Source organism: Myzus persicae, unplaced genomic scaffold, assembly GCF_001856785.1.
Source record: "Myzus persicae strain clone G006 unplaced genomic scaffold, MPER_G0061.0, whole genome shotgun sequence".
NCBI classification, from domain to species: Eukaryota; Metazoa; Arthropoda; class Insecta; order Hemiptera; family Aphididae; genus Myzus; species Myzus persicae.
Window position 1 is genome coordinate 1 of NW_019104131.1, and position 136,477 is coordinate 136,477.

A 136,477-nucleotide genomic window follows, 5' to 3' on the forward strand; every position below is an offset into this window, starting at 1 on the left:
AATAAGTCGAGGAATGTCTTACATAATTTATATAGTTCTCATGCATCGCTTAAACAGTAGTAAAGAATAAGAGGATTTATAGAAAATGAAACTTATAAAAGGTGGAGAGATACCCCCCACCCGCCACTTCGACTACTGCATGTGCGTTATTTGTTTATAATTTTTTTTGGTTAAAATTATACAAACGAGTTATGATATCAATAAGTTAATAACAATTCCATATCGAAAGTAATCTGCTTAAAATACCTTATTTTATTCATGGGATACTTTTGATTAAACATGATCAAACTATTTTGTGTCAGCCCAACTGTTAATATGTCGGTATCCAACTAATTTTTGTATTGAAAAAAATATACCCTCGCAATAATATCCACAATATTTTTCGATGCTAAAATATTATTATACTGTGTATATGTATAGCCATGAGTGCTGTAATTGTAATCATATTTTAATTATATACTTCTGAAATTCAGTATTCAGTATACTATGATATACTTAGACATGTATAATTCGATGAATGCATTTTACGAATGCCTATAACGTGTAACTGTAGGACTTGACAAAAGCAAAATCTTTTGAATTTGAAACGTAATAATTTTTTCAAACCTGACAAGTATATTTCTTAAATTATTAAGTATCCATATAATTTTCATAATTTGTGTCATGCGTTTAACAATAAAATTATCAATTTTTTATATTTATTTGTGAGGTATTTCTGTTACACTCTGTATAGCTCTTGAACTCAGATAACTATCTAATTTATGTTTTGGTACTTTATTGTGATGAAAAATAATGTTCAACCTAGCTCCCATGTCGGCCACTATATAAGTAATGCTTTCATATTATGTGGACGTGCAATGAGCTGTATTATTCGTTAGGGGTCGTGTGTACATTAAATATGTCCATGGCCGTATGCTTATTCGAAAACAAAAAAAAAAGATAGCCGATAGGTTTATTATGAATTTCGGTAATAGAGTTTTATAAAAACAACTATAAGTGATCAAAAAATGTGTGCTTTGTTTAAACAAAAATACTTTTCTTGTAGGTACCTACAATATATTTTTGAAAATATTAGATATGGTTAGTTTTCATCTTTATGGATGTTTTTTTTTTCGTATTCATCATACAGATGATGTTATTTCAATTATGATTTATTATTGCTGTATTCGAATTTTTATGGTCACATTACTATTAATTTGATTTTTTTTTTTTATACTTTTATAAACAAAACATTCATGTATCTTTTATTCTCGTGTTATTTTTTTTACATTTGTTGGACTAAATTTTGTTTGTATATTTCAATTTCTTCATGTAGGTTTCTTAGTGTAGGTATCATGATTTAGATTTTTCAAGTTTCAACCAAAACACCGAAAACAGGTAAAAGGATGCCGCTCTGCTGTACATTGGGTGTAGAAGTAGTCTAGACTCTAGAAGGTCGCTGTAATGGCTGGTACTAAATTTTTGAATTCAATAAATAATATCATTGTATACGAAAAATGATTCTAAACGGAGACTGTATGTCAGTCAAAAATATTTTATATTGTTATTATTTATAATTTATACAGGTGGAAAGACGAATTAATATTATTCTTAAATTATCAGTGATGCGGGAAAAATATTATATTTACTTAAGTAAAATTGGTCTGTTTCGGAACAAAATTTAAAAAAATACCAAAAATCGTTATTCTTTGTGTTAATATGTAATTTCGTATAAATTTGAATTTAAAATAACTATAAAAAAGCTGTGTTTATGTTTATTTTTAGATTTTTTGGTTAGAGAATAAAATACTTGTTAAATTTTTTTTTAATTTTCAAGGTTGGTTTAACATTTTTAACCCTTAGTTTAAAATTGAAACAACATTTTACCTATAAAATTATTCGTACATTTTGATGATAAAAATACTGTCAACATTTTAACTTTAAATATTTATAATAAAAACCTTGACAATGTATTTTTAATAGTTTTCAACTGCAATTGTAACAATATATCAAGAGTCTTGAATTAAATGTCCATGCTTTTTGATCCAACCACTAATATTTTATTGACATTTAGAGAAAAAAAATAAAAAATAAAATGAAAATTGAAAATGTCCTTCAACAGCTAAAAAATGTCAAATTATTTTTTAATTTCATCAAGTATATGAAATGATGGAATAAACATATGGTGTGAATTTCAAGAGTAGAAAATAATTCGTTTTTGAATTAAAACAAAATAAGAAAATCGATACTTGAGAAATCCAGTGAACATACAATGTTGTAAAAATTTCAACTTTAAAAGCTCATAAAAATTTAATTTGACTTTCTGGTAGAAAATAGTAAATCGTAGTTGTAAAAAGAAAAATATTTATGAATATTTAACTCAATATAATCTACTAACTTTCGTGGTTTTTACGAATTTTGTCAAAATTCTTAATTCAAACGCCCATAAAAAAATAATTGTGGATTTAAGTTCAATTTTTTTTGTAATTTCCACTAACAACGACTTACGAGACACTTTGTATTACATTTTCAAGTTTCTTGAGTAGCAAAAATTTTTTATCGACATTAGTAAAAAAAACGAAAAGTATCGAAAATGTCATATGCTTACGAATAGTTTAACAAGAGTCGAAATATTTTGGAAAATTGTATGGTGTATAGAAAATATATTAAAATATAGTAAAATATATATTATATAGATTACAGATTCGAAAATTACTGGTCTGATTTGAATAAAAAGTTACACTAATTATTTCACTGGACAAAATTGAACTACATTAAACAACCGGTCTACTGTCAATTAAATTTGGTAACGATGAAACATGGAGGGAAAAATTACCTTCGATATTTCTGTATAAATACCCCACAGTCGATGAGCATAATCACCAGTCACTTCTGTTCTGTTCATTTGATTAAATCAATTAATCCAAACAACACACCAAAAATGGCCGCTAAGGTAAGAAAATTATGAACAGTCTACACGTGTAAATTTGAAAATTTTCAATCGATTCGTCTGTGCAATCGCATCGGTATTATGATATTAGTTCGTAAGACTCATGTTCGTTATTCTTTTTTCAGATGATCATATTCGCTGCCTGTGTGGCCACCACACTCGCCCAATACGCCGCCCCGGCTTACCCATCCCATCACGCCGCACCCGCTTACTCGGCGCCCGCTTACTCCGCACCGAAGGCATACGCCCCGGAACCCACATACGCCCCAAAACCTTACAGCTTCGAATACAGCGTAAACGACCCACACACCTACGATGTGCACAGCCAATCTGAGCACAGCGACGGATACGGCAACGTCAAAGGAACTTACAGCCTTTTGGAAGCCGACGGTTCCACCCGCGTCGTCGACTACACCGCTGACTCTTACGGTTTCAACGCTGAAGTCAAGAAAATCGAAGGACACGGACAAGGATACAGCGCACCAGCCTACAAATCCGCCCCAGCCTACAAATCCGCCCCAGCCTACAAGCCCGCTTACTCCGCACCAGCTTACTCTGCACCAGCTTACTCCGCACCAGCTTACTCCGCACCAGCTTACTCCGCACCAGCCTACAAGCCCGCTTACTCCGCCCCAGCTTACGCTGCACCAGCTCACTCTTACTCCGCCCCAGCCTACGCTGCACCAGCTCACTCTTACTAAGCACCAGCCAACGCTAAACCATCAACATCTAACTATAAATGGTTACTTTAATCATTTTATTAGTTAATTTGACTCTCTCATCACCCGAACATGTTTAATTTATTCAATTGTTAAATTATTTGTCAAATAAATATTAAATTATTTATTTGATTTATATTACAAATCAGTTGTACTTTATTTTCACATTCCTATACCTCTGACGATAACCATCGTCGTATCGTCGTCATCTTAGACCGGGGACAGGAACTTTTACAATTTTGTTGGTTTCAGTTCATCGAAATGAATTTTTCTAAGATCTATATGTGTATTGATAATGTACCTATATACAAAAAATAATATGTGTTTGTGTGTGTGCATTTTAATACATATACAGTGAATGCTTAAATGAATATCTAAATTGTATTGGAATTTAAATAATAATATCGAACTGGACTTGATGGTGGTCAGCTTTTGAAGAATGCTAACGTTCAAAAGCAATTATTTAGAAAAACAGTATCTATTATATGTGATAAAAAAAAATTCATTATGTTTTACGAATTCAAAATATTTGTCTGTCGTTTTCGAACTCATTTGTTACTCAGTAACTTTTAGTTAATTTATACATTGTGAAAAATACAATCCTTATGATAAAAAAATTGCATTCATGGGTTGTATTTATTATGATTTATTTAAGTTTAAACGATGCAAATTGCCATCAGCCATATAGTTCATTATCTAAATCTATCTGTTTGTATTAAGTTAATTAAGTCATGGAATGACTTTTTTATGCCAACCTAACGGATAACTTTTCTTTATCCAACTGATTGAAGTATTAAACAACAAAAGCATTTTAAATAATTTAATTTAAAAATTATAACACAATTGTATTGTCTATATAATTATGGTTATTGTTATAGAAATCATATACTTACAACATCAGTAATCAGTACCAATAATATTATATAATATATAAATTAATGAATGTGTTACACGTATGTAGTTCGTGAATATAGATACTTATCAGAGTATGTTTTGGTACTTTATTATGACGGAAAATAATGTACATGTTATATTATATGTAGGTCACTGTATAGGCATGTTTTAGGTTCGGAGCGGAGCGTTGAATCATTTTACAATGATTTGGGTTTTTGTCTGTCTTAACCTTTTGGTATAGTAAATATTCTTCAATTGTCTTCAACAGCACATTTTCTGATAGAAAAGTGAATCTAGTGGGTACTTACTTCGAGAGGTCAAATTAAAAGAATTTCCAGTTTTTTTTGTTTTCAAAAGTTTCAGGAAAAACAAACGAAAAATTAAGAAAAAACTGAGATTTTTACGAGTAATTGTTTTTGGTGTACCACTAAAAAAAATACCGTAAATACACGAAATGTTTCCTTAATTTGTATATCCTTTTTTTGTACAACATAAAATTCCAAATATTTTGACTCATGTTGTATTATTTATTTATTATAGGTATATGAAATTTTCAATTATTTTTTTTTTCAACTAATGTAAAAAAAATTTTAGCTCAATGAAAAACTCAAAAATAAAATGCAAGCTTAAGTTGTTGTTATTGGAAATTAAAAAAAAAGTGGAATATAAATCGCCAATGATTTATTATGAGCGTTTGAATTTTGAATTTTTGAAAAAAGTCGTAAAAATTTAGAAAATTTGAAAATTATTTTGTGTTAAAAATTCGTAAGAATTTTTCTTTTTATATTTATGATTTGGAAATTTAATGCAAGATTCTAGAAAATCTAATTCAATTTGCAGTTTTTTTGGTTTTTTTGGTTTTTCTATATTTAAATGTCAATAAAATGTTTTTTGTTGCTTGAAAAATCTTGAAAAATTAGTATAAGGCTCATAACAACACATTCATACAATATCAGTTTAAAAATATTTTTGAAAAAATAATCTAGAATTTTTTATAAGCATTTAAAATTTATATTTTGTTGAAATTTCTCAAATTGAAAAAGTACTGATTACTCGGTGGTTAAAAATGTATACAATTTTCAATTTTTGGAGTGAACATTTAATAGTGTCCCATATAAGTAGTGAATTCTGTAACCAAAAAATCTAAAAAATGAATTACGAAGTTTTATTTTATAATTATTTGAAGTTCAAATTTGGAAGAAGTTACTTATTAGAAAAAAAATAGTAATGATTATAGTTATTTTGGTGTAATTCAAAAATATTATTATTGGGTACTTGAAACTTTTAGAGTAGGTATATAATTATGTTTTAAACACACGATTACATTTTAGATGCAATTTTTTCGACAAAAATGATTTTAACTTACTTACTTTATTTTTTTATTTTTATTTTTTTTAATTAAGAAAAAAGTCTCGATAACGTGACCATTGGCTTGTTTTTACATATAATGATAACTTAAATTAGATTGTACAGTTCAGTATCTTTCAAAAATAAAATAATATTTTGGATGGATTTAATTTACTTACTTTAATAGTAATTGTTAATAGTAAAATAGTAAATATACCTATTTAGTAATATTATAGGCTGACAAACCGTCAGCGCTCAGAATCGTTTTTTGTTACCTAAATACGCAATACCTTTTCAATGACGATGTACCTAAACTCAACACCTGATGTACAGCAAATTGGCAAACCTACTTCTCCTTGTTATCATTATAGCTATAAAATATTTCTACTTTTTAGACAGATGGTATATTTACTATTTAGTATATAATATTAATTTCATACTTCAAATGAGTTTTTTTCTATGGAAACATATTTTGAATACATAATAATTGAATTTATAACGATCAGTTAATTAGTAATTACTTTTGAAAGTATTTTTAAATGTTATAAGTGGTGAAGTAGACAACGTTTTGTGGGGAATTTCTGGCCAATCCTCTTCGATTCTTCAAACTAAAATTATTTATAAGATATAAGTTTATAATTAATTAACTGAGAGTTCAAAATTTAAATTTTATACATTGAAATTCTCAGGAAAATATTCTGTTTTAGAATATTAAATTAAAAATGTATACAGACGTTCAAAAAAAAAAATTGTTTTCAGGAACAATGATTAGTGATGACCTAAAATTATTTTTAAATATTTCCCAAAATCATTTTTATTTTTCAAGGCAATGATGAGTGTTTACGTAAGTTTAGAACATATCTTATTACTGTTAGATAATTGATAACAATTAAATATCTTTAAAAGTAAAAGAATTTTCCTAATCGTAATTTATTATTAATAATAAAGAAGTTGACTTTCCAAAATACATATTAAGTATATGCTAATACATAGTATACATTGATTAATATCAATTTAAGATATAAACCTAATACTATTGAGTTTATTAACAATTCCTCATACCAACATTTTTATTATACAACACAGTTATAACGTTTATGATTAATGTAAGTTAAAATACTTTAAGAACAAATGAACGAAAAAGTATAGGTAAAACAATTACAGAGCAATGAAAAAATATTAAACTTGAAAGGAGTAAAGATTTTTGATTACAGATTATAATGAAAAAAAATTCAAAGCATTAGTTCAATACAATTTTCGTTTAGATAGGTAAAATAATAAAAGTGTAGTTGCTATTAAGATATTATTATATCATATAAATAATTTTGATCTACTTATCATATGAAAGGATTGTTAAGTAAAGGGGCGGTAACCATTTCAGCAATACACAGGTGAAAATGAATATGATACGACCGGTTTTAGTATATATTTTATAACCAATAATAACATACATGTGTAACAATCATATTTATTGGAAGGGATGATATCGAAACAAACTTCAACATAAATACGGAGGATCATTAGTGAGCAGCTATCAGTTGAAAGACACAAGACTTCCAAGCACACACAACACAGCTCTAACAATTCAAATAAAATGGCCGCCAAGGTATTTATATTTTATTTGATGACATTATGGCATATTACTATGGAAAACATATCTAACATGATACGTATTTTTATATGATACACGTCATGGTTCATGAGTTTAAAGAAAATTTATATTTTTATTCGATTTAATTATATTTCATTCTCTTATAGATGATCATTTTCGCCGCTTGCGTGGCTTCCGCCCTCGCCCAATACTCCGCCCCGGCTTACAAGCCAGCGTACTCCGCTCCCGCTTACTCGGCACCAAAGGCTTACGCCCCAGAGCCCGCATACGCACCCACACCGTACAACTTCGAATACAGCGTGAACGACCCACACACCTACGACGTGCACAGCCAATCCGAATACAGCGACGGCAACGGTTACGTCAAGGGATCCTACAGCCTCTTGGAAGCCGACGGTTCCACCCGTACCGTCGAATACACCGCCGATGACCACAGTGGTTTCAACGCCGTCGTCAAGAACGAAGGCGGATACAAGGCCCCAGCTTACTCTGCACCAGCCTACAAGCCAGCATACTCTGCACCAGCTTACTCTGCACCAGCCTACAAGCCAGCATACTCTGCACCAGCTTACTCCGCGCCAGCCTACGCCGCCCCAGCTTACCCAGCGCCCGCATACTCTGCCACGGCCTACAAGCCAGCATACAAGCCAGCATATTAATCATTTATCTAGTCATGCCATTGATTACGACAGCCATCTCTCAGTCATATTATTTTGTATAATAGTATCTTTATTGCCTATTCACAAACCATACTTATGTCATCGTTGTGTTTATTTTGTAAATAAATAGTGAATTAAATAATATCAAAAGGTTTTTTACATTTGTCTACTCGAAATTTCAGGTACACCTATCTACTAATTTATCTGCAAAGTGTTCTCCCAATATTTATTTGAATTGTGTAATTATATAATATAATACACTTGTTCTTATCCTTGATTGGAGATCAATTATTATACATATAAATTTAAAAAATTAAGTGTAGAAAAGTATTTATAAAACTAGCCATAAATATATGGCCTCAGTATAATGCTGATCTTAAGATACGTTTAACAAGAATCATTTTTAAAACTATAACATCCCTGGTTATTTTCCAGTAAAAATGCTTTAACATTCAACTTTAAAGGTAGTGTCTGATATAAAATTGAATCTAGTTGGTACTTAGAACTTTAGAAGTACTGACTTACCATAGAAAAATACATATAATATGAGAAAACTGAAATATTTACACAACACGAGTTTTCACAAAATCGATTTTGTACTTTTGTTTTAATAGTTAAATGAATAACATTAATAAATGGAAATATTCAAAAACTTTTTTCTAGACATTATTTAATTTTTAATAATTGTTTGGATATTTTAAACTTTTTGTCTTCTTTTTATATTGTCATTATTGATGTTTAAAATGTACTATTTTTGCAGTCTTTTCTTTTAAATGTATGTTTCTAATTGTTTTCTAAGTAAAAAAATTTCATTAGGTGGTCTTAGAGCAGTTGAAAATATCATAAACATAAAATTGTAATTTTTCATAAACTTTTAACGTTTAAATGTTTACAAAAGTCGTCGCAACCATAAAATACGTTTTTCAGTGTTTTTTTAAAATTTAAAATGCTTTTTAAATGGCGTACTTTTCAGTAGATGTTAACAATATTTTAGATTTTAAATGTTTAATTAAGGTGGAAAAAAAACCTTGATTGATTATTTATTTAAGTAAATGTTAAAAATTAATTTTATCGTGTATACTGCAGACTGTGATTGACTTCTCGTTTTATTCATTTACATTTTTTGATGATTTTAAGTAATTAGGCAGGTATGCATTTTGTGTTTATGGATCTTGTTTTCTTAAACATTACCTAGAAGAAATATAAACAAGTGTCCTTAGGTATAAACTAAAACAATGTATTGTTATGTAAAGGACATTAAAATTACTTTTTTTGTACATTCTCTGAGTGTTAAAATTAAGAATTTAGATTTCATCCGTACGAGCTTATTAATGAAAATTTAATAAAAATACTAAGCATTTGTAGAGTTATGCATTTAGAATTCAAACGGTGAAGTTTGGGGTAAATATAATTTTACAATGTGTTGGTAAGTTTATTTTAAAGGTAAAATATTTTTAATTATTTATAAATTTAATGTCATAAATCAAATAAATGTCTTAATTTTGGGTGCCTATATACGATTATAATCATATTTATATTTATAATTTACTGTTTAAAATTTTATCTATCGTCCAAAATACTTTAAGACTAAGACATTAAATATGCACACGACAATCAAAAACACAGGTCAACAATAAAATAGAACGATTACTAAGTATTCAAAAAAAAAAAACAAAGAACATTTTTTATTTTCCTTATTTATAAAGTAAACATAATACAAATGTATAGAACGAATAGTACTTGGAAATAAACTCAAGAAGAAATAAAAATACGCATAGTATAACGTTAAAAAAAAGCTTGTGAACTAGGTATCTAGTCATAACTGAAACAATTTAATGAAATGTAAAATTATTAATTATTAAATTTCTATTTTATTTACACTTTGCAATTTATGAATTTTTTTCTTATACTTTTTCAAGTAATTACAATTAAACTCAAGAAAATACTAAAGATACATTTTATAATATTTCAATTTAATTATATTTATATGCGTATAAAAACAGTCGGCATATAAGATATTGTACATATTATATAAAGATATAAAGGGTGTTTCATAAAGAACGCTGCATTTTTTTTTTAAATTTTGCCCTTTAATTTTGCAGTTGATACTGTCTCTTCAAATTAACTGACCAGCCTCGTTATTGTTATTGTAGTTGAGGTCAGTGCTTCATGGTGTCCGAGGATCGCACAAAGTTGCTCAACAGTTACCGCAACACACTCGACGTGTTTATAATGATAGGTTCGATAAACAAAGAACGTTGATCGATTGTATACCGTTAAATGATGAAAAAATAAACAAAATAGGAACACAATAGAATGGTCGATCACTAAAAATCTCAACAACCATAGGTAACAGAAAAATTATTAGAAGAGCCACCTACCAAACAACAAAAAATTACACAGAATTTTAAACACTGCGTTCTTTATGAAACACCCTATATTTTGAAGTACGTAATACGAATCTGTTTGTGATGGTCACTAGTGACAGTGCTAATACATTTTTGATAAGATCAATAATTTTATGAATCAAATCTGTAATCTCTGCAAAAGAAATTTCTTTGAACTTTATTTTATAAAAAGCCGTATGAATGACTGGAAAAATATCTTAGGTCACATACACACAAAGGCTGAAAACTGATGGTATAGAGTAATTGAATCAACAACTGCTACCTTGCGTTTTCATATTTACATATTATTTACTTTATTGTTTAGAAAAGTACAAAACAGTAAAATCCTAAAAACTGGTCTCGTATATAGCATGTTTTCAAATTCTCAAATTGTTAAGATAATTATATAAATAAATTATCTTGACAGTTATCCATTGTGGATAAGCATAAAAAGAGGATTAAGTCAAGAAGTTGTGTAAAATTAGTATTATGTATCGAACAGTTCAGAAAAAAAATATCGTATAATTTGTGCTTCATAATTTACCATTACTTAATTATTGCAATAAGATATTTTTCATACTGACTAACATCTGTTTGACTATTTTTGTAGACTTCAAGTGATAAAAGGGTTAATGCTTGATGGTTATGTATATTTACTTACCATTTTACTCTATTGTATCCAGTGTTGTTTTAACAATAATGATTGAATTAACTAAAATGCTTTCGGTATTACATACCAGTTTTTTTTTCATATTTTTTAGTTCATGAATAAAATACAGTTCTTGATACCTACCCAATACTTAAAATGCACTCTGTTGTATATATATATACACATATACTTAAAAACTAAAACAATAACAGACTATCAAACTGTTTACTTCCCCATAATGTCAAAAGCAAAACAAATAGTTGAACTCAGTAGAAAAGGCAAAAATGTAACAGAAGAAATTAACAAATGAATAAAACAAATTGTTATTATTTTGTTTTTATTATTTTTAAGCATTAAAAATACACAAATAAGTAAAATGTAAATAATGTAAGAAATGTAAACAATAAAGGAAAATTATAAAAGAGCCAAACAAATTTTACAACATGCATAACATAATGAATTATGATAAAAATAATTAATTTTATAATTTCTTTATCATTACCCTGTGGTGGTTTAATAAATTAGGATAGGTTTATTAAATGAGGCTGGAAAAAATAAACTCCTATCTGTGTAACGTTTGACGTATAGTAACGCTATCAATTTTTCGAAAAACTTGTTAAAATAGTAAATATTTTTCGTCTACCCTTCGTAAGAAGTTTCACTTCAAATATACCATATCCCACTCAAATACACAACCTAATATTTTACTTTTTATAATACTTCTTTTCAATTTTTTTGAAAAAAATACGATCACCGACCAACGTCAATGATTTCACTCTCTTTTTAAGTAGACTCACAAATCTAATAAAAGCATTTATTTAAATAGTCGATTTAACATTTGTTTACCCAGTGAGATGTCTTGCCATACAAATCAATAAAATAAATCTGGTGTATTAAGTTATTTTAAATATTATTCATTGTCACCGTTACAGTGATGAACTTTAAAATTTTAAAATATATTGTTCATAATAATACAAAGCAACAGATCGAAGTTAAAAAAGTGAATAATATAATATTATATAAGGTGATTATTATCAAAATGAGTAGGTTCGTAAACTCGCATCCGTCTATGAACGGGTGAATAATAAAAAAAATGTATTTTAAATAGAGTGTGAACGTAAACGAAATATATAAGAAATATTTTGTATGAACTTGAACCATATTTTCACTCTTCAAACACAATCTATAAAAAAAAAAATGAAATGTACTTCACGGGCGTCTACGCCCCGACCGGTTCTTGTTCGGCGTTCAACACCAATAGCTGCTGGTGGGATATTGTTCACCAGGTACCTCTGGGAGGGATGCAGTGACAAATTTTTAGCATAAATACCATGTATCTGGTCTCCATAATCACCAGTTCATTTCTGCACACAGTCATTTGACAATACAACAAAACAAACCACTAAAATGGCCGCTAAGGTAAGTTAAGATTATCGTAGTTTTAAATTTAAAACGGTCGCGTTTTTAAACAAAATATTTTTTACTTATAAACCATTAGAGGTGATTGCAAAAAATTGTTTTCTAATTTTTAAACTTTGTTTTACAGTTCATCATCCTCGCCGCTTGCGTGGCTACCGCACTCGCCCAATACTCTGCCCCCGCTTACAAGCCCGCTTACTCAGCACCAGCTTACTCAGCACCCGCTTACGCAGCACCAAAGGCTTACGCCCCAGAACCCGCCTACGCCCCAGCCCCATACAACTTCGAATACAGCGTAAACGACCCACACACCTACGATGTCAAGAGCCAATCCGAATACGCTGACGGCAACGGTTACGTCAAGGGATCCTACAGCCTTTTGGAAGCCGATGGTTCCACCCGTACCGTCGAATACACCGCTGACGACTACAACGGATTCAACGCCGTCGTCAAGAACTCCGCCCCAGCTGCCTACAAGCCAGCTTACTCCGCACCAGCTTACTCCGCTCCAGCCTACGCTGCACCAGCATACTCTGCACCAGCCTACGCTGCACCAGCTTACTCTGCACCGGCCTACAAGCCAGCCTACAAGCCAGCATACAAACCAGCATACTAATAATTTCTTTAGTCATGTGAACCAACTCTCTTCTTCACCACTTTTTTTCATGACTTCTTCATGTGCACCTCTGGGCCATCGCGTTCATATTGAACCGAGATCTCAAAGTCATACCACGCCATATTAATATATGAGACAATGAGTACGACCAATGTATTTGTTGTGTAAATATAATATATAATAATGTGTATTTATTGAACATCTCTGACTTTTATTTTATTTTACACCTCATAGTCCTGTTTTATACACTCCGTTGATTTTCGTATTTTGATCACATCATAAACAAAAATGTAATACATTTGGGTTGTTTTATTCGGGTAATGTAGAAAATCGTGAGTCTTTGAAGTGTTCAGAACTCACGAAGGTATCATTGTTCCAATCTGGGTACTTTGAATAATGTTATACCTACTCACTTATAAAAATGTAATTTTAATCACATATACATTGAAATATTTTTAGAGAATTTATAAGTCAATTTTACCCGTATCACAAATATTTCTATAAAAATGTCAAGTATAAATGAAATATAATTGATTAATGTAATTTTACAAGACTGACATATCTATTCCACATTTGGGTATTAAATATGTGTTGTTCAATGCCTTGAATACCTAAGATGATATTGTGTTTCCGGTATTATATAAACTAAAGATTAAACTTATTTCAAATAAATAATCTTTTAATACGCTTAAAATATTTTATTAATTGCATAAAAGTATGTTACTTGAAGTTTCCATAGATAATTAGAATATTATTTATATATTTATTTTTTTAAGATATTTAAATCCAAAAAATAAAAAATAAAAAGTCGTAAAGTCGACAAGTAAGTGCTACTCTGATATACATTAGGTGCCCAGACGAGTCAGTGAATTAGTGTGTTAAGTATAAATTCAATGGTATAAAATCATTGTATAAGAAAAACGAGAGTAAGCGAAGATGATATGTCAGTCTATATTATAGGTATGTTTTATGATATTATTGCTATAAAGTAATCAATTTTGGTATTAGAAATTTCAGGAAGACAGTAGGTCAAATTCATTTTTTCTGAAAAAATTGCATTTGAAAATGTAATTTTTGTATAAAAATACTAATTTACTTTTTAAACAACTAACGATAAAAATTGAAAAAATAATTTAAATCATTATTCTTTGTTAAAAATTAAAATACCTGTTTTTTTTATAAATTTTCAATTAAAATTATATAAAAAAAAACTTACCAGGAATCTTCTATCAAGATTTTTAAGTCTAAAATATAATAAATACTATGAGAGCACTTTGTTGTAGGCAAGATTGCGGCTTATGATACGATGGCAGTTGTGGCAAATCCTAAAAAGTGTAATGTTTTTGCCCATTTTTACTTGCCATCGAAATGTCCGACCTAGGTATAACTTTTTCATTCTTACACTCTTTTTACAATTTAATAAAACCCTTTCTTAGTAAGTCACTTAATCAAAAAAATAAACTACTGATCAAATTTCACATTCAAAGCTTCGGTGTTTACGGCTAGATTATGGCCAATGATGAATCACTCAGGTCATGTTATTTTATATTATTAAGACATACTTTAATAATAATTTATAACTGATTTTGCACAGTGAGGTGTTACTCATGAACAAAATTAAATAATGCAAGTTTCTTACCAAGTCTTAAACACAGCTAAATATAAACAACACATACTTTTTTACATTAATTTAGGTGGTTTTGACCAAATATAAAAATATAAAATACATGTCTAAAGTTAAATTTGATTTTAATCACTACATATTTTCTGTAACCGATGGCCTCACTATACAAACGAAACAATATTCGTTTTCTCGTGAGCCAAAAAATGCCTGGCAGGACTGCAAGGTATAAAAATAAGAAATGAAAAACCAGAGATATTCAATAAATACACATTGTTATATATATTTACACAATAAATACGTAAGTTGTACCAATTATCAAATTGGAATGTCATGTTATGACTTTAAAACCATGGTTCAATATGAACACGATGGCCCAGAGGTGTACACGAAGAAGTCATGAAAAAAAGGCGATGAAGAGTAGTTGTTTACACATCTAATTAAAAAATTAGTATGCTGGCTTGTATGCTGGCTTGTAGGCCGGTGCAGAGTAAGCTGGTGCAGAGTAAGCTGGTGCAGAGTATGCTGGTGCAGAGTATGCTGGCTTGTAGGCTGGGGCAGAGTATGCAGGTGCAGAGTATGCTGGTTTGTAGGCTGGTGCGGAGTATGATGGGGCAGAGTATGACGGGGCCTTGTATCCACCTTCGTTCTTGACGACGGCGTTGAAACCGTTGTAGTCGTCAGCGGTGTATTCGACGGTGCGGATGGAGCCGTCGGCTTCGACGAGGCTGTAGGATCCCTTGACGTAACCGTTTCCGTCACTGTATTCGGATTGGCTGTGCACATCGTAGGTGTGTGGATCGTTTACGCTGTATTCGAAGTTGTACGGTGTGGGTGCGTATGCAGGTTCTGGGGCGTATGCCTTTGGTGCTGAGTAAGCGGGCGCAGAGTACGCTGGCTTGTAAGCTGGAGCGGAGTATTGGGCAAGGGCGGTAGCCACGCAAGCGGCGAAGATGATGAACTGTGGTAAAAATACGTTTCCAAATTAAAAACAATGCATTTTTCGATCCCCATATTTTTTGTTTCTTATATTAAAAACAGATTTGTATATTATAAATTATATAAATATAATTTTAAAACGTGTAACCAAAATAATATTGTCTTACCTTAGCGGCCATTTTAGTGTTGTATTGGTTTTTTTGGTCAAATTATACTATGACTGTGTACAGAAATGAACTAGTGGTTATAGAAACGAGAGCTGTGGTATTTATGCTAAAAATTCGTCGCAGCATCCCTTCCATATGTTTATGGCACTATACGTACAATTTCTTACCAGCAGCTATATAACATTGTCTGTATAATATCGAAAAAGAACCGGTTGGGGCGTAGATGCCTGTGAAGTGCATTTCATTAATATTAAATAATAGTGTACAAGAAGTATAATATGGATCAAGTTCATTAAAAATATGAATTGTATTTTTATAATATTAGGGTGTATGGGAAATGATTATATAAACATTTAGTGAATATTTTAAGTCTCCATATATCGTGATTCTTTTTGGGTGTACAACAAAATAAGAAAACTACTCAATAAGAAATCGGCTGAATATCCAACTTCTTAAATATTCAAACTTTAAACACTAACAAAATTAATTTGACTTCATGGAAAACTTTTTTTTATAAGGGTGGAAAAACTTATGAGGAGTCTTTTATTAAATTTTCTAGTAATAGATATTAAAACCATTATTTTTATAAGCTTATAACTAAAAATAATTTGCACGTTTTGAATTTTTAGGAATATTATGATATATAATCATACAAAATTACTATAGATTAGCTCAACTTTTTTTTAAAATACTAAATTACTATCAACTTTATATTGAATTTGCATATATATTTTTCAGCTATCAGCAACATTTTTTTTAAAAAAAACTCAAAAATGGAATATTCGTCATATCTACAAATATTTCAAAGAGAGTCAAAATATATTGTACATTTCATCATGTATGGAAAATGGTCATAATTATAACTGAAAACATTCTAACAAAAAATAGGAATAGTTTGGCATATGAGTCACATTCACACAAAGGTTGAAAACCGATCGTGGATCGGAGAACGTGGAATTGGTTCCCGGGTCAATTAAAGTGTACAAATTGGTCTCCGAAAAAAACACTTTCCAGTATACAACTGTTCTAATTGGTTCCCGAATAAAATACCTTATCAGTTTATGGGATTACCTTTATTGCCTCCTGATATAATACAAAACGTTTATGTTGAGTTGATGGCTATAAAACCTGTACATGAAAAACTTGATGCATTTATTTTTTTTGACCATGTAGGTACTTGAAAATTATATTGAAAATGATAATGATTTTTTACCAACAATTTGGGCAGATTTTTCAGCCACTTCGGAACGATCAACAAACTGTTACGAATTGTTTCACGGAAAACTGAATTCTAGATTTTATTCCACCCACCCAAATATTTTTTTATTGATTGGACAATTAAAAGCGGTGCAAGGCGAAACATATATAAAGCGAAGAAGCTCACTTAGATTAAAATAAAAAAAAAATAGACAGTCCTAAGTCTAAATAAATGGGAAGGAAATTGTTGCTGGTTGAATATATCATAATAATTAGAAAAGTTAATTTAACAAGACTGTATTATCACGAAAACTTGCAGGAACCAATTCGTTTGTTATCTGTAGACAACCCGAGAACCAACTCGCATATTACCTGTAGACAACCCAGGAACCAATTCTACAATTGGGAACCAATTCGTAGTCGTCCCGTGGAGCATGTAAGACAACTGTCAAAGATTGTGCATTTAAAAATACGTTGTATAAAATAATAGGCTGTTATAAAATATACTACTTCAAATAATTCAAATACAGATACAGCCACTTATTTTGAAAAGTTTTTAAAATACATATATCAGAACTCAGTAAACAAGAATTTGAATACAAACAAACTAAATATATTTTAATATATTTGTATATTAGAATATATTCTAATAATTACGAATTTTTTACTTCAAACTTTTATTTTATATAAATTAACTTGCCTGAATTTGTTTAATCATTTTCATGTTTAATTAATTATATAGAAAATTTAACTCTATATCATTAGGTGCGTTTATAAATTACCACCTATCTGTTTTTTAGGTCAAGGTATTTAAAATTGCATTTGGTTTAAGTCACTCACAAAAAAATATTAATATACATATATAAACGTCTATTTAAGTATAATATTATTGGACACATAAACGCATTACACAGTGGTCCAGAAATACAAAAAAATAAATAAGTACAATACAATAATTAAAATAACTTATATAATTGGATAATTATAGATGTTCGATATGAGTGGGAGGGTAAACAGTAAACGGTTATTCATACATATACGTGAGAGTACATTTTTTTTTTAAATGAAGCATTAAAATAAGTAAACGAAATTTATAAATTTAATGAACTTGATCCATATTTTCATTCCTCAAACATTGTCATTAATATAAATTAAATGCATTTCACGGGCGTCTACGCCCCAACCGGTTCTATTTTGATGATATACAGACAATATACACTAACTGCCAATAGAAAATTGAACCTCCGTATAATGGGAGGGATGCTGTGACCAATTTATAGCATAAATACCACAACTCTGGTCTCTTTAGTCACCAGTTCTATTCTGTACACAGTCATCCAATACTTTGACCAAACAACCAAGACTACGCTAAAATGGCCGCTAAGGTAAGTCAAAATTATTTTAATTCGATGTTTTAAAATGGCTGTGTTTTGACACGAATCTTATTCAAGTAAAAAATAATAATTATTACAATAATAAAAAATTATTGTTTTTAATTAGGAAATATTTTTTTTTGTTTTTACAGTTCATCATCCTCGCCGCTTGCGTGGCTTCTGCCCTCGCCCAATACTCTGCCCCCGCTTACAAGCCCGCTTACTCAGCGCCAGCTTACTCAGCACCCGCTTACGCAGCACCAAAGGCTTACGCCCCAGAACCCGCCTACGCCCCAGCCCCATACAACTTCGAATACAGCGTAAACGACCCACACACCTACGATGTCAAGAGCCAATCCGAATACGCTGACGGCAACGGTTACGTCAAGGGATCCTACAGCCTTTTGGAAGCCGATGGTTCCACCCGTACCGTCGAATACACCGCTGACGACTACAACGGATTCAACGCCGTCGTCAAGAACTCCGCCCCAGCTGCCTACAAGCCAGCTTACTCCGCACCAGCTTACTCCGCACCGGCTTACTCTGCACCAGCCTACGCCGCACCAGCATACTCTGCCCCGGCCTACAAGCCAGCATACAAACCAGCATACTAATTTATTTAGTCGTGTAAACCTAAATTTCTTCATCATCTGTTGTTCATGTTTTCATGAATGGGCCACCAAGTTCATATTGAACCGCGGTTCTAAAGTCATACCATATATCGTGTTAATATATAAGACAATTATTGGTACAACGTTTGTATTTATTGTGCGAATACATACAATAATGTGTACTTATTGAACATCTCTGATTTTTTTTTTCCTAATTTTTACACCCTGCATTCCTGCCAGGGATTTTATGGCTCACGAAAAGCAAATATATTTGTTTGTATAATGTTTCCATTGGTCACAGAGAGAAAATAGCTATTATAGTTAAATATAACATTAGACCTTTTTTTATATTTTTACATTTGGTCAATACCACCAAAATTAATGTGAACAAATTAATATGTAGCTTACAGTTACATTTAAAGGAGTTTAAAAGTATAGGTTAAGCCACTTGCATTATTTAATTTTGCTACGACAAATTCAATCTTTGCAGAATGAGTCAAAGTTAGTAAATATACGTTGATACATATAAGAACATAGTGTATTAGGGTTTGAAATTCATATTTTTATACATTGGGTATTCAACCAATTTCTCCTACAGCAATATTTTCTTATTTCATTGTATTTAAAAAAAAAATAACGACACCTTAATATTTAATTTTTTCACCAGATATTTTTATTAGCATTTTGAATTTTTGAATACACCTCAATATTTTCAAAATGTCTTAACTGGTATAGAGCTAATAGGAATAGTAATAGGAATATTAATAGGAATAGTAATAGTAAGAATTATAATAATAATAATAATTATCATACTAATATAGTCGTAACTAATATTTTAGTTATTTTGTTCTGTAAGTAGGTAACAATAAAAATTCTTTGGTTTATTAATCAGCTTAAAAATGTTATGTAATGTTCCTCGACATTTTTATTGATCACTTCAAAAATATTAAATATTAGTATGCAAGATTGATGTTTAGTACTTAGAGTACAGATTTCGATAAAAACCGACAAAATCACGAATATTTGCAAATTATTTTTTAGTTAAAAATTAGCCATTAGCTAAGAATTGAAAACTTGAATCAACGATTCTTAGAAACCGCACATACTGTAACAAAAATATTTAAAAAGTAGCTACACATATTTTTTTAATAGACATTTTAATTTTTGTCTTCGTTCAAACCCGTTTTACATATACAATGATTTTATATCAGTGAATTCAAATTTATGTTGGCTCCTCTGAACGGTCTTGACACCTCTGTACTGCGGTGCTTTACTCATTTTTTATTTATAAATTATTGCCAAATAGTTATTATGTTATAGGATACAATTTTAGGTCTATATACCTTCTATTTGGTAAAAATAACTGTGTAATAAATACTTGCACAGCTTACATTTGACGGAGTTTCAAAAAGGATACATGGTAATTTATACATGACCAACGCAATGTAGGATCAGGTAGTAGGAAAAAATATAATCCTAAGCAATGTCAATAATCAATAACTAAACCATACTTAATATTATCATCTATCAGTTGTACAGTTAAAGTTAACAGTTCTGTAAACTGATAGTTACAACTAACAGATAGGTGGCTATAGTAAACTATATTTATAATTTTATAATTTTATAATTAAAGGTTGAATATTGTATTGATTTTATGTATGATTATAATCACCATTTTGCAGATACCATTTTATATTCATTATTGTGCTTAGTAGATGTCAACTATCAAATATAAAAAATATATGAATAAGATAAAATTGAAATTCCTTTCAAACCTTAACACAATTATATTTTCCAGTGGAACTATAATTTAATTTTCACATGGGTGCATTATCAAAATATGTCCTAACACTTGTTTATGAACATTTTTTTGTAAATTTGATAAAAAAAAATGTATAAACTTACTGGTAATGTATTGATATGACGCTGTCTAATACAACTTCATAAAATAAATAAAATAAACTCGATGTTATTTTGATTAGTTATTTATTTACAAAATAAATACATTGATGACATATTTGGTTGATGGACATACAATAATATGGATAATATGTTATGATTGTCTGCACGACTATTTAGTGTCGCGACTCAATAATTGATAAGAAGTTGTTAGTGGAATACCTTGTACGGGACTGGCTTGTAAGCTGGTGCTGTGTATGCTGGGTAGGCGGCCTTGTAGGCGGGGGCGGTGTACGGGGCCTTGTATCCTCCTTCGATTTTCTTGACGACGGCGTTGAAACCGCTGTGATCATCGGCGGTGTATTCGACGACGCGGGTGGAACCGTCGGCTTCCAAAAGGCTGTAGGATCCTTTGATGTTACCGTTGCCGTCAGCGTATTCGGACTGGCTCTTGACGTCGTAGGTGAGTGGGTCGTTTACGCTGTATTCGAAGCTGTATGGGGCTGGGGCGTATGCGGGCTCTGGGGCGTATGCCCTTGGTGCTGTGTATGCGGGCACTGCGTACGCCGTTCTGTAAGCGGGGGTAGAGTATTGGGCGAGGGCAGAAGCCACGCAAACGGCGAAGATGATCAACTGTTCGACACAATTTTAAAACATTATAAGCATCACAAAGTTAAATAATTAAAGAAATCGTTGACGTTCGAATAGACTTACCTTAGCGGCCATTTTCGGTTTTGGTTTTTCGGTTGTTTAGATGAATTATTCGATAGCTGTGTGCACAAATGAACTGATGATTATGGAGACCGGACACTCAGTATTTATGCTAAAAAATTTGTCACAGCATCCCTTCCAATATTACATTTGGCACTCATTGTGTCGTTGTTCAATTACAAGAACCGGTTAAGATGAAGACGACTCCGTGGCTTACCTACTTGTTGGACCATTTTTTTATGCATCGTATTAAAATCGTTTTGCTATATTTCAAGTTTGTTGAAAATATAATCATCTTCGTTCACGTATACTCTATTCAAAAAAAAAGTATTCGAATCCGAACATGTAGGTAGCAACTTGTTTCTGCATTTTAATCACATATTTAATTTTATGTTACAGACTTGTGGTGGAAAAGGGATACAATGAATAGGTAGGTTAAGTACAGCCATAATATCTAAAAATATTCATATTATATCAAACGAGAAATGATATTAACAAAAACTCGATATTGTGTAATTCACCGGTTACTTGTAAACTGAATATAGTTATGTCGATATAAAGTATTTAATTAGTAAACAATAAAGAGTTTTTAGAGGGACTTTCAGCCAGATTTGTATTGTCAAATATCTAATTACTAATAACTATGTATACTGTTAATGGTTTGAATGTAGCTGAATTAAATGCATACCTATTTTGTATCGTTAGTTATTTTTCTTGATATTTTCAGCAATGCATATTATGTAATCATATGGTGTGACTTCTCTCATGAATACAATATGAAAATGTTGGTTCTTGTTTGTATGCTTACAATCATAGCCCTTATGAATTATATGATTAATAACACTATATTGCTGTAAATAACAATTGACAAATTATCCGATTTGGATCTGTGATGTGTGAGTAGGCAAACAGTTTTTTTACGCTGTGAGAGAATTAAGATGGAAATATCTTACGCTTATTAATTAATATAGCATTTGCGTCGTATGGTTAGGTTAGATAAATAGTTTGATTTAGTTAAAAAATTATTATAAACACTGGGTACTTATTCACAAAATGTCAAATTGTATTTCTATTGTATAAAACATATTTGGATGTCAAATGTCAAAACGACCAAATTGATCAAATATTCAAAACCTATTCCTCTATTATAGTTAACACAAATAAAGAAATGCAACAAATGTCAAATTGGTATATTTAAAAAAAAATTACATTTATTATGTGTTCTATTTTTGTTTTGTGCTTTTTTAAATATTAAACAATTCACTATTTGCTAGTAAGTAAGTGAAATGTAAAACAATCAATAATTGTTTAAGTCGACAATTATTTAAAATGTTTAAAGTACGCTTTGATAATATTGAGCTATTTGAAAAATAGTAAATGTGTCAGGGATTAATATGTAATACACATAATCCTGTAACTGACTCTAACTTTATAAACTCTTGTGGGTCATTGTGTTCACTATTAAGCTTGTAACAGTAATGCTTATTATTTAATATAAAATTAGTTTTGATTAAATACCATAGGAAACTTAACTACCTTAACATACAATTTAGATACCCTGAGTTTAAATTATAAAACATTTATGCTTGCAATATTTAAATAAAAACTCTATCACTGTCATATTTTTGAGTATATATTCGAGAACTAATTTATGATCATTTTTACATCTATGTATAACATCGTATTTATATTTTTCAAAACTTGCAGTTTAGATATCTTGTTGCAAAACCAATAATCATAATTCATCACAGTTATTCTATATGGTTAATACAGTCTTAAAAGTAAATAACGGACAGTATAAAAACAAGTTTGTTGTATTAAATAATGGTCCTCAGGGAATATAACACTCCTTGTTACACTAATGTTATCAATCAAAATATCTGCAGTCATATTGTTTCTAGAGACCATATAAAGTCCAAACACTACACTGTCAATACTATTCAATCATTTTTTCATTATTTTTTTTTAATATATTATTGGGTACTTTCGTGCAAATATTCTATAATAGGTATTATTTCCAACGATTAATGTATGATTTTTATACAGTAAAAATTATAAAATTGTATTATTAAACGATTAAAATAAATAAATAATTTTAATTGTTGAAAACTTTTTTCGAAAAATGTCTATAATAAAGCACCTAATTTAAAAAAAAATAGAAATGTCTTTATCCAACAATCAAACATTAAGTTGAATACATTTTCATATTATTTAAGTCTCCGAACTGTAATTGATGAATTCAAAACTCTGCCCAAACAGTAATTACCAATTACATTCAAATAGCTTAAGATTAACTTTGTACATATATCAAGGTATATTTTATAAATATTCGATAGGTAGGGACCTACTTTAAAAATGTAATCATTTAGTTTTATAGATAAACCCATATTAATATTCTTTTCTTTAAGTATATTTTAAAGCTGTAAACCCGCCAGAATGTAAATTGTAATAATTATAATAATTCACAGTATTCTAACGCAACAATTTTATGTAATACATATACATTTACACATAAGATACATTTTTTTTTTAAATTATTTGTACCTTTCACTCGATTTGTAATTTATTTTATCCGTTTCACAATAAATAATAAATTCAAACATACTGTAAACAGTAGGTATAACGTTTCCACGTGGATGATTTCTTTTACAGAAACAAATATTTAACTAAATTCAATTATAACCAGTTCACGTCGTATACATACTCTCTGGGGAAACACAATAATGTAACAACGTGGAATGGGTAAAAAGTAACACCGATCTTCGATTTAAATACTGCGACAACAACCACGAAATTTATCAGTCATCGAGTTGTATTTGTCGCCGACAGAACAAACACAATATTTTCTCACCGTTCAAAACGACATCCATTCAAAATGATCGCCAAGGTATGGTACTGCGCTGACGTGCAGTTTAAAAAATATAATATCATACAATACATGAACCGCACGAAAACATCACCGCAGTCGAAACGGCTTTTGATTTTTCATTTCCGTTTGATTTTTCAGGTATTCTTCATTGTCGCTTGCGCGTCCATCGCCGCCGCCCAGTACGCAGCTTACGCCCCGGAGCCCAAGTACGCACCCATCCCATACAGCTTCGAGTACAGCGTCAACGACCCACACACCTACGACGTCAAGAGCCAACGCGAATCGAGCGACGGAAACGGCAACGTCAAAGGCTACTACAGCCTTTTGGAAGCCGACGGTTCCACCCGCACCGTCGAATACACCGCTGACGACTACAACGGATTCAACGCCGTCGTCAAGAACTCCGCCCCAGCTGCCTACAAGCCAGCTTACTCCGCACCCTCGTACTCTGCCTACAAACCGTCATACTAATAGTTTTTTTTTTTTTCCCCAAAACATTCTAATATGTGATCCCCAACAACGTCTATCGCTTCTTCGTCTCATCATGTTTTCATCACGCGCACGCCTTCCGAGGACATAATATTATTATTTGTGAATCGCTGTCGCAATAATACTATACCGATGTAGGTACACGACAACGGGTACGATCTGCTGTGGGCGGGTGTGTTTTATTGTCACCGCCGCCGTCGAGACAATTTAAGACGGACACAGAGCACCGAAACGGAGCTCTGGCACAACAAACCACCCCTGTTGATCAATACCTAATAATAACAAATTACTGTATATTGTTTAAATTGTCGTGTTCCCGTTTTGTAATATATATTATATATATATACCTCTGTTCGTCGAACACAAAAATCCTCATGTGCTTATCATTCATTCATCATATCACTGTGTACATAATATTATATAATATAGTTGTAAACGAATCTAAACTAACACAATTTTAGTTGTATTTACTTTTATGTTTTGAATTATTAATAATAAAACCTATTCGTATAATTATATACATTAAATAAAGTGTCATTTTTAATCATTTATTTCCCTTTGTCATTATTTGGTTTCGAATTACGATATAACTACACCCAAAAAATATATCAAGAGCACAAAAGTTATTCTATTTGACTTGTCTTCCTAATCTGGAAATGTATTATTTTGTAATCAAAAAATATCGATACGGTGAAACGTTTTAAATTGTAATGCATTGGTGTATTTAAAAATAAAATTATTTGTCAAACAATAGTCTTCGGCAAATGCTCAATAAAATAAACATCATTAACCAAACAAATTAAAAATAATTGAAAAATTATATAGCTTATGACTGGAAATGCAAATTTGATAACTGCCATTACATGCAATGGTTTAAAGATTTATTTATTTGAATTGTGGAACATTTTTAAAGATTTTTTAGAACTTTCATTTTATTAGATGATATCCATAAATAATTTAATTTTTAATATGTATGAAATGTATACCCATGAAGGTATATTTTATTCTTTAATGAAAAACAATCGAACAACTTAAAGTAAAATATATTATTATTATATTTTATTCGATTCTGTGCATAATATAATTAAGATTTTTAAATAATCTAGTTTATCTGGACAAAACTAAAAACATAATTTAATTTTAGAAGTTATATCAATTATTGAATAATTTTATTATTGAAATACAATATTTCATTTGATTTTCAGTATATCACAGTTTTGATCAAATCTGATTAAAACCATGATAATACGTTTCCAATTTCATTGGAAAGCAGAGCACAATATTTATGTTGCATAACAAAAAATGTTACATTTTATGTTCGTACCTAGTACTTACGGGTATTATTACATTTTTAAAAATCGAATTATTATCAGATACCACTTACAGAATACGTGTTGAAAATTATATAAACAATCAAATTAATTTGTATTTAAGTTTTGCTCTTGTCTGCAAGAGTCACTAATGGGTGGCTGCTTAAATCACGCCTGTCACGTATCATGTACTATTATCATATAAGCTTATTGTGCAAACTGTACAGATTGTTTATTTCAAATAAAAAAAAAAAAAAAAAAGTTTTGCTCTAACTGTTCCGCTACTCGGGTACACTCGCCTATAGGCTATAGCTGTATACAGGATTTACAACATACATTCACTGTTAATTTACCACTTGATGTTTAAACGCGTGATGATGTTTTTAATCCTTATAAACTATATTACACCGGCATTATTCTAGACTACGGGAGTAATAATTATTAATATATTTTCACTAGACATTTCCGGTTTAGATAGCACAGATCAATTATAGGTGTTAATTGTAAATGTAGGTATATCATTCTCATACGAGTGAAATCTTCTTCGACTGGGGAGGGATTCGTGTACATATACAATAGGTAAACCACATAAATTGGTAGACTAGCTGTTTGCAGTAACGGTCGCGGGTCGTTGTCATTCAGTGTATCAAGCAACAGAAAAAAAGAGATAAAAATAGTACAACACAGAATTCTAGAAATTAAAACAACCGACAATGACTATTAAGGTGAGTAAAAATCTTACTAAAGTTATATCGAACTAATAAACTAGCAAAAAAATTGGATACATTTCACTGTTTTTTTTTTTTTTTTTTAACAAATCTGTCTGAACTATTATTTTCAGCTATACATCATGTTTGCCGTGGCCATGACTTTCTTGAATCTCACAGCGTCATTTCCGTCTTTGGACGATTTTGACGAACACGAACATCATTCGCAAGTGTCCAATTCGTATCACTTCAAGTATGCCGTTCACGACCCCGTAACCGGTGACGAAAAAAGTCACAACGAAGTTGGCGACGGGCATGGCTCGGTCAAGGGGACGTACAGCCTAGTCGAACCAGACGGTTCCATTCGTGTGGTGGAATACACAGCTGATGACGTCCACGGCTTCAAAGCCGAAGTGAAGAAAATCCAACCACAGAAAAAGCCTTCGTCTACAGAACAAACATTTGACTCAGCTGAGCATGAGGTGCCATATCTCCCAAACCCGGTGAATGATTTAGAAGAACACTACGATCATATGAACTGAGAATATAATTTTGTTGCAATATTATTATGATGACATATTGACATGTCATAATAGTATGCAGCAAGCCTGATTTTTGAGACTCGCATAATTGTTTTTCATATTTATAATATTGTTATTGTATGAATATATTATAATATTTTTGCAATTTTAATAAACACGATGTTTTTCCTCTAAGTCCAAAAAATGTATTATTAATGTATTACGTAAACCTAATAGTTTGTAACGTCCAAATAAATGTTACATAAGTTTACATAACTTAATAAACATCTGTGGATGATAACCCATCCTTGAGATGTCTGTGATATCTTCCTACTTCCGAGCATCCAAGAATTTAAGTCGTCAAGCGTACAAATAAATCAAGATAAAATATTATTTTGAGCATTTTCTTTTGAAAGTCTCGATGAAAATATGTAACTTATTTTCTTCATGAGTACTTTTTAAAACAACATTATGTACATTATTATTATTTTGAAGATTGAATATCAACAAATAAGCCATTGGTTTTACAAAAACAAGTTATTTTTATGGTTTTAGAACCAATATTTAATGTTATAAAACAACTCTAAAAAAGATCTTTAAAAACTATTGATATAAGTAGTAAAAAGTATTAATTTTAGAGAGATATTTAACTAAACACTACTTAGTTTTATATTATTAAACCAATATTCATTTTGATAAATCTTTGAAATTGTTATTTTTATGTATAAATACTTTGATTTGAAACAAATTGTAATACAATATATACAAATAATGGTACTAAATAAGCGCTTTACTAACAGCCTTTTTTCTCAAGCACTTAACATTTTAATGATCATCTAAATTTCAAAGTAACGAATAAAATTGAAAGTCGTCTTTTAAATGTAATAACCGTAAATGTAAGATGAATACCAGTTTTTTGGTCATCGACTATATGTAGTAAATATCTAAGTTAAGGCGTTATATTCATTATTATTTTTATACTCATGAACATATAGACATTTAATTTGTAAAAATATTATTTAATACATTTCAATATTCTGAATTCTTAACTCTGTTTATTATTTTATTTAAATTTACGATGATCACTTTAAAGTTAATGTACTTACTTCTAAAAATAAACATTAAAATTTATAAGGACAATTTGATACCAAAAAAAAAAAAAAAAAAATAAGAAATAAACGAAATAATTTTGTGGTAAATAATCAAGTAAGATAACAGATATGAATATACTAACCTCTCTTGTGTACTAATATCTTCAAAATCCAGCCTATTACTGACTATAATTACAAAGTGAATTTGTTTTCATTTTAAATAAAAAACTTGTATATAATGAATACCCATATAATTATATAGGATAGAGTTTAAAATATTACATTGTAGATCTATTATAAGTTATTTACTAGTTTCATATTGTAGAGAATACAAATGTATAAGCAATTTAATCATTTCCAATTTCAATGAATTAGGTAAATAATAAGAAAAATCTATACATTCCAGTTAAACAAAAAGCATTTAAATAAATTATGTCAAATTATTTTCAACATTATACTTTCCAATTGATAGCATCTCGCATCGCATATAATAATATATGATATCCTCCATTAGAAAAAGTTCTTTAAAAATAGTATAAAAGAAAAATAACTTTCTTTTAAACTTCATTAAAAATCTGTTGTTTCATTTATGTTAAAATCTAGCATATATTATTACATATGACTAAAATAATAGTATGTTGGATGATATAATAATAAGTATATTTAATCTATTAAAATAATATATTTAAAAACGAGCCAATTTCATTAATAACATGACCAGTGTATAGTACCTAATTAGATACGATTCTATGAAAAGAAAGTTCCAAAAATTAGGCTATGCTGTAATGTAAATTAAATTGGTAATTAAATGATATAAGAGCTGGAATCGATTACAATATAAGTTTTCCAATTACTTTTACATCTTTGTTATGATTTTGTACAAAATCGTCAAAAATGAAAATTTTCAAAAAATTTTCATTTTCGTTAAAAGCTCTAAATATTTCTTGTGACTTATTGTTTTTAAACTAAAATACCACACTTTTTTTGTCAATTTACAAATAAATGCGGTAATTCAAATTACAGCACACGAAATAACTTATATTATGTATAATAGGAATAGGAAGATGAGTATCTGTTGTTTTTTTTTAATTAGCTGATGTAACTGGTTCAATCGTAATGTCCATCTTAGTTATTTTAACTATAGACAACTACTAGTATCTATGGAAGGGACTTTCAAAAAGTATAAATACTTCAAACAAATTTCAAATATTCATCAGTCTTCTTTTCATTACGTATGAAAACACTTATTTCATAGTATAATACATTGAGATCTGTATTCACCAAAACTTTGGAAATGGCTGTTAAGGTAAGATTTTATCATTTAATAAAAACTATTTTTAATTTTTGTTTTTATAGAAAAATGCCATAATCATCTTGATTTCACACATTTTTTTCCATATTACCTGTAGACATAACATCATTTTATCAAACATTGTAGACGGCAACGGTACATTTTATATTATATAAAATATAAACTATTTATTATTTCAATTTAGTATCAAATTTAGTATGCAACGTCTATAAACAATATCAACGGAATGTTGTGCACATATAATGATTTGAACATTCGGTAACTATAATATTAATGAATTCACGTAATCCGTCAATACCATTCAAATAATTCGGGTACCTATCTGATCCGAGTTTGGGTTACCGGACTGATTGCTCAAGGTTCATCCGAAAAATAATATCGGCTCTCTTGGATCAGATCAGAGTGTATCGTGCAGTATACGAAACTTCTGAAACGATTACGATGCGAGATTTAAAAATTTTGTTTGCAGTTGATCGTGTTCGCCGCCCTGTTCGGGCACCTGGCACTAGCCTACCCACCTACCATCTCCGAGCACAGCAGTTATGAGACACACTACGACGACCACTACGCCCACGCACCCACACCGTACCACTTCGAGTACGCCGTGAACGACCCGCACACCCACGACATCAAGAGCCATCACGAGTTGAACGACGGACACGGAAACGTCAAAGGCTCGTACAGCCTTCTGGAAGCCGACGGTTCAACCAGGGTGGTCACTTACACCGCTGACCACGAACACGGTTTCAAAGCCGAGGTGAAGAAAATCGAAGCTCCCGCTCACCATCACTTCGACGCCACCAGTTACCACGAGCCAATCTATAGCTCGTACAAACCGTCTTCAAACTTTCACTCATACTGATGCGACGGTCGATTGTAAATTCCATCAAAGGCGCCTTTTGGTTTTTTATTGTGTAGGCATATACATTCCCCAGGTAGGTTTACAGTAGGTTCGAAAAATGTCGTATTGTAACTATTCAAGTCACCGATGTGATACACTTTCAAATCGTACGTTGAAAATATATTCTAGTAAAATAAAACACAATATTTTCTTCACACTTAAAAATTGATTATTATTGGTGTTTTTCTTCAATTGTTGTTCACCTCCAATTCTGTGTAATATAAAACTAGCAATCCATTTTTGTCCTAGGATTTTGGTAAATTAAATCACAAACGTTGTGTACATTTTACACGCTCGCCCAATACGCTTCTATCGTAATAAAAATATAAGCCGTGAGCGTATATGTCTTGTCCAAACACTGTTATTTTCCGATTGTTAACATTTTGTTTTTTTTACATAACTACCTTTTCCTTCAATATGAACTTCTATTGTATAATTTTGTATAGAAATTTAGTTTGTACTTATTGTTTTCCAGCCTAATTATTGATAAATTGCTTTTACGAATAACATTTCATGAATTTCACACTGTAAGTTATTGTTACTCACCTATGTATGATATTTTATTGAAATGTATTTTAATATTATAGAAAAATGTATAATTTTGTTTTTATATATCTTTTAAGAATGATTTCCTACTGTCAAAAATAACTGTCTACTATTAACAATAATTATTGTGAACCACGTAAATACTGTTGATGCGTTTATCTCGTTTTATCTTGTACCTACTCTAGTTGGACTTTATAATATTATTACATCAAACGAGTCACATCATGTTTTTATAATATTTTAACATGAACAAATTTGCAATGTCTTACAAAATACATCAGTGCACAACAATTGACGCTTTTGTGCAATCAATGGTTTAATAGTATACAATTTATTAGCATATTTTAGTTAATACAAAGTAAGTAAATTCGTTTTTTACAAGATACACGAAATTCGTGAAACTCACCTGTAGGGATTGTGTATGCAATACTGGGTAGGTACATATTATTTTCATCGTCTTCGAAGGTATCGTCGTTATTATAATTTATAATGCTAGTTGATAATGAACTATAAAAACTGGTGTGTGATCAAATAAAATGTTAACGATTACCGGAAGGACGAAAACTCGTTTATTGAATAAGAACTTTGCCCCTCAATACCGCCATTGTTGGTTTTTATATTGTATTATCACGGCACAGCTTATTATTCGTTAAAATACCTTGTACACTTCTATGCATTATACCTACCTACTATCATTGTACGACTATATAATATATCATTAGTTCGTAGGAAAGTTACTTTTCTGAAAGCAATGGAGGTATAATAGTCTTACTTCTCACACATCATAAACTTCTTTTAAAAATGAATCATATACGAATTACACAGGAACATGTTTAAGGCACCCATCATACCTATCGGCAAACACATCGAAATTATAAGCAATTAACAATCACACATACGATAATATACCTATGTATGTTAAGGTACGGCTATATAATATACTTAACTCGTTATACGCTAAATCAGAACATAAAATACTGTGTATATCGTAATAACTTATGAGCACGTTACGCGGTGGTTTGAATACCTATATATTTATTATACTCGCACAGTAACTATATGTATATTATTGTGTTGAATAATAACTATAGTAAAAAATGTTGTTTCAATAATACCGAGTAGCTATGCATAATAGTTATTGGGTTAACCGTGATGGTATGATATTTTTTTTAGGAAAGCTCTTGATCCTATAATATTGTAAATAGAGTAACACAAACTATTGTTCTCCAATGTAATTATAAGTTAGATATAGTCCATTTTAAGTCCTAAACCATTCAGAACTAAATAATGAACTTCAACTTAGTATTCATAGTTTAAAGCAAAGGTTTCATATCTAGCCTTTAATGCATTTCAAAGTTGATCAGCGGTCAGCCAGATATCGTGTCCAATTTTTCACTCCACACTCCACTATCCATTACAAACTATATTGTAGCGAATGAACATATATAGTAGTCGTATATTGGCCATTGCAAATGCTGACCCTTTCTTCTCATTTTATATTATGTTTTATTGAAATTGCACTGTACCATATTATTAAAATAATATCATCTTAATATTGGTACATAATATAATGTTATGAATGTTATGAGTATGTTATATCGTATGATATTTTCGTATATAATTGTGGGTCTACTTGTCAAGTTGTATTTTTATTGAAAGGGGAAAGCCTGTTTATTCATAAAAAATTAATATCTACTTAAAGAGCTTCGTTCAGTGATTTACGAACAATCATACACAATCTATTATTAGGTATGCATCTCAGAACAAAATAAAAATGTTTGATTTCGATTATTTATTTTTACCTATGAGCGCATAAAATAATATTACAGCATTGGTTTGTCCCGAGGTGAATGAAGCTTGACGAGTGCCCAATAATAACCAGTCTCTCTGTCCAGTCTGTATAGGATATAAATAGACGTTTTTTAATTTTAAATTCTAGCTACTAGAGTTTTTTGTGTATTAAATATATATTTCTTTATAGTCCCATTATTCTGTAATGATATTTTATTTTAAGGTCATTGCATCGAGTAACTTTTCTTAATACACATAATGTTACATTTTAATTTAATATTTATTAGAATATCGGATTCCTAATATCCATGTTACGGAGTATAAATAAATAATATATTGTACCTTTATGTTTTATGTATTAGTAAATTAGTTATAATATATACTATTCATATTGATTATAATGTTAAAATTATTATAAAAAAATAACATATAAATATTAATTTAACTTGTTTATGAAATACAAGTTATTTTACTTTGTATAAAGCATTATATTTTTAATTTATATCCACATCCAAGTATTGGCAAATGTATTAGAACAAAATAAAAAATTAGATTAAATTGTAAACTAATTTATGAATGAATAATACAAATATTTATAATTAATTTTTACACTTGTAATTCTTGAATAGAATAGTAATAATAATAAGAAGAATAAGTCCAATATTAATTCATTTAAATATACCTAGTTGACAGACATTTTTCAATTTTTCAATCATCCACAAATGTTTTCCACCATTGTTTACTAACCAAAATATATTGCATAAACATATTTAATGGATTAAGATACTAAAATAAACTAGAAGTACCTATATTTAAAAAAAAGTTTAAGATGTTAACTTGTCAAAAGACAACTGTCTTGTGGATAAAATTTTATAAGAAAAACCTTATTAGATTGTATCTACTGATGGCCACATTTACACGGAAAACATATTTTTTTATTGTATGTAAAATGAAGTTGTTATGGAAACGATTCATGTCTTCTTTGTTCTCGATTGAAAACTGATGTTTAATAATACCTATTTTGATTAATTTTTTTTTATAAACGATAATTTTTTATCAGTTTTCTTAAATTTATTTTCTCCGTTGGTCATTGTCACTATAATTAGTATAATTCAATAATATCAGAAAAATACAACATACAATGTTGGTGTCATAATGACTCTAATAATCATTTTGAGATTTATAATAATTATATTTGACTACAGATTATTATTATTCTTTATACAGAAAAGTTTTCGATGGTTAACATTAAAACGGCTTAACTTTGATATTTTTCTTAAATCATCAAATATTTGGAATTATTAAATATTAATTGCTGATAATATCCAATATTATTGATACTATGTATCGAATATTTTCGAATTACAATTGACTAATATCAAACATTGCGGTTTATGTATTTACAGTAATTACGACTATAAAATAACACTCCCTCATACATCCATAAAAAAGCAATTTATATTTTTCATTTTAAGCCCATCGGGTTAATTATTGCAATCAAATATTCTTGAAGCGTAAAGTTCAGATTTAAATACAAATATTGACAATGTAATTGTGACTTACCCGGAGTTCAAAGCATTTTTTTCAGTTATTATTGAATATTGAATGCAATAATGTAGAAAGATCTAAAATAGAAACAAACAAATAATCATTCAATTAATTTATTATTATTATTAAGTTCTTTATGCTTTTTACATAAACTTAAGTTGTATTTGACCCAAGAGTATAAAAAATATTCAATATTATAAAATTTTCACTTTATATCTGTAATTTATTAACGCAAATTGCCCTTAATACAGTTGTACATACAGTTCATCAGATTCACTTTTATAAGTAGTATAGTTTTACACACTTCCCTGAGAGATAGTAAAATGTCTATTAAAATAAAGTAAGTGTATCATTTTAATTATTTTTTAAAAATAATTTCACTTGATTATTATCTTTACTTACTATAATAATAAATTAATATTACCTAATTACATATGAGGAGAGCACAAGATCTGAATACAATTCAAGTTCTGTAAATCAAAACTGTGTTTAATTTAATATTTCTAATACAGCTTACATAAAGATGCTTTTTACATATTATACAGTTATAATTTTTTACATCTAAGCAAGTGACTTCAAAAAAATTTCAATCGGTAACTTTTTTAAATCTCTTATAAATACATGTAATCTCCATAATTCCTGCATAGTTGAGTTTTTTAATTAAATTATCGAAAAATGATCTAAATCGAACGTCTTAAGAGAATCTAAAAATTATCCATCATATTCTATTTATTAATATCAGATTTCATGAACATGCTATAACAAAAATTTTTGTTCAAGAAACAGTATTTATGTAGAGTAATTAAACGGTAGAAAATAACAATATCACAGGAGCAACTGATTTGGGATGACACTCGATTATTGCACTACGCTGAATATAAACTTTATAAAAATTAATAAACAATTAGTTGATTTTAAAGGGGAAAAATCCAAACTGGTATTCAACAAGAATAATGTATATTTATTTACAAATGTACTGTTATTGACTTATGATATTTTGAAATCCTATATGTACAATAAAGTTGTAGTAATGATTGCTTTTATACAATGGTAGGTATACCTATAAAATAAATACATGTTATTAAAAAAATAACTTGTGTACCTTAATGGCGATAACTTTATTAAAAATAAAATAAGCCAAAAGAAGAAGCAGTAACGATATTATGTTAATAGTATTCTTTGAAATTGTATTTTACGAGCGTTGAAAATCGTCAGTTAAAAACCAATAGTTATTCCATGGTACACGGGTTATTAAGTATACATTTAATACATTAATTTATTATTCTAAATAATAATATAAACAAGTATAAAAAAATTGAGCTTACAACTAAATTTCTAAGAACTTATTACTTAATTTGAATAGTTTATAAGTCATAAAGTAATTTATTATACTATAAATAAAGAACTATTCACTTTAAAATAATAATAATACTAAAAATTGTAGGTACTTTGTTTTCTTTATATTAACTTTGTATCTTAAAATTTGTTAGTGAAGCTTATAAAGTCACTGTTTAATTTAAGAAACCTTAAGAAGTCAAGGCAGATCACTATATTTGAGGTTTTAATTTTAGAGTAAGTCGCAAGAAAGTGGATTTGGACGGTTTTTGAACTTGGTTTAATTGTTAGCAAACAACACATATATGCCAATAACTGATTAAAGTCATGTATTAAAATTGAACCTTAGTATCTATCTACTGTAATAGTGTAAATTTAATTAAAATATGAATGAAGACGAGTTGTGGACACATCACACATATAAATGGTTATAATATAGTAACGATACCTATCTTATAGTATGTGCCCCGAAGAAAACACAATTGTCAAATTATTTTATCGAAGTATTTGAATAAAATTGCTGATAACTATATAAATATCAACATGGACAGTAAATTGTAATTTCACTCCACTGGTTTCTCATATTTAAGGATTTTATGCTATTAATATTATGCCAAGGCAATATGAATAATTATTTTAAGTACCTGTTTATTTTTATTTTATACAATTTTAAAGACTTTGCCACACACACACATAATATTATTATATTTAAATAAAAAATAAACATAATGAATAATCAATGAATACATAATATCCAAAAAAAACTTTATTCACTAATATTCCATTACGTGAAAACCATTTCGAGTTACATAGGTACCTGCCTACTATTTTATGTTTTTATATGAATAGTGAGATTATAATTAATATTGAAATAATTATAGGATTATGATGTATAATAATATATACATAACAATATAACATTAGGAAATATATTTTTTTTTTATTTTGTGTTCTTTAATTAACACAATAACACGATTGTGCTTATGGCGCAATAAATCAAATTACCGTGAACTAATGTATTTTAAAAGTAATATTGTTAATTTTCATAAGATTATTTTTAACTCTTCCACGATCTAGTTATTCTTATATAACGTAACCGTGTAAACAATTGTCTGGTAGGGACTTAAGAAAATCTGAATTCGTTCTATATAAATACTGAAACACAAAAGTCACAATCGTCAGTTTTCTCAGACACACAAGAAGTCTCCAGCAGTGTTCATTCAAAACCGAGTCATTAACCAAAACAAAACAAAAAATGGCAGCTAAGGTAAGAATCACCACAAACTTTTCTTACGGTGTATGCGATATACTTTTGTACTTGTAGCAGATAAACACAAAATTAGGATAATATTATAATACATTCAATATTGTTGTTCAAAAAGTTTTAGTCGTTTCGTATTTTTTCAAACAAAATAATACCTACCCATGTTATAACTAGGTGCTACGTTTTCATGATGACGGCACAACAGTTTACATTCGTATGTTATGTCCATTGTTCATATTTGTATTTGTTTATATAATGGCGTTCTCATCATGAGATCTTTTAAACTCGAACGGACTACTTTCATGAAAGTCTCTCGAATATTATGTTTTTATCTCACTGCAATGCGGCCAAATGTCGTAGTTAATTTACCGCTCTCCGATGTAGGGACAAAAACCTCTATGATTAAAGTTCATATGGATTACATTTAAACCTAATTTGAAATGTATAAATTACAATAAATATAAATACGTTGAATTCGAAAATACTCAAGTATTAAGAACTAATATGGTGTAATATTTATATTAACCTAAATGAAATGACTTAAAAAAAAGCTAGTTAATAGAATTAATTATTCTCCACGATTAAATATACTCAATCATTTTACATGATTATAATGTCATATAATTAGCTTTATTTTTATTAGTTAAAAAATATTATTATTTTTTGTATGTCAACCCATAAAGGTGTCTTGTAAGTTTAATAAAACTTGAATTTCAAAGGCCTAGCCCTTAAACACTTAACTGTTGTTTTGCCCAACTCATAGATAATTATATTACCTATAAAATAGACATGTATGGCCATACCTAATTTATATGATACATTGTGATCAAAGAGCTTTACAAGTTACCATAATGCTCATACCTGGTTACCTATATGTGTATAGTTAGTAATAAATAAAACCATTCTGCCAATCCACCACCTGCCACATTTCAAATTCAATTAATTTCAGTATTATTTCTATTTTCTGTTATTGTATTATTATTGCAATAACTATAAAATAAATAATTTTTCATATTCTATTTTAAAATAATAATTCTGTAAGTATTTTGAGAAGTGAGGATACCACAATCTTAATTGCATGTAACCATTTTGGTAACTAGTAGGTATGCACTTCAATCACACTTGAATACAATGCATTACCCGTGTATAGTATTATACCTATATAATATTATTATCTATCACTATATATACCACGACCCTTCCACACCAACACCACATGATCTGTAGAAATATATGCCAATTAAACCTAACCAAACCGAACCTAACACGAAACGCGCCCGATCCCAAATCCAACATTTTTTACTAAACATTGCAGTTGATCGTGTTCGCCGCCCTGTTCGGGCACCTGGCACTAGCCTACCCACCAACCATCTCCGAGCACAGCAGTTAAGAGACACACAACGACGACCACTACGCCCACGCACCCACACCGTACCACTTCGAGTACGCCGTGAACGACCCGCACACCCACGACATCAAGAGCCATCACGAGTAGAACGACGGACACGGAAACGTCAAAGGCTCGTACAGCCTTCTGGAAGCCGACGGTTCAACCAGGGTGGTCACTTACACCGCTGACCACGAACACGGTTTCAAAGCCGAGGTGAAGAAAATCGAAGCTCCCGCTCATCATCATTACGAAGCACCGCTCGCCGCCAGCTACCACGAGCCAATCCATCATTCGTACCAACCATCTTCGTTGTACCAATACTAACTGATGATGGCACATTGTCGTCTCGTCGCCATCCAGACGTTATTGTTTCGTGTATAATACTTTCATTATAACCTTCTGTAATATATATATAATTTTTTTTAAATAAACCGTCGTCAAGCACTATATATTATCATATCGAGTATTGTTTGATTTCTTAGACAAATACATTAAATCCACATCATATAATATAATGCTTTCCATTAAATATGGTAGGGGAGTATTACAATTTATATTTTACTCTGGACAAATCCTCAGTGGTTTGGACATTGATGGATGCTTGCCCAAATCCACTAGTCTTAGTGTCTTACAGTAGAATTCATTTATATTTTGTTTATGTGTTATGGCACGGATCAGTTTGTTTTTTAAGAGATGCACGTCAAATCCTTCAATTTGGCTGGCACGTAATATAATATTTTCTGAAAAAGTTGTTTATTGGTTTTCAATGTTCTGACTTCAAAGTCCAAAATTATTTGAGACTCTAGTATTGTTGTATATTATTGTGAATATAATACAATTAAAATAATTCATAATAATGCTCGAAATAAGTTAAAACGTTGCACGAATTTTCATAATACAAATTAATGTGGTACCGATACATAATATATTTATGTGTTTATTTTTTTTACGACTGGTATAATCTATTAGAAGGACTCGATAGTAAGTTAGTGGTCATATCTCCAAAAGTATTGAACTAGTTTCTACCTAAAATTTTAAAATTTTAAAAAATAAACAAAATATTATTAAATATTATAATATTATTTTTGTATTCATAGAAAATGTCACTCATAAGTGTCCATCCTAGATTTTAATATTTAAACAATAATTGCACGTAAGTATAAACTATTCTGCAGTCGTGAGTATCTGTACAGATTTAACACATTCCAATGATGATTGTAAATTGAATCACTGAACAATCACTAAACAATCACTGAATCACCATATGTACTTCAAGAAGTTCGGATCAACATAAACTCAAATGCTTGTATTTTTTTAACTGACTTACGTAATATGTTACACAGTTGCGCGTATTAGGTAAAAAATACTACTTTTCCTTCGTTGGGCATCGCAGTGTCTGAAATAGATGGATAATTATGATTTAGAGTGTTAAAATGATGTTACTACCTATGTTAATTATTTTTTTTTTTTTTGTAATACATGTATTATCCAACAACAATATATAATATACTTATCTACTATCAACTTATCTACTTTATATATTATTATAGCTGCATCAAACAGAATAGGAAGACGTATTACTAAGACGCTTATAATAAAATTATAATTTTATAAGAACTGAACTTGTTTGGATAGTATTATTGTTTATGTTTTACCAAAGCTTAATTGCATCATATAAAACAGATTTTTTACCAAAGCGATATTGGAAAATCATTTCTTAATTATAGAGAACCACGATTTATTACTATATTTTCAAACATTTTTTGGTGTATCTAAATTAAAAATGTTAATATTTGTACTCGTTGAAGATCTAAAATACCTACTCAACTAAATCATGTAAATATTATGTAATATTTGAACTACCTTCCTACTATTTTCTGCAATAAATATAAACATATCTATAATACCAAGTAAGTATCCAAGTTTACCTACTATTAATTTGTCATTGTTAACCCAATACTAAAATTCAAAATAATTATGATAATGTTGTGAGAGATAAATTACATTTAACACATTATTATGTCACACATTACCTAGGTCAAAAGTCAAGGAAACAAAGAAAAATGGTTACATTATTATATATTATATCGAATAGGTAATTCAATAAAATATATTGAGTTTTCAAAAGAGAATAGCTTTTTAAATTGAATACTGTCATATTTTTCTTGTGATATTTATATTGTATACACCCAATTTTGATGTCTGATAGGTGCCACTGAGAAGCCGCCGCATCTATAATATATTATGTTTTTTAAAATAATCGATCAACATTATTATTATTAAGTAGTATGAAGCCGGTACGAAATTTAAAAAGTGTACGTGATGTTCCATTATAATATTATTATTATGTTATGTAAAACAGTTTGTACGAAAGATGTTTTATGTAAGCGCATCGTATTGTTGGAAAACCGGTTGTTGATAATAACAAGTGTATTAATTTAAATACATCATTGATAAATGCTTGAATTAAAACAATATTATGCAGTTTTAATTTATCTATTTGAATATTTTACCAGCCATTTATATTAACGATGATAGGTTGTAACACTGAATTAATTAATTGTTTACTAGGCGTACTCTAAATAATTATATTTATTTAATTAAGGTTTAGAAAAATCTAATGCCCACATGATATATTTAAATTAAAAACATAACGAGACTGTCAAAATAAAAATCCTATAGGCGTTTAGTACTCGTCTCGCTTCGACGCATGTATTAATAATATACTCGTATAAATAACCATCAGAATAAAAGAACGATTATGACTGAGGTTCGGTATAAACCATGCGTGGTTCCTTAAAAATCATCTACAGACATTTTCAAAGATTATTTCACTTAGGTATCGTTCGTGTTGACTTACAGAAATTATTCAGAAAATCAAAAATTACATTTCCAAAGTATTTTTCTGGTTATGTCTTTGATCTTTTAAGTTGAAACACAAAACCATTTGTGCGGTCCTTCTGCCCAAAAAATTAATTAGAGAGAAAAAAGTTATACAAATAAATACAAAATATCATTTCAAAACTAAGAAAATCCTCATTTCCATCAAATTCTAAAATAAAATAGTAAGCACTCGAGGAGTACGTTATTTGCACTTTATATATGTCAGCCGTAGTGTAATAATATCGAGTACTCGAAAAATGATTCTGAGAGAATGTCTGATGCACTGTATTGCTTAATATAATAAGGAGCACCTCTACCTACGTAGTAGTTTTTCAATATCGTAAGTGATTACAATATTATTATAACACGTCTTTATTCTATCAAATTGTTGTTATATAGCTCAAACCGCCGTCAAACACACAACTGATAATAAAATATTCCATCAAATTTTACCAACCAAACTTTCACTCACATTGTTTCAATTATATTTCCAGATTCAGAACAAAGCGAGAAAAGTGTTTGTTTTACAATGTTGTTAGAAAAAATCTGATTAAGCCCTGCTTAGGTATAAGTACAAGGAAAAATTGCTAACGTTTCGTATTGTACTGCACCTACTTTTAAACATCGGAAACCGAATCTGAATAGTGCTTTAAAGTGGTCATTCTTTGTATTTCGCAAAACAATAAAATAAAAACCGACGAAAAACCGACGAAAAACGCGAAAGAAATTTCGCAAAGTGCAATTTCGACCGAGCTCCACTCAGAAGCGTTTTCGAACGTGACAATTTGAGAAATAATAACTGTATACAAAAAGTGTATAGTGTATGTACCTACGTTGGAAATTGAATCACATGGATATTAAAATTTGTTTTTCGCCTGCACAATGAACACGAATAAAAATCTATACGCACTAATTGGCCACGTAATTAGCGAACATGTTCGTAATTGGGTAAGCACTACTACTACAATGTGCATAGGTATTTCAAAATTGTATAACTCTCATATGCGCTCGTACAGCCACACCGATATGTACGTACATAATTTATGCATATAATACGTTATACGTTAAGAGCGCATAGGTATAGTAGAAATTCCGGTCATTTTACATAACGCCCGTCGACTTTGAAAATGTCTCAACTCACCGGGCTTTCTAATACAATAACCGACCAATGTAGTCGGTAAGTAAAGTAATATCCGTATATTATACCTATATATTTCGAAAAAATTGATTCAGGTATATTATAGATTTCTATACCGTTTTTTTGATACGTCCAGGTGTGCACGGTGCTTAAAAATATAAAAACAGTATCAGTCAATTCTAAATAATATTCAACTAATTTTTAGTGTTGGGTTACAAATTGCCAAACACTTTTTTTTTATCAAATTATAATATACATTATACAAGAACAGATAATCGAATCATTTAATTAATATAAATACAATATTTAATGCTATATTATTATTTAAATGAATATTCAATATTCTGTACATTGTCTGTTTGCCCGTTAGTCGGTCATTCCATACATGGCCCGGAGATTATTTTAATGCCCTATTTTCCATAACGACTGCAGTAGCACAATATGTATAATATATTATATCATTATGCTTATACGGCTAGACGGTGATTGATAAAATGCTTTTATTGTCATAATTTGTAATATGAAAAATTAAGTTTCATTATAATAATATTATACTCTTCGCGATGACTTATGTAAGGACATGATCAGCCAATCCAAAATGTTAAATAATTAATTTTACATCACTGACAGTTACTGTTTTTGACCGCACGGACAAATATTCAAGGTTGCTCTTTTTATCGTTCAACCAAACCCAATAGCCTTAGGTCCAATGTTTCCTCGGTTATGAGGTTGCCTTATTGGCCTAATCATTATTCTCCAATGTAACCGGTTCGTTATACTATCTAAAGCATTTGGAAGGAGTTAATAGACTGGAAGGGATTAAAGTCATTCGAAACTTTTAGCATAAATAGTGTACACTCAACGGTCACACTCACCAGTCATTCGTGATCGTTCGATTGTAAATTATTTATTAAACTCAAAATCGCAAAAAAAAATCATTAAAATGGCCGCTAAGGTAAGTGTTCTTTTTTACTCTTAATCATATCGCAGAATTTTAGTTGGTTATAACGTATAATTCAACTAACACTGAGTTCTAAATAATAAACCATACCTACATCGGTTTTGTTTTAATATTCGTTAACATGAGCTCGTGTTCAGCTGACGCAGTGCATGTTTTAATTGTATATTATTTCACGAGAGCCTTTTGAAACTCTTCAGTTTGAAAATCATAAAAATTATTGATTGAATTCATTAGAACAAGCCACCGACGTTTTCGAGTACTGTAGCACAGAGATATTATGCATTACAATACCTTTAGATATCAAACTCTGTATACTATACTTTGTTAAGAAATAATTGAAGCCGACAGCCATAATATTACGTAGGTTGGTCAGGAACGATAGTGAAATAATCAATACAATGTCTTTGAAACAAGGCTTATAGATTATTTTCGTTGTATCATAGGATGCATAATATTGCACTATTGTTATTGGCCCACCTACAAATTCGAAAAAAAAAAAACGAATTAGCTACCACTAGTTATCATATACATATTATATTAAACCATTTTCCAAACTTAACCTAACCTTCGTATTTCGTTACAGTTGATCATCTTCGCCGCATGCGTGGTTTCCGCCATCGCTCAATACCCCGCCCCAGCCTACAAGCCAGCTTACCCAGCTGCCGCTTACCCAGCACCAGCATACGCCGCACCCGCATACGCCGCACCGAAAGCCTACGCTCCGGAACCCGCCTACCCACCCAAGCCATACAACTTCGAATACAGCGTCAACGACCCATCCACCTACGACGTCAAGAGCCAATCCGAATACGCTGACGCCAACGGTTACGTCAAGGGATCCTACAGCCTCTTGGAAGCCGACGGTTCCACCCGCGTCGTCGAATACACCGCCGACAACTACGGATTCAACGCCGAAGTCAAGAAAATCGAAGGAGGATACAAGGCCCCATACGCCGCCCCAGCCCCAGCCTACAAAGCTGCCCCGGCCTACAAGCCCGCATACGCCGCCCCAGCTTACGCCGCACCAGCTTACCCAGCACCCGCCGCATACCCAGCACCCGCTTACTCCGCCCCGGCCTACAAGCCAGCCCCATACAAGGCATACTAATTTGTTTCAATCTCTTCAAATTGTATAAAATGTTCTTCAGTTCTTTCGGAGCCAAATACTAGTCGACAGTAAACTGCTGTTGTACAATGTGTGCGGCTCAAGAGTCACGTCATATCATTATTATTATTATGTATTTATTACCCGTATTATATTGTAATAGTGTATGATTATGTACAACTCTCCTTCCATCTTCTTGTATCGTAAACAACATCTTACGATCAAATACCTGTATTTATTGTTGTGTAAATGTATAGTTTAATATATATTTACAAAACGTTAAAATCGCACTTGTTTTTGTTATTTGTTTACACCCGCCTCATAAAGTATCACTCTTATTATTTCCGTCCGATACGGTTTCAATTGTTGAAACCGCAGGGTTCAATGCAACTGCAACGATAAAAGTGCAGTTTATTATAACATGATCGGTGTACAATAATCGGCAAAAAATGATTAAAGTCGATGGTTGAGATTTTACAGCGTATACAGCTAGAACTGCAGGCACCTGTTACATGACCAGGTAGCATAGATACGTATTAATAATAATAATATTATTAATGTTATGTTATGTTATGTCATTACGAAATAATCAATTTAAATACATATTGCCATCAACACATGATGTTTTGAATCTTGGATATTTATATTATATTGTTATAAATCTAAAACAAAAAGTAAAAGTAGGTATATAGATATACGATACAGAGAGTTGTGTGCTTAGCACTCGTTCCGCTTCGGACGGCTCGACGAAAGATAATAATACCGAGTGTTATGTTGTACTAACAATTTGAAAGCAATGATAAATCATTGCAATATCATGAAGATTCATGAAAGGATCTAGGTTCACTAATGTGGTCATGTGCTTTTTCAAATTTTAAGTGCATATCAAAACAATTTATGAGTTTATATTTTCAAAATATATTTTATATCACATTCGAAATAATAAACGAGAGTTTTTAAAACTTTTTTGTTTATAATAATATTCAACATCTATAAAACACTTTTTTTCTCGTAGGTTTTCCCTCATATTTTAATAACTACAAAAAAAAAAATTATATTCACATGCTTATTTTAATAGTAAAAATATCATAAATTTATAATTTAAATAATATTTAATTAGTTATAAAAACATAATTTGATTAAATTTACTAAAACCCTGAACAACATATTTAGGATAATGAAAATACATTTTATAAGGCTAGGTATATAAATCAGTAATTTTCTGTCTAGTGTTTGTACCGTCATATAAAGTTCAAGAAAAATAAAAAAAACTTGCAATAAACTACCAAGTTTATTAATGCACATGAAACTACAAACTGTTTTGAGATAAAACCACAAAACGAATCTAGGCCTACATGTGAATATGGAAGGTTCAGTAAAAATCTCACGTAAACACTACCTACTTGAAAGCTCTCATAAAAAAAAAATGAAAGGGCCGTACTTACTATTGTGAAGATAAGAACATTACATTATTTAATTTATTTCCTGTAAGAAAACCTTCATTAAAGTATTTGAGTTGAATTGTTCTTTTAAATGTTTAGGAACTAATTTAATTGTGAATATAATGATTTTTAATCGTTTATTTTCATGTTTTCAAAGTCGTATAAAAAAAAATAAAAAATAAAAATTTTTCTTACAGTCTAATTTTCTTTAAGCTGTATATACGATTCCAAAATGTCCTTCCATTTTTACAGAGTGAAGAAAATATACCTTTTTTACTGACTAAAAACTCGTTATAGTGGAACGCTAATCCAAACCCAAAACTTTAATGGTTATATATTATATTTTATATTTTGTTGGTATTAATACAAAATAATAATAAAAAAACACCTGCTCACACTTGTTTTACAATATGAAATAATTGAATAAAGGATTACACGAATGCTGAGCTTTCGATATTTTATTCATACAATGACGCGAGTTCACCATTGTTAACCCATAAATAAATTTAAAAAAAAAATCGTGATCATACCGACTGTAATGTTTATAATATGACCTCCCTGATCACACTTAATTAGTTTCCGTTGAACTCTCGGACCTGCTGATATGAAACACGACATAACCCCGAACAGCAACTATAATGTATAATAATATAATATGCAATTTATTTACCAATCACCAGAAATCTCTGCCTTGAAAACATATACCTATAATAAATTGAATCGTATGTATTGGCATGTTATGATATACAAGGCGTGTAAACATATTAAAATTAGCAGCCATCAGAGTAACGACAATATCACCGCAACGACCGTAATAATTTCCATATTTGACCGTCTCCTTAGGACATAATATTTTAAATTAAAAATCATCGCAGAACGATAATAGTGACGATAATAAATTATTATAATAACTCATCGCGAGCACTTCTCAAATTAACACTAGTTATATCGTAATCCCACACAATTGCACCTAACCTCCAACTCATACCGGCCACCTTCAATGGAAAAAGCGATACTTACTGTTGTAGTTATTACCGATATACATTTGAGGCTATCCTAACTGTTTGCAATTATTATGTCACGAATAATAATAATTGAACGCCCTGTAATAAATTCAAATAAATCATATTCATGTACGATTATAATTGAGAATACAAAGGTCAAGGTTTACGTTCACTATGAAAATGCTGGACTACGATTAAATAAAAATAAGCTGATCTACTATCCACAAACATTGTCCGAATCGTGAGTCGTTTCGTATTGTTACTATTTCTTTCTTTATTTGTACAATAATTGTACACAAGCGTAATGTGTAACGTTTGCATTTGCAGTCGAAATGACGAAAGTGACCAACTATACTTTCATAAACTTAAAGTTATGAATTTCTAAATAAATATGAATTTGCTACAAATATTCCGTCGGCATACTACGAGGAATGATAAATTATTAATTTGTAGTTGATCCAGTTTACATTGATATGGACGCGTGGGACAGAAGTTTTAATATATCTTTCGTTAGTTGTAATGTCACATGTCTTTTTTTTAAATACCATTTATAGAAAATTCAGGTTTAATAAAAGGTCATACTCAATAAAATAATGATACAATTACATAAATAATATATTTTTTAAGCCCGCGGGGCACTAAAACAAGTAAGTCTACACTCACACCTCTTATTTTATCTTTTCTTGTCTGGCCATCTAATATTGGCACAGCAATCGATTTTTCTCCTTTTAAATAAATTCAAATGGTTGTTCTGTTTGATAGATATTATTCACTTTCAATTGTAAAATTATAATAGTTTAAATGTCTTTATTTTGTCCACGCTTGGGAAAATATTATATTCCCTAAGTTGGATTGCTCCAAAAAATTTTTTTATACAAATTACAATATACTAAATCATTTTTATAATTCGATAATAACAGCTTGGATAGGTATTTAACATCACATCACAACCACTTTTTCGGCGCTCATTAAATAATGGCCAATAGAAAAATGATCAATTTATTAAATTATACGTTATATTATAAAATTGCTGATTGGTAAGGTATATTACCTTCTTATAATAAGCCATCGTAAAACTAGTTGATGCATTGGTACCCGCTACAATTATTATTTTGTGTGTACCGTATAATTATTATATTATATAATATATAATATATATTATTATATTATTATAGAATATAAATAGATATATTATCGTTAAACCATCGTTTTACACAAAATAAAACCAAATTATCCATCTTGTATTCGTTGGAAAATGTAGGTAGTGGATAATATACATAAACATTATGCATAATACATACATTCAATGACACAATGTACTTAAACTCATCTATAATAGGGAAAGTTCAGCGCACCTTTATGCCACCCATCGGGTGTAAGTGGTGTAACGCCGCCTACATACTTTAATTGTACAGTCAACAAAAACGGTCTATTAATGATCAGCTAACAACACTTGTATCTTAAATAAAATTATAAAATTATACATGTACACCTAATGTATTGTGTATACCTACGAACAACACAGTTCCTGGCCATATCGATATCGATATTTTTTAAAAGACACTTGCTTCACATTATTTATACATTTTATTATTATAACCATATTTCGTATGTAAAATTAATTGTGTAAAATAAACCTACCTAGTTGGTACCTATTATACTCTATGACGTATAATCTCCTATACACGAATTGATTATGATTAAAAATAGGATGTGATGTATTTAAAAACGTTTAATACAAGATACACGTTGAATGGAAATTTAAAATACACGGGTATATTACACATTATTGTTGAAATTCATGAGACGAATAATTGTTCATAATTTTGAGAAATATTTTTTTTTTAATTTCAAGCTCAAGAAACATTTGTTCGTTAGACTCATTTTGAGTCCCTAAAATATAAATAATATTTCACGAATATTTAAATAAATGCTGATACTTATATTATTATAGTGAATTGCTTAGATGAAAACTAGACGTTAGTAAATGCAAAGGGGGCATATTACAATAAAATATCTAACTTTATATTTGCAACACAATTCCAAGAAAAAATTATCAAAATATAATTAATAGTAAAAGCCTTACATTTATTAGAATCTAATAATATTTCGTTCTTTGAAGTTTATGAAAAAATAAAAATTTCAACATTTTTCTTTAGGTAAGGCGAATGAAGCTAGTCGTTTTTGTTATTTTTTAATTATCTATCAGACTAGGTATTCTGAAACAACTGAAATATATTTTAACTCGTCCGCGGTATTTCATTCTCAACGTTATTATATTATCACGATGACCGTGGCGGTGCAGGTTATGTTACCATTTTAGTCACCACTTGACCAATTTAAATTTAAACACGGCCATAATACATTTCATATACCTTTTATTGACATCGTATACGAGGAGTCCAATAAAAAAAAAGTTCTCAACTAAATGAAAAAAATTAATGGGCATTAGTGGCAACATTAATTTATTCCCCTCGTTTATTACATTCACTGCATATACATCAATACAACGTACACCGAAAAAATATTGAATAAAAAATTGATATTCCATGGTTTAGATATTTACCTAATGTAATATGATATCGGATGACCAGAAAAAAAAATAAAAAATAAATCAATAAATTCATAAACGAAATTGGTGTGCATTAATTAATAACAGATGTGTTCATCTGCACGATACTACTGATCATACAAGTTAAATGATGTTGTTAATTTCATGTCCCATTTTCTTATTAAATGTATTAAATTACTCAATTCTCATATAACGTATTACTAAAGTGATTTATATAGGCAATTACAATTTTTGAATAAAAATTCAAAAAGTATCAAAATGTTAGTTATAATATTTATCATTAGTAAAAGTACCTAATATTTCATCGTTCCATTAAAATACTTAACAAGACAAATTAAATTACATTGCAATGGTGACTACAATACTTAAATTATTACTACAAGTAAGCAAATGTTTAATAAAAAATAATAAGTTGGTAAAATGAACGTAGGTACCTAAAATGGTATTTATATATATCTAAAACAGACAAAAAAAGTTCAAATTCAGATAGATACTAATTTGTAAGTATAATCACATTGTACATACTATGTAGTATAATTATAATGTGTACTTACAAAATAAAAGACCATTATGACATTCAACGAATTATTTTATTAAAAATCATGATACGATATTCTATACATGTAATACAGCGATTCATGACAAGCAAACCTATTTACACACAAATACGAATATTTGTCGAAATATTATATTGCTGCATACGAAACGTACATATTATTATTGGTAATTGGTACGCATAATGGTACAATGCAAAACACCACAGACAGCAGCGTTGGTAGTTGGTAGTTATTACCGGCACTATCGTAACCACCGGCCAACGTATAATTTAATCCATTTGGAAATAAAATATGTTCCCCGGGTCCTGCAAGTCGGCGGCACTGCGAACGCAAACCATTTTTTTTCCTCCTCGAAATACCAAATTAACCCGAATAGACGTCGACGACACTTGTCCTTGACGATTTTTCCCTTTACGCCGCCGCTGCCAGACACGTGCAATAATAATTGTTGCACCGAGCAGAAAAGAAACGTATACAGATATAATAATCTACCGATAACCCGGTATGCGCTGCAGCAGTAATCGCATATTATATCGCAACCGGTTCGTAGGTACATGCGATAATAATAGCAAAATAGGTATACCCCAGTGCTATACCGTACCTATAACCATATCGAAAGTACGTACGCCGTCTTGTCCGGCGAATACTCGTGAGTGCAGTGTGTGGAAGGGATTGTGCGGACGAGAACCTGTGGCATATAAATACGGCGATCGCCATGGACAGCTTCACCAGTCAACGATCTCGTCGTCAAGAGTTGTATCCCGAAGAAACGAAAAACTCAAACACACACAAACCAAAATGGCAGCTAAGGTAAACGAAAACGACAAACTATGCGCGGCCGTTTCGGTCAACCGAGAAAATCCGGCTAGCGCACGTTGCTCGGCTTGGTGGCGATAATATTGTAATAATATTATTATGATCAACCTAACCACCTGCGGCTGTTGATGATTTTCCGGTCGGTTTCTCGCTCGCGGCCGTCAGCTGACACTCGACGAGTTGTACAGTTGCGCTCTCGGTGACTTGAGCTACTGCGCGTAACTCGTCATATTATACATTATGTTTAATATATTAATATTATCGCTTGGACGAGAAATATTTTCGTTCTTATGTTATATTTCCAGCATTTTATCATAATATTATCATAATAAAAATGTTTTCATTTTCACAGTTGATCATCTTCGCCGCATGCGTGGTTTCCGCCATCGCTCAATACCCCGCCCCGGCCTACAAGCCCGCTTACCCAGCCGCTTACCCAGCACCCGCTTACTCGGCACCAAAGGCATACGCCCCAGAGCCCGCTTACGCCCCGGCCCCATACAACTTCGAATACAGCGTCAACGACCCATCCACATACGACGTCAAGAGCCAGTCCGAGTACAGCGACGGAAACGGCAACGTCAAGGGATCGTACAGCCTGGTCGAAGCCGACGGTTCCACCCGCGTCGTCGAATACACCGCCGATGACTACAACGGTTTCAACGCCGAGGTCAAGAAAATCGAAGGAGGATACAAGGCCCCATACGCCGCCCCAGCCCCAGCCTACAAAGCCGCCCCGGCCTACAAGCCCGCTTACGCCGCACCAGCTTACCCAGCACCCGCCGCCTACCCAGCACCTTCATACTCCGCACCCGCCTACAAGCCAGCCCCGTACAAGGCTTACTAATAACCGACTCCTCGTCAGCACTCCCAGGCCACCTGTCAGTCATCGTCGCCGGTGAAACCAACACAATGTGACCGTTACCTACACCATACCGCGAGTCACATATCGTGTGTGTACAACTCGCGTATAAATATCATATATATTTTTTGTAAATAATTTATTACACGACGTACTATTATATTATTATATTGACCATCGTAATACTATATAATAACCGAGACTTGTTTTTCTTTTAAACATAATGTTGTGTATAACATCCTCTCCGGTATATACCTGGTATACTCTCCTCGCTAATGAGCGTAATGAAATATCATTGATTTTGTGCCGGTATCACAATAATATAGTAATTATACGAGCGATGATATTTTGTCTTTGGAGTATTAGTCATTCCGTGCTCGGAGACAATCATTGTGCAGTTAAAGTCTTTGTTTCCTCGTTTAGGTTAGGAGTCCTAACTTAGGACATGTGCGGGTTGAGCAGGATTCACAGCATTGTGATTAGAGTCGCTTTCTGAATATAATGTAATAATCAAGCTGGAACCGAGTATACTAAAAATTGACTACAGCTCAACTTTTTAACCAATACGGTTACCGTCTATAACCATAGTTACCACACCTTCGCACGAAATGGCACACGCTACGTAGCTGTGACATACTGGCTTAATGGGACGTATCGGCACCACCAGTATAGTATCTACTTATGTTTTAGTACCCATTATGTACAACATTACTGTAGTATTAATTATTATTATTGTCACCTAATACCCGTAGTGGTTTATCTTGATAAAAATATACTAAAATCTGTTTATCGTCTAATTGCTCGACGTCAGCAGTTTATGCAATTATATTACAATATTGGAACATTAAGATAAACATTAAAGAAATAAAGTTTGCAAAAATGCAGCTGGTTGTTAATACTTTTAAAATACATCTAATCAATATTATTGGTATAATACTGTTATTACTACTTTAGTACTTACAATACATACAAATCCGTTTCTTTCACACACCACATTATAAAGAGTACCTACACGAAATGTATATTTTTTAAACATGATAATCAATGTATCACGTATGAGTTTTGCCGACCATATGGATGATAGTTTGGGTTTATTCACGATTTATTTTATACGCGATAAAAACAAAAAAACAATAAACAATAATATTATACTTGATTCTTATATGAAATACAAGACTAAATAGATATATTATGTAATTTATATGCAAATAATAATGCACACTAAAACGTAATACATACATTTTACTGCTTTTTTTCTAAATTGTACAAAATCGGTAAATCAATTAAAGTTTATAATATAGTTTTATTAGTTTTTATGTTGTCGTAAAAATAAAAAATAAAACAATAGTTCAACACAATTTATCACAGTCATTTGAATCGAAGTAAACTAGTCTACAGTCGTATATACTGTCACCTCCAAACGCAGTTGAATATTAACCCACTTTTTCTCTTTTTAAATACAATTTATATTTTTTTATGTAAGAAATATATTTTATTTTATATATAATGTTTATATTTTTGTAAAATTAATGAATCATAAATGTCCGCAAAAACCATGTATCAATGGAATTCTCAAATACAGTACCCAGGTACTGAAATAAACGATTTTGGTTTTTCTATTTTTATCCCTTAGATAGATTAAAATCTACTTAGTATTTTCTATACGCTTTTCTTTTATATATAGCTGATGGGTAATAGGTGTCATTTATCTCAGAGGTAACTCGTAATAATTTGTCTCCACCGTCTGAAGTATGTAAGACGAGTCAGCATTATTTGAAGCATGTATATATAAGTATTTGAAACAGTAAAAAACATTTTTGAAAACACCAACGTTCTCTCTCGCTATTTTATTTGAAACCGTCACTATAAGTACAACACGCCGTCGGCGACCAACACTAAATTTAAAATGGTCTGGTCTTAGGTGCGTTGCTCACGCCGCTCTGAATCCAAAATGGTAATATTATTGTCCGTACAGAAATACTAAGGTCGTACAAGACTTTACATAGTTCATCGGTAAAAATAAGCCATACAGCTACAGATTTCTGACAACAGTGGGTGGGTACTTTGCCGCTGCAGTGACGACGCACTAGTCGTTATCTAGAGAGGCGTTCTCGGACAAAATATAAATGAAATTATTCGAGCACGGCGTAATTAAAAACTTATATTATTTTTCGTGACTGTTGAGCAACAGATACCTCCACAGCCCGCGTAGATAGGTCAGACCACGTTCGCAGTTCACTCTCGTCGGTTCGCCGCAACACAATAACTGCATATAGTGCATGCGCTGCACCCTGCGAAAAACGCGTTCGCTGTCGTTAACAATCGAAATGCAGTTCGCCGCCGCACCGATAATTTATTCATTTATTATTTTATATGGGTATGGCATAATATTATTACATTGGCTATTAATTTATGCGCGCGTATGTTTTTTCGTCGTCGTGAAACACTGCAGCGTGATAATAATGCGCTCGTGCTCGGTTATAATATTGTTATTATTATTATAACATTACATCTTATTATTATTATTATTATTATATCGACGCCCATCGCGAGAATCGGATCGTAAATCATTGCGATAAATCGATTCGAAGATCTATATGCGGCAACGGCCGTGTTTGCCCACGGGACGACGGCGGCGGCAGTTTATGAACCGTGTAATGTTTATTATAATAATATACATAAACCGTGTGTACGGGTACTAATAACGTGCGCCGGTCGATTAATGAAAAGGAATGTGCGAGGTATTATAACATTGGTATGGGTGCTTGACTGGGTATCGAGAGTGGAGAGAAAGAGTGAATGATAATAATAAAAAAAAAAAATGAAAGAATATAACTGTATCAATATAGGTAACCGTATTAGCGCGCATAGTATACCTAAATATAATATACCTCGTATATGTTTAGTACGATATATATAAATATAACATTATACACCGTACCTACGTTTTGTATGATATTGGGTCAATGTCAGTGGGACCACGCGCGCCCGACGTCCGCCAGACGCCCGCTAATACCGGTTTATGTCTTTTTAATGAACATTCGCATTATGTAATATTTAAAAATGATAGTAAGTTTTTGTCCGCTTAATAACCATTTATAACGCCACATGTGTGCGTGTGTGTGTGTGTGTGTGCGTGTGTGTGCGTGTGTGTGTGTGTGTGTGTGCGTGTGTGTGCGTGTGTGTGTGTGTGCCCATGCATAAATCGATTGATTGACGGTAAACATTTGACATGCTGCGATATTATTGTATTATATTATTATGATGTATTATTATATTATTCGATAGCGCTAACGATGCCAGTTTAGTTTTAAATAAGAGCACGTTTGTTTTCAAATCACATAAATCAAAGTTGTGATTTCGTTTGGACACGAGTCGAGTTCGATGTTGCAATGTATTTTACAGATTTTTCGGCAATTGATTTTTTTTTTGTTTGATTTAATCGTAATATTACCATATAGGTAGGTAGGTAGGTACCGAGCGATAATGGTTAATATACTCACTTATTGTACACTTATTAATTTTCGTATCTATAGTCACAAACACGAATTATAATAAAGGTAGTACACTATACCTACTTCCAAAAGTTGACAATTTATTGTTTTTAAAAATTATCCATTATTTTGATTTTGAGTTTTCACATAAAACATAATCATTTATAGTTACCTATACACTGATGATGTTGATAAACAAAACGAAAAATCGATACATGAGTTTACGATTTTTAAATTTAGATACGGTATGGATTTAGATAGGTCAACTGCACAGTTGACTGTGTTAGAATTTGATGTTAAGGATACTCGTAGGTATTTTTCATAAATTAGTTAAAACAAAAAAAATTGGTATGGTGAAAATATTAAAAATGTGGTAGTAATTACTTGAATCGATAATTAACTGAAATATGACTCTCTCTTTAGTCTATTATATTGTATTATATATTAAAAAAATAGTTAAAACAAAAAATGAAGAATACATATTTTTTAACATTAAATAATTTTTTTTTTTAATGTATGAAATAAAAAAATGTAAAAATAAAATAGGTACCAATTGTGAATATAACGAAGTAAACAATATATTATTGTCTTAAAATATTATTATTATTATTGTATAATTTTGATTATTAATATCTGATACCGGTGGCAAAATATTTACATATTTTGATATCAATTTTAGTTTCACGATATTTATTTTTCCCTTGACTTAAAATTTAGGTGATGACTTTCTATATAGTAAAAAAAAATAGTCATCTACAATAATTGGCTTTACCTACGTAAATTTATTTTTAAAAGGCCTTCGCCCCATTGCCTATTTGTCTAGCTTTCGGATAGAAAGGCGACATGAATTTTGAACTAACTGTTTGTTTTCACAACAAACGTTATACATAATATATTTCCGTTTCATTCCGAACACCTTAATTTTCGTTCTGACAAGGAATCGGTACAACATCCTCCTAAACATATTTTCCGGTAAAATTTCAGTGTAGGTTAGAACAATTATATTACAAACAATTTGAGATAATTTCATCGAGACAATGCCTTTCCGACTATCGGATTTAATATATTCAAGCAATGTCCTACTTTGAAGTTTTCTCTCGATACAATCAAACATAATATTATGATCCCTATAATAATATTGGCTATTATTAATTCATTCGAAACGAATGTTTTCTATCCAATAGGTAACAGGTCAGAAGGTCCTTATACCTACCTCTTTATTGCACTGCAACCAGTGATGGATGTATTGATGATATTACCTATAATGATTCGGTTTTCGGCCAACCCATATTCCGGTTAATGGACGTCGCGAATCACGATTCGTATTCAAGGATCCATTGTAATTAAACATAGAACAATGTGTTGTAATAATACGTGTAAAACGTACATTTTGAATGGAGTTTCCAATAAATAAATATTACTTGCATTATGATTATGATTGTCGTTAGAATACTATTACGCGCGGACGCAATGTAGCGTACGAGGGGGTACGTCCTATAATGTTTCATAGACGAATAGGCACCACGTTATTAATACTATTACAATATTTTATTATTTGGCTAGTAGACACTGTATGATTAATTAATTTGTTGGATAAATACAATTGCTATTTTAAATTAATTTAAGTATAAATAATGTACTACCTACTACGCATGTATTTATCTAACTCAGGATGGTCCAACCTTTGGCGCTCGAAGTCTTCCCCTCTCCTCCCCCATTTGAAGACATAATGTAGTAAATATATTCAATCCGTTTAAAGTGCTTACTAGTGACAAAAACAATGCCAGTCGTCACATTAAATATTATAATTTAAAATTCTAAATATATTATAGTAAACTAATCATTATAATTTTCATCTTTAATTTGATAACATGTGTTATGTATAATTTGTTTATTATGAAATAAAAGTATTAATTTTTCTCATAGTAACGCCCCAGTATTTATAAAAACGTGTAAATAGTCCCGCACAAAAGGTTGGACTACTCTGGTCTAACTAATTCATAATATTAATAGTGAATAATATCCGTAATACTTGAACGATTATTATTGATCAAAAAAATATTTTGAAAGGATTTTAATGTTAGAGTACCTATTCAAATACCTATTAGTTAATTTTGAGACAAATTGATTATTGTATGTAGTTTTTGCAATACAAATTGGCATCGTGAAATTAATACTTCGAGCTTAATAGAAATACATAAAAATACTAAGGGTGTCAACAACAAGTTAATAATATTATCGTAGTGCCTTCTTTTTCAATTGGGTATATTTCTTTTTTTAATTATATAGTGTTTCTAAACACTATTTCGAGTTGAAAAAGTACTTTAAAAGTTTCATAAATAATAGGACACTCAATGGATTGGAAATTAGACACTGATGAAACTTTACAAAAGTCCTATTGAGAAAATTGAGAAAAACTATAGTGAAATACTATAACTAACGTTTTAACGCGATTAAGTTAACGGTAATGTACATAATTCTAAAAAGGCACTTGACGTTTTACCTGATTATATTTATAAATAAGAAAAGTGATAAATTTATTAAAAAAAATGTCTCATATTATATATTGGAGTGGGTAAATAATTATTGAAAATGCGTTTTTTTTTTAAATTCATCTGACAAGTATTATTGGTTAGGTATGTTTATATTAATGTTGGTAGTAGTTTCGACTTATATGTTATTTACCCAAATCAAATGGATTATTAAATAAATTCAATAAACATTAAAATCTCAAAGAGTAAATTATTTGTATGTTGGTTTTTATTTATCGTTCCTTTCAAAGTTTTCAAATGTATATTTTTAACTCTCACCGAGTTAAGCGATGCGAAATGATAGTGCATTAGTGTCCCACGTTGTACTTTGATATTCATGTCAGTATTTTTAATCTTAAAAAATATACCTTATGACATGTAATGTTTATAAATGAATTGTTATTCAAATAGGCTAAGACTTTTGAACAGAAATATTATTGTTTATATCGTTATACAAGTTTGAGTATTTTCTATCATATTTCATACATTACTATAACACGTCTATCGCACAAACATATTTTTAATTTCCACATTTGGTAATAATCATGTTGCAAAAAAAATTGTTAGATCTAGTGGTCTAGACAAAAAATAAATAAATAAAAAATGCTGGATTGTTCAATAAGCCATCATTAGAATGGTCGTCATAATAATTACTTTATGTATATGGAATTCAATTCGAATTTCTAGTTTTTGTAGGTTAATCAAAACTCCACCTCTAGCCTTGATCAAAGTAACAAGATCAAAGGCCTATTAAATACTAGTGTCGTGTCTAAATGAGAAACATTCTAGGACAGAATTCATTCAAATGAACATAGGTACCTATTTTGTTTTCAACATTTAATTTAAACGTAATAATACATTCACCATTTCGATTGACGTGTTTCGAGTAATCCAATTGTTATTGTTTTGTCACCCTGCATTTTCAAATGATCCATCATTTTGTCGTATAGAACCACTAAACGATGTTGGACACCTAACTCGAAGAGGTTGTCGATTTATCAATCTTGCAAAGATAAATGTAAAAAAAATTTATATCTATGAGACTGTTTTTTCTTTTACTCTTCTTGTCGCCTTTAATTCTGTAGTCCAACTGTTAGCCAAAGTATAATGATTAATGATTTCCATTCATTGATTATACAACCAGCACTCTCGTCCAATATATATAATGGTTGCTTTTTAATACATTTTCAATATTTTTACCGGATTTCCTAGCTCGCTTGATAAATGAAAAAACCATTCGAATTCTTAAACGATTTCTAAAAAGTTACAAAAACATCTAATCGAAGTTGTTTGGAGCTATTAGTACGTGATTGACGTGGATTTTTTTTCTATAACTTGTAGATCTAAGACTTTAAAAGACGCAGGTATACGTATAACTGTACCTATATATTAAATACTTCGAGGTAATTCTTTACGCGTCTATAGTTCCGCTGAATGATTAAATGGACAATAAACAAAAACGTCAGATTAATTATTATTGAGGACTATTGAGGTTATCAATTATTTGACATTGTACAATTTTCACAGTATAATCTCGCATGGAAATAATGACGAATAAAGATGTTTTTGTTTTGGCAATAACGACGTTGAGTTGTTTATTAACTCGGGAATGAGCACGCATATTATGATATTGTTAAAATCGTACCCACTTTGTAAGATCAGGAAGGTATTTGGAATGCGGTTCAAATTATAGTATGGATACATATCACATATTATTTATTAGTGATAAAGCTTGTAAGCTGGTACAGAATAATGACCAAGTTAGGAATCGTGTACAACAATTGTTGTACAACTCGATTGTGCGGGTAACCGTCAGAGCATTCAAACTGGTGTTGAGAATTAGCTCGTTCATTTACGCCAACGTAATGTCTAAAATAATTTTACGAAGTGGCAATTTTGTCCACCGAGTTACAACAGAACTATATTAAAATATAGAATGTGAAATACCAACAAAATAACAATAAGACAAAACGATTTTTTTGGTGAATATGATGAATGATTTATTTACACGGTAATGTACACAATCATTTAAACAAAAACAAATGAGTCAATGATAATAATACAAACAACTGGTGAGCGGACTCCAGGACAGTGGAACCGTGTAACAGCTGATCAGGGACAGTCGGAAGGAGACGGAACAACGATAATATAACATTATATTGTGTAGTAATATGATTACGAATGATAATAACAATCGTTACTATTATCACCGTCATATCGTCATCGTTTGAGGACGAATTAATAAGCTGGCTTGTATGGGGCTGGCTTGTAAGCTGGTGCAGCTGGGTAGGCGGGCTTGTAGGCCGGTGCGCTGTACGGGGCCTTGTATCCTCCCTCGATTTTCTTGACTTCGGCGTTGAAACCGTTGTAGTCGTCGGCGGTGTATTCGACGACGCGGGTGGAACCGTCGGCTTCCAAAAGGCTGTAGGATCCCTTGACGTAACCGTTGCCGTCAGCGTATTCGGACTGGCTCTTGACGTCGTAGGTGTGTGGGTCGTTGACGCTGTATTCGAAGTTGTATGGGGCCGGGGCGTAGGCGGGCTCTGGGGCGTATGCCTTTGGTGCCGAGTAAGCGGGTGCCGGGTAAGCGGCTGGGTAAGCGGGCTTGTAAGCCGGGGCAGGGTATTGAGCGATGGCGGAAACCACGCATGCGGCGAAGATGATCAACTGTAAAGAACAATTTCGGAATTAGAATCGAAAAATAATTTTCCACGTTCGAACTTTATAAAAAAAAAAAATGTTCTTTTCCATAATATTGTCACGAGACTTACCTTAGCGGCCATTTTATTGATTGTTTTGTGTTTGTTTAGTCGAAATGCTCGATGACTGTGTACAGAAATGAACTGCTGAATATGGAGACCAGAGACACGGTATTTATGCTAAAACTTTGTCGAGGCATCCCTTCCAGGCGCATTTAGAGCACGAGGCCCGCTCGGTTTGCAGTGGTCGTTTCGCCGTGCACGATAACCGGTTGAAACGGAGACGCCCGTTAAGTCGTTCGCGTATTTTTCTTTTACTCTTTGCGACCTGGGCACAGTTTTGTATAGTCCCACACCTTCGTCATCGACACAAGTATAGGTACCGATATACCGTGGATTCAAGCCTTACACATACAGGTACGTGCCACACCCCGAACACAATACACACATTTGACGAGATGACTTTGAATTCAGAATTATTTAATATTTCACTTGAATTTACATAATATTTGCTTTAAATGCTTGTATCAATATTTCCGTTGCGTATTAGTTCTTCTTAGATCAACAATATAATCAGAAAATTGAGTAGGTGGAATACACTAAAACTATGATTTGTGGAAACGTACGGGAATTATAATGTTATATAAACAATAACGTTTTCATAACAATCACATTCATTGTATCGACGTATTGTACTTACAATAATATAGTTGAAAGTATATTTTTAAGATTGTGGTCCCCAATAGTTATAATTATCATGATTTAAGATGATATCCGACGAAATATATTTAAACCATTCAACGGCCACGGCGAAGACGTTCCCTTTTTTCAGTTTTTAAACTTATGTACACTCCTTAAAAGCAATCAGTATATACTTTAAACTACTATAACTGTTTTCGAATAACATTATACAGAATTTATTAGTAAAATGATAGTCAATATAATGATTTTGAATATAAAGTTTTTATTTTAATCTGAAATTGGTATGACTGTGGATAGTATCATTAAGTATATAGATTATCATCGACTATCAAATATAGTCACTTAATTACTACTTGCATTCAATTACGAATTAATATATCGTTTATACTAATGACTGGAGTCTTGTGATTTAAGTACATATTTCTCAAAATGTTAAATCGTTATATTCGATACGTCTATCTAGATTTCTTTGTACACTTTCAATAGCGATAGCCACATATTTAATTTTTAATGATGTCTGTATTGTTAATATAGGAAAACATCTTCAATGTTCATTGTTTATTTATTTTTTGATAACTAACTACTATTATAGGTAGTCGATATATTTATTTACATGAACTAAAAAAATTAACAAGTGGTTTCAAATAAACTAGTAAATATCATGAGCTATTTATGGTACATAGAAATAAACTTAATAAACTTTTCAGTTTTCAAATTAAAATTATTATGAGTGCAATATCTTCTTGATAAATATAGTAGTTGTGGTTTGATTTTAGTTTCATGTTTTCTAATATTAGTTTATTATTTCTATGCGCTATTTTTTTTTATTTTTAATAACAAAATAAAAACAATTTAATTAATCCGTTTTCCTTGAAATGAAAAATAAAACGAAAACATTAGGATAGTGAAATAATAAAACAAAAATTATTACTAACTTCAATTTATTTGGGATTAAGCATCTTGGCAACAAATGAAAAAATAACTTCAAACAAAAAATTATATGATGAATGGAGATAATAATTTATTGTTGTTTTCTCTAGAGTATGATGTACCACTTTTAAACAATATGATTTCAATCCACAATCCTAGTCCTGTGAAAACCACTTGTGGCTAGAAAATAATAATAAACATTAATGATAAATGAATGATTCAATTTTTAAATATCTCGATAAGGTCGTGTTGAGTTTATTCAAGCGGGATCGGAAAATAGAAATTCGATAATCTTAAATCGAAACAACCACCGATTGAAATGGAGATCGAAGCCAAATTTGAAATTCGAATCAAAACTTATTACTATTTCAAGGTAACTCGTGTTTATGGACAGCTATTGTAGCATAACAAATCTATAAGTGCAATAAACATTTTATGTGTTTCGCATTGCGCGTGCATGGTGCATTATTATATAATATTATAACATAGAACTAAAATGTAATAGTAATAAACTGAGTATAGTTAGAAACAAACTACCTAGTGTGTATAAATATACCTACATGATAATATTCAAATAATATGATATATTGTGTTATAACTAGCAATACTGATACTACGAAGGCATAAGTAGGTACTCGTGGTTTATAAATATGTACAAAGTACCTTTAAATGATATTCATTATTTTGTGGTAATGGTTGTAAATTATTGTCATTGAAATGCAAGTAAAACCAATCACAGAAGTGATAACAGGTAAATATTGTTAAACAATTATAATATTACACTAGAGAGAAAAATCATAAATTGTTGGATTCAACGAAAAACTTGCAAAGTTAAGTGTGGGCACAGTGGCTGGTCGGATTAAATCTTAATGTACCTAAATATTATTACATTTTTAAGATTATTAAGGACCATAGATTAATTTAGTTTTACTCGACAATCAATTAAACAAATTTTTTAAAATACAATTTTAACTAGATAAAACCATCAACTGCCTGCACTGATAAACCAATTAATGCTTTACAGGAAACTCGGTTTATTCGGGAAGTTGAGCAGGAAATTGAAACTGCCGTGAACCAGTATGATACTACGACGTCACGAATTCCTCCGGAACTTTGAGCAGTCCCAACAAATGGACATGTGTCTAAGTCTTTAGAGCTATATAATTATAGGCAGAATGTATAATCAACTTGTATACATCAATAAACGATGGCCGCAGAGGAGTGGTATTATTCAAACAGAGCCTTCTCTGTTGTCGGATGAACAGGAAAATAAAAGGTAGAATGTGTAATATATATTATGAAGTATTGAATATTCTCTCCGTTTACAGTACTATCAATCTAATTCTGGTGATAGTTAATAGTATTAGGTATAAATACATTAATACACACTTTTGTGGTCCAAATGCCGATTTCCCGCTTAGCATTAATATTTTATCTATATTGTCAATATTCAAGCTTTGAGGAAAAATTACAAATATTTTCGAAACCAACTTTTTGCTAATGGCAGTGTAGGTAGAGCAAAGCAGAAATAATATTTTGTTTGTAGAAATTGAATTGCATTTATATTAATTGTCAATTTAAAATTAAATTAGGTGCCCCACGATCGTTTTCATTTTCTTATACCATTTTACGCAAAACAATTAAGACCAATCAAAACAATCAATGTGACTTGAAAGTACTGCAGCTTATACAAGGTATAAAAAACAGTTCTTCCTTACAATTTATAAAAGTTGTTGCGTATATATTATCTCTCGTATACAGGACTCATATTTTTAAGTAGATTGCGCCATAGTATTGGTTTCACAATATTATTATTCATAATCGACTTCTGTTAATTTCGAATTTTTTTTTGTAATATTAAGTTCGATGCTTATCAATAGTCATAATAGTTTGGTTATCAGACACTAATATCTCCAAGATTACGTCATTTAAGTCCAACCCACTTTTGACTGTCAAAATGTATTATATAAGGACAGCATATTGTGTTTGCCCCGAGCTTCAAATAAATAAAATTATATCGATATCAATATAATATTTATTATATATTTTACGTTTATCGCCTTTAGATAAAATCGCTTTACTATATTATATTAGGTACTTGTGAACTATATCGGCAACATGATAATTATAATTACCAATGTCTATAATTTATCATTATAAAACATTCGTTTTTAAATTCTATTAAAAATAAATAATGACCAATACAGACCCAACCCAATAGCTGTTTGATTCATTAAAAATAATGCATAAATATAAAAAAATCCTTGAAGATTTTGACAATGAAAACTATAGTCTCGGTGATTTATATATAATTTACTCATATTGTATTTACGGAAAATATTATGTAAATTATATTAATTATATAATAGGTATTCAAACCCAAACGTCAAAGAAATTTAACAATTATAATATTATGAAAGTTTAATTAATTTTCAAATAATGTGTCAATATTAAATTAGTAGTTAATTTATTAAACCTAATTAATTTTTACGTTAAATAAGATTATTATGATGTAAGTAAATAGTATGACTGTGTAGTCTTATAATATATGACATTTTGGAAAAAGTGGCACACCAAGATAACAAACTCATCTTGGTTTATCACGCCACACTGTCAACAAAGCAGGAGTTCATTCACGCAGAACGGTAACTGGATCACAAATAAATTGTTATTAAGACAGTGGTTTTTAGAATAGAAACATCTGTTACACGAGTAAATAAGAAACCAACTTCCGAGGGCACATCATAATGTCGATAAATATAATTTTAATCCAAAATAATGTCGAGAGTCAAAAGTGATTTATCATTGTAATAAAAATTATATTTTAAAAATGAAATAATACCAGCCATTGTAGTAGGTACCTAAGTAAAATTGTGCGAACACGATACATTTTCTTTTCGTTTTCAGTTATGATAAGATGTTACGGCTCTAAGTTAATATTATTCAACCGAACCATTCACGAACGACCGCTACATTAATGTGTTTTTACCATGTTGCACCGTATACATATCAGAGATAACAAACTTTATTACGTACATTGTTATAATGTTATCCTTTCAACATACGACTTAGAACGTAGGTAGATACTAATAAATCCTAAATGAATGCCATGTTCATGTAAACCTCCGTGCAATAAAGATGCAACCATGATAAATAGATTTATTTGTTTCGAGTGATTAATAATTCTATTTTCTATAACCTATCACTGCACCAGTGTATAGCACATCATAAATAAATGTTTAGCCCAACAGAATCTGCTGAACGTATACCGAATAGGATTAATGGCCTGCAGAAAACGTACCCATTCAACGATAAAATATCACACCAGCTATTACAATATATTAATAACAATTTTAAAAATATGTTTATAATGTCATTTTATTAAGCTTACCTACATAATTATTCATCAATCACCTCGGTAATTGAAAAATAATTATGAATATAATTAGTTATACTCAAAACTAAAATAAAACTATCTAGTCGTTGGTAAATAAAATATTTGTTTAGAGTTTGGCAATCGTAATAAACCATAACATTATACTTACTCGTCGAGTCTTTATGAGATCAACTTTCAAAAAATTACCTCATCATATTAAAAAATTAGTACAAATAAGTTCTTAAAAAACAAATCAAGATCAGCTAAATAAGTATAGAATCATTTTATGGGATAGTTTTTTGTACCTAGTTTAGATTTTGAAATTGAATACAACATTGAAATATAATAATGTAATAACTATTGCTCAAGTATACTCGTAATAGGAGTATACCTATGTAATATGAATTTTCATCTTTTTAAATTAAGCTAGTGAAAATAATATTTTTCTTTAGGTAGGTACCATAAGTGAAATGATTGAACTACCCACATTCAACTTAAGACCGAGTTTTATCGTAATATTGATATATTATAGCAGTACAAAATAGGCGCCTCTACCTCTATAATATTATCGAAACGTTAATTTAAAAAAATCATAATACACATCAATACTGTCAGTCATATTTTTTGATTCGTTTTATTGGTACCTATGTAATAATCGACTTAATCGTGTAATATTTTTATCCCAGCAACATGATCAGTTGACGGAATGGTTATCGAACATCACGAATGAGCTTTCTTAAACATATTTTTATCCTGGTGTTAAAACGGTATTTGACTAAGAGCTTTTTTCAGTTACGTCGACCACTAAAACCAAAGGACATTAATCATTTTTACGTACCAGATATCACGGCACGTACCACCGAAAACTGTTTCTTCTCTTGTTGATTTCTAGACCGTCTATTTTTATTTATTTTAATCCATAATGTAAAAGTATAAAACTTGTTTTTTAGCCGTTAGGTAGGTAGGTACACAGTCAATTTTTTATATTTTCGTCCGGGTGAAACTAACCAAAAAGTACTGAACATTACACTTGTCAGGGTGAGAAAAATATGGTTTTTGTTTTTATTGAGCAAGGACTCATTGTTTCATCCATTACTCTTAACATTTTATTCCCACAGATATCCAAGCCCCGAACCCCATAGATGTTTTTCCTTATTCTTTTTAAATTTATTCGGCCATTTACTCAATGGTGAATCACAGCTTCACGTGCATAATGGCGAATCCACCACGAGGCCATAAATCATAGACATTGCAGGCCAAGCCAACTAATAACTGGTTCGTTTTCCACTAGTCCACGACAGACACCTACCCACTGTATATTATTAAATATGCGGTGGTTGAAAGTGTTGACGATGGCGGTTAGAGAAATTTGAACTGGACCTTTATTGATAACGAGCTCTTGCTATTTTTTTCATAATATAGGTAACCGACATTAATTTATAGCGACCGTTCTGTTCGCTCACAACGTAACACGACACCAACTAAATGTAAAATATACATGAAAATAAAATCGAATTATCATAAATTCGTTGCAAATAATATTACATAAGTCTTTGTGAAATATAAATGCATATAAAACACGTTCAAAAAACTTTTTTCTCTGTAATCAAATGCAATTATCAATTATTATAACGACGTATTAATCGTAGTTTTAGCTAAGATCAATAATTTATGTATCTAATATAATTATTTATGATTAAGAATTTAACAATGATACAATAATGTATTCGAGCCAACACATTTTTGGCAAAAAAATTTACACAACAAGTGTGCCAAATTATTAGAACTGTGGTTTTAATGGAATATAAAGCACCCCAAGCGATATTGTTGAACAAGCACTAAAATATTCTAATCAAAATTTAAAAATAAGTTTGAAACGGTAAATACATTTCTTTTTAAGTCTTTACTTTTTTTATTACAAACCAATACATATTTTTTAATTATTGAAACCAGTTTTGATAAATAAACTACGTTATTTTAATGAGAGATGAATATTATTCACTATTTTTATCATATTGATGATAATTTATAACTTTGTATGACAAATAATGAAGAAAAAACACATTCTTATTTTTATTATTTTTATAAAATAAAGTATTGTAAGTAAGTGGATGTTCAACTTCGGCGGACAAGTAATAACAATATAAACTACTAAGATCAAATCAGTAACATTTATAAGTTGCTTAGTAACAAAAATATTTTTATAGTTATGTTAGTATACTTACATGTATTACTGTTGAAAATATAAAATAAAACAAACACTCCTTGCTTGTTTTTACAGTTATAAATATTTAATTAAATATGAGCATTTTACATTTTAAATATTATTTATATTAGTGTAACGTTTGTTGGTATTGTATGCTCTCAACCGATGTTTTCACAAAATGTGTGTTTCAATTGAATAAAAAAAAATTAACTGAAATAATAGACAAAAATTGACATTTACCTAGCGTTTTTTACGGAACATTAAATAAATATGTTAAAACATATTTATTCAATATACATTTGTAATGTGTAATATATCTATACTTAACTATAATTTAAATTAATTCACTTTAAAATATAATTTAACAAAGTTAAAAAATACTTCGTATTTGAACTTAAATCTACTTTTGTTTCTTTCAAGTTTATTTTATTAGATTATAGTACCCATACGAAATCTAGTAGATTTTACTTTTCTTGTTTTGAGCATTTCTCTTTGTTTATAATTGCCGGTATATCCGTTATGGATAATAAACCACTATTGTTGAGCAGTAAACAACGATAATTAATATTCTGTCTGGAAATTATGCTTTAATTTGCATAATTTAATTACAATTTTAATTATTTTGTATAACAAAATATTGTAGGTGCAAGTATTTTATTAAAAGCATTGCAATTTATTTAGGTAAGTAGCTTTCTGTTGTTCAACTTAAAATGCTATTAACTGTTCGACGTACCTATGCGGTGACATTTTTGTTAAATGTTCACATTTTTTTTTTTTTTTGGTAACATAGAACTCATCACGATTCATCAACAAAACGTGATTGGACTAACTTTTACAATACGTCTATCTTGGGCATAATTTACAAGAGATAAAAAGGTACGTCGTTAAAGCAACAGCTCTGACGAAAATGTTTATAGTGTTCTTAGTTTTAAATCATTATTTCAAAACACTTTTTATACTTAAGCGTTGTTTTTTCTCTGAAAATAAGATAATTACTTTTTCAGGATCATTCGTTAAAAATGGATCAAATGATAAAGTATGACTTTTTCGTTAGAGCTCGTAATTCTCAGATGAATATTTATATTATAAATATAATATATTTAGTCCGACGACGAAAATATGCTGCCCAGGTGACCTATTTTTTTACTTCATAATTATACATTATAAGAAATATGTGTTAGGGTGATTTTAATTAGAAGACCATCTATTTGGTAACGAACAAATACGAAAATATTTTAACTCTCAGATATTATTATATTTATTTTGAGAAGTAAAACGTCATGATTATGTACACAATAGACATTTGATTTGTCCATATCAGAATGAAAAATAACATTTTTAAATTGCGATTTAAAATAAACAGAAATTTGTTAGCTCGAGGTTATTAAGTTTAAGTCATGAAAACTTTTTCGTCTGAAATGATGAATAGGTACTATATGCATTGCGATATATAAGACGGAGTTAAGTATAGTATTTTACGGTCAGAAACTGAGAGTTATAATAATTATTCAAAGCCTCTTTAAATTGTTATATTATTTCGTAACAACTGCGCATATTCTTACATTGACTCATTCATCTTCGTAGTCCACATAAAGTCGCAACAGAGTTAATGCATGTCAAATAATTGTCCTGGACTGAACAGTCATTTTCAAGTAATTAGAAAAATGTTGGAGATTTCGTAAGGATGATTGAATGTGACTCTCGGTAATTTTATAACGTTCAATTTGAATGGCCTTGCTGTATATAATATGCGCTTACTAATAAATTACGTATATATATATAATATTATGATATTATGTATTTAACTATTTTTATAATAAATAAATTAAATACGTTCAGTGTCATTTCACATCATTATTATAGGGGTCAATAATTTCCAAACGTTTACCTATATTTTTATTTGACATTCAACATAATTTTTTCTACTTTTGTACCTATTAATAATTTATTATTTCTTTTTTCCGCAAAAATTCACCAGTGAATATAACAATAAGTGTTAAATTTAAGTTTCTTCTGAATATCGTCCATTATAGATAATCAAACGTGCGTTTAATAAAGTAGATAGCTAAACTTCTATGGTCTTTACCGATCGGCTGTAAATCGGTATAGCGTCGTCGTCGATCGGTTGTAGTGGGAATCCGATTTTGACTATCGAAAATCGCATGCGAACCGACTATATTTTATAACCATTATTTAGTACGTAATAAACACTCTTCAATTTTTGTAACGTGGGCGACGTAAAACATCATATTATTAATTGTTAATCTATGTATTAAAATAATATATTCCAGTTATTATATTATCACCTTCACGCCTTCACGGTACCTATCACACTGTGGGTCAAATTGGAATTGAAATTTTTATCCCATAAAATAAAGATTATTATTATCATATACTTGGTCGTTGACGCAACTAAATTGATGAACGTGAGGGATGCTAATACCTATTATGCAATACTATTAGAAAGCCGTTTTTTCAGGTAGTAAAAATGTGATATGTAAACTGGTCATTGAGTTTTAAATAATACGTTATGCTTTATGCGTTTAGTAGTTGACAGGGTCCAAATTGTCTCATCTTTTTATTTTTAGAAATAATTGATCATATTACACAGAATACACCAGAACAAGAGGACGATTACCATTAAGTACCTCCTTTGAATGATTAGTTTTATTTTTTCACTTCATTAAATCACTTATGTGTTGGTATTCTTAGTTATGGTTAGGTAAGCAAGCAAGTGAAAAAATTGTTTTTTATTTCAAATTAAGAGTTACGTCGTTTTGAAATCATAGTCCATGCCGTGTTTGTATTCTACACACTATTTGGTGATACTATCCATTTGGGCGTTTATTTGGTGATACTATCCATTTGGGCGTTTATTTGGATAGTCTACTAGGTAACTGTAGAATAATTGTTTATGCTGACTGTTCAACTCTTCCGCCTAACGACACTGCAACATACCATCGATATTCGTGCTGATCGAAACGATCATTATTGTCTCTTCGTCATAGCCAAATCAATTTTCTGTTTAGCGCCAGCGAGTCGTGACGGTACAGCAGCTCACACCCGTCGACGACAGGACTCGAACGCACTCCTCCGCCGGGATAAAAAATCGTATAATACCATATTGGGGCGTAGTATTTTTTTTTTTTGAGGATTTTTAAAGACCATATAGAAATAATAAAGTAACAATAATAATAATACGATGTAATATATTATGTTATACGATTTATTCGGAGACCGATTCACAATCCCATAATACCCATGCACTATTCTGCCAAACGAATTGAGTTTTGTTTTTAAATTCAATCAAATAGAATATTATATAATACGATAATATTGTACTACATCGTTGTCTGGACATTACTGTCGGCTCGCCGCAACGTCCACTTACCCGTGCCACTTGTTCTGATACTTTCAGGATACGGTATATGTATGCGTATATTTATAGGGGACCTTTAACTGAGTGTCTGGTGTACCAGTAATAAACAATAAATATGTGCCTTACATATTGCGTATTGTAATCTTCGATCCGCGGTAAATGACGAAAAATATGAAACAAATGAAATGAAAACGCTGACCAGCTCCTATGGCCGACACGTATCACTTTAGCGAAACATATATAGAGGCACACGCACATAATGTGGTTGATAGGTCAAGGAGACACGCTGATATACGATCACCGGAGATTTTTTCCTAACATTTCTACGCGTTATTCGAATGTGTATTGTATTACGTTTTCATAATACCGAGATTTTATAACGCGAAGTAAGTAGAATAATAAAACTGGTTCACACCTATCGTTTGCTTACCTATATAATCATCGAAACAATTGTCAGGTCATTGTCACAATATTATAACGTATTATAATGTCTTATTATACCATTATGTATAATGATTTATCGTCGCCGTTACTACTGCAGGAGGGACGCACACCTTACATTTTTTGCTGAAAAGAAAGGAATATAAATCGTTTTCATGGAATTACTTTTAAACGTGTTTTTAACCATCCGTCCCGTAATAATTGTTTAATAATTTATTTTTATTTTTGACGAATTAGAATCGTATTTAAATATTGTTTTTTTAATTCCTGTATTTTTGTGCTCGGTTGAGGTTGATGACAATCGAATAGCTGCTGTAGATTACAACGTAATTACAAATTGAATAATATATGAACATTAACTTGTAATAACATTCAATTAAACCAGCCCTAATTAATGTTGTAAACAATAATTTATTGTGTATTAGTGTATTACATAGTTAGCTGAATTGAGAACCACATTTTTCATTTTTTTTTTTAAAGAAAAAAAGTTTTCAACAATATTTCATTCAACATGTCTTCAGATCAACATTTCGAATAAAAATAGTGTGTTTAATCTATAAAATAGAGTTTATATGAAAACATGAATCATTTGTACTACAACTGTTAATCTAAAATGTATCTTCAAAATTTGATATTTAAAATTGTTATTGGTACTAAACGCTAACAGCTACGCTTAATTGCACCGTTATAAACTTTAAAAAAAAAAGTACGATTTGAATTTTTGTTGTAGTAACTTTTCATATTTTTAAAAATAAACCAAGTCAGTTTCGTAAATTATTTGGATGTATTTTCGTAATGATTTGACTTTAATTATTTGTGACTGCTGTTAGCTTCAAGTGTTTAGTTCATGAAATTGCAACTATTTGTGCCCCAATCAGTTTCAAATCAACCGAAACTGAGTGAACACCCAAAATAATTGTCGAAATAATTTCACAATGAGGTATATTCTCTTGGAAGCAGTAATGACTTTGTTCAAGGGTTTGCACATATGAAATTTCGTTTATAATCAAAGTACACTTGTGAGGGGAGGGAATAATTTGTTTGATAAATTGTTATATTAAAATGTGATAGTAAATTCAATTTAGCTTAAACACTATTAATTAACCTTGTGTTTTAATAGATGATTTATTTATAGTTGAATAGTAATTAAATTTGTCCAACATGATTCTAATAATATATCTCATGATATATATAAATTATGATTTTAATCGCTCTAGTAATTCGTCCAACTGTCCAAGGTTAACGTTCGAAAATAAAAACGCATTGAACCTCACTTTTAGCATTTCAAGTACACTTTATAATGTTAAAATTGACAATGATACCTATTTATTTTTAACATATAATTACACAATCTTAACAACTATTGATAATACAATTATTATAACTTTAACACATTTTTTTCATTAACAAAATATACACATTTTTTGAACACAAACGTACCTCTCCAATATAAAAACTAAACTACAGTAGTATTTAATTACATATCAGAATTCTTGTGAACAAGAATCTTATAAAACATAAATGAAAGGAATGTACAATTTGTATTAGGTGCCTATAATAATTAATTACTTATAGTTGTAATTAACAAATCGCAAACCATTTTTACAGTTACAGTCTTGACGAGTTTTATGCCGTTCGTTATTTTATAAAAAAAAATTGTCATCGTTTGTAGCATTCTAATTGTATTTCTGCGATTTCATTTGTCAAAGCATAATATCACACTTTATTTACAACTCGTGTTACAAACAAGTAACAATATACAAGTCATAATGTTCCTTTTTCAATGTGCTTTACTTTTGGTAACAACGTTATTTTAATGAATTAATCTATATATTTTAGTAGGTATAGAGTACGTCTCAAAAATCCCATAATATCCCAAGTTATAATTTCCGGAATGAATGAATAATTTTAAATGGTTTTTTTCGGTAATCCGTTAATAAATTTATAAGTATGGTACCTTAAATAGAATAAAAAGACAATGTATAAATTATTTCTTAAAATCAGTGGTCTTTAAGTTTCCAATTTCCAATATTGGTTGACTTGTTTATCTTTTGTGACATTAGCAGTATGTGTTACATAATTAAAAACAGTTTATCAGCAACATTACATTTATCAATATTCACAAGAAAGTAAGAGAAAAAAAACATGTGTCTATGTACAATGCTTCATACATATATAAGTCTTGCATCTGTTATTTTGTAATTTTTGTTCAAGGAAATTCCAAAAATTATCAATCCAAGTACTCTACACTGCCACCAAATTCAATTGATCAAACATTGAAGCGTATATAATACATGGAGTATTCATTCTACACAAGAACGTGTATATGATACGAAAAGACATTTTTTTTTAACTTATCTTAACCTACTTATTTTGCTCCTGTTAAAACTAAAAAATAATGATCAAAATCTACTAATGAGAGAAACTACAATATCAGCTATTTATGCGATTCTATATAATATTTTCGCAGACCATTTTGTACATTTTTGATGCACATAATATACGTACATATTGTAACACATGTGGACATTTGAGTATTACGTTCTTAATTAATAACGTTATAAGATGTTATGAATTATTAAAAAAAAAAAAAATAGTTGAAACTAAAAACGTATATACTTTTTTAAACATAACTGATATAACTGACATAAGAGTTGAACATTACTTTCAATCATTTCATTGTTTAATTATTTTGTTTTGGCAACAAAAATGCATATATTTTCATAACTATTTGGTAGTCTGCACCTGAGTTGTATACTAATTTACTGGTATTAACGTTCGACTAAAAAAACTGTCGGTTCATTGAAGTTGTAAATGATTAATTGATTACCGCCATCTTTAAGATATAACAAGAAACAACGTTGGTATAGGTCAGACTGTGGGAATGGGTTTTTGATCACAAATCTAGTGTGAACGGTATTTCACTTGGATCTGCAATGTAGAGGTACCAGTACCTATTTAATACCGATGCATTAATATAGCGATTCCTTTTCCTTTCTATTGTCGATAATATTAATAATGCGGTAAAAAAATTTTAAAAATATGTTTCGTTACGTGCACGCGTGTGGATACAGAGTATAATACGATTTGTATACCTATTTATGAATTTCAACGATATTTATGATTTTCGTACTAGTAACTGCAGCACTACGATTTACTTATAATATAATCACTACAAGGATAGCGGCGTGACGAAACATTTTGATAAAAATTTGAAAGCTCCGAAGGGGTTTCGACATTATATGGACAGCTGCAGTGCGCACACAAACAGCTTCGGGCAGAATTATCATGATTGTGTGCATGTGTGTGTGTGTGTGTGTGTGTGTGTGTGTGTGTGTGTGTGTGTGTGTGTGTGTGTGTGTGTGTGTGTGTGTGTGTGTGTGTTGTATGTGTGCTTGTAGATTATGTATTATATGCGTGTAATATATATATATATATATAGATTATACGCATATTTGTATAAACGCATTTATTTATTACTGTTATTTTTATTTTTCATAATAACGTACCGCCAAAACGATCGGATTGTCACAATAAAAAAGCCGTCGGCTATTGGAAATATGGAGCGATACGACGTAGGACCGGTTCTGGTTTGCGTGTCCTATCCAACCCAGTCGACAACAAAGACCGACGTAATACTCAAAGAAAATTTCGTTAATCAAAAATGCACACACACACACACACACACATACACACGCACACACACCTGCAAGTATCTTTCACTAGGCTAAAAAATACAACAAAAAAAAAAAAATTAATTATATCGTGTATCTTTTTGTCCATTACCAATCCGCGCATTGCTCAACACGGCTGCACGCGGCCAGAGATTTAATTGTAATTTACAACTCTACTCCGTGATAAGTATAATAGTAATTATAGCCTCTGATGATCGATGATAGATTTCAATAATAATAACAAAACGCGCAGATAGATAGCTATTATATTACTTACACTTTCAAAAACGCATAGTGTGAGAAATTAACATTCGTTTTAAAACGCTTTTAATACTTTTGAAAAATAAGTACAAAATTGTTAGTTTTGACTACAAAACAACTTGTCGAGGTCTGAATATAGGTAAGGTCGAATCAAAAATATGTATGGAGTGCTTTAAAATAGTTCAATATCATACAAGCCAATTAAATAATTTTTTTCATTTAATTATTTATCAAACTATGTTATATTTGTTTATGTTGTAATATTTGATAAGAATTTTTACATTTAAAATATTTTATCAGTGTAATCAATCTATCTAATATAGTATATAAAATAATTATTTTTACTTTCTTTACCTTTCTACATTGATTTTCGTTAAAAAAAACCCGATTAAAAGATTTCGGTATACTATTATTATTATTTAATATAATTGTACACTATTATTTTGAAATTACATCATATTATGGCATTGTATGTCTATTATTTAATATTTTAATAGGTTCTATTTCCAGTTAAACGGTTATGACAATTGCACTTTACAATTCTAATGAAGCAATTTAATCGTTATATGGCTTAGGTACAAAACGAAAATATTAATATTTTAAATGTGTTTCCTCGTATATGAGCCATAATGTTTGTTATTTTACTATTTTCGCATAACGATTAAATGTCAAACGTTGGACTGTTTTAATAAAAACGAAGAGCTCAAACAAACTTTTTTCTTTTAATGTATCGCGCACTAACGGTCGAGAGATTTTTTCTTGCCATAGTGCCGTTGTAAATAATTTACGGAGAAAAAAAAGCAAAAAAAAAAAAAATTACTTATAAATTGTAGGTAGGTGGTACCTGCCTACTTTTTAGATTTGTGGTCATGTGTTTTGTTGTTTTTTTTTTTTGAGCAATTTAATTATACCACAAACATTAAATGTTAAAACCGTGTTATTCCGCAGTGTGTTGCACCGATATCATACGAATATTATATCATAAGCATTAAGCTGCGTGTGGCGCAGGTACACATATTTTCACGATAAGATTTGTTTCCATACATGAACACAGCCATAATAATAATAATAATATAATACCCGCACACCGTTATGACGCGGCGGCGCGGCGGTGTTCTTTAATTTGAGAAACAAAAGTTTTCGTTTCTGTTTTTGCAGGCCAACAGGGAAGGGAATTGGCCGGAACTGTGGCCATAAGTTTCGTTGCGCTTTATCGCGCACGGAACGCCGTCGCATCGCTGCAGCCCATAAACTGTACCTACGTTTCTTATAAAAGAGTGAGCACACCGTACCTACGCGTCACGTTTCGAGTTCGTATTATTATTATTATTATTATTATTATTATTGGCAACTCGGCTAATAACCGACACGGTCTCCTATAATAAAACACTACCCGTGGGGTCTTGTGTGTGTGTGTGTGTGTGTGTGTGTGTGTGTCGACGACTCGGCGTAGAAAAGTGAAATTAATGATAAATAAAATAACCGCAAGTCGAAAACACCAAAATTTTGGAATCGCTCCAAAACCAACGATTACCTATAAACCTATATTATAATATGTGTTGTAGAGGAACTCCGCCGACAACACTCGTACACGTCGTATCGAAGAAACCGGATTTTTCGGTTTGTTGTGAAAAAAAAAAATTCAGAAACCACGCTGTCTCCGCAGACCGCGCGATCATCGATGAAAATCATACGGTATACTAAAATCGCGTTTATATGATATAATATTGTACAAGTATTGCGCACTACATTATTGTAAAATATCGATAGGCAATAAATATACAAGATTATAGTAATATTACAATATATTATCGTACGCATTGGATCGCTATAGATCCGCCGACGGTGTGCCATATTATAGTAATGCTGCGGTAATGATCGACTGTGTTTAGTATGCTGTGCAAGCACTCTATATACCTACAACACGCGTATAAGCCATAATTTTATATCTAACGATATCGTCACAACAATATGCAAAACCTCTTTTTCGCACACACACACACACACACAAATCGTTGGTTTCGCATTATTATGTATACGGTTACCCGCCACGATCACTATTATTTTTATGATTTTTGCATTTTTTGCCCCCCGCGCATTTACCTGCACGTAGTGACAGAACTGGAACGCAACGGGTGCGCGAATGCATTTCATGTACGAGTGCATTGGAGAAAAGCAGCAAGTCCAAAGTCGGATGTTGTACGACGACGACGACGACGACGAAATGCATTGCACAACTCCGCTGACAAACGTGTTGCAATTTATGGTCGCCCATGGTATTATATCGCGTTCGGTTTGCTCGTTTAAAATTTTATTTTGAAATGAAAATTATTTAGTAATGTCGATACATCGAGATCGGCCCGATACCTGCCGTTAGAGAACACGTCATATTCGTGTGCGAAGATTATATCTGCGAACACATTATAATATTTAATGGTATGATCAGCTTTACCTGTATCAAATTTAAAAATTTACGTATAGCAAAGAGTTTGATCGTTTTGGCCTTTCGACCATTTCATATTGCAAGGTTTAAATTAAAATTGTTATCTTAGCGAATGGTGTTGTACTCGGTGACGGAGTGAGGAGGCGCTTAGGGTGCTTAAACACCCCTCCCCACCACCAACAACAAAAGACCATTTGTACAGGTATTTATGCAAAAATATAATATGTACTATATGGTTCAGATTTCTGTTAATTATACTGTTATATGTTTCGTTTTCATATTTTCATATTTGATAACATAAATACGGGGACATTAATTAACGACGTGTGTGTAAAGCCCCTCTCTCACATTTTACACTTAAATGTTAAATTAAAATTCCCCTCCCGTGGCTACTCGCCTGGATCTAAAATTTTTATGTAACAAAATAAAAATTAATTGGTACATAATATTATAATCATCGTAAAACATGTTGAAGAAAACATATTTACCAAAACGTGCTTTGAGTCGACGCACTTTATTTAAAACACTCGGCTTAAAAGTATACAAAAATAGAAAACTGGTACATTATTTTTTTCGTTAATACATCATCATAAATAAAAATGAACGCTAAATACATTTAAGTCTACATTACTTCAATTTTATTTTAAAAAGATAATATTTTTAATTTCCAAATAAAAATATTTTTAAAAGTATAACTAGCATACTAATTACTCGTATAATTATTTTAAATTATAACAGAAATACAGTGGAGAGACATAAAAGTTAAACAAGAAATTCCATGTGAATATATTATATCCTTATACATTAGTAATTTGTAATTACGTACAACAATGTTATTTGTGTTGCCTTAAGAATACGCCTTAAACCGGGATATTATCACCAAATAATAACAATAAAATTCAATACTTACTATTATAGGTTAGTTATCCTATCTCCGTTTAAAATATATATTAAAAATAATTTTAATTTTAATATGCCTATGATTTCTTATTTCATTGACTAAACTAAAAATTAAAGTTAAAGAGCGTATTCATAATAAAATTATTTTTATTTGAATACAAACATATGTGAAGTGTTGTTTGAAATTATTAGTTAATTCATCTAAAATATTATTCTTTCGTTATGATATTTTATTATTATTTTTTTTTTATTATTGGTAAAAAGTCCCTCGGCAACACGGGCCATTGGGTTGGCAAATTATATATTTAAATTTAATCATAAGTTCAAAATATGTAATAATAACAACAACAAATATTTTATAATAATACATCATAATTATTATAGACCACCCGACTATGAAATATTATAGCATTGTACTAATAACATGTTAAAATAATCTCATTTTTTTTTTTTTTTCTTTATTATAACCGATTGGAATACGGCTAGTGTTTAACGGCTAGCTCATTTGTCGCTTTGTACAGAAACAAATTACAAAATAAACTGTGTATGGGAAATACTGTTTTATCAGCGACATTGATACGATCATGCAGATGACAGTTAAAACTACATAATATGCATACATAAATTAAACGAACATTTTAGTATTCATGTACACAAGTCTTTTATAGTTTTATGCAATCATTATTATTATTACTATGATATTTTTTTTACGCACAGTGTTCATTTTTTGCACATCTGCGGACGTAAACAAAAAAATATTATAATATATGTTTTATTATAAACTACGATGGGATAAAAGAACCAGAGAGTTCATGCTCCGTCGGGGGTCAAAAATTAATAATAAATAATTTTAAAACAATACAATGGGTAAAATACGAGTTTTATTAATAAATCAGTTCCGATTATCTGTTCTGCATTAATCTAAATGTACAAATATAATACGGTTACAAAATAATTTACGTAAAACGGCAGTCGACGGCAATCAGTGTTAAGTATGGAAATTCAAAATTAACTAAATTCAATCAGTTCAATCAAAATATATGATGTCTATTCGACTTGCAGTCGGTGTAACGTATCTGGTATTGGTTGCACGGCCAAATGATGGTCCAACTTATTCTTTTCCGGTGAAGCTATTACCCATATGCCTAGAATTATTTAGAATTCAAATTATTTTTTTAACGACTCGCATCGAATCCTAAATCCACTAAATGTATTCTGAAGTATTCAAAAAAGAAAAACAACGCACGATGTAATTATTATTCTTTTGATTAAACATTAAGAGCGCATTTCAGCGGTTTCCACTATTGCTGCGCTGTTTGACAAGTAAACCAATAAAATCGTCAATTCAGCAAACGGGGAAGTAATTTAAAAATCAAAAGTTTGAACTACTTGAATGTTACATTAATCCGTCAATTATAGATGGTCTAATTAATTAATTCTCAGTTCTTAGTTAAATGCATCATTCGTAGCAGACATACATTCCCGCATCTGCCATATTAAGCTAATTTCTAATTAATTTTATCGTACTTTGATGTATCTCAACAACCCATAAGACAAAATACCGATATGTACAGAACAACAGATGACTTTGAATAGTGTCCTTCTAACTGTTAGAGTCGAACATAACAATTTTATTATTTAAATAAAATCGATACAAATCAGAAGTACCGGAAAATGAACACAGGTGTAGCTAAATAAGCATATCCATAACGCCGTGTGATCAAAATAATATTATTATTGAATTAGAGAAATCAGCGAAATATATAAATACAAAATACATCATAACTCTGCCAATGATATTATCTGTGATCATTTTCAGTAATCGAATGTATTGAAAATTATTAATTCAAATAAATTTACGATAATATTACTGGTTTTCAATTATTTTTTTTTTATGCAACTCTGTGTATTTCGTATTGTGTCGTTGCAGAAACGCAATCAATAAATGTTATTTTATGGTAACGAAACATCTTCTTAATAACCAATATAATGTACTTTATTGGAACGGATTTGCATATTATAAAATGAAAACACTAAAAACTACGTATAAAAGTTCTCTTGGCGTTTAAAATGTTTAGGCAATATTAGTGTTGTAGAAACAAAAACCTAACGTCATTTTAGTTCTTTAGTACTTAATATTATACTCAGAGAGTTGTTTTCTGCTTTTTTAAGCCAAACATCAATGTTTATCATTTCGTGTCTTTTGCGAAACTGAGTAGTATCGCGATTTGACCGACTGCAAAGCCGGAGATAGAAAGAGGTTTCCATGCTATAAACATAGCTTTCGTCCATTTATATTATCTGTTGAAGCATTTTTCAGAATTTTGTTTATTTCTACCACCTCTCATCTTCTTATCACGCCATTCTAATACACTATTATAATAATATTATTGTCGTTTAACATTTTGTTGTTGTTGAAATCGATTAAGTGTTCTTATTTCTCTGCCTTTTCTTCCACAGCCTATTTATTTTCGACCATTTCGTAATCTACATGGTTTTTGTGTCCTTGTAATCTTGTTCATCCGATTTATTTCTATCGTGGACTGTAGGGTATTCAACACTATACTTTCAATAGTATATAAAAAAAATGAGAAGTAAAAATAGTAAACAATACGTACCTAAGACAAAAATCTTTTTTAAATATTGGCTCAAAAGTATAATGTATAGAGTAATGTTGAAATATTGTACTTAAGGTCTAGTGTAAATCGAAGAATATAATATAATATTAGTATGCCGTTAAACTTGCAAGCGCAATACCTATCTATTATAATTATTTTGTCATACCGGAAGCGTCGATTGGTGACCTAACCCGCTCTCTTCCGTTGTTCTGTAGTAGTAGTTAGTTCACAGTGAAAATAATATTGTTATTACACAAAACAATCATTTCGTGTGGGTTCATTATTCATTTTAGTTATATAATGTTATAAATATTTTTTTTTTGCTTCCGTCTTTTTATTAATTCCTAAGCATTTGCTGATCGATAGACGTTATAATGACAACGTTTAATTGACGCACGCACAGAACCAACCCCCACCCCCACCCCTAACCCTCTCGCTCTCTCTCTCTCTCTCTCTCTCTCTCTCTCTCTCTCTCTCTGACCGCCAAGTCAAAATATCGTGTACGCACCGGTCATTGTGTCCACCCCGTGGGAGGCGCGACAGTGTCCGACGAACGTGACCGTGGTACCGGTGGCCGGTTGACTGACGATCGCGGTGACGGGGCCCCGGTCACCGAACACCGACTCAGCGCAGCCCGTCCAGTCCGAGCCGACGGCCCGCACGTCCAACCGGCCGGCCAGGCTGGTGGCCCGCATGTCGAACGCCGTCTCCAAGTTCGTGGACAGCCACAAGCCTTCGATCGTCGGACACGGCGTGCCGTCCAGCCTGCTGTTCCGGGCCAAGGTGACGATGTACCGCGCCCTGTCCCGGTGCGGCGCGCACAGTGTTTCGGCGGCGGCCGTGCTGGTGCCGCGTGCGTAGGTGTCCAACAGTCGCGACAGGCGCTCTTCCCGCAAATCTTGTCGTTTGGCCTCGGCCGCAGCCGCAGACCAGCGCGACAGGCGCTCGTCCCGCAAATCCTGTCGTTCGGCCTCGGCCTCGGACCAGCGAGACAGCAGTTCTTCACGCGAATCCTGTTGACCGGCCGCGAACACCAAAGGCGACGAAGACAGCAACAGTAACAGCGAAACAGTGGTCAACGTACCGGTACGAGAGGTTTTCACATACGCGTAACGCGATGTTGTACTAAACGTCATAATAGTATAATATTATGTATTTTGTTTGCGGTCAATAGTTACGCGCCGTGTGTGTGTTTGTTATCCGGCAATAACATTATATTATTATAAGTTTTCGAATGACCGAAAAATCAAAAATGCTCGTAAAGATGAAACGTTTTGGATTATTCTACCCTGTACATTCGCCTATGAGGTATATTTTAGCCTCATATCACGCACTCGTACTTATCATTCATTATTATTGTTATAATCACTGTAAGAATATACCATCCGAATCGCGATATTATTATGAGAAAACAATTATTGTTATTGTTATTATAATAATTATAATTACTATTTCATTTATCTGCAATAAAGATAATCAGCCGGACGATAAAATACATATGACTCAACGTTTTCAGAAACGAAACAAAGACCGTAAATATAATATTAAAACATATTGCAAAATGAATACGATAAAATATTATTTTACTTTACGACTTATTCAATTAAGGTCACATTAAAACGAAATGATATCGATATTTCAACCCTCGGGGATTACGTGTATTTATAAATTAGTATTTCTTCTCACTCAATATAATATTATCATTTATCAAATGTAATTAATCGGACAGTGCAGTTGACGAAATATCTGCTTATAATATGCTACCCCCTTAGTGCAACGTCGGTGTTTAATTAGATTTCTAATCAATCAGAATTAATTCCACTTCTACCGATTGGAGACATTGGTGGATTAACGCTGTATCAAGTAGATTAAACACGTCAGTTGAACGGAATAATATGATTTACGTACACAAAAGAATAATTTATTTTTAACATGATTTACCTTTATCCGGCACTAAACAAATAATTAGAACAGTTTTTTTTTGTTTATTTATATAAATAAACTTCGTACAGAAATTATTAGGCTCAGCAACTCATCAGTATAATGGTGTTACAATCAGCTCTAATTTAATGTTATTTAATTTTAAATATGAAAAAAAACGTCGTGAATATTGTTTACAGAAATGCCCTTGCATACCTTAATTTGTATTATTACAATTATTATTTATTACCATTCTAACCACAGACGTGTGATATAAAATATGTATGCATAGAATTAAGGAAAAACAAATTCACAAAGAAAGATAAACACATTTTATTTATCAATGAACATGACCGCAGCCTCGAGAATCAAATTGTTTAAAAAACAAATGTTTATTACAAAAAATACCAACACAAATTTGAATTAAATAACAAAAGTGCCACTCAGAACGTTAGACACACCCATAACACCCTAAGTATGTCAATAGTTTAAATACATAATACTTATAGCCTATGGGGTATTGTCCATTTAAATACAATTTAAAATAATACACTTTTTTTTTAGAGTGACATTTTTATCTTTTAAGTTTTTATCGTTTCAATATATTAACGATAAAAATAATTTGTGAATGAAACTTTTAATTCGTTTAAACTTAAGTATATTTAAGTGTAAGATATCCAAACAATATTTATGTTATCTAAAACTGCAGGGACACCTCTATACTTCCTAATAAACCTATTTTAATTAATAAAAACCTTATAGATGTTAGCAAACTTTTAATTTGTATTTAATTAGTCTTTCATACATTGTGTAGATGCTATTATGTAGCATTACGTTTTGCCAACTTTTCTTTTCTTTTTATTTTTTATAATGGATTTGTATTTTCTTTCGGTAAGAATCGTTAATTACTCAGTGTGTTATTATTTATTATCTCCATGACTTCATCGCCAATATTTTATTTCAAATTTATAAAGACTTTTTCTTTGTTTTTTTTTTTATAATAATAACTTGATTTTGTTATTATTATTGAGACGCTTTATATTTTACGTAATATGGCTAGGCTGTTGGATCAAGGATTTATCTTCTTTTTTGGAAGTACTTACCTAATATAGTTGTAAAGTTCCATTTTTTTTTTTTTTTTGATACTTTAGAACAATAAAATAGACCTAAACATGTACTAATAAATCTTAAAAATACAAAATTATTTTTTGATTAAAAAACACAATTTAATGCTTAGCAATTATAAGAAACATTTTTTTTCTACCCCGCTGATATTTTTGATAATTTTTGTATTTATAAAATAAAAATATTACTTTCAATTATTGTTATAAATATTTATCATAGTAAAAAATAATTTAAAAATAAATTGTACTAATAAATATACATCCCTTCATTTATCTGTCTATATGTACTAAAATATTACGAACCAAACGCATCAACCATATTATGTAGAAAAAAAACAACAATAAAAATAAATAAATAATTGTGAACTTTAACAGTGGTACACTCGGTAACCCCCGAACATTGCAACTCATAAAAACTGACTTCCGGTACAACCATGCCCGTTTCCGTAGTTTGGTGGTGTTAGAGGCCTTTGGTGATCATATAATATTTCAACCTCGGACTACACTTCTCCGGGCCCGGAAGTACTATTTTCGCTGTTGATGTTCAACCGGTATTTCCGTTTTGGCAACCATACCTATTATAACAGAACTAACGAAACCTGCACCACACACCAAATTAATCTTAAATATCAATCTTCTTCAATTGTATTCAATCATCCTATATCATTCGTACCCTCTTGCTTAAAAGTACTGTAATCTGTAACTAGTCTATTGTATTTTTATATTCTGGGTAAAGGACGAAGGGGTCCCATATAAATACCTACCAAGAAAAATAAATAACAATGATATTTCCGGAAGTTCCCTGTACATTAGTGTAGGGTGCTGTTTCAGACGAACAACATGCAGTAGCTACTAGCAAATACAGCTGCAGAAGGCCTGTGGCTTCATTCACCTCGAACTTCGAAGTAAGGCTGTTTAATTAGGCTGTTTTAAACGATTGTTTTGAATTCAAAACCGCAATGAAAGATTTTCTCACTTGATTAACGACTCTAAGACCAGCTCGATTTGCCAGAGTGTTATGTTATCTTTCAAAAACCTACTAAAATGTTGCAAAAAATATTTTAGATTATTTAGACGGTATAGATGAAACACAGCTGTAATTTATCTTTGCATGGCAAATGATACACAGAATGAGTGTTATTGTTACAAATAATTATGCACAATAAATAATACTTAATATTATCTTATTTAATAAGATAAATGAGTTATTACATGGTGAAATATAGAAACTATAGATAGCTCTTATAAAGGATAACTTGATATTACGTTTAATTCTGGAATCCAAAGGATCTTGAAATCAATCCACTACAAAAGTTCTAGACAGTCTATTAGCTAATCGTTGTTTAATATACGTGTAAAATATACATTTATAATATAATGCATGCATTTTAGTTCTTTTATAATAGGATACCAAACAATATTAATTGCCAGTAAATTTTCCCTAACTATACCGTCGACGTACAAATAATTTGAAAGGTGACATTCTCAGAATATCTTATAGTCCTATGAGAACTTTCTCCGATTTTTACTCTGATGGAAAAAGTTCTATAGGTACTACTGAATTTAACTCTAAGAGATATTACATGGTTCAAATATTGTAATTAATAACAACAGCCTAATATTACATTGTAAACTCATATGACCTACACATATAACATTTGGTACACGCTTCGTTAAAAATAAAAATAATCCACTGATAAATAGATAAATAATAATAGTACCTTGCTGACTACTGGCATATAGTTCGGGATATTTTATAAATTCTCGGGGTGGCTGTTATTTTTAATTGATGGAATCGAAAATATGCCAATCAAACACCTGTGAAGTATTCAAACACATCTTATTTTACAAACAATTGCAGTTGTCGCAAATATCTCACGCGATTTAAAATATTGCTTTTGTTGAATCTATAAAAAAAAAAAACTAGAAATTTGTCAAAATCGCTTACAATTATAAATTATGATCTTTTAATATGTGACAATGAAAATCACATCGACAATATATTATAATGTATAGAATGATCAGAATATAGTCGATTTACTTGCAGACATGCATGCACGTATTATGCGCTTCTGCAGCAAGAAACGAGATGCGCACCTCAATACTAGCTCACACATAAATCGACCACAAAGTTCTGATTGCTCCATCGACTATTGTGAATAATTTTACATATTTTATAAATCGTAAAAAATAACAAAATTGGTTGATGCGGAAGTAAACGGAATTTTATCTGCAATTTTTGTATGTTAAAAAAATAAAATACATTATGATTATCTAGGTAATATTACTATAATACATATAGAAGAATGCGGATGTTTATACGCAACTGCACCACTGAGTCTCCACCCACCATCCTCCAATATAATAATATATATTATTACTATGGAAAAAATCTTTTGCTCCTTGTATGTATTTTTTTTATAGTTCTAACAAGAAATTCTAAAATCAAATAAATTCTTACCTAGCTTTCATCCTCCACCCTGTATTCTGTAGTAATAGTATAATATGTATAGGCAATATGGTAAATTTGCTCCATACAGCATATTTTTATTTTTAGTAATCTATTGATCAGATTTAAATTTAATAACGAACGAAATATTATAAATGTAAATTGTTCAAGAATTTAAATTTCTTAGTGTGTCGTTTTCAAAAATATACTCAGGATTTTTTTCTTGTAGGTACGAGACAAATGTCAACAATTTACTTTATTCACGCAGTTGCGTCGTAAACCGATGACAGTGCGACTCGTTACGTACACAATACAGTAGTCAAATTAACTTTTTATAAAACGACCATTGTAACCTAACCGTTTTATTTATTTATAAAAATGCGGCAACATTTATACCGTACAAATCAAAGAAAAAAATTCTTTGTACTTTTTTACACCTCTAGGTACTTACTTATTTTGTAAATTATATAACACTGCTGTGGATGTTTATCAACAGCAAATAAAGACGATTTTTTTCACAATTCAATGACGTGTTAAAAGTTAATTTGAAAATTTAATATTAATTACTGTTATTGCTTGTTTCATACTCATTCCGTACCTGTTAATCAATTATCCTTCAACAAATTTAAAAATACCACATCTTTGTTTTTAAAAATCCGTCTTATCTACGGTAAAATGTTTCCTTTTAAAATTTGACATCACTTAATAAATTAACAATTTTATTCCAGTTCGTGAAATTTAAACATAATAATTTATGGAAGTGAAGTTAGGATTTGAATAAATTATCATCTTATACATAATATATATTATGTGAGTGTATAAATATTGTATTGGTTGGTATTAACATTTATTCGAAGTTAATAACCAACAAAAATATTATCGTCTCACATATACTGCAATATTTCATCACCTGTACAAAGTAAAGCGTGTAATCAAATAGATCACCTTTAAAATACAATTTAGAACTTTTATAGTATAGTTTAATTTAATTTTAATTCAATAATTCTGTGCAAATGACAGTATATAGGAACTTGCATAGGTTACACACACCATATTGAATATTAATTTATACGTGGAATAATTTTTTAGTTTTTATATTTGTTAGTACTTATTAAGTAGACATCGAATATATTTTAATTTATATTGGAAAAGTATGAAATATTTATATTGTATGATTCTGAATAATATTAACTGCAATTTAATTTAATTGTAAATTATAATGAAATGTTTAATTGTACACGTTTATTTGGTGCTTATAAATATAAAACATCGTTGGTGTAGTTATGCAAACAAAAGTTACGACGGACACAATTGAAATATCGTAAGATATTTACTATAATATACTAATTTTTGTATAGGAACCTAAATTATTTTTTTAAATAATTCATGCACCTATTTCATCATGGTATTTTCAAAGATATTTTCGTAAATTGTATACCAAAAAATTATTAGATAACATATATATTTATGCGTTTTCACTAGCTATTAGTCTTGACTATGACGTGTTTATCATCGTTTTGTGTATGTGTGTAAGATCCATATCTTTTTTTAAATTGTATTTTTATATTTAAATCATTAAAAAAATGTCAACTCTTGCGAGAACCTATATTATGAAATTGGACAACAAAAACAATAAGGAGCACACGACATTTATTTCGATTACACGTTTAAAATATGAATATCTACAATAAAATCTACCTAACACCATATATATACTTACAGGTATAACACTAGAATGACGATAATCTTCTCTCGTATTCAATGCTATCAAAATGTCGAACAACAATAGTATATTATTACCTTCAACGTTCGCGGGCTACGATACCCTCGCACTTTTCCGCGCCAACTGTCGCTGCACAGCGACCGTCAAGAACGTCGAGACGTCGTCGGATCTGTGCTCCGATTACTTCCGATGTACAATAAAACGATATTGCAACGGTCTCGTTGTATCCGGACGCAAAATTACTAATACGATTTAGACAATATTTTTAAAAATATACAAATATCGTCGGACCGCCAAGAATCGCGGTCGGCGTGCAATAATATGTGGTCGGCGCGACTTGCGAGAGTATAATCTCTTCCGACCTGAGAGCGCGGCGTGCTTCTCTAACATCCGACCCGGTGGTGCGTCATGGCGCTACTGCCGCGGACGAGCACGCGTCTTCCCTTCGTAGTGACACCGCGCACGTTGGGACGTCGTTTCGCCGTACAATAATATGATAGAGCCTATCGTTGAACGAGTATTTTTCGTACGATTTCCGACACATATCGCACCTATTACGGGTACTTAATGATTAATTAAAATAATACCATAAAATGATAGAAAAATAATATAATATAGGCATCAATAATATTCAAGCCTGGGCGAGTTAATAAAAATTATCAACTGATTCAAGTTAAGTTGATGGGAAACGTTTTAAAAAGTGTTAAGTTAATAGTTATTCTGATTTTTTTTTAAACTCAGTTAAGTTCAAAGTTATATGAAAACCTATAATTAACTTATTTACTTAAGTTGAATTATTTTTTTTTTTAATATACAAAAAGCCAGTTATATGTTTTAAAACAAGTAACAAGGTAATGTTTATGCAATAAATATAATCAATAATATTTTATTATATTTATCATTTAATTATTTATAAATGAACGAAATTGGATTTGATTAAAAGTAACTCGTTGTTTATTAAGTTTATATCAATAAAAATCAGTTAAGTCATTGAAAGTGAAATTTTAAAAAGTTAAAATTAACTTAACTTAAACTTTTTAACTCGTTTATGCCCAGATATGGCATCATAATGTATTATTATTGATGATTAATTATTATTATTTACATCGATGCAACTGTCGTTGTCTCTGAATTATATTAATTGTTGAACAGTGTTTCTTGTCCGTTCGTGTTGACACAACATTATTTTTATTAAATTCAAAAAATTCAAAATTTGTTAGGCATAATACATGCACTTGTAATATTTATATTATATTATCTGGGCCTTGTATAAATATTCTCATTAATTCGCATCGGAGTATAGAATATGATAATACTGTGAAGGAACTTACCCGAATACATATTATCACAGTGCGCGTCACTAACTCGTCTCAACGTTTACCGGTCTGAATGAGATGTCTCCAAAAACAATCTTATCAAACCACAAATGAAAGGATTTATTTATTAAATATTTAAATCATTCCTTGCGATGAAAGTGATCAGCTTATTATTATTTATTTATAACATAATATTCTAAGTGTTTTGGTCGTCTGGTCTTGGACGGTATTCATCTCAAACTCCAAAATAATGTATATCATTGATTTTCGGAAGTATAATAGGAAAAAATTACCCATACTACCTATATAATGTCGAGAATAGAACTATAAAAACAAAATACAAATAATAAAAATAAAAATACGAGTACATATGGAATAGTATGTATACTCTATATGCAATTATTATCAGTCTTATAATATTTAATCACACATCTTCATAAATATTTAATAATAATTGAATGAATATTGGCTGTATAGATAATTAACTAAAATAAAATTTAAATATATAAAATGTATAAAACAAGACCTATAATTATCATCGTATTGTTATGAAAGCAATAGAAATTAATTCAAATCTACCTGTTTTAATTTTCTATCGGTTTTGTTTCGATAAATAATATAACTAAAAAATAATGTAACAACATATTACTATGTAGGCATAAACTATTAGAGTATAATAACACAGAAAAATACTTGATTATATTTGTATAAAATTTGTGTCTAACATAGCAAACTTGAAATATAAAAAAAAATAAATACTAAAAATACGATTTCAGACTACTCTGCAAGATGGGGACGAGGTTTGTTAAACCACAATGTAACTAAAATTAGACTACAACATGAATTTCGTTTAGTTCACTATGTGTTGATAATCGTTATAATAATTTTAGAGCATATCGCCAATCAAATAATAATGGAATACAAAATATAAACTTTTCTTTAAATACATCTTACTATTCGATCTTCTATTAATCGTGTAATTTCTGATGGTTAATGGTCACGACGTCAACCGTTAGAGGACGCTAGCAATTTTGACAGGTAGTAAAGATTTTCATCAACTGCAGACCGTATTAATATTTAATATCATTATATCGTTCTATTTAAAAGTACGGGAGATTTTGAAAGTACAGTGCTTAATCTTCTCTTTTCTTTCTCATGGGTATAGGTATATTCTACACAAAATTGTTAACTATACAAACTATAATAATATAAGACTTAACTGTCGCCTGTCACTATAAAATAATAAACATAGGTACTTAAATATATTATGCCTGATTTTAGATACCCATTTCTAAATAAACTTATCAAAGTTATGAGTATATTTATGATAGAACTTAACCATTAAACGCCCTACGCTTAAATCCGTGATTAAAATTTTGATATTTTGCAATACAGCTTTTAAATACCACTATAAATATTAAAACAAATGTTAATTTCGGAAATTAAAATAATTACATTTTTATTGTTACCGAGCAGTGACGGGGCAAATTATCTGTGACAATTCAAACATTTAATAAATTATTATTTCATACAATTTTGAACACTTGTAACTACAAAAATTATATGCGAGTACAAATGCATAATAAATGATTTCCTTGTATTCAATAAAACAAAATAAAATATAAGTATAATAGATATTCCATAACTCTTGGATCAAATAAATAAATACATGGTGTATTCAATAGAGTATTTTATTAAAAAAAAAAAATAATAAATTAATAAAATCTAAATCAATACAACTATAAATAACATAAATAAATTATTAAAATATATAATGTATAAATATGTCTTAGTTTACTATGAGAAAATATTCCCTAAATAATACATTAATAAACACCTTATGCTTAGCACGATATTATGTAATCCTTTAGCGTTAAATCGTGAGTTAATCGTACTGTACAGAAGGTTAGGAGGATACACATATGATCGGTACAAATAATATTAAAATTAGTTTGTAGTTAAAATAAAATATTCAACATAACATAGGAGTTAAATTTTATAGTTTTATACCGTGGCGAATAAAAAACGTGTGTCTATCAATAACTGATGACACATGTACATACTGGTGGGTTATTTTTTTTAGTTATAAAAACCATATATCTGGTCACTGAATAGGGAAGAATATTTTTGAATCGAACTACCTACATCGAATAATAGTCCAATCTACTGTTAATACATAACTACGGTTCGTTACGATTGAAATAAGATATCAACGGGTGTTCCTTATATTGAATACTTCTAAGGTATAGGAAATTTATAGAAATGAAAAAATGGAAAGTATAGCAACATACAAAATAAAAAATAAAATAAATAATGATAAATCCCCTGTTGTTTGTTTTTCCTGAAATATAACAGTTGACAATTTACTGTTCATGATGATATCGATTTAGAAAATTACTGATCGCATCGGAACAAATTTATCGGCTAGTTAAGGTGGGAACAAAATACTTTTTTGCCGTTACAAACTACCTACACTTTTTTTGTTCATAATTTGTATTATATTTTTTTATAGAAATACCTATAACACATTATTTCTCAGAGGAACTAGTTTTCAATAACGGCGGACACTTAAACTATATTTCATTATTTTTGAGTTCACGCCGTCATGTTATTATTATCGTATCATGGACCGTGAGTCAGATATGATTGATAAACAGAGGTTGCCGAAAGATTAGGTCGGGTGCGCTTTTATCGTGCCCTCCGTTCGGAAGTGTTTCTATACGCGTTAAGCGCATCGATAAAACACGTAAAAAGTGGCCTTAGTCCTATCTTTCAGGGAACTCACTGGCAGTAGTATAAGAAGATGGAGTAAAGAAAGGGTTATTTTTAGACAACTACGACGATTCGGAATCACCGGACAGGTTTTGACCAAGCGCCGTCTCGATAACCACCTCCTTGGCTTCTTCCCCGTTACACCTGAAAATATTAAATACATATTTTAGTTATAATAATATATAAATACTATAACTATATAATAACTATTAGTTATAATTATATTATTAAAATGCCAATTTATATATTTGTCCGTTTAATAACAAGTATATAATAATGATTTTTAATGGATCGCATCTTATTTATTCATAAACGTATTTCACATGCATACAAAAAATATATATAACATTACAGTATTGTTCTAATTATTTGTGTGATTTTATTTTCTATGCACAAAAAAGTTCCATTTTCATTCCTCGACGATTCTATGTTTCGACGACTTCATTTTCAGCTGCTCTTTCCAATCCATGCCCCACTATAATTCGGGCATCCAAATCGTAGAATCGTTGATTTTCGTTTAGTAAACTAGTGTATCATATTATATCGTTAAAATTACTAGAAATAAGTATTGTGTGCCTATGAAAACAATTCGCAGGAAGTAATTTTTTTTCAAATATATTGTCTACGGTTAATTTATCAAAATTTAAAAGATGAAAAATGTTTTAAAAAACTCTCAAATAACTACAAAATATATTTATTTTACAATAAAATGAGTAATTCGAGATAATAATACTTGGAGTTCCTACAAAAATATTATAACAATATCTTAAGCCATGTTATTATTCTCTATTGTATTAAATGGACATACGTAAATAATACTTAGACAAAGGTTGGGTATGAAAAATTATTTTATATATTTATGTAAACCTAATATGCCACTCAGAACGGCTTTGTTGTATTAATAGACATTTTCAAACTTAATAAGACAAGAGATAACACATCCTCGAATCCCCCTATTCAGAGGATGAAAACTTAACTTTCCCTTCTATTCCCGTCGTACAATTTGCATTTAAAAATCACCAAGCTTAATTAAATATTATAAATTGTGTTGCTGCTTGCATAATATAGTATATTGATATGACTGAAAACGAATTGCATAGTGAATAACTCAGTCTTCATTTTCTGTATCCTACATGTTCCATTACTTAACTTATAATCATTAAAGGGTAGTTTACTTAAGAGAAATATAGGACAAGAAACGTTCCAACCCCTTTCCGGTAAATCTCAAACTTAATTATATACACCTAATTTTTGATTCGGAAAAGTTAAATTGGGTAATTAATCTTGACCCACGAACAATCCCCATTTGGGAGGCAACAACGAAGACGGTTTACGACAAAAAAATTACGGTTTATAACACTACCATTAATATATAAATACATTAATTAACTGAAAATCTTACTGACATACACGAACAGACGTTGTACCCAATAAACATTTTTATTATAACAACACAACAACGTGATAACTGATTAGAATGGAAAAGCTGACATTTTTAAAAGGACTTACTAAATGTAAAGTTTTTAAAAGACATTTTTGTGAATTTATGAAACACTTTATGTGATGACGTTGCCAATTTACAGAAATACTATATAGATATGTTTTAATAATGAAAAATGAAACACAATTTCCAAAAAAAAAAATTAAATAAAAATTAGCCGAAATCTAATCAAAAATCACGATCTTAAAATTAAAATTTTAACAGTTGTTTTATAGTATTTCCACTAAAAATATTTTGCAAGAATAAGTTGTTTTGTACATGTATATATTATACAAAAGTACATAAATATAGTAACAAATAATACCCATGGCAGAATTTCAATTTTTTTTAAATGTTAATTTGCTAAAAACAAATAATTAATCTACATACATTAAATATAATCATACAAATTGAATTACTAACAAAATGTAGGAGTGTATCATAATAACACTGGGTTCGTTTATAATAAAAACTTTTACCATTACTTTGTTAAACAAATCGTGAATTTTAAAAAATCTTTTTTTCAAAACCAACTAATTTTATAACTTAGGTATTTAATAGTGGATACAATTAATATATTTATGTATGCATAAAAACAAAAAAACTTTGAAATAGTATTTTTAAATTGAATATTCAGGTCAAACGATAAAATGTATGGACTAGGAGTAATTAATACTTTTCACAAATTTCTGGTTTAATTAATATGTACATATATTATAATAAAACTAATAGAAGAATATTATTTTATACGTAAAACCAATGTAACCAAAAACTGTAAAAACAAATGTAGTATACAAAGTAGTAAGTAATAACATTTTAATAACTTGTAATGGAAATTAAAACATTTATTGCTTCAGAAATATACTAACTAATAATTTATGAATGTGTTGTATTAAAATACTTTTTTTTAGCTATTGAATCATAAAAATATTTAAAAATGTACCTACATATTTTCACAAATTCCCATAGGATTGTAGTAAAGTATCGTAACATTTTATAGTGCATTTAGTTTTATTTTAAATTTATTTAAACTTATCCCCAACTTATGTTTCTGAATACCTACTTAATATTTTTAACATTATAGTAAATTTTATTAATAATTTATATATTTTAATGCAAATTTAAAAATAATATGTACCAACCAAGTTATTATTAATATATAGGTACATATAGAAATGTTTGGAAAAATGATCACTCGAAACTTATTAATAGACATTCAAAGTTAATATTTTAGAATAGGTTTGATGAAATAAATATTAGTTGTATTATGTTTTTATATTTTAAAACCAAGTTATTTTTATCAACTAGGAAATAAATATTTAAAATTACTAGGTATATAATATGCATATATTATGTGTATTTATATAGTATGTTGCCCCTTGTAGTAATTAAAGTATATTATCTACATTTACCACTATATACTACGTTCAACGTTTTTACTTCTACATATATTATCACCTATTAGGTCAAAATTTACACATATGAACGAATACCGGTTTATATGATATGTATCGTAAAGGATCTTACAAAACTACAAAATAAATAATTTACATTTTATTTTATATACAAAGTATTAATGCACTAAATATGTATATTATAATATATATTTAGTATCCATCTCTAACTTCTGAATACTCAATAATCGAAGCTGTTTTGAAACAACAAATAATATTAATTAATAAAACAACATTTTAAATTGGTACTCACGTAGAATTTTAATTAAACGTCATACATACACATACAATATAATAATCATACCATCACAATATATCAATAAACCGCAATGCAACTAACATAAATATTTATATATGTTTAATGTACATATAATATTATAGTGTTGACCGTTTAAAATCTAAATATTTATAGTAATAATGTAACTCGTGTATTTTGTACTCAATGATGAACAATTAAGAAATATTAAGGTTGACTTTATAATTCTTAATCAAAAATATATGTTTTTAGATTTATATCTTTTAAACACTAAATATATTTTACTTATAATTTTTAAAGATGCTTAAATCAACTAAATACTTTTGAAACTTTATGAGAGTTAATGAATTAATAATGAATCTCATTTCCGATAATTTAATAACATGTCAATTTGTGTTTATTACAAAAACTATGGTATTCTAAAATAATTATAGTTGTACATTAAACAGCAACTATTAGAAATCGATTTTTATGTAGGACAATTCAATTTTGATTCATCAAAAAATAAAATAGCTGAAGAAAGTTATTACAAAAATAATAACCAATTAAATGTATACCTACTTAATTAGTGGCTATATCTATCAATAAATATATATATCAATATGAAAAGTAATGTACGTGATTGTGACATTGTGTGTACTTTCAATATTATTTTAGAATAGAGTTGAAAATTGTCATATTCTTTTAAAAACCATCACTTCATTTTTTCTAGAAAAGTACTTCTGTACAAAAGTATTTGACACTAACGGAATGAACAAACTTTATAAGCATTGAAATATAAAATAAGTTCTTTAATCATGAGTACATATTATTACGATCGTTAAAACAACTTTAATCAACTTATATCAATAATATATTATGTTTCTTTGTTTATACAAGTTTGGAAAACGTATTTAACGACCATTAAGTACTAAACTGGCTACATTTTTCACTTTTGATTTATTAACATATTTTAGAGTGATTTACATTAATTGTTGAAATATCAACTTAATTATACAGCTCAGGCGTAAAAATAGAGGTAATTTTATGCGGGCACTCGTAATTTATTTGTATTTTGCAACTAACATGTTATGTTTTCGATTCTGAGAGGAGCGATGAATGTATTGATTTTACAACGATGTGTGTTTTTATTTTTTATTTTTGTGTCTTTTATTTCCTTTTGGGGCAGTGAAATGTAAAAATGCTTCGACTTTCAACTTTAGGATAATTTCCAGTAGAAAATTGGATCTAGTTGGTATTTTAAGGAATCAAAAGTAAAAAATACCTAGTAATATTCTACACAATCAGGAAAAACGAAGAAAGCAATTAAGAAGAAATGGGAATTTTCACGCAAAACCAGTTTTGATTAAATCGATTTTATTTTAATTGGTAATAGAACACGAATAACTGTAGATACTTGAATATTTAACCAAGTGTATAAATGATCATTTATTTTTATTTTTTTGGTTGTTTTTGAGGTACATGTATACATTTTTTTTTACTTTATATGTCAATAAAAATATGTTTGAACGGTCAAATACCTTAAACATACTTTAATACAACTTTGATCATAGATTTTAACATACCATTTAATAACGAATAACAAAAAAAAATTTTATAGCAATTTATTGAACTTCAAAGTTCAAATTTTGGCAAAAAACGTCAAATTCACGAAAATTTTCTAACTCTTTTTTAATTTAAAAAATTTATAAAATTTTGAATTTTTACATCTGAAGGTTGAAAATGTAATAGAAGATTCCTCATAAGTGGTAGTTCATTACGTAACTATAAAATATGTAAACACTAAATTTAAGTTATTTTTTAGTACTTTTAAAATATTATTTGTAGGTAATTGACATTTTTAAAGCATATTTTTAATTTTTATAGTTTTATACTCACAGCGACATTTCCAAAAACAATGTTTTGGGAAAACCACCGTATACTAAGATTACAATAAATAACATTAATTACCTATATATTGTAAAATTTATCTATATTAATAAAGTCTCCCACACCGTATTCGCTTAGAAATATTTTATATGCAATGATTTGTCATTGAATTCAAATTTAACACATACACTATAGTTACTTCTTCAATGATGAGGTACACTCGACACCTACTGTACATACAACAAAGCGGTACCCACTTGCCAGTGTTTTGAAAAAAAATGTAATTTGTTGTATTTGAATATCCTTCTCAATACTCTGTCAAATCAAATTATTACTTGCACGTGTATTGCCTTTAATTTAGTATAATCATTCGCTTTTAAAAAGTTAGCGGTGGGTGGAGATGAAAAAAAAACATTAACAATTATTATTATCAATATATGTATAATATTATGCTAAAAACAATAATCATTGTAAGATAATGTTGCTATAGACATGCATGAGAAGATAATATAGACACAGTACAAATATATATATATATATTCATGCTGTAGTACTTAGTCAGTGGATCATGGAGAGAGTAAAGTGATTTGCTCTATTTCCTTTCGATTTTACTCACTGAACCCAGTCAAACGCGATAACCTCGATCCGAAAAAATGAACACGACCCCGATGACAGATTTTATAAAACGAAATTGTCTATGATAACTATGGATTTTAGGAAACGCTCTGATTGAGTATCCATTAACAAAACAATGATAAACAATCACGTAATTAAATACGAATTATAATTTCCTGTTCATAGGCCGAGTGCAGCTGTACGTAGACTATATAGAGTCCTCAGCTGACAGCTAATTATATCGACATAATGATGGTAGGTATTTGAGTGTGACACTGTCCACTTGTCTACCGGAATGAAGAAAAAACAATAAATTATAATTGTATCACGTAAGTACTGAAAAATTAAAACTAAATTTAACACATCGTACAGATGGAGTACGACAATACTGAGAAATCTGCTTACAGGTCGATTATATGCGTCATCGTGATAAATCGTCATAAATCCGATTATGTCGAGAGAACACTAGTTATTTCTGTTGAATTTTATGATCAAACTGGGTTAATTGAGACGTCAGAGACCTGAGTATTTTAAAAGCACTGTCATAAATGATTATGTCTCTGGATATGCCTGTTAGTATTTGACACGTCCATCAATTGCCGGTAAATACACGGCATAAAATTCTGTTACATTTACATAAATCTAATAAATAATTATTTGTCATGCTTCTTTTACAACAACAAAAAAAAGTATAAATCGTATATAATAATGAAAAAAAAAATAATAAATTAAGTTTTGATTTTGATTTATAGCAAACAAGTTTCGTCATTATTTAATCCGAACGTTATAGCAGTCGATGAATTATTATTAAACACTATACTGAAACTTACTGTTTCATATTCTTCTTGTGAATTACGAATTTAGTGAAACAACTGCATAATATACCATTAACACTGTATCTTTGTTATAAGCTAAATAAAGCTTCTGAGAGGTTTAGCGTAAACCTTCTAACACTTGGACGAAACTAAATAATTTTAAAAACAACCCATTGTACTTTTTCTTTTAATAGTGAAAAACTGATAACTTTATAAAACCAAGAGCAAATATATAGTCGAATTAACCTGATAAATGATAATACTATAATATTATCATTATACATGTATACCTACAACCTACTGAGTAAATATAGTTAATATTATAATAGAAAACACTATAAAGACATATCATAATAGCAAATTCTAACTATAAACATAAATTATATTTGCATACAATAAACATTATTAAAAATATTCAATTTCGAAAAATCTATACATTTTTATATTTAAGTTTTATATGAATGATTATTGTATTCAATTTCAACTGTTCTGAGAAAAGTTTAAATTTTTAAAAATAGATTTTTATCAACAACAATAATATTTTATTTTATAAGCTTTTAACTGGTGAGTAAGGAATGGAATCGTAATAATCATAATACCACAAAGATAGGTTAATTTATTGTTCTCTATTGAACTCTTTCGATTATGCCTCATTAATTATTGTAGTTCAGAGTTGTAATATATTTCTAAAGAAATTATCTGAACATCGTCGTGCAACCTATCATATTATAGTCGACGTTAATGACACCTGTTCGGCTGACATACAAAATCGGTGTTTCGGTCGGAGAAGCATATTATATAGCAAATATTAAACCCACTCGACTTATAAACTATATTTTCTAATACACACAGCAATATAAAACGTACGATGAAACATAATTATTTTTACTTTCATCAATTATTCGGAATAATAAAATAATAATGTTGTTCGATTCTATCTATATTACAGTGAACAAAGATCCACATGTATTTAATGTTTTTGCGAGTGCACACCCAGTATGGGCATTTTGTATTTGCCTGACAATATCACAGGGATTGTGAGGATTTGGGAAACTGATGAGACTGCTGGTTAATGACGAATGTTATCACATTAGCGGTTTTCACCTTATGGATCATGTACTCGATAGCTTTGAGAATCGCAAAAGCTTCCACTATATAAAATATAATCGTACAGAGAATGTGTTTAAAATTGCCCATTGGATTTAAAATAAACACAATATAATAAATCACATTCGTGTATTCGAATATTATGATGACTATTAAAAATTATAATATTGACTACCCAAATGGCCAAATACGGCCTTCGACGGTGGACTTAAGAAATATAACGGTTAGGTTAAGGAATATAATAATATGATGCATGAATTTAATATTCTTTAATTTTATGATTTTTATAGATTTGTATTTACTCTTTTTTTAAACGATATTATTTGTGTGAGTTAATTTTATAAAATTCTTTATGAATTATAGATGCTGTGAATAGCTTATAATAATAATAATAATAATAATAAATAATAATAATAACAATCGAATCGCCCGACTATTTTGATCACTCTGCTACAATGTGTTTACCTACAGAAGTGCAGTGTGCGTGATTCGTACGGGATAATACGCCATACGCGGGTTGCACAGAAAATATCGCGTATAAAATTATTGTAGTACTGTTGAGAATTTCCAAAGTCACGCACTATTTAGATATACAGGTATAAAGGATCAAACTATACAATCTGACATTTTTGTGCCTTATTCTCGTCGGTCCATATAATCTCGTATTCATTAGCCGTGCAAAATAACGTCTCCGGCTGTATTATAAGCACGCACGCACTACCCCAGTTGTAGGCGCATTACCCATATTATAATATTATTATATTATACGTAAATACGTAATGATGTGTGCTATGCACAGCGTACGTCTTGCGGTGTAGGTAGGTAGGTAGGTAAGTCGTAAAACAGTACTGTGCACGAGTGCGTGTTGGCGACGTTTATCTCCAATTGTTTTTTGTCCGAACGCAATTGAAACGGAATCATTGTATTGTTATTGCCGGCACGTGTTATTATTATTATTATTGTGTGTGTGTGTGAGTGTGTGTGTGTGTGTGTGTGTGTATGTGTGTGTGTGTGTGTGTGTGTACGGGGAAACGACGACGACAACGATATTATTACGTTTGGTTCTAAAATTTCAAACGCAAGTCCCCGGCTGAAACACCGATTTCCGCAGTATGATATTTTGTATTATTATATTATACAAAAGTGAGATGGGTTAGCCAACGATAAAAAAATAATAATAATAAAATATATAGCCCGTGGTTGTTTCGCACGACAACGTTATCGGGTCTCGTGATCCAAGCTGCTACCGACAACAATTTATTACAATGAGTTTTATTCATCCGAAACTGGAACGATATGATAGGTATATATTATAGAAATATAGGTAGGTACGTACGTAGTAAAGTTTTCGGTCAAATAAACATGTCTTTAAAAAAAAAATAATAAAATAATACTTAATAGCTGAGGAATAAATACACCACAATTTATACATGGTTCCGACCAAAAAAAATGTAATAATATATGCATATAATAATATACGCATAGGTTAGGTTAGGTTAGGTTAGGTCACCGCTGCAAACTGTTGCAGTCGTAACTTGTAAATACCACTGTATGTACGTGCTTATACTATTCGGGTTATACGTTGTACGTGTCAACTGTGTATTATCGGCACGACGTTATTAAAGTCATCGAAAAATCATTCGCATTCACATCAATAGAAATTCGGCTAAACCAACGAAGTGTATGACGTACACTGGTACACTCACAATAGAACAAAAATAAAAATATTATCCATTGGACAGAGGAGCTGTGGCCGTTATGAGTGATGACACGCGTACCCGTGTAAGTCGAACAAGGTAAGATAACCTTTTCGAACAATAACGTAAAATTTAAAATTCTAAGCCATTGCGAGAGTTTTCCACCCACGAGATGTGTCCGTAAGTACCTAAATCGTTTTCGTTATCTGTTTCTTTCAGTAAACTGCGTGCAAACATACACATTAGGTTGAGTATTCTGTATTACTGCAGTTGTAGCGTTGACGATGGCTATTATTGTAATGACGGACAATTAAACTGGCAAACTCGACGAAAACAAAGTCAGCAGTCAGATATCATTTTAATTAAAAAATATTGATGAATATATTATCGTGCTTGACTTCTAACCTAACCAATTTTGCGGACTGCAACTGTAATAAACCATCCCCGGGAAACTGACATAATTAGCCCAATTATTTGATTATTATTTATTACTAACAATATCGCACAAAATATCGACTACAATATATGGAATTGGCCCCGAATTACATCTGCCCAGGTGGCGATTTCTACATCGTCAAGAGTGGCCAGTCCACCCATGAAACTATAATTATACAGGACCAAAATACGTAAAGAAAAAACCTTTTTACAATAACCATAAGAAATATGTACTGATCTAACTATGAAATATAAACGTATTCATAAACAACCATGAATATGTAAATATATAGTATATAGCAGCTGAAGTTGAAACTCAAAAATTAAATGCAAAAAAAAACAAATGAAAAAAACAATGTATTTTATGTAACAAGAAATTACGTCTGATTCACGTTTGTGACATTTGAATAAAAATCTCTTTCTTGTCATTTCTATATAAAGAATCTCGTTATGGATACACGACTAGTGTATGCATAATGTGTATGATAATGGATATGGTAATGGGTATACGGACATATGGTATTGCCTTTATACATACGTACACTGTTTTCATAATAAACCTATGACTAAACCGGTGCGGGGCAATGTAATTATTGAAGATCGCACTGTGTTCTTTGATAATATTATTATTATAGGAATCGCAGGAATGCAGCCATGCGGGATTAATATTATATGAACGCATTTTAGTAATATTCAATACTGGAAATCAAGTGAGAAGCTGCTGACCTACCTCAGTAGGAGGTACTTAATTACAATCAATTACAAGTCTAAATCGTTGTTAGTTTGAATTTTTGTATTTTTATTTTTGGACATATTTTATTCTACAGGTGGCTGCTGCTTAGTACTCGTATAAAAACCGGATACTTTTTCTCCGAAAATTTTATGAGAACGCCATAACAGTGTTTAATATATTACGCATACATAATATTATTTCGTTTAACCCAAAATGTCTTGACCATGTAGTTGGTCACCATTGACTATAATTTATTTATTGGTAGCTATACGCTTATACCCATACCACATGCTATTACCGGGAAAACGAACAGTGCTAGCGTGTCAGTTATTTGTCACTCAAACCATAATAGTAATTACCTACCTATACTATTGCCTACTGACACGATGGCCAATATTTCGTCTTTTGTGTTGTTTCCCACAACTATACAATAGATCCCGATTGACCAGACTTGATTGAAAAACGTTATTTATTTTCAGTTTTAGACGTGTGTCGTTTCCTACATAATATTATTATTATGTTGTTAGTAGTTAGTATTCGTATTTGTCTTTTATTTCTCTTTTTACGTACGTACCTACCTTTGTACTTACAACTCTATACGAATACCTACATACCAAACGGTATACAGTTACAATATAATGTAATATAAAATACCCATAATTCTCACGATAATATAATGCATATAAGGTGATCTATTTATTGTGAGACACTTCTTTTTTTCTGAAAACAATAACGTTTTTAAAAAATATTTAATTTACATAATTTTAAGTCGTTACAAAAACAACATTTTTAGAAAAAAATCTAATTTTTATCGTTATAACTATTTAAGTTTTTACTGTTTTGAACCACAATACATACATTTCTAATTTCATATCCCGAAGCAGAATGTTATTCGGTATTTTGATTTTCTTGAATTGAATTTTGAACAATCATAGTTAATTGTTTATAAATAGGTAGGTATTTAAAGTTTAGTAGATAGGAGTAGTGAACCAACATTTTTCGGGTAAACCCTGTAATAGTCCATTCCGTTCACCTAAACTTTAGATACATATATGATATAATTCATAATCTTCTCATGCAAAATTCAATTTGTATACATCAAAGTACTCCAAAAAATATTCCGCTTTAGAATAAGGGATAACAAACGCATATTTCCACTAAAAAAAAGCAAAACTCAAAAAAGAATAATAAAAAAATGTTGTATTATGGCGATTTAAAATTAGTAAAAATTTTTTTAAAAAACGTTAATCGTATACGATATAATGAGTGTGTTACGTCAAATGGATCACAGGCATAATGATATTATTCAAGTCTGAGGACACTGACCTTAAACATAGGTACCTATTTATTTATTTTCAAAACGCATAACGAAATACGGACATTGTCGTGCTACTGATCTCGAAACAGCAAGGTCGGCGCATTCCCAATTTAATAATATTATTGAACCTGACACCCACAATCGAACAACCGTTAAGCCTGACCGGGGGCAGTGCAAGTACTGCAGCATGAATATCTGCACGTTTAAACACTCCGCGGATAATGATAATCGCGGTTCCTTTTCAGTATACGATACCGTATCATTATGAGTAATAAACTCTCGTAAGCCACTAAACGGAGGGGAATTAATACATTTCCAGCGATTGATAATAATAATTAAGCGCAGAAAGCGAAACGTGCCTACTTGTGTTTGATTTTGAAATGAAAATGAAATGATATGTTTTTAACATTAGTGAATTCCATAAAAATATATAATATTATATCGTTCATCACAAGATGATTTCACTTTTGATCCGGAAGTAAACAATTTAAAACTGGTAATGAAACGACGGACCACATAATTCAAAGGGAAAACACAATACAATTGGTGTTTTGTAAAAACACTTAAGATTCAAATGACAACAATAAAACTCAATTAGAAAGTACAAACATTTTTTTAATTATTACGAAATATCAAAAAGAGACATAGTTCAATTATGTATGTAGATAATATTTCTTTGGACTATTTTTATTTCATAATAGGTATTAAATGTTTTCTCGTATTTAAAAGATAATTTTAATAAGCTCCAATTTAGACCAAATTTTAATAGTCAATAAGAATATCTAATGACATCCTTAACAAGAAACAAAATAATAAAAGATCATACAAAATATTTAATCAAAAACCAGAGTTGGTAATATTGATAATATAAAAGTGTGAATATTTAAAGATTGTACAACACATACGAGTATTATTCACCGCATATTTTTAGTTTCATTTATATTTTTGTATTGGCTATATAAGTGTTGATTATTAATTATGGTTATAATTTATTTTAATATTGCTCAAACAGAAATGATATTCATTGTTGTGTATGTCGTATGTATACTACAGACAGTAGTAGTAACCCACACCGTTAAATATTTGATGAAATAATTACAATCGGTTACGCACTGCAATAAGCCAAAAACGACATTTGGCCGAAATACATTCTTCTCACAAAAATATTTTAAATCTCATTGTATCGGTATCGAACGGTTATAAATTTTAAATGTTTACTATTAGTGGGAAAGAACACGTCATACTAATATTTTATTATAATTTGATAATATCGATCGTGCTTAGTGGTCTGACATATTCAGCTTTCTCCACTGAATGGAAACCACTTTAAATATCATAATAATTATGTAAACAATCACTAATTTTTCTATGCACTAGGTTTTTTGTATTTATTCTACATAAATATTGTTGCCGCCTTATTATTCCGGTTCATTTTACCAACATTAATTGTATGTACATTGTATTATATAAATCGACCACATTCATGTATAGAAGGCTCGTGACCACTGGAATAAGGTCGGTTAATTGATGCGCTAACGAGAGATGGTCATCAATGAACCGGAGTGAAAGTGTGGTGGACCACAAATGGCAAATGACATTGGATGGTGTAGTTGTACTGTTGAAAATGCGAATCCAAAAATAACACTTATACAGCAGTAAACAGTATTACAGTATATGGCCATCGTTTAATTTTCAATTTGGACACATAATATTTGAGTTTCGATTTTTTTCCACTGAAGCAACATGCAATATAATTATTTTTATATTTGCTTTTTTTAAGATAACGACTGATGCGATTTATAAGACTCGATGTGAAATATATATGTACAATGAACATTAAACATATCATGCAATATGCGAGTTAAAGCAAAATATCATGGGTTCCTATTAAAATGTTGCAAATACAAAGAGTAGAACATGCCAATGAATTAAAAATAAATAAATAGATTTGAAGTTAGGTTCCAAAATAATTGATTATGATAAGTAAGTAGGTAATTAGTTAGTAAATACCTTACTTTAGTAAAGAGAAATAAACTATTAAGTAATATTGGCCTATGACACATAACACGTCCGATATTTAATGTATTTTATTATAAGCTAAAAGCGTATTAAAATTGCTTTTCTTGTATAGGTATTATTATAGTACCTATATTCACACAAATTTTCACTTTTTGTTACTCAAAATGTATGTTTAAAAGAATTTATTAGATAATATACTTTCGTAATATCATTAAACTACTCGTATTTTAATAATAACTATGACCTACCATTTTTTATATATGTATATATCTCAGATCCCAGTGTGTAATTTTTCATAAAAAAAACATTAAATTCATCCATATTTATCTCTTTGTTTAACTATTGCACTTGATTGTTAAACAATTATGAATGTTAACATTTTAAAAATAACACTGAATTTAATAGGAAGTATAAATAAATTATATTTACATAACAATAATGTTATTATTCTGTGCAATAAATCAATAATATATAATCAGCATAGTATTATTTCTGGGAAGTGGAAAATTTAGTTTATTTTTTCAATTCCTTCTTTTTATATGTAAATACGAAGTATCTAGATCTAGATGTAATTTTACATATTTTTTAGTGTTAGTCGATTTAAACTAAAAATTTGAATCATTTATTTATAACATAATGTTCAAAGAAGCGTATGGAATTATTTTCTTGAATTAAGTCCTCATGGAATTTAAATTGGTGGTCAGAGTTATTTTAATGTGCCAACCACGTACACACCCATTAACATAACAATTTGTGATCATTCAAGCGTGCAAATCTATTCGTATCGTTAACCAGAACGACATATTTATCCTTTTATAATAGCCCAAGCGTCATAATTAACTATAGAATTTTGTTAAAATCATCGGAGTGTATATAGGTAACTACCAAATCTGACATTAAACTGCGGATCTGCCTTATAGTGAAATTTTTATTTTTATCTCTCTTACTCCCCCTATCGCGTTAATCCGCATGTATTTGATTTTCTGTCATCTCTGTTTAACCAACTTAACCTACTTACAGACCTAACTACCTAAATCATAGGCTATAGACTACAATGACCATTTTGACAATAGGATAACTATGTTCTTGGGTTTTATTTCCTCAAATATAAAATATTAGATTAAATTAACTGTTATATACCCAACATTTTCTATTTGTTCTAAGCAAATAAGATTATTCTAAAATAAATAGAAATTTTAAAATTATATCAAACGTAGTTATTACTAATAATTTTTTACCTGGGGAAAAGCCGATCACAGTTCAATCTTCGCCATCCATGGGCCGATTCCTTGATCAGATGCTCCAGTGCTCTTTCGACCGGAAATTCACCCATCATTAAACGTAAGCCCAAGCTAAAAATGAACATCACATAGTAAGTAAAAAATAGAAGTCACAATATAAGAAATTTAATGTATAAAAAGTTTTAGGACCAATAATATAATTTATTATTAAAACATCAGAACACGTAAAATGAGTTTATTTATTTCATGAAAATAGGTGATATTTGAAATGAAAATAAAATGTTCTTGAAAATAAATAAATTTTATTGATATAAGCTATGAAGTATTCCAAAATGTGTATTTGTTTAACAATTTAGAAAACGTTGTTCCTTTACTATGTTGTCCTCACAACATTTGTAATTTTTATAATTTACCAACTACAAACATTTTTAAAGTGCATTTTTTTTAGTACGCTCTAATAAATTTAATTTTGATTGAACTCGTCTTCCGAGTACAACAGTGTTTAATATAGCCTTTTAAGCGTAATATCAAAACATAGTATTTATTCACCATATTAATAATATGATCTACTGAGTAGATTCTACTCAATTAAAAAAAATCATTATAACAGATAGTATTACCTATACTTTTGGTTCGTCTATTGCCCTATTAAATAGGTAGAGGTATATCGATGAATCATATTATGTATTGTATCCATTTTAAAAAGTATATACTATATATATTATATTGCCAAATAAAATGGAAGTTGCACTTGTCTGACCGACACAAAGTCAGTTTATCTGTTAATCAACGGATATGAATTGTTTTCCAGCTACGTTCAGTCAAATTAATACCATTATTGGTTTACAGTATTATTTAATGGTATGAGTACTTGAATATATTGTGTCTAAATGAATTATTTACAATGTTTATATTGAATTATTACCTACAGTTATAGTACCTACATACAATCTCAACATTATACTACACGATTTATGCTGACACCTTCAACAGTTTTGATAGTATTGTTTTACTATAGACTCAATTATTTAGTACTATATTTTACTATTTTTATGTAATTTTAAAATTTTTTTCAAAGATTTTTTGGTCATCAAGTTCGGAGCCCTATAATTTATGATATTTGTACCGGGAAAATTAAGTTAACCTTTTTAAATATTTAAAAGGTATTATAGTATTATGATGGTAATGTGTTTTGAATTTAAATAAATTTATAAACTAAATCAATTTAAAACAATTTAGTTTATACGAGGACCTGTTGCAAATTATTACACCAGTTATCTGCAAACACGAGTCGGGACACTAAATATTTTTTTTCCACACACAAGTTACACTCCACGCGTTTACAACGGCAGTCACCCAATAGGCACAAAGGTAATAATAACAATAATAATAGTAATAATAATAAAATGATAACGCGACATTAACTACATTATATACGATAATATGGCACAAAATTATGTGCATCGACGTCGATGGTCGCGTGCATAATTGACCGCCGTAGTCACGGCCCAGCCTTGCATCTTCATTAAATGTGCGGCGAAAAATTTCCAATTGGAAAAAAATCGACCAGCCATTGTTTGCGCTCCGTTTGGCTGCGGTCCATTAGAGCTGCAGTCTTATATATATATATATATATATATACTATGATATTATGTCAAAGTGACGGTTTCAGAACGCAAATCTACGTCCATATACCCCGGTCTTAGTACACGGTGTGGGCTATATACAGAGTGATCCGTTTAAACTTAGTGCACGCTAATTTTCTCTGTTGTGATTTAAAAAAAATACCGTTCATACTATATTATAGGCATCAATATGGCACCTATACGGTACGAAGTATAGTGAAGTATACATAAGTTATGATAATGAGTTTATACCGTGGAACATTATAGAAAAACAATCCAATAATTTTTTATAACCGCGGTTCAAAGCTTAAATTATATACTAGCGGAGTACACATTATATTGCAAATTGCATGATGTGTGGTCTCGCGTGGTTATTTCACTGTGAACTTTACCAGTTAAAAATTATTCGTTAAACATTCGATGTATAATTTAATACGTCGACCCGTCAATAGTATCTGTTACTGTTCAAAACATTAATTTTTTAACAAAAACGCGGCTTCACGAAAGTTCTTTAGACTATTTTTTCTCTATCGACTGAGAAAAATTAGTGTGGCGGGTAAGATACGCTGTATTTACCCGACTTACACGCGAAGCACAATGTGCACTGTTTTGAAAGAGAATAAAGTAATGATTTCATAATAATATTATTATGGACAACTCGATATGAGTTTTTTTACTATCATAAATTATTGTTGTTTTCCTTTTTTTCCTCCTTTGTTAACATGATTTTGGCACCCGGTTCATGTACCTATACTTCTGCAATGGTATTCTTCATTGGCTCCACACAACAGTGACGTCACGATAACGGTGAGCGTATATATTATAGAAAAAACAATGCTGGCAGTTCTCAGTTATTATCACGTGAACTATTATCATTGATTATTGTTGTAAGTACAGATCCTGTATGAATATTTTTGGTGTATAAAACAACTTTGTGCAGTGGTTCATGATGGCGTAGAAAATTTTTTCGCTCCCGACATCCTCCAAACACTTCTGGCTCTAATGTTCGTCTCAATAAAAAACCAAAACAAGATCAATCATTTTCATGATAAATTTGTGTTTCTTATAAAGATTGTTCACGGTTTGAATGCTAATTGTATGCGTCTTATGGTAAACACAAAAACTCTTGATAAACGCAACTGTTGCTTTTCACGAAAAACAACCTGCTCAAAATATAGTGTATTCGCCACACAATTTCACCAATCCAGATAAACAAAGAAGGGGCCCGAAATCAAGTTTTAATTTTTTAAATACTGAATTGTATTATATATTGGTACTATTACAGTATTATGTACCTAGGTAGGTATTTTAAAGTTGAAGAGAAATTATATTTTATCGAATTGATGGCGATATTGACCTGTTGTTGTGGATTAAGTATAAGTAGTCGCTTATCTTCGTTCTACTTTCTTTCGGAGTATATCTTGTTAATGGAAATAATATTGATCTCCCTATCATTATTTATTTCAAAACGGTTATTGACCCAGTGCAGAAACTCAAAAAGTTGATTTCAGTATCATAGTTTAAATTAACAAGAAGATTAATTAAAATTAATAGTTTTATTATAATTATTTTTGTAGGCACTCATATTACTATATTAGTTCATGTTTAGATAAAAACCAAACATAATATTTTATTTTTAATTTCTCCGTTGTTTTTGTAAAAAAAAAACGACGAACATACGCATATTAATATATCATTACGCATTTAAGTTATTTTATTTAAAAGAATATGTTTAGTAAATTGCGTCAAAATCATCTTTCAAATGCACTGTCTTCAAATTAATAAACATTAAAAATAGTTGCTGACCCAATTTTGTAATCATTTCACATTAAACAAAATGTTTTCCAATAATTTAATTAACTAAATGTTTACATCAAATTTTAAATTAATATAAATTATGGAATATGAAATTTATCATTATATTACTTATTATAATAAATGGTAGGTACAGTATTGTGGTATGGATGGTATAGTACCTATATAATGTAAGTTTATTATTTTTATGTTTTATTTAAATCTTATTCTTACAAATAAAATAACTTTTTAATACAGATCTACACTACGATATTATTTAATTTATTTATTATTTTGACTAGAATTTATACAATTATTAAAATTTCTGGTGCTTTCATAAAGTAATAAAATAATTATTAAGTTGGTTAAATTTAATATTTATAAAAATGGAATGATAATAATATAGACGTATACGAATAAAAATATTTCACATACTTAAGTGTTCAGTTTCAAATTAATAGCTGCAGTGAGTGTTGGTCCAATTAAAAAAAATCAGATAACTATTTAATTTTTTTAGAAATAAAGCTTAGAACTACTTTCTTTTAAAACTAAAGAACGAGGAAACTAAAATTCAGTTTTAACTTTAAGATTGATAAATCAAATGTTACCATATTTTTATTAAAATTAAAACTTAACTAAAGAATTCATAAAGATAAATCACCGAAAAAAAACACGTATTCCAAACCAACCTTACTCTCCTCACAGTTCAAACGATACTAAAAAATCACTAAATAGTCCATGTTGCCAAAGGTTAATTAATAATATTTAAAAATTTTATGAAATGTAATATACGACGAAGTAATTCTAGAAAGTAAGTTCTTTTGGTGATAAATACATTAAGTTTCCACCAGTTTTTAGATACTTGTCATGACGAGGTACCACTGATTTCTAGGTATATTCTTTCATCATATCCAATGATTGAATATCTATCAACACAAAATAATCACTAAGGCCCAAAATAATAATAACAACGCAGTATGATAAAATTATAAAACTGAACTTTCTGGACTTTCGATTAATATTGCAATATTGAAATTGGACATTGTAGTATGATGTATATTGTATATTTCCTATTAATATTAGATATTTAGATCCTCATAACAACACAAGGTTATTGATCTATGTACCAATATATATTATAACTAAACGCTAAACATAGCCATTTGTATCCATTTAATTCTCATTAATTCCATTATTTCGTATTATTATTATTATTTTTGGTTTTAATTTAAATATGCTTATACGCTGCGGGGGTGAGTTCAAGTAGAATAATTCATTACTTAAAATACAAAAATGAAAAATTATGAACCATTACCTACCACGGTTAAGTAAATAGATTTTTAAATAATGTAGGTAGGTACTTATGAAGAAAGAATTTATGTTGTGGAATGTCAGAATAAGACCAAAAAGTATAACTTTAAGTATAAAATTCTAAAACGGTTGTCTTAATTAATTAACCAAAGACGCGGTAAGCCCATAATAATTAATACCTACGTGTAAATACAAATCGTTAACAGCGATGTGCAGGTTTGGTATAACGTTGTTAAACGTGGTGAAACGGTATTAAAGGTATAAAGTTTAACGATGTACTTATATTTCAATACCTGTGCCCGTACATTATTGTTTAAACTAATTAGAAACGTAGACCGTTGTTAACAACATGGGGTACACAATTCAATGGGTAGAGGTATACAAATAATAAGGCTTATTTTTCCTATAGCTTTCCTCGTAGGTAGCGAAAACTCTTCAGCCGTTTTTCGCAGAAAAACTAAGATTTGAATTGCCGGAAGAGTATAAATATAATTCAAGGGCGTATATAGGGAGCGTTAGGGGTTCAACCCCTAGCCCCCGGAAATAAAAGTATGTGTGTGTAGAATCATATCATTATTAATTATATTACTGTCGGGAATTCTGACTTGGGATTTCTAAAACCACCCTCGACATTAAAATATACACCACCGAAATGTATAATAATATCATAACGGCTATATTATAATATCTAAGTTTATTCATGGTAATTATAATCGAAAAGGCAGTGAATCGCGGACACACAACTTCAGCTACAGGGACGACGTGACTTAGCGGCATTTTCAGCTGGAAAATTCGTATTAGCGGCCGGTCAGCGATACCTATCTAGTAAATATATATGTGCAGGGAACTTTTCCTCGCATCGCATCCGGAAGCGAATTGATCGCCTCTCGAGGACCCGTTATTCGCACACATCGGGCGATATGCCAGCGACTTGTTTGTGCTTGTTCTAGCGGCTTTCGGTCGCTTGCTTCCACGCCCCTCCCCCGCCATTTTAACTTCCAGTCGACGAAGTGAAGTTTTTATTACTTTAAGTACGCATTTGTGTGTGTGCGTGTGCGTGTACAGATTTGTTTTTTATACCGTCTCTCTTGTGTACCGCGCGTAAATCTCAACACAAATGCACTTTGGCCGCATGGTATGTCCCGCGGTTCAGTGCCGTCCCACCACCATATCACGCCGCGGGATCCACCACCGCGTCTCGTAAATAAAACATTATGTTATGCAAATATATATAATATAATGATATTATTATAATATAGAATCCAGTAATTATTGCTCTATCTGCGGAAGACGGGTGAGCGTTAGCAGCTCGAACAACGTCACAACCACAGTGTGCCAGAGGACGAAATAACACTGCAACAGCAGTCGCGGTTCGTAATTAGTAGGTACCTATATATACAAATCGTTAAATATAATAATATACATTTTACTCACTACACTGTATACGATACGTTATTAAAAAATCGTTTTGCGCCTCGAGTATAATTTACACACACACACACGCACCACGATTTTCGTACAGTCGGCAGCGGTGCTCTCCCAGCCAGTGCATATTATGTAACCACCTATTTTAACGGTTCACGCCATGGTGCGCGCACCGGTCGTGACCAAGAGGACAACTTAGTAGGTATTATACTACCACGGTTGCAGACGGTGAAGAACGAAAAAAAATAATAAAACGAAGGCAAAAAACCGATTGTATCCGACCCGAACGTCTTATTCCCAACTCGAAACGACCCGCAGAAATAAAACACCGTAATAATTTTTGATATCTTTCCATGCCGAATTTTCCGTTGTATATTATTATTATGGTTTGCTCGTGTGTGTACATAGGCATGGTAATGATGATAATAATAATAATATGTTCTTCAACGAAAAAAAAAAATAAAAAGATGATAATAATAATAAACACGACCGTTTTAAGGCACGATTTTCCAGAGGAATCCGTTATTCCCAGCTCGTTAAACGTCTTTATAGTTGGATCATATAATGACGTTCAATTTAACACTGTGAAACCCTGCGTGGACGTAAATTGTCTTTGGAGTCAAAAAACCGTGAAGTGTGTTATGCACACACACACACTCCATGTGCATATGCACGACAATGTATTATATATTATATAGTTAGTATATTGTAAGTACTCGGTACATGATATATAATATTATATTTGTTTATTTTTTTTTTTTGTACTAGCTGCACATACCTACTTATTTACCGTCATCACAAGTCACACGATTACGTAAATAACCAGTTAATTACTGTAACGGTAAAACATCACATGTCCAACGAATATTGAAAAAACAGCATAAAATAATTAGTTTTACTGTTTACAAACTCCGATTTTCCTCTTGGCTAGGTAGTTACACGGAAGTATTCTTCGTCAATTAAAATAAAGTAATAAAACCCGAGTAGGCGGGGACCTTAATATTATTATGCTAAGTTAACTTTAATAATAACTCCGGCAATAACAATATGCATCGTTTTCGTTTAATACCAAATAATTTAACGTCAACTAAACTGAATAAAAATCATTATTACTTCGTGAAACCAACAAAATTGTCTTAAACAAGTTAATTCGCCCTATAAGATCACCCTCTTTTTTGTCTCCAATAATGCAGTTGTTTAAAAATCTGATTTTTCCAATTTTGAAATACCTATATGATGATAAATATTGACGACCATATTTTCAAATTCTTGACCTTTGTTATGCTTCTTAAGGCGTATCCTGTGGCGATACAAACTTCTGTGTTTTAAATGAGAAACCCCAATTTTTAAATATTTAGAATTTACACTCTGAAAATGTTGATGTACCTACCTAATTCAAAATTTGAACTAGTAGTTTTCGAGTTATTTAGCATAGTGTACCTACTAATGATGGCCATTTTTAAGGACTTTTATCTTTAGTATAAATATTTCAAGAACTAAGTAAATACTAAATACTCAGTCAAATTTTTAATGATAGGTACATCAAAAATTTCAAAAAAATGATCACACTAAATAATTACAGTAAAAAATAGAGTTTCTCATATGAAAAACAGAAGTTTTTATCGGCACAAGACACTTTTTAAGTACTACAAAAATATTCAAGAATTTTAACATATTCAATACTAAAGGAACAATGAGCTTGAGCATGTTTGGTGAATCACCCTATAGAGAAGGAGAAATAATAATAGCAGATCAAGAAAAATAATTTCATTAAATTAATATCATTTTTATATTACACACCAACAAGACTGTAAGATCTCATGATTTACAGTTGTTTAAAAACAGCACTATCGTTTTAAAATTAATATAGACGTATAAAACATATGAAATATTATTGTACTGTATTAGTGTAGGTATTATCATTATTAATATCCTTGTACTATGATGGTTTTTTATAAAAAATAAGACTTAAATCTTGTTATTACCCACGTATATAAAAATGTAAAAGAAATCACATACTATAGTAAAAATGATAGTTTTCATTTATAATGAATGAGGATTATGTTGAATAGAAAATATATGAACATCGTATACATATATATATATATGCATATTATATGATACTTCATACCTACGTTATACTACATAACTAATTTAATAAAATGTAATATCTCTATATTATACGATCCATACTGACCATTCTATATCTTGTGTGTCAACTTCATTACAATTATCTATAATAAAATTGAATAAGTAAGTAACCTCACCTTAGACATGAATCATATTTGTAAAAAAATAAACTACCGAACGCCAAAGTGAAATTTGTATAAACTTTATTATATATGTAAGTAAACTTGTATGGGAATTCATTTATCACATTCAGTAAGTACCTACGAAAGAAGTACAATTAGTCAGACAATTTGTCCACCTCACCGAGGTTATTCACTATTCAGTCATGTTAATGCTCATAATATTTTAAAATAAATGTCGCATTGTCCTTTCAGGTGGATCTTAAATTGCTCTCTTTAAAATTACATGTTCAATAAACTAACAATCCACAATTATTATTTGTACTTGAAAGCTTAGACTGTAGAATTAATAAAATAAATAAAATAATAACATCGATCTCTATTTTTAGTTATTAACATTTTGATAATATTTATACGTGAATATATATCCGAATGGCTATAATATTCAATCTCTAATTTATTTATAAACCATAATAAAAAACGACTTAAAGTTATTTACGTATTTTGAACATCGTATACTAGATGATAGTATCGTATTGTAAAATAATAAAATGTCCATAAAATAAAGTATTTATACATTGGTATTCCAAGCAGGACTTAGAATCGTAATTAAAAATACCTACCGGTATTTTAACAGGAACATTTTTAAAATATTGGAACCGGAACATTGGTGAAACCCTTCTTTTATTTTCTTAGGAACCTAAACCGGAACCGAAACCAACATTTATTAGGAGAAAATGTTTCGGTTTTTTCAGTTCCATTTTTATTTAACTTCACTTCCACTTCTTATACAACTTAAAGTCAGCCCTATTTTTTTAAATTTGTAATGAATGTTTTTTGAATAAAACGGTAAATTTACTAAGTATTTTGACCCAATAACACTGCTATAATTTGATTTTATCATTTTAGATAATATGTTTAATGTTTGTACTTAATTTTTTTTACCCTTAGAATGAAAATATATCTACTTCTAAATATCGGTATTTATCGGTTTCAGAATCAAAACCTTAATTCTGAAATTTTAAGAACCATCATAGAATTTTTTTATGGACCGAAATTGAACCGAAACCGAAAAAATAATAAAATGTTCCAAGTAGTTAATAAAAAAAATGTAATCGTACGTTACCTAATTTTAACACACACTCCATTTTATCAATTTAAATTACTTCAAATTTCTAATGTGATTTGATTTAACATTTTAATAAACCCATGTTTAGTTATTACTGTTATATTTAAATAATTTTGTAAAAAGTACACACCTTATTTTTTTTCAGTAAGTGGAAACCGTCAATTAACATTTTGTTAAAAGAAACTTATTACGTTACGTTAAAAAGGCGGGAAATCTGATATACTAAAAGGTACTTAATTCAATTATTATTTTCAAAAGACAATAAACCATTTTAACATGGTCCAAAAAAAAAAGTACTTAACGACCCAAAAATGACCGAAATCCAATTTTATAGAATGACCGTCATCATTCACAAACAATACAACCATTTCCAAAACTTTTATTTAGACTTACACAGCCTGAAAAACAATTTAGTGACAAAAAATAGTGGATATGTTTTTCTTTCTTCTATTGAAAAAATCAACTATTTTCATTCAAGCTTTTAAAAAACTCGGTTCCCGTAGTACCCCGTAGTACACTGTAAAGAAACAATATCGACAGCAAAATATATTATGACCAAATTAATGTCGCCAGTATAAAATATAGCAATTAGCAGCTTTGTAATTATAATAAACCTAATACTCGAATTCAAGTATAATTAATATTAAATAGTTAGCATACCTAAATATAATAGTTAATAGCATAAAAGTATTATACAATTAGTGGTAATATATAGTATTTATAGAGTTAAACATTTTAACTAATTAATGTAAGTAACTATTAAACATATTCATACTTAAATTCCCCACCCCTTGAGAATTTCCATGTCTTATTTATTGTAGAAGGAACTAGTTAACTTAAACAAAATTAAATCTTCGTGCACAAAGAATAGGTAACACGAACTAACATTAGCAAATTTTGATTTAGATCAATCTACATTTTCAAAAAAATAACCTGCTCAACAGTTCACAGTAAATGTATTGGCTTTCATAAATGGTATGGACAATTTAAGTATTTTAAAATATTGTCCTTGAGAAAACTCAAAAATTCCAACAATCAAAATCTGGATAAATTCGTTATAAGAGGAAAAAGTAGTGGTGAACATCCTTATTGCTTGGTGAATCACTTTGAATATAAATATTTATAAATTATTATATGAATTATAATAGTGTTGTATATATTATTAAAACATTGAAAATATGATAATATTAGGCATTTGATGTTACTATATGTTAGTATTACTTAACTAAACAAGTTAAAGACAAAACTCAGAATAGATACAAGATAGTGGACACCACAGAAAAATAAGCACTCGTTTATTTGTTTCATTCATCTCGGCACACAAAAAGTTATATCTATTTATTAACTTAATTTAAAAATGCATTTTCAAGATCTATTTTATTACAATTACAATTTGATAGAATGAATCAAAGTTCAAACATTAAAATGTCATGCCATAGGAAGGTAATGTCAAGATTAAATGTTTTATAATTTAAATAATACTTTAATTAATGTTATATGCATGAATTCATATTATTTCTAACGTTGCTAGTGTTTTCCAGTTTTCCAGTTTCTGTTTTGAATATAACAGTAGAATTAACTAATTAAATGACAAATTAAAATGTGAAGAAGCGCTTTTGCACATTAAGGTAAAAATAATAAAACTGCATTTTTAGAGATTGAAGAGAGTGTAATCGACATTTGAACGATTTCGTAACAAACATTTTGCTGACATTTTTTTTCAAAAACAACTGGAATGTCTAAAGATTATTTTTTCAAGTACAATTTGTGTTCACTTTAGTTTATATATACATGAATTATTCAAAAATCGTCGAAAGCATTTTTAGTTTTTACAGTCTCAGCCTTCAGATAGTTTAAATATACCTATAAAATGTATAATATATTATATAAACAATTGTAAAATAACTAAATATAGCTCCTCTGTTCCGCTTAACATTAAAAATGCTTCACACGGGCGAACGGCCCATTTTATTATCCATATAAGTGTTAAAAAATCATATATTTAATTTACTCGTTTGCTCCTTATTTATATTTTTTGTTCTTAATTGGTTGAGGCTCTTTATATTATGATACATAATAATAATATATATTAAGCTCTAGGGTTTTAGTTAGTGATTTATATCTCAACATATTATTACATTATTATTAATATTGAAACTAACTTCGGTTGGCGCCATCAATGGAAAATATGTCTAAAAACTATAAAGTAAAATTATTGTATTGCCACCGGTGGTATTTAACTCGAAATGACGTGTAAAAAATACAATTGATAGATATTTTTATCTTACGGGTTTTTTAAATATACATATTGGCATTTTTACGTCAACATTGTAAACAACAAAATATTATGTTTTGAAACGCCATCGCCAAGTTTCACACCTGATTGACCGCTATAATATAATACCTATATAATGTTATGGTTGCTTCACAATGCTAATGAACGTGAATAATAATTCCCCGTTAAACACGCCGTCACAGAGCGACGATGCTATTTTTCCTTATTTGTCCCGAGAAAACGTATTTTACACGGTTCACACGTGTTCGGTTTTTTGCACCACGAAAGAAAACTGCAGTACTTACCAATAATTATATACAGAAACACTACAGCGGGTGTTATGGATGGTGCAAACATACTTCAGAAAAACTCATTTAGCATAAACATTAAACATACTTATTTCCTAACACGTTTTAAATTTGATTGTGCCGTAGGTGTTTAGAATGTAATGTGATTCTACAAAAACGTGTTTAAAATGCACATGCGAGGCGCTTATGAAAATATTATATGGATCTGTGTGAAAGTCACAACGGGCATCGATGATCAAAATGAATCAAATTTACATGTTTGGCCGCTCAGTCAACGGCCAGTTTATAATTTAAATAAATTTGACAACGAAACTGATCAGCAAAGAGGAGAACTAATTTCATACAAAGAATATTATTTTACTCTCTGTATCGTATTATCGTCGTAAGCCTAACTCAAAAATCGTCATATTATAAATTATAATCATAACTATAATGAAATCATCAGTTCTACAGCTTCACATCAGATCAATTTAAAAAATCCAGGTGTTCACCGTACTTGACCGCAGTGCTTGTAATTTTATCCAGTTTGTTCAAAATTTAGTATAATTGTTACAATGATTAAAAGGTACCAAAATCTTAACATAGTAACAACCACCAATCGAATAAAAATATTAGTATAATGTAAACAGTAGAACTAATATACACTTCTCAAAACTATGTAACCCAATTTAAACAGAAAATCAACTAACACTTTATTAGAAATTTAAATTGTTAAGCATTTTAAAAAGGTATTTTTATACTAATTTATTTATTTATTCATCCAAATTATGGTTTAGTTATTTCAAATGTGAAATAAATTTACTATGCAAAAATGTATTGTTTTATTTTATAGACAATTTTATTCGAGGAAAATCAGAAAAAAATATTTTTTATGAATTAATATAAATTTTAAAGTGTACCTGTTCATCTTCGCTAAAAATCCATAAGGTCCATCCAGTTTAGCAGTCTTGTCTAAATTTCGACAGTATAACGTCCAAATGCAATCCAACGATGATCCACTAGCAGTGGGATTATCACCCACGCTTTTTCCTTCGGCCTTAGCCGCCCGAGAGCTACTCCTGTACGCCCTACTCAGATTGAGTATGGCTCTTAAACCACCGTTGATAAACTCCATCAATTCAGATACGAATCCTTTGGGGTTCCTGTTGCGACGGTCGTCCGATAACACTCTCGAATTGGCCGAACGCAGTTGTTTAACACGGTCGGGAGACAAAAACAGCGCATTTAATGCCACCACGTCCGGGTCGTTGAGCATTTGCTGCCCGGCTTCCGCGTCTTCGTTAAGGGCGATTTGCTGTACGTTATGCAACAGAAAAAGATCGATGGCCAACAGTCCGAACGAAACTAGGCTAGCGGCGGAATCGTTAGAGGCAGCTGGATAAATTAAGCTAGCTACAGGCGTGTCGGCAGCTACATCACTAGTGTTGGCGTACATTTCACGGAGCTTCGACAATACGATTGTGGCATTTTTCGTATACAGCGATTGATTAACAGCATCAACCATTTGAATCCATTGACTCTGATTCTTTCGGATGCCTGACTGGGCCAACCAATCGCGAACGTCCTGTAACCTTTTCCTCAAAAACGTGAACACAGGATTGACGGCTTTCTCGTCTGCGGGCGTTACGTCCTCAAACTGCGGATAGAAATATGGGTACTCCTCACTTTCTGTTGTGCCCGGAGGTCGGATGTCTTTTCCTGACAATCGGATTGGGTGTTCTTTGAGGTAAGAGAACGCGGGTATAGGGTTGAACTTTTGCGTATCTGGTTGTTCGCTCACGTAATAAGGTTGAAACTCTTGCGGCGGCTCCTCCACCTCTTCTTCGGTTTTTCCTTCCATTTCAGACCAATTCGGATACACTACCTCGCTCTTTTTTCTCACCCCGTTCACTCTAGACGGCTCTATGGTCTCCTCTATTGGACTCACGCCGTCGTCGAGCTTAGCCTCGACCCTCGAAGTCGGAGTGGTTGGTTCTATTTTGGCCATTTTCTCGTGTTCGACTATTTCGATCCTGCCTTTTTTGTTCTTTATGCTCGTGGTGGGCATCGCGTCATAGTCGGCCGTCGGGAATGTTGACTTGACTGTAGTCACCTCGTAGTGGTGTCTGTGCACGTTCGGGACCGCGTGCACAGGCGGCTGGTACACCGCCGCCGGTACATCCGGCCTACTGTTCATGCCGAGCCACAAAGTCATCCCGATGAACGATACGGTGATGAGTAATCCGCACATGGCCACCAACACCCAGCACCGACCCAGGCACGACGACCCGGAATCATATTGCTTGTCACGCATTTCGTAAAACATCGCGAACTAAACAGTACACCGGTCCGGACGATAGCGGAAGACGGAATGTTCGTCGGATGGTGCACCGGAACGAGACTTGATGCCGGCCGAGCGTTTTGGTGGCGGGGAGAAACGTCCGTCGACACTGCGATCGCTACCACCGCCACCACTGCCACTGCCACTGCCACTGCCACAGACACTGCCGTTGTCGTCGTCGATGATGAAACGGTTTTCCGTCACACAAGTAGATCATCACACGCGGTTGTCATCCGACCATTGTTTTTAATACGAAAGAAAAGAAAGAACGAAAGAAAAAACCTCACGACGATGATAAACCGATGTTTAAAAATTTCCTCGACCTGATTCGAACAGGCCGGATGGGGAAAGTTGAACGAATAATGCACAGGCGCAGGATATTGGACATTAAAGACCACCGGATGACCATGTGAAATGGCTACAGTTTTCGAGTAAAATGTTGCGGTAGACACGATAAAAATTTATTTTGAAGCATATTGTTCGTTAATTTGCATTTATTTTTAATTAATTCGTAAATGTCACTTAAAGTCTTAAAGTATAAATCACGTGGTCTGTATCTTAATAGAAAAACATCGACTGCAGTTAATAAAACTTTGAAATACCATAATAGCGTATCGTAGTAATATGCCTATTCTAATAGCTACCCAGAAAAAATATCAAAAATAATACTTAAAACTAGGTTGTAAACAATGTCTTAAGTAAGCAGCATTCAGATTCATTATTTTGTTAAATTATTACAATGTTTAAAAAATAATGTATGTGATGAATTATAATAGTAAATTATTGATTTTAAGAGTAATTTATACTATAATAATATAATTACGTAGGTATTCAGATGTATGGTAATATAAGTTCTAATATTTTGACCTATTTCATTTTATCATCATAACATTTATCCAATTAATGGAAAATAAATAAAGTTAATTTTATAATTTGCTGCTTAGCTGCATATTCTTTTCATATAACAAAGTACTTAACATTCATGATGAAAAAAAAATGCTTGACTCATCCACTGCTATTATAATTTATTTTTCATTCATTTTAAATTAGGTATTTCAATTAAATACATTTTATGCGCTTGTCAATCTTTCAACTAAATAGTTTCATTTTCTTATTGATGATTTAAATCCAATTTATTTTGTGCTTGCCTTTTTTAAAATATTTAGTGAAATGATAATGATAACACTCTGTTCCTGTTTGCTTTTATAAAAATTATAAGTATTGTTATACAAAGTCTTTTTTTCATGACTAATCCGGATCCATTCTACAAAAATACTGTAGTTTTTTCATATTTTATTATACTTCATTCACGGTTTAAGGTAACCACGACTGTATATATATATATTATAAAATAAATCATAATATAAAAAGTCACCTTATTATCTTTTATATTTTACTAAATTTATTGAAACAATTTTTTATACAGATAATATAAAAATTAAATTTATAATATCAATCTTATATTTGAGTAAGTACCAGGTACCTATTGTGAATTTGAATAAAAAAATGTTGTAATTTTTATTTTATAAAGCGTATTGATTATAGAAACTTATATTTAATAATGATATTACTTACTTCTATAAAGTTTTTAAATTACAATAAAATATAATTCATTTTAATAGATGTAACATTTATCTAAAATTGTATAGCTTACCGTATTTGGAAAAATAGTTTTTAATCAAAATTACTAAATAATGTAGCCTGTAGCTCAAACATTTCATATTTTTTTCACTGACTTGAAATACCTAATTACTTAAAAGTACGTGTTTAAAATAGAACACGAATGTACACAATAAAAATTAAGATTAATATGATACTAATAAATAAATAATAATACAAATAGATCAAACTAGCTTCACAATAAAATAGAAGTTTATGATCCTAATTATATCAACTATTACCTACTATATACATCGTTTAATCTATAGTCAATACGTGTATTTGTATGAAATGTATAATTGTTCTGCTGCATTCAATATAAATGATATGAACATTAACACTTGAAACTTAGATAATAGAACTACAAGAACAATAATTGAAAGAAAATTCATAATATGTTGAATGTGTAAAAAATCTGTCACAAATCAAAAATAAACAATGAAAAACTTGAACAAACATTTTTATAATAAAATGTTGTACCTACTTATGTATATTTCTTGTTCAATGAAACGTCAAGAAACCCTACCCAAAAATATGGCATAACCACAGAAATAATATGCAAAAAAACTAAAAAAAAAAATTCTTAAAATCTGATCCCTAGACATAAATAAAAACTCATTGTACAAAGATGATAAAACCAATTTTTAATTGAAATAATTACTAAATGCACAATTCAAGAATGTGATATAAAACACAAGATGGTGTAAGTACCTATTCAGAAAAACTTTTAAGTTGTGAACATTTATGATTCCGTTTCAAAATCTTTTAATCATTTGTTCTCAATTATTTGTCTCCTATTGATTTTCATAATTTTGCTTGAGCTATATTTACTATTTTTAAAAACTTTAATATAATAATAAAAAAACATTTTTCACGTTTTGCTCATTATACTTACTATTTAAGTTACATTTAATGAACTGTGGACAACTTAGCTTCTACTAAGCTTCTCATTGAAGACTACATTATTTCCTAAACGTACAGCAACAATTGTTTTTAGTTCGATGCATTTTGGAACAGAGGCATGTATTTTATGTACTAACATTTTTTTCTTTTCTTCTAGTGAATTCTGGTCTTACCGATTTCGGGTATTTAGGTACTGCAACAAATATTATATGGTATATTATAAATAAATAAATTAAATCGATAGTTTACTGATTTACCGAATCACCAAAAATCCCAGTATAATAACACTGTTTCCACTATAATATTAATAATCACACATAAAAAAAAATTATACTCCTGAAAAATTCGCACCGATTAGTGGGTATATATTTTATATACCAACATTTAGCCGACGATAGTGGATTGTAGTAAAATCGTAAAATAAAATGGACCAAAATGTTTTCTCGAAGGTTACAATAATGACTGGGTAAAGCCGCGCGCAAACGTCTCCGCGGTACTAATTGTAACACTTTAAAAAATCAATTAGTAACACCGCCGTGGCCGATATGATATACTACATATTATTATAATCATGTGGATACGATTTCAAATATTTGTACGACTTTATATCAACCCTAACGTGTAAACCCGTATCAAAATATGATTACTGATGATTAGGTACATGAAAGACGAAGGTAGACGTGTAGCCATACCGAAAACAATCGTGAATCATAACTATTTGGTCCATGTCCAGTTTACAGACACCCTGCAGTAGAAGACAAAATATACACTTTTTTAATACGAAAATTACTAAATATTTTTATTATTAAATTACTATATTAGTTATTTTGTCGTTATTCGAAAAATAAAACTTTTCTCATGTAGAAATATATAAATATTGATAGTTCATGTTAGAACACATTTAAAAAAAAAAAAGCATTTAAAGTTAATACATTTGATAAAATATGTTAAAAACGAAAAATGGCAAATTATTTTGTAGTTAAGAATTTGTGTTGGATGGTTTGATTACTTATGGTTTTTTAACATTTGTATTATATTTTTAAATTTCACTACCGCCACTGTTATAAATTTATAATGTAACATGCATATTATATAGATATAGCATTCGATTTTGTCTCGTTTATTTTATCAAATCTATAAATACAATTATGTTACTAGCAAATTTTTTTTTTATTTTACGATTTAACAATTCTTTAACGATATGTATTAGGTTATATTATTACTGTCTTAATAATATATACTCGATAATAGAAATGAGCTGTAATCTTTAAAACCGTTGTCGATTATACAGTTTTATGCTTATGAATATTTACAATACAGTATACAATATACATACACAATAATTGTTAAACGTTGTCGGCAAATTTGGAAGTTATATAATAAATATTATAACCGGTTTATTTTCGGCAAACTTGGAAGTGGGTGTCTGTGAACTGGGAAAGTAGGTATACAAACTATTTATTATTTTCTGTCATCTCAGCGATATGTATAAATTGTTTAGTATCATAATTTTTAATATTACTACCTAACATTTCTATACAGCGACCGATATTTATTTTTTTTCACCTACTTAAACCGACTACCTTTTATTAATAACTAGCCTTGTGACCCGTATAAAAATACAGCAATCTATCACTGTGTATTTTGGTTTTAGTGTACCTACACCTCAGTTCACGGTCATGGCGGTGTCACTGTGTCAATGTACTATAGCTTTATGGATAAATCTGACCTAGGCGAAAAGTCCAGTGGATTATATACAACGGTCGTTGTATTATTATTTAAGTATCAATAACTTTTTGAGCCAATAAGTTTCGTTGTCCTGAATACCTCCACCAGCTAGGCAAAATGAACTCTATTTTAAAATACAGTAATATATATAGGTATTTCTTATTATATCAATTACGATTTACAATTTATATATACTAAATATATAAAGAATGATAATAAGATGGATCACCTCCAAGACAGTCTGTCTTGTTATTATTGTTACTTAACAGGTATTATACTATTATAGTAGTTGTTGAGGCTTTTCAACATTTGTTTAGTGTCACCTATCGAACGTGGTCTCTCAAAATCTTCCCGATAGCTTTAGAAACAATATCTTACATTTTCGCTGAAACCGGTAGAGTAGTTTTTGAATTTATAAACCAAACACTTATATATTACAATAAAACAGTTATAGATATCGACAGTACAGAAGAAAAGGATAGTTTTTAATCTACCCGTTATAATATTACTGGGTTCAAATGTAGTTCTCGCGCAAAACGCGAAGGAACCATGTATGTTTTTATGAACACATTTTTACTTTAAACAATTAGCGCCACGATTTTATAACACTTTTTAAAAAATAGTTGCATTTCTACACGTTCTGCGTTTAATTCACGCTGTAATGCAACTTTAAACATGGTGGAAAATGCAATAGACATGAATGCAAAAATCAACAATTGACCGACAAGTTTTTTCTAAAGTTTGAATGTCTATAAAAAAAAATTCTAAAACTAAACAATTATGTGAATACATTTTAAAAGAAACTTTTTTAAATGATGAAAGAATGAAAATTAAAAATAAATCAAATTAGAAGTCTATTAAAGCACGCGATAAGGGATAAATAAGAAAAATAATGAACGAAGTGATTGATACGACTGATGCATGCTGTTATCTAAGATGAAAATATATTTATATTTTATATAATAGAAAAACAAATAATAAAAATTATAATTTTAAAAAGTAGGAAAATAGGTCAATAGCTCACAAAAACATTTTAAATCTTGCTTCTAAGAATTACGAAATAAGGTTGTCATTTACGTATCCAAGGGTGAAAAATATATAGACATTAGACAGTATTAAATGCTAGAATTGAGTCTTAATTTTTGAAATAATGAGTAATTGCTGTTAAAATAATCATACTGAATGCTATAAACATTGGTACAATATCATATTAATATCGTACTATTCATGCAAGCGTGTCATCCAATTATCAATATGGCTTTTCATCGTCGATTCACAAGACATCTTTACAGACCATAGAAACCTAGATCGGGTTTTTTCTGTTAAAAACTACCAATTCAAGCATGTAATTTCGGTATGCATATTCTATGTTATTATTATTATTATTATTATTATTATTATTATTATTATTATGAATAATATGTGGCCGTCGTAGGTGGTACTGATGAATCGACAAAATGAACGCACGCAATTATCTATGATGCCTACGCTTGTAAGAAAAAAAATGTGGCGAGAGAGAGATAGAGACTAGAAGAAGAAGAATCACTTTCTCTGCCTATTGTGAACATCAGTTTTTGTGTGTATGTAATACATATACCTATACTTATACATATATATATATATATATTCGTACAATGAGATTGAGTTGCATGCAGCCAAGTACACAATTATTGTACAAAACAAATACATATGCGAAACGTAAACAATGCATGGAAATAATGGCCGTGACTTTCTTATTATATATATTTCATATTTTGACCGTTTAATCGAAACGGTGCCTAGCCCATAACACTTGTCTTGCATCTTCTTGATCTACATTACTTCGTCGCTGCTGCATACTGCAGCCCTTGTGAGTTGTGACTAATATTTTTAATTCATCAAAAGATTCACTTTTAATGGGTAAAGAAATCGTAATTTTTTTATGTCATTTATTCAATAAACTACAATCAGTAAATCGTAAAAAGTTGACCTAAATATTTAAACTACCCAAACGATTCTTCGCTTGACCGGCTTCCAGATCAATAATCATTACAATCACTTTCTTTCGATACCAATTAATCATTTATATCCTATACATGTATACCTACAAAGTTAAGTGACTATAATAATAGAACGATACACATTTTATATCAGTTTTTTTTTTTTTAATTACTAAAATAAAAATAAATATTTTACAATTACATTGACAAACGTTTATTTCGAGTGTAGAATTAAGAAACAATTTATGAATTAACTTTATAGACTATAAGTTAATAAATTTAATTCAACATATAAAATTATATATTACACGTCTACAAATCTACAACCCACATCCAACATATTATATAGCATAAATGCATTATATACAATCTTAAAGTAATTGTAAAATAGATAATTACAAATTTATCAAAATGTCCAAATCTTATTTTTTAATAATAATCGATAACATTTTGACAAAAAAATCTCTGGTAGGTAAAAACTAATAAATAAAAACAAATATGAGATACCTTAATGATTAGATAATTCGTAGGTACCTATATCCCTAAACGAAATAAACGACATAAGCTCTTGAAATATGTATTAAAGGTTTAAGATTTTAAATGGATATCCATAACTAGGCTATAAAAATATTGTTCCTATTATTTTAAATATTGTTTTGTATCAGTTATGTTTTTGCCTTAGACCAAATTCGGATAAATTGTTGATAAATATCATAACGATAAAAGAGAATTTTGTTATGTTATACGTAGGATAAACAATAAACATGAACATTGAACAATATAAATATACACGGATAAATAATGTCAGGGATTTAATGGTAAAATCTGTTTATTTTTTAATAACTCACTTAATGCATTATGTTAATTAGACACTTAAGGAAGTACTAATATAATTTGTATCTTTAACAAATAAATTATAAAAGTCTTGTTTTTGAATTGACATTTTGTGGGGATAATAAAAATTCCGTTAGATACGTTTAAAAATTAATAATTCATTAGCAAATATTTTATATCAATACTATTAGTGATTTATATTTTACACTTTATCTAGACTCGAAGCTTAATATTTTACATAACATTAGTTGTTTTACAAGCTATTGATGAAAAATTTTAAATAATTACGCAATACTTTTTCTCCGTGTTTTTTGTTACTGTACATTTAAGACTAAAACATATTTATGGTAACTCATAAGTCATAAGTGATGAAGACTGTCAAATACGTATTTTAAAATGCATTATAAATTATAATACTTTAAAATATGCATTTGTAAATGCATTATAAGTAGCAAGTTCGTTCAAATATGCAGTTCAATTAAAAATATACACAACCTCGCACTAATCAAATAAAAGAACATTTTTTCATTTGATTTTCCTCAATTAAATAAATTGAAATTACTTTTATTTTTTTTCTGTATTTTAGTATTAAAAAAACAATCTTGAACTAAAAAAAAATAATTTTTTAACATAACTTATAGGTGATATTGTGTTTCGTTTTCATTTGCAGATGTCTTCATCAACATGATTGTGCCGCACAATCAGAGATACATCAGTGCATATTACATTGTTTTCGAATTCGGATGCGAAAGTTGCGAACGGCTTGGGAGAAATCGTTTTTCTTTGTCCCTTTTTTAAACCTCAAAACGTTTAACAAACTGTCAAGTGAAACAAATAAAAGACAGTATACACCGCAACACGCGATTAACCAACTATAATACGAATGAGTTATACTTATTTTTCTTATCCAACGCCCAGCCACTGCGTAATTGAATTATTTAAAACGCATACATATATGTGTCAATGTATACAGGTAATTTTAAAAAAAGTACTAGAATCATGCAATTTTAGTTCTATCAATTTCTTTATATTTTTTACGTAGGTACCAAAGTAACGACCAATAGCAATAATATTTTTAAGTTAATAATAATATATATAATGATAACAGAACAAAACGCGCAACGTCATTTTTGTAACGTTGCCCTATAACTCAAATGATCTATCCACGAAATGAGAAAACATGTTAAGAATGGTTTTACTGTTGTGCTTTTTGTACCTGACTATAATAATAGGTTCGATGCAACAGACGGTGACATCAAACGTTACACTGATGTAATTTTAAGTCTCAACACATGTTGTGTTCATGGTATATTTTATATTATGATATATTCACATCCAATAGAATGAGACAACTTTTCAAAAATAAATCTCATCTAATCAATGCGGTAGACAAATAATCGTTGAAAGATGTGTATTATAAAAGGTATTAAATAACCTATAAGTGATCAACAATTATTTACAAATTAAATAGATGGTATATTATATCGATCATAAATTTTCATATATCTACGAAATATATTGCTGGTTACTGGTTAGGTGAAAGTAATAAAGGTAACTCAAAAATTTTCCTAAAATCAAAATTCAGATTTAACTAATTGGATACTTGAATCTAGTATGACCGCGTTTTTAGTTTTAGCCATAAACTTAACATAAATTTGAAAATCTGGTTTGGAAACAACATCATAAACGCGTTAGACGAAGACGTTATATGCATTATAGGTATATATGTGTGGTATTCTATTACCTTTGATTTTTCTTAGCACATCTCATTTTTACATCTTATTTGTTGTACTCACATTTTACGTTTTCTTTGTCTATATATTATGTAACTTTTTTTACTGTATCTTAGTTTTTTATTTTTTTATTCTTATGATATCTTGCTGTATATGAGAGTTCACATACCGTGTATTATTATTATTTATTACCGTGCTTAGGTTTAAAATATTGTAAAGGACAAACGTCAATTTATGTATAAAATAAATAAAGTACAATCTATATATATAGGTATATTAAACATGGTATGTTGATTATGGTTATTTACCGAATACTTCCGATTGATAATACTTAAATATAATTTAGATAGTAAGTACTGTACATCGCACTCTTATACTAAGGTGAGCGAAGCGAGACAAGTATCCAACACCTATTATTTAGCCATATACCAAGCCGTTGTATGCGTTATCCGCTTGTTTTACTCAGTATTAAATAGTTTATGGGTGTGTAAACCGTTATGGCAACTGTAATACGAATTATACTTAGTAAACCGTTTTGTCATAATACGAGTATATGCCTACCTGTAAGTGTTCGTTGTTTTTGTCGTAACTGTAAAAAAACCTTAAGTGTTTAATAATTTGTCTTATACGCTTGAAATGCATTATTATCTATTTAGATATAAGGACGGATCAGAGCATATTATTATTCATAAGAAAAACAAATCCAATTGGATTAGAACTATTTTAAATTAACAGTCGATTTATTGTTTAAAATTCAAAATCACCCGTACAGTGTGAAAAATACGATACCAGTTTTTGATACGAGTGAGAACACATTACTTTTATAACATGTTTTTTTTAACCATCATTATTATTTTTAGCGTGTTGTTAATTGACTATTAATCTATACTGTTACTTGTAATATTTTAGATTAGAGTAAAAACCAATACGATATAGCTTATAGGTAATACTTGTATTTATTGAATTTTTTTAATTTAATATACAATCTATTAGAAATGTTCCGGGTACCCGACAATTACTCGATGGCAGGGTACTCGGTATCACATTTAAGACTCAGCCCTTACTTGGTACCCGGGTATACTTAACCCCGGTATACCTAACCTACATTTTTACCCGGTCCTTACTCAGTACCTGGCGAAATACTACATTTTCAACTAATATCCGGTAACTGGCAAACGCTGATAATCTATACATAAATATAATATGCATAAGTACCTATAATTAATATAACTAGAAAACTCTAAAATTCTAGGTAAACAACTTATAATTTATTTTGGTACATATTGGAATAACTAAACCGATTTATAATAGCCAGTTTATTGTATTTTAATATTAGTGTTTGCTAAGTTTATGCTCAGAATCACATTTTATTACCTAGGTAGTTTTATTTTTGTTATTAATTTATTATAATTGCAGACCTGTCCAGTGCTGAGTGTTTTGAGACTTCATTAATATTATTGATAGTTTCTCAATCAGTAATTGGTAGTTGATTGTGCCTTGCTGTATATATAACCATTTTGTATTTACATTTCTACTCGACCAGCAATCGATACCAGATTTATAACAAATTTTCTTCCCGAAACAATCTACAATCTATGCTTTTTTTTTGTCTGTAGGTACAATAAGCAGAATTTTTAAATTATTATTGATTTCCATGTGTAGTTTTGAGAAACTTTACAAACACTATAGAGACACTTTTATCTGTAAAATTATACGAATAAGTGGGGGCAAAATTGTCTTTTGGGGCGATGGAGAAGAATTTCAAGCTAACATACATGCCGATTTTAGTGGTTTAGGGGTGAGGTGTTAGCAAATACGGGTTTCAATCGTTTATTAAGGAAATCAAAATGGATTAGTTTGTGACATAATAATAAAGGCGAACAGGCTAAAGTGATAAAATGAACAGTTTTTGACGGGAATGTTTGGTTTTTTGGTAGAACCCCATATTTGGAGCCCGAGCTTTAGGTGAATCCATATTAGCTTGAGAAGGGATTGAACACATTTATTTTTCTATTCTAGTGACTTTTATAGTTTGAAAAAATATATTTGTTTTGGTGCGCATGGTAAGACGATTAAGACAATACTTAAATTATGAAGCAAGTATTATTTATTGTTTGGTGCAATTATTTTTCTCTGATTATGTGGGAGACAAATAAGAACTAAATATTTAGTGTTTTGTGGATTCGGCATTTGTTTATTTTATTATTTCATTTTCATAGGTACTTTATGCACTATAATAGACCATAATAGGTAAATAGAAAACTATAAAAACGAATTTTATAAAAACCATTTAGGGGTATGATAGATTGATATAGCATAATATTTTAAACACTTCCGCCAAAATGGACACGGGGATCACGTATGCACAATAACACATCTGGAATTAATCGGACCGAATAAACATCGTTTCAACCGTAAACCACGGTTCACGGTTAAGCACTTTCGGGGAGCTAAAAAATACGAGCGCGAGTATCATAATAAGATGCTTGTGATATCGCGTTTATACGACTATATTTTAATATATAAATATGTATAGGTATATGCAGGTGTATAATATTTATAGTATATTTAGTTAAACTGCCCGAAGGGAAACGGCGACAATTGCAAATTAAAGGTGTTCGGTGGAATTATTCATTTGAACGCGGTAACCGCGACCAGTTGCGACTGAAACCGCGAGTGACCGCGGATATAATACAGACGCACTATATATTAACGATATAAATTGTATAGCTTATATTTAGGTATATTATAATGCAGGTAAAGTACTATACCTATAACATTATGATTATTTATATATATATATATTATATGCGTTAATCGGCAGTGGCGGTTCCCACGCTTCGATCACCGACGCGCGGACGATGGCACAGGACTCTAACGTCTGATTGTTGGTGCAAACTATAAAATTCTAGGGAAACCGAATTTTGACATACATATTTCACTGAACGAATGCGAAGAGGAAAGAGGTACGACCGCAATACCAAAAATAAAAGGAAGAGCATACTCCGCGCATGTGTACCTACATTATGAGTACCAAATCACATACCACGAAAAAGCTCATGAGCTATAATATGCATATTATACAGAATTTAACAGGAGGACCTGACAAATGAAATAACTTTAATATTCTATAACTATCGTCTATCAAAATTGTTTAATTGGTTTCTAAGTATAATTTATTAACTCTTGTGTTACAAGTATACTACAACACTTTTTATTTCTTTTCTATAGGTACCTACTAAAAATTTAAAAAATGTTGAATTTGATAATAATTTTTTTTTTTTAATTCAAAATATACAATTTGTAAACCTGGTTTATAGAAAATTTTAAGTGTAAAAACATTTATTTAAATCATGTAGTTTATCATTTATGATTTATAAAATGTCAACATTTAATACTCATTAATTTGAAAAGTAAAAACCTTTTTAAAAAAATATTTAGATTTACCTTTTTCAACAAGTGCCTTTTCAAAAGTGCTAGTACAATTTTAAAAATTTTACCTATGCTTCCTGAATTTAAAATACTTTTTTACAACTGGATTAATTTTACTTAACAAAAATTCTAAAAAATAAACTGCATGACTTAAATAAATGTATTTACAATCAATTATTTTCTAAAAACCGGATTAACAAATTACACTTATTTTGAATTTTTCAACAAAAAAAACTTAATTCACATTTAAAATATATTGTTTTCAGTATTAAAAAATAAAGATAAAATGTCATATTATACGTGTAGTGCAAGTGTCACTAAATTATGTACAAAATTGATTAGAACAAAAGTTATTTCATTTGTCAGGTTTTCGTGCAATAAGTTAGGCCCAGTACATAGGTACTTAGATATTAATATAATTATTCATTAGGTATGTGCTATATAAAGTTTTGTTAAATGATATATTATGAAAATGTACCCATTGGTATGTATTACATATATTATAATGTACAAGAGGTAGGTATTTAAATAATGCTTCATTAATTTTAATGTGTAGTTTTCCCAGAATGTTTATAGTTAATTTTTTTTTTATTAAATTTATATCCGTATTTTATTTGTGTCCCAATAATATGATTTCCAAATTATTTTATGATATAAGCACCTCTCAATCAATGAACGTCATAAACAAACAATTTTATTAATAATAAACACGATGACATTGAAATATCTAAACCCTATTATACAGATTTTTAGATGCCCATTTTTTTTTTAATTACTTTAACAGTAATTATATAATTTTGCCTACGACAAATTGTTGTCGTTAACGAGTGTTAAAGCTCAGCTACCCAATAAAAAAGTCAATGATTTTTTTTTAAACCAAGGGAAATTCTTGATATATTTTTTTTTTTATGTTTATTTTGTGAATTTTAGTACAAATCAAGTTTGTTTTTAAACTGTTTAGTTATATCCATACCTGCATCAAACTTTTTAATCTTTTCTACTGCTGCAACCAAGATCAACCGAAAAATACAGTATTTTAGGGTGACCACACACTGGTAAAGCAAAACTGCTTTAAAGCGACTAATATTGTTTTATAGAAATAGAACGTGCGCTATTTTCATTAGTCATTGCCAAGCAGTCACTAGATAATTATATCAAAATTATGCCAAATATTATTTCTTTATGCTAAATTGTCTACAATATAAAGGTAATACATTAGACATTTTATACTATACATTATACACTATATCTACAAGTATACTGAAATACGTAATTTTGCATTGCAAACCTTTATTTTATTCTTTGTTTTTATTTTTAAGTAATAATTTGTGAAAAAAATATAAATATCTATAACATCTGTACAAACTAAATATTTTAACTATAATATATTAGTTCAAAATATGTTTAAGCAATGTAAAACACATATTTGAAGCATTATTTTACTTACTTTCATCTTGGTTTTCCACATAAAGTTTTTCGAGCAGTGGAAATTCAAAAGATGATAAATGTCACATAAAACTGCAGAATTCTAAAAAAAATTTAAAAAAATTACAAAATATAGATAGAATTTAAATTTAAAAATAAAAATGAAAGGGGGCAAAGGCGCCCGCGGG

General features: G+C 30.0%; 11 protein-coding genes, 1 long non-coding RNA gene and 2 pseudogenes across 12 annotated transcripts; 9 read left to right on the forward strand and 5 right to left on the reverse strand.

Annotated features, from left to right (window-relative positions):
* The first annotated feature begins 2,796 nt into the window (after positions 1 to 2,796).
* LOC111039052 (cuticle protein 19-like) lies at positions 2,797 to 3,793 on the forward strand. The gene is made up of 2 exons (XM_022322334.1): positions 2,797 to 2,932; positions 3,055 to 3,793. The coding sequence occupies exons 1-2, from the start codon at positions 2,849 to 2,851 to the stop codon at positions 3,628 to 3,630; spliced, it is 660 nt and encodes a 219-aa protein (XP_022178026.1). The 5' UTR covers positions 2,797 to 2,848; the 3' UTR covers positions 3,631 to 3,793.
* Positions 3,794 to 7,361: 3,568 nt separating this feature from the next.
* LOC111039058 (cuticle protein 7-like) lies at positions 7,362 to 8,277 on the forward strand. Its single transcript, XM_022322338.1, has 2 exons — positions 7,362 to 7,495; positions 7,648 to 8,277. Exons 1-2 carry the CDS (start codon positions 7,484 to 7,486, stop codon positions 8,158 to 8,160), a joined length of 525 nt encoding a protein of 174 aa, XP_022178030.1. The 5' UTR covers positions 7,362 to 7,483; the 3' UTR covers positions 8,161 to 8,277.
* Positions 8,278 to 12,481: 4,204 nt separating this feature from the next.
* On the forward strand, positions 12,482 to 19,162 carry LOC111039066 (annotated as a pseudogene).
* LOC111039057 (cuticle protein 7-like) lies at positions 15,111 to 16,093 on the reverse strand. The gene is made up of 2 exons (XM_022322337.1): positions 15,959 to 16,093; positions 15,111 to 15,813 (listed from the first exon to the last, which is right to left on the reverse strand). Exons 1-2 carry the CDS (start codon positions 15,968 to 15,970, stop codon positions 15,301 to 15,303), a joined length of 525 nt encoding a protein of 174 aa, XP_022178029.1. The 5' UTR covers positions 15,971 to 16,093; the 3' UTR covers positions 15,111 to 15,300.
* Positions 19,163 to 21,106: 1,944 nt separating the features above from the next.
* Positions 21,107 to 21,864, reverse strand: LOC111039060 (cuticle protein 7-like). The gene is made up of 2 exons (XM_022322340.1): positions 21,753 to 21,864; positions 21,107 to 21,671 (listed from the first exon to the last, which is right to left on the reverse strand). The coding sequence occupies exons 1-2, from the start codon at positions 21,762 to 21,764 to the stop codon at positions 21,249 to 21,251; spliced, it is 435 nt and encodes a 144-aa protein (XP_022178032.1). The 5' UTR covers positions 21,765 to 21,864; the 3' UTR covers positions 21,107 to 21,248.
* A 2,644-nt stretch (positions 21,865 to 24,508) lies between these two features.
* LOC111039064 (cuticle protein 19-like) lies at positions 24,509 to 25,355 on the forward strand. The gene is made up of 2 exons (XM_022322344.1): positions 24,509 to 24,636; positions 24,757 to 25,355. The coding sequence occupies exons 1-2, from the start codon at positions 24,625 to 24,627 to the stop codon at positions 25,087 to 25,089; spliced, it is 345 nt and encodes a 114-aa protein (XP_022178036.1). The 5' UTR covers positions 24,509 to 24,624; the 3' UTR covers positions 25,090 to 25,355.
* A 1,035-nt stretch (positions 25,356 to 26,390) lies between these two features.
* LOC111039061 (cuticle protein 19.8-like) lies at positions 26,391 to 27,930 on the forward strand. The gene is made up of 2 exons (XM_022322342.1): positions 26,391 to 27,142; positions 27,259 to 27,930. Exons 1-2 carry the CDS (start codon positions 27,131 to 27,133, stop codon positions 27,664 to 27,666), a joined length of 420 nt encoding a protein of 139 aa, XP_022178034.1. The 5' UTR covers positions 26,391 to 27,130; the 3' UTR covers positions 27,667 to 27,930.
* A 1,998-nt stretch (positions 27,931 to 29,928) lies between these two features.
* Positions 29,929 to 31,653, forward strand: LOC111039063 (cuticle protein 19-like). Its single transcript, XM_022322343.1, has 2 exons — positions 29,929 to 30,042; positions 30,518 to 31,653. The coding sequence occupies exons 1-2, from the start codon at positions 30,031 to 30,033 to the stop codon at positions 30,908 to 30,910; spliced, it is 405 nt and encodes a 134-aa protein (XP_022178035.1). The 5' UTR covers positions 29,929 to 30,030; the 3' UTR covers positions 30,911 to 31,653.
* Positions 31,654 to 37,409: 5,756 nt separating this feature from the next.
* On the forward strand, positions 37,410 to 39,280 carry LOC111039062 (annotated as a pseudogene).
* A 4,398-nt stretch (positions 39,281 to 43,678) lies between these two features.
* LOC111039056 (cuticle protein 7-like) lies at positions 43,679 to 45,195 on the forward strand. The gene is made up of 2 exons (XM_022322336.1): positions 43,679 to 43,799; positions 44,389 to 45,195. The coding sequence occupies exons 1-2, from the start codon at positions 43,788 to 43,790 to the stop codon at positions 44,911 to 44,913; spliced, it is 537 nt and encodes a 178-aa protein (XP_022178028.1). The 5' UTR covers positions 43,679 to 43,787; the 3' UTR covers positions 44,914 to 45,195.
* A 5,966-nt stretch (positions 45,196 to 51,161) lies between these two features.
* On the forward strand, positions 51,162 to 52,359 carry LOC111039055 (cuticle protein 21-like). Its single transcript, XM_022322335.1, has 2 exons — positions 51,162 to 51,295; positions 51,654 to 52,359. Exons 1-2 carry the CDS (start codon positions 51,284 to 51,286, stop codon positions 52,146 to 52,148), a joined length of 507 nt encoding a protein of 168 aa, XP_022178027.1. The 5' UTR covers positions 51,162 to 51,283; the 3' UTR covers positions 52,149 to 52,359.
* Positions 52,360 to 60,228: 7,869 nt separating this feature from the next.
* Positions 60,229 to 61,127, reverse strand: LOC111039059 (cuticle protein 7-like). The gene is made up of 2 exons (XM_022322339.1): positions 60,960 to 61,127; positions 60,229 to 60,855 (listed from the first exon to the last, which is right to left on the reverse strand). Exons 1-2 carry the CDS (start codon positions 60,969 to 60,971, stop codon positions 60,427 to 60,429), a joined length of 441 nt encoding a protein of 146 aa, XP_022178031.1. The 5' UTR covers positions 60,972 to 61,127; the 3' UTR covers positions 60,229 to 60,426.
* Positions 61,128 to 92,411: 31,284 nt separating this feature from the next.
* On the reverse strand, positions 92,412 to 122,637 carry LOC111039051. The gene is made up of 3 exons (XM_022322333.1): positions 121,176 to 122,637; positions 108,158 to 108,271; positions 92,412 to 93,265 (listed from the first exon to the last, which is right to left on the reverse strand). The coding sequence occupies exons 1-3, from the start codon at positions 122,579 to 122,581 to the stop codon at positions 93,184 to 93,186; spliced, it is 1,602 nt and encodes a 533-aa protein (XP_022178025.1). The 5' UTR covers positions 122,582 to 122,637; the 3' UTR covers positions 92,412 to 93,183.
* A 1,623-nt stretch (positions 122,638 to 124,260) lies between these two features.
* Positions 124,261 to 136,398, reverse strand: LOC111039054. Its single transcript, XR_002605067.1, has 3 exons — positions 136,312 to 136,398; positions 125,296 to 125,351; positions 124,261 to 125,224 (listed from the first exon to the last, which is right to left on the reverse strand). It is a non-coding gene; the product is annotated as an uncharacterized LOC111039054 (long non-coding RNA).
* Between the last annotated feature and the right edge of the window lie 79 nt (positions 136,399 to 136,477).

Excerpts from the sequence above, each read along its gene's own strand:
- LOC111039051 (XM_022322333.1), bottom strand. The coding sequence starts at position 122,581 with ATGTTTTACGAAATGCGTGACAAGCAATATGATTCCGGGTCGTCGTGC. Across the intron at positions 108,272-121,175 it reads TTTTTAGCGAAGATGAACAG|CTTGGGCTTACGTTTAATGA; the intron begins GTACACTTTAAA and ends GTTCATTTTTAG. Across the intron at positions 93,266-108,157 it reads TGTGATCGGCTTTTCCCCAG|GTGTAACGGGGAAGAAGCCA; the intron begins GTAAAAAATTAT and ends TAATATTTTCAG.
- LOC111039052 (XM_022322334.1), top strand. The coding sequence starts at position 2,849 with ATGAGCATAATCACCAGTCACTTCTGTTCTGTTCATTTGATTAAATCA. Across the intron at positions 2,933-3,054 it reads CACCAAAAATGGCCGCTAAG|ATGATCATATTCGCTGCCTG; the intron begins GTAAGAAAATTA and ends TTCTTTTTTCAG.